General features: G+C 43.7%; 26 protein-coding genes across 26 annotated transcripts; 23 read left to right on the plus strand and 3 right to left on the minus strand.

Moving 5' to 3' along the window:
- Positions 1-903: 903 nt before the first annotated feature.
- Positions 904-1,278, plus strand: LOC311229802 (histone H2B-like; the record flags this gene model as incomplete). The annotated part of the gene is made up of 1 exon (XM_084315876.1): positions 904-1,278. The coding sequence occupies one exon, from the start codon at positions 904-906 to the stop codon at positions 1,276-1,278; it is 375 nt and encodes a 124-aa protein (XP_084172002.1).
- Positions 1,279-25,066: 23,788 nt separating this feature from the next.
- LOC311231062 (histone H4-like) lies at positions 25,067-25,378 on the plus strand (the record flags this gene model as incomplete). The annotated part of the gene is made up of 1 exon (XM_084317532.1): positions 25,067-25,378. One exon carries the CDS (start codon positions 25,067-25,069, stop codon positions 25,376-25,378), a length of 312 nt encoding a protein of 103 aa, XP_084173658.1.
- A 4,240-nt stretch (positions 25,379-29,618) lies between these two features.
- On the plus strand, positions 29,619-30,002 carry LOC311231020 (histone H2A; the record flags this gene model as incomplete). Its single annotated transcript, XM_084317489.1, has 1 exon — positions 29,619-30,002. The coding sequence occupies one exon, from the start codon at positions 29,619-29,621 to the stop codon at positions 30,000-30,002; it is 384 nt and encodes a 127-aa protein (XP_084173615.1).
- Positions 30,003-31,121: 1,119 nt separating this feature from the next.
- On the plus strand, positions 31,122-31,532 carry LOC311231019 (histone H3; the record flags this gene model as incomplete). The annotated part of the gene is made up of 1 exon (XM_084317488.1): positions 31,122-31,532. One exon carries the CDS (start codon positions 31,122-31,124, stop codon positions 31,530-31,532), a length of 411 nt encoding a protein of 136 aa, XP_084173614.1.
- Positions 31,533-41,834: 10,302 nt separating this feature from the next.
- Positions 41,835-42,440, plus strand: LOC311229803 (histone H1-like; the record flags this gene model as incomplete). The annotated part of the gene is made up of 1 exon (XM_084315877.1): positions 41,835-42,440. The coding sequence occupies one exon, from the start codon at positions 41,835-41,837 to the stop codon at positions 42,438-42,440; it is 606 nt and encodes a 201-aa protein (XP_084172003.1).
- Positions 42,441-43,254: 814 nt separating this feature from the next.
- Positions 43,255-43,665, plus strand: LOC311230140 (histone H3.2-like; the record flags this gene model as incomplete). Its single annotated transcript, XM_084316318.1, has 1 exon — positions 43,255-43,665. One exon carries the CDS (start codon positions 43,255-43,257, stop codon positions 43,663-43,665), a length of 411 nt encoding a protein of 136 aa, XP_084172444.1.
- Positions 43,666-44,528: 863 nt separating this feature from the next.
- Positions 44,529-44,903, plus strand: LOC311230467 (histone H2B-like; the record flags this gene model as incomplete). The annotated part of the gene is made up of 1 exon (XM_084316759.1): positions 44,529-44,903. One exon carries the CDS (start codon positions 44,529-44,531, stop codon positions 44,901-44,903), a length of 375 nt encoding a protein of 124 aa, XP_084172885.1.
- A 6,030-nt stretch (positions 44,904-50,933) lies between these two features.
- LOC311229804 (histone H3.2) lies at positions 50,934-51,344 on the minus strand (the record flags this gene model as incomplete). The annotated part of the gene is made up of 1 exon (XM_084315878.1): positions 50,934-51,344. One exon carries the CDS (start codon positions 51,342-51,344, stop codon positions 50,934-50,936), a length of 411 nt encoding a protein of 136 aa, XP_084172004.1.
- Positions 51,345-51,635: 291 nt separating this feature from the next.
- On the plus strand, positions 51,636-52,028 carry LOC311229805 (histone H2A-like; the record flags this gene model as incomplete). Its single annotated transcript, XM_084315879.1, has 1 exon — positions 51,636-52,028. One exon carries the CDS (start codon positions 51,636-51,638, stop codon positions 52,026-52,028), a length of 393 nt encoding a protein of 130 aa, XP_084172005.1.
- A 1,442-nt stretch (positions 52,029-53,470) lies between these two features.
- LOC311230535 (histone H2B-like) lies at positions 53,471-53,845 on the plus strand (the record flags this gene model as incomplete). The annotated part of the gene is made up of 1 exon (XM_084316841.1): positions 53,471-53,845. The coding sequence occupies one exon, from the start codon at positions 53,471-53,473 to the stop codon at positions 53,843-53,845; it is 375 nt and encodes a 124-aa protein (XP_084172967.1).
- A 6,048-nt stretch (positions 53,846-59,893) lies between these two features.
- On the plus strand, positions 59,894-61,423 carry LOC311229806 (uncharacterized protein; the record flags this gene model as incomplete). Its single annotated transcript, XM_084315880.1, has 2 exons — positions 59,894-60,095; positions 61,338-61,423. 2 exons carry the CDS (start codon positions 59,894-59,896, stop codon positions 61,421-61,423), a joined length of 288 nt encoding a protein of 95 aa, XP_084172006.1.
- A 4,233-nt stretch (positions 61,424-65,656) lies between these two features.
- Positions 65,657-66,067, plus strand: LOC311230433 (histone H3.2; the record flags this gene model as incomplete). The annotated part of the gene is made up of 1 exon (XM_084316706.1): positions 65,657-66,067. The coding sequence occupies one exon, from the start codon at positions 65,657-65,659 to the stop codon at positions 66,065-66,067; it is 411 nt and encodes a 136-aa protein (XP_084172832.1).
- A 3,426-nt stretch (positions 66,068-69,493) lies between these two features.
- Positions 69,494-69,868, plus strand: LOC311230364 (histone H2B-like; the record flags this gene model as incomplete). The annotated part of the gene is made up of 1 exon (XM_084316633.1): positions 69,494-69,868. The coding sequence occupies one exon, from the start codon at positions 69,494-69,496 to the stop codon at positions 69,866-69,868; it is 375 nt and encodes a 124-aa protein (XP_084172759.1).
- Positions 69,869-75,508: 5,640 nt separating this feature from the next.
- Positions 75,509-75,820, plus strand: LOC311229368 (histone H4; the record flags this gene model as incomplete). The annotated part of the gene is made up of 1 exon (XM_084315450.1): positions 75,509-75,820. The coding sequence occupies one exon, from the start codon at positions 75,509-75,511 to the stop codon at positions 75,818-75,820; it is 312 nt and encodes a 103-aa protein (XP_084171576.1).
- Positions 75,821-84,792: 8,972 nt separating this feature from the next.
- LOC311229807 (histone H3.2-like) lies at positions 84,793-85,203 on the plus strand (the record flags this gene model as incomplete). The annotated part of the gene is made up of 1 exon (XM_084315881.1): positions 84,793-85,203. One exon carries the CDS (start codon positions 84,793-84,795, stop codon positions 85,201-85,203), a length of 411 nt encoding a protein of 136 aa, XP_084172007.1.
- Positions 85,204-86,229: 1,026 nt separating this feature from the next.
- Positions 86,230-86,604, plus strand: LOC311230561 (histone H2B-like; the record flags this gene model as incomplete). Its single annotated transcript, XM_084316877.1, has 1 exon — positions 86,230-86,604. One exon carries the CDS (start codon positions 86,230-86,232, stop codon positions 86,602-86,604), a length of 375 nt encoding a protein of 124 aa, XP_084173003.1.
- Positions 86,605-90,208: 3,604 nt separating this feature from the next.
- LOC311229808 (histone H4) lies at positions 90,209-90,520 on the plus strand (the record flags this gene model as incomplete). Its single annotated transcript, XM_084315882.1, has 1 exon — positions 90,209-90,520. One exon carries the CDS (start codon positions 90,209-90,211, stop codon positions 90,518-90,520), a length of 312 nt encoding a protein of 103 aa, XP_084172008.1.
- Positions 90,521-91,834: 1,314 nt separating this feature from the next.
- LOC311230471 (histone H2A) lies at positions 91,835-92,218 on the plus strand (the record flags this gene model as incomplete). Its single annotated transcript, XM_084316763.1, has 1 exon — positions 91,835-92,218. The coding sequence occupies one exon, from the start codon at positions 91,835-91,837 to the stop codon at positions 92,216-92,218; it is 384 nt and encodes a 127-aa protein (XP_084172889.1).
- Positions 92,219-95,507: 3,289 nt separating this feature from the next.
- LOC311229809 (histone H1-like) lies at positions 95,508-96,170 on the plus strand (the record flags this gene model as incomplete). Its single annotated transcript, XM_084315883.1, has 1 exon — positions 95,508-96,170. One exon carries the CDS (start codon positions 95,508-95,510, stop codon positions 96,168-96,170), a length of 663 nt encoding a protein of 220 aa, XP_084172009.1.
- A 5,165-nt stretch (positions 96,171-101,335) lies between these two features.
- On the plus strand, positions 101,336-101,647 carry LOC311231063 (histone H4; the record flags this gene model as incomplete). The annotated part of the gene is made up of 1 exon (XM_084317533.1): positions 101,336-101,647. One exon carries the CDS (start codon positions 101,336-101,338, stop codon positions 101,645-101,647), a length of 312 nt encoding a protein of 103 aa, XP_084173659.1.
- Positions 101,648-102,961: 1,314 nt separating this feature from the next.
- LOC311231024 (histone H2A) lies at positions 102,962-103,345 on the plus strand (the record flags this gene model as incomplete). The annotated part of the gene is made up of 1 exon (XM_084317493.1): positions 102,962-103,345. One exon carries the CDS (start codon positions 102,962-102,964, stop codon positions 103,343-103,345), a length of 384 nt encoding a protein of 127 aa, XP_084173619.1.
- A 3,290-nt stretch (positions 103,346-106,635) lies between these two features.
- On the plus strand, positions 106,636-107,298 carry LOC311229810 (histone H1-like; the record flags this gene model as incomplete). Its single annotated transcript, XM_084315884.1, has 1 exon — positions 106,636-107,298. The coding sequence occupies one exon, from the start codon at positions 106,636-106,638 to the stop codon at positions 107,296-107,298; it is 663 nt and encodes a 220-aa protein (XP_084172010.1).
- A 3,662-nt stretch (positions 107,299-110,960) lies between these two features.
- Positions 110,961-111,344, plus strand: LOC311229812 (histone H2A-like; the record flags this gene model as incomplete). The annotated part of the gene is made up of 1 exon (XM_084315886.1): positions 110,961-111,344. The coding sequence occupies one exon, from the start codon at positions 110,961-110,963 to the stop codon at positions 111,342-111,344; it is 384 nt and encodes a 127-aa protein (XP_084172012.1).
- A 3,371-nt stretch (positions 111,345-114,715) lies between these two features.
- LOC311229813 (histone H2B-like) lies at positions 114,716-117,975 on the minus strand (the record flags this gene model as incomplete). Its single annotated transcript, XM_084315887.1, has 2 exons — positions 114,716-114,797; positions 117,731-117,975. The coding sequence occupies 2 exons, from the start codon at positions 117,973-117,975 to the stop codon at positions 114,716-114,718; spliced, it is 327 nt and encodes a 108-aa protein (XP_084172013.1).
- A 12,048-nt stretch (positions 117,976-130,023) lies between these two features.
- LOC311229814 (histone H3.2-like) lies at positions 130,024-130,434 on the minus strand (the record flags this gene model as incomplete). The annotated part of the gene is made up of 1 exon (XM_084315888.1): positions 130,024-130,434. The coding sequence occupies one exon, from the start codon at positions 130,432-130,434 to the stop codon at positions 130,024-130,026; it is 411 nt and encodes a 136-aa protein (XP_084172014.1).
- A 2,860-nt stretch (positions 130,435-133,294) lies between these two features.
- On the plus strand, positions 133,295-133,678 carry LOC311229815 (histone H2A-like; the record flags this gene model as incomplete). The annotated part of the gene is made up of 1 exon (XM_084315889.1): positions 133,295-133,678. One exon carries the CDS (start codon positions 133,295-133,297, stop codon positions 133,676-133,678), a length of 384 nt encoding a protein of 127 aa, XP_084172015.1.
- Between the last annotated feature and the right edge of the window lie 10,501 nt (positions 133,679-144,179).

A 144,179-nucleotide genomic window follows, 5' to 3' on the forward strand; every position in this document is an offset into this window, starting at 1 on the left:
AGTTATTTCTGAGCATAAAAGATAATTTAGTGGCTAGATTTTTTGTGTAGGTCTGAAATGTTGTAGCAGAGGAGTGTGAGAGTGCAGTTCAGTGGTGAGTACAGGGTGGACATTTACCATGAATTGTATAAGCGCTATTGTAAAGTCTTGCTATGGGTTCTGTAATTTCCTTTGTTGTGAGGGACCAGATTGGGAGACAGTAAGACATTGTTGAAAGAAAAATTGCATGTAGATATGTATTTGAAACAGTGATGTGAGATCTGCTAGTGTAAACAAATCGTTTTTGATTTGCCTTCTTGACTAAGTGCAATTGCAGTGACTTTTCCGTGTTCAATTTCACCATGGAAGTCAATGGAGAGAGGAGGCTAACATTGGGGAGTTGTGTTCCTGACAGCACAAACATCAATAGTCATAATCATCTGTTTATAACATGGTGGTTGACCTGGATGTTGTGGTACAACCAGGAGACTGGATCAATATAGTCTTAAGCACATTATTATTGAACAAATATCTTTACTTTTGATTATATATATATAGTGTAGGTCTAGGATACTTTAATACTTGTATGTATACTTTTACTTGATTAGAAACTATTTAAATGAGAAGTACTTAAAATTGAGGACTTTTTGCAGTACTATTCTATTAGTGTATTTGGACTTTTGCTCAATACTTTTCCCAGCACTGCCTTATAATAAACCAAAATATTGTCAATGTGTAAATTGTCTTATCATTCCCTTTGTATCCATGATGAGAGAGATGCATATTCTATTAGCTTTACACACGTGCGCCACGCCCAACCAATCGTATCGTAGAAGCCACGCAGTACTATTTGCATCGACCTCCTATAAATAAGGCAGGAAACGTAAGCAACCGTCACCATTCGATTCTGATAAGCCGTCCAATATGCCTGAACCAGCCAAGCCAGCGCCCGAGAAGGGCTCCAAGAAAGCCGTCACCAAGACAACTGCAAAGGGTGGCAAGAAGCGCAGAAAGTCCAGGAAGGAGAGTTATGCCATTTATATTTACAAAGTCCTGAAGCAGGTTCATCCCGACACCGGCGTTTCCTCCAAGGCCATGGGGATCATGAACTCCTTCGTTAACGACATCTTCGAGCGCATCGCTGGAGAAGCCTCGAAATTGGCTCTCTACAACAAGCGCCGCACTATCACCTCCAGGGAGATCCAGACCGCTGTGCGTCTGCTGCTCCCCGGTGAGCTGGCGAAGCACGCTGTGTCTGAGGGAACCAAGGCTGTGACCAAGTACACAAGCTCCAAGTAAACCACCCTGTTCACTGAAGATTAACCCAAAGGCTCTTTTAAGAGCCATCCACTCTGTCATGAGAGAGTTATTCCTATTATTATTCTCAAGATCGCGCTGTTCATCAAAGTGGTTATGGAGTGCCGGCTATTTCCTTTTTAAAATTCTCTAGTTAAAAATTTCCTACATTTCGTTTGTACAGATATTATCATGGTAGGGGTGTCTGTCGGCAGATGTAATTGTATATCTTACTTATTGATTAATAAATGACTAGCAACTGTAATCATAGTTTGGATGGCTATTAAGTTGCAAATTATATATCAGTCAATTTTTTTTTTTTTTTTATTTTTAATTTTTTTTTGGCAGGCAAGGGGTGATTTGGAGGGGCTCAGGCACGACCCCCTCCACGACAGATTTTTTTGAATTTAATGAACCTGTACGTGCAATTTCCTGCAATATAGAGCCTTCAATCTTGACCAATAAAGCTGCTCTTTTCACTATAAAACTCAGTTAACCATAACGTAGTTATGGTTAGATTTATATATTGGGGGGGATATATCATATTTTCCATATAATAAAAAAGTGGTGGAGCAAGATTATACCTTTGCTCCCCCAAGTTCAATAGTGGGAGAGCAGAGATGCTCCGAATGCTCTTATGGCCAGGCGTCTATGATTCACTGATACAAAGTAAAATAGTGCAGTGCAATAAAATAGTTAGTAAAATAGAATAAAATAATGCAATAGTGCATTGCAATAAAATAGTTATCATCGTATTTAATCGGGAGGCCGGTAAGGAGTGCATTACAGTAGTCGAGTTGGCTTGAGATAAAGGCATGTGTAACTGAGGGGTACAATTCCCTGACTGTATTACTAGATATGATACTTACTACCACTACCTTTGTACTTAATATTCGGCCACCCAGTACTCGGCATAAATATATTATGATGAACACTGTCACGTAGATGAAACGGATCCAACACAAATGTACGAATTAGAAATAGGTCTTTATTTCTACACAGCGATGGTGTGTAGAGCAAGCACTTAATCAAATCAATCACATTTATGAATGGGAATTAGTATGCACTTTTATGGCAAGAGTATTCGTCGGTATATCAATAGAGAATGTCCAATCTCTGAAGGCGCAGGTGGTACATATACGACCTGGAATAGTTAAGGAATAAAAGCAATGATACTTCAATGATTATAGACTGGATACACTAGGGGGGGGTTAATCCGGTCGCTTGTAAGCCGACAGGAGTAGGAAGGGGGGGGGGGTAAAGTCCGGCTGCCTCATCCGGCCAAGGGTATCCCAGGTGAACCCACTGTAGTGCCGTTCAATGCGCCGGCGATCCTTGGACCACAGATGAAAGCAGATGGACTCTTTGTGGGCCGGCGTCCTCCGGTCCACGGAGGAGAGACGTGAAGCGACCTCGTCTTGCAGAGCGTCTCCTCACCTTGCGTCCTCTCCAGGGGGGGGGGTTCCAACACACGGCAGTGTCGGGGGTCTTTATCCATGGAATAATCAACGTATACAAAGCATAATCCGTGCCTGGGAAGGCGGGCTGTCGTCGGTAGAATAATCCGGTATACAGGTCCACTCGCTCGTCGGCTCTGGGGCTCCTCGGGTGCAGCTTCACGTGGGGTCAACCACCCTGGATAAGCAGCCAGTTCTCTGCCCGAAACGATGGGGTACTGACTACGGTAGTATTCTCACCGCACGAAGCACTATATATTAACAGACTATTATTAGCTTAATAGACTACGTCCAACTCGACGATATAGTGCCAAATATGACTATTCAAATATTAATATACACGATGTCTCAATACCGATGGTAGGCGAACTTGGCCTTACTCCCACACGTGGCGTCGCGGGGAGGCTTTACGTCTGTGACTCTATTGGAGGGTAAGAAACTGGACTGAAAAGGAAGTCCTACTTTAGTAGCGCAGTATATATACGCACTATGAACAAATAGTCCCATTAGTGGTGCGGTAGCCAGATTCCTACGCGGAACTAGGACTTGTTCGTACATGTTGAGCGGTACGTTTGAACTGGGTCTGAGGGGTATGGCAGCCTGGCACCAAGGTCTCGACCAATAGTAGAATGGAGACTATTATGGGATGTTCAGTAGGCTAGAATGGATATTCAATGCATATTGTACAAGGAATATACAAGGGATATCAGGGAATATTAGAGAATATACAAATACAATTAAATATATATATATAAATAAATATATATATTCGGTTTAATCTGGCCCTTCACAACAGCCACCCCCTGATTGGTCCCAGACCTAATCAGTTAAACAGAGACAGATTAATCGCGTTGTCTATTTACACATAAGGGTTTGCTGTAGGGGTCAGTCAACTTCACAAAGTCATAGGGTTATAGGGTCATGGTCATCATCGATTGTGTCTGGGAGTCGGGGCAGTTCTATGAGCCTCGCCACGGGACGGGTGTAAGTGCGACCCTGGACGAGCACTTCAGCTGCTCGGACCTTGCCGTCGGCACCGGTGATCACTTTGCTTACGCGGCCGGCCGGCCACATAGCTCTGGGCAGTGATGTACATCCTCATCGTATTTCTTTATAATCAGCTCTGTGACCTTGTGTCGGCTGTTCAATACGATCGGGTATTTAATGTCATCCGGTAGATTGGGGGCTCTGCGTAGGCGACCACCCACTCTGATGAGGGTATGAGCGTCGCTCTCGGGGGCCAGATGAATTAATCTGCTGTCGGATGGGACGGGCTTTCCTCCCTGTAGACAGGCCAATTCATCGGGGAACGAGTCTCTCTGGGCTCGCTGCAGTAGAAGCAATTCTGCTTCCTCGTAGTTAGCTGCTGACATATCAGCGGGGGACTTGCACTCCGGGTGGTACCGCAGGAATGTTCTTTGTTGTGCACTCTCTATGGACGTGCAATCGTCTATGTTAGGGTCGGTGGAGGCTACGGTGCTCAATCCACAGAACACAGACTTCTTATTTTCCACCTCCTCTGGACTTGCTTCCCTCGGGATAGGCCTGGGCCACTGTCCTTCCGGGAGTCTTAGGAATGCGGGGCCGTCACTGTAGACATTGCGACGGGTGAGGTCATCCAGGGGCATCCCCCGGGTGATGACGTCAGCTGGGTTCTGTTTTGTATCAACGTAGCGCCACTCTGTTTCTCCGGTTAACTCTTCGGTTAAGTCTTGAATCTCGGTGACTCTGACTCCCACGAAGACTTTGTACTTGCATGAGTCCGATTTGATCCAGGCGAGTACTGTCGTGGAATCTGACCACAGGATTGTTCTAGACACCGGTATGGTGAGCTCACGTTGGATGAGCGTGGCTAGGTGCGCTCCGGCTAGGGCTGCGCAGAGCTCTAGGCGTGGGATAGATTGTTGCTTGCGTGGGGCTATTCTCGAGCGGGCGAGGACAAATGCTGTGTAGATCTCTCCCCCCTTTTCTTGGGCCCGCAAGTAGGCTACTGATCCGTATGCGACCTCTGAGGCGTCACTGAAGACGTGTAAGTCCATTTTACATGTCTCTGGCCTCACCGTGGGTGGGAAGTAGCTTCGGCGCATATTAACGCCTGGGAGTGAGTGGAGCTCCATCTCCCACTCTCTCCAGGTGGGTGCAAGGTGTGCGGGAATGGGGTCGTCCCAGCCCTGGTCCTTGTCCCACAATGCTCGTACAATCATTTTTGCCCTGGTGGTGTACGGTAGAATACATCCTAGCGGGTCATATTGTCGGGCGAGTGTTGTGTACACACTCCGTCTGGTGGTCGGCGCCGCCGCCGGCCTTCCCTGCTCCGTAGTCAGGGGCTTGTGTCTGTAGTGAAGCGAATCTGTTTTGAATCGCCACACCAATCCCAGGGTCATCTCCTGGGCTTCTCCCGGGATTGTAGCCATCCAGGTCTCGCTGCTGGCTGCCTTGTCCTCGGAGGAGAGGCTGCGCAGTACTTGCGGATCGCTGCTGGCCCACTGCCTGAGATCAAAGCCGCCTTTGATCAATGAGGCGCGGAGTTTAATCAGGAGAGCCTCGGCTTCTTCCTGGGTTGAAAGGCCTTGTAGACAGTTGTCTACGTAGAAGCTGTTCTTTACGCTGTGTCGGACCTCTTCGTCCGCTGCTGGGTCCTCTGCTACATGTTTCTGTAGTGCAAATGTAGCACAGCAGGGGCTGCACGTCGTTCCGAAGGGGAGGACTTCCCATTGGTAGATGGCTGGGTGCTCATCTCCTGGCTTCTCTCTCCATAGGAACCGTAACAGGGGTTTGTCCTCCTCTACTAATCTCACCTGCAGGAACATTCCTTTAATGTCCCCGCTGATGGCCACCTTTTCCTGGCGGAAGCGGAGTAGAACGCCGAGTAGGGAGGGGCCGAGTGTGGGACCGGGCAGTAACTCTTTATTCAGATTTTGGGATCCGATCTGGTAGCTGCAGTTAAATACTATGCGGTCTTTACCGTTGTGATGGACCTTGTGGTGAGGCACGTACCACGATTCAGTGGTCTGGTCAGCCTCTTTAATGTCCATCCTTGTGACGTGTCCCGCTGTGATGAGCTTCTCAATCTCAGCGCGGTATACACTCTCTTGGGCGGGGTTCTTGGCTAAGCGCCGCTCCGTGTTCAGCAGGTACCGTTCTGTGGCGTCTGTCTTGGCGTGGAAAGTAGGCATTCCTTCTCGCCGCAGGAGTGGCGTGGCGTATCTCAACACGCCGTTGACCGGGACTCTCTTGGTCCCTGTCCCGAGGAGGTGAATGGCGTAAATGTCATCTTTAGAGCGAATGTCTTTCTTTCCGTTCTTAAAGGGCATTTGTTCCAAGGTCCATAGCCGCTCTACGTGTTGCAGGAGTGCGGTTTCTCCCTCTGTGACTCGGGAGTGGAGACATCTAGTGGCTGTACTTCGGTTGAGAGATTTGGCGAGCGGGCCTTGGAGAGTCCATCCCAAACGGGTCTCGACTGCTGCAGGACAGCCTCGGGGTCCGGTATGAACCCGGTCTATCGGGACAATGAGGTCTGCATGGTCGGAGCCTATCAACAGGGTCGGCATAGCATTGTCTATGAGCGGGATCGGTAACTTGCGCAGATGTGCATATTTCTCCATCAGCTTGGCGACGGGGTATGTGTACCGCGACAGTCCTATTTCTTGGCTGGTGAAAGCGTCTGTAATCTGGTACCGTCGCTCAGGCTGGCCGCTTGCTGCGATAGAGAATGAGACATTCTCGCCCTTTATCGTCTTCAAATCTCGTCTTATTGTCCGAATTGTCATTTGGGTTTCGCTTCCCCGCAGCCCTAGCTGGGCCGCAGCGGAGGCGAGCAGAAGGGTCTTCTCTGACCCGTCATCGAGGACGGCGTAAGTGTCCAGGACTTTATTCTGGTAGCTTAGTGTCACACGCACTACTTTTAGGAGTACTCGGGCTCCACTGCTGCTGGCGGGATCGATGTACATGACGCTCGCTTTGCTGCTGGATGGTGCGGGTGAAGGGCGCCGTCTGTTACTGTCGTGAAGTATGTCCAGATGGGCTCCATCGCACTTGGTGCACCTTTTCTTTAAGCGGCATTCGGCTGCCATGTGTGAGCGCGCACAGCGAAAACAGCGCTTGTTGGACTTTATCCATTGACTTGCTTCCTCCGCGTTCAGCTTGGGGAAGGAGTCACATTGCGCTAGCCAGTGTTCTTTCTCACAGTAGGGGCACACTATCTTCCACTTCTCCGTTCTGGAGGGGGTACTGTGGCTCCTGCTGCTCGGTACTGACTCCGATTGGTGCATCACAGTCACCGATCTTCTTCCATCATTTAGTCGTCTGGTTCCTTCTCTGGAGCCAGGGGTGCTCCGTCCGAATGTATCTAGCCGTAGGCTGCTGACTTCTCTCGCCAGGAAGTCTGCTAGATCGAGGAGGTTCGGTTCGGGGCCATTCGGGTCTCGGTGGTCTCTCTGTCGCCTAAAACGCTCCTGTCGAGCGGGCGGCAGCTTCTCCAAGATCCTTTCCACATTTGAGTTGGCGTAAAGTTCATGCCTCCCCTTCTCTCTCTGCGCTCCCAACATCCCTACCAGGGACTGCACTCTGATGGACAGGTCGTCCAGTGCTCGATTGTCTATTGCTGGGGGTAAGCGGTCGATGTGTCGGATCTCCTGGATCACGTAATCCCATATGCGCCCATACCTCTGGTCCAATGCTACCAGCGCTGCTGTGTATGGGGTGGTGGAAGTCGCGTAGGCGAGCGCTATATTATGTGCGCGGGGTACCTTTAAGTGCTTCAGTAGGATGGCGTATTTGTGGCGTTCATCCAATACATCCACCAACATGGTCTCCAGACACATGCGGAGTTCTGTATACTGGGCCCGGTTCTCTTGGGTGAAGTCGGGTACCATAGGCGTGCCAATGTATGACGCTGACTGTGGATACATCGGCGAGCGTTGGGGGAGAGGCCTCCTAGGCGAGTCTCCTCCCGCTCCTTGGTATGGGCTGGTACCGGCAGTGTACCATGGCCCGCTTGTCCAGGTGCTGTTCCTCGGTGCGGGTCGTGCGTCGTGCTCACCCGTGTATAGAGTCGGGGGTCTGTAGCGCAGCTCCGCGGGAGTATAGCCTGGGCTGTACCGGACCTCCTGGTCCGGTAGAGTACTGTGCTGTCGTCGGGCGTGGTTCTCCTCCTCTTCGTCTTCAGTTAGGTCATCCAGTGCTTGTAGTCTCTGGTTTAGCCTCTCCACAGGATATGCTGCTCCTTCCCGGTTGCTAGGTCTCGCTTGGACCGGTGGGGGGAGGTAGTCTGTGGGGGGTATAGACCTCGTCTGTTGGTCAAGTTCAGGGTTGTTTACTCGGCTAGGGGATGCCGCCCTGGAGGTGTGTCTAGACGAGTTCCTGGAGCCTCTGGCGGAGGGAGAGGGTGTTGTCCGTCTGATCAGCTGTTCTATTAGTTGCGCTTGCTGTCTGTCGCGCTCTGCGTCCCGTAGAGCACCAGCAGCTGCTCGCTGGCTGTCTGCTCGGTCTCGGGCCACATTCTCTTCCCTCTGAATGCGTCTTATTTCTAGACGTATATGCTCTTCTTCGCTCCGCTGCTGGATCTGCAGTCGGTCGCGTTCAGCAGCGGCGTTCAGGCTGATGAGGAAGGCCTGCTGTAGGGTCCTCTCTGCCTCGCTGGGGGAAGGCGGTTGTATAGGGGAGCCTTCCCTCGGGGTACTCCTTGCGGAGCCTTGGAGCTCTATCTCCACGGTGCTCTCCCCGTCTTCTTCCGTGCCGAGTTCTGTCTCGGTAGCGTTGTATTCCTCCCGGGACTCATCGGGGACTACTTCTTCAGTACTGGCGGGGTGTGAAGTCATGTCTGGTTCCCACTGGTCCCCACCGTGAACTTGGTCAGTTACATTAGAACCCGTAGGGGCCTCTATGGTCGGGGTAGTCTGGGCGTTGGGGTTAGACATACTTTTACTTTCTAGTTTTACCGCGTTTACTGTTAGTAGAAGACTAGGTTGTTGACTGACAGCGTAAGCCTCTAAGTACTGAGGGAGCCGTCGTTCGCGCTGCGGGCGTTGGTTAGGAGGATCGTTTCGTGGAGTGTTCATCATAGGCCATTTCAATATTAATAACACTATATTAATATTACACTAATTACCCTCCGGCTCGAAGGACCAATTGTAACTGAGGGGTACAATTCCCTGACTGTATTACTAGATATGATACTTACTACCACTACCTTTGTACTTAATATTCGGCCACCCAGTACTCGGCATAAATATATTATGATGAACACTGTCACGTAGATGAAACGGATCCAACACAAATGTACGAATTAGAAATAGGTCTTTATTTCTACACAGCGATGGTGTGTAGAGCAAGCACTTAATCAAATCAATCACATTTATGAATGGGAATTAGTATGCACTTTTATGGCAAGAGTATTCGTCGGTATATCAATAGAGAATGTCCAATCTCTGAAGGCGCAGGTGGTACATATACGACCTGGAATAGTTAAGGAATAAAAGCAATGATACTTCAATGATTATAGACTGGATACACTAGGGGGGGGTTAATCCGGTCGCTTGTAAGCCGACAGGAGTAGGAAGGGGGGGGGGTAAAGTCCGGCTGCCTCATCCGGCCAAGGGTATCCCAGGTGAACCCACTGTAGTGCCGTTCAATGCGCCGGCGATCCTTGGACCACAGATGAAAGCAGATGGACTCTTTGTGGGCCGGCGTCCTCCGGTCCACGGAGGAGAGACGTGAAGCGACCTCGTCTTGCAGAGCGTCTCCTCACCTTGCGTCCTCTCCAGGGGGGGGGGTTCCAACACACGGCAGTGTCGGGGGTCTTTATCCATGGAATAATCAATGTATACAAAGCATAATCCGTGCCTGGGAAGGCGGGCTGTCGTCGGTAGAATAATCCGGTATACAGGTCCACTCGCTCGTCGGCTCTGGGGCTCCTCGGGTGCAGCTTCACGTGGGGTCAACCACCCTGGATAAGCAGCCAGTTCTCTGCCCGAAACGATGGGGTACTGACTACGGTAGTATTCTCACCGCACGAAGCACTATATATTAACAGACTATTATTAGCTTAATAGACTACGTCCAACTCGACGATATAGTGCCAAATATGACTATTCAAATATTAATATACACGATGTCTCAATACCGATGGTAGGCGAACTTGGCCTTACTCCCACACGTGGCGTTGCGGGGAGGCTTTACGTCTGTGACTCTATTGGAGGGTAAGAAACTGGACTGAAAAGGAAGTCCTACTTTAGTAGCGCAGTATATATACGCACTATGAACAAATAGTCCCATTAGTGGTGCGGTAGCCAGATTCCTACGCGGAACTAGGACTTGTTCGTACATGTTGAGCGGTACGTTTGAACTGGGTCTGAGGGGTATGGCAGCCTGGCACCAAGGTCTCGACCAATAGTAGAATGGAGACTATTATGGGATGTTCAGTAGGCTAGAATGGATATTCAATGCATATTGTACAAGGAATATACAAGGGATATCAGGGAATATTAGAGAATATACAAATACAATTAAATATATAGCTTTAGAATGGAGTAGGTCGCATGTGACACAGCTGCTCACCCGTTATTTTTTTTTTCGTTTTAAAAACATATTTATATACCATTAATGCGTTTAAAACTTGACGCATATATCAACTGAGACTATCAACTAACTATATTGACCAAAAGAATCGAGATGTCACCAAAGAAAGACCCAAAGAAAGACCCAAAACCAGTCGAAGAGGTCCCGCCGCGGGACCCAGGATTCGTACAGCGGACAGCAGAAAATATTGACTTGACAGAGGCCGCTTCAAGTTCAACCCCATCAAAGACCTCCGCAGATACCGAACATATCATCCGGAAAATGGAGGAAATGGGGAAGACAATGGAGAAGAGAATGGAGGAAATGATCCTCCAATCACAACTGTCGGAGAAGATAATAACTCAAAAAGTAGATGCTATTAAAGAATCTATTGAAGGCAAAATTGATGCGCTGAGAGCGGACGCCGACGCACAGAATAAACGCACCGAGGCTCTGGAGAAAGTAGTGGAAGCCCACGAAATCAATTTCACTCACATCTACAAGGAAGTAGAGGCTAACACAGTTAACCTAACTGCTGAGATGAAGGGGAACTACAATGAAATCAAGACGGAGCTCAGCGAAATAACGTTGGAGCTCACGCGAATCAATAAAGAACAGAAAGCCAAAATATTCGAGATGGAATATCAAAAACGCAGGCTGAATATTCGTATTGTCGGTCTGGACGAATCAGTGAGATGTGAAAACCCTGAAGAGTTTGCCACAGAATTACAGAAAATCTTGGGAACAGGAATCCTTCCTAAAATACCGGAGGTGGATGAGTGCTTCAGATTGGGTCCCCGCTCCATTGGCAATAACGCTAAGCCCAGAGTGATATTAGTTATACTGCGCCAAGTCAGAATAAAAGAAATGATTATGCGTGAAACTCGCAGGATGAAAGGCAATCTGAAACACATGGAGGTACCAATACACTGCTTTGAAGATTATTGCCGTGATGTAGTGGAACTGCGTGCCAAGTTCAAGACGGTGATGTCTCAACTATACCTGGGGAAATACAGACCCCTACTAATATACCCTGCAATACTTCGCGTCGTCGACAAACAAGGAGCAAAAGTTCTCCTCAACTCGCCTGAAGATGCAGCCAAATTCCTGTCTGAACAGGAGCAGAATAGTGTATAAATGGCCTTTTAAATCTCAGTTATGCAAGGTCACCATATAGTACAACCTTTAATAACCGAGGATTTGGGACAGAGAGACCTACGTGCTCAGAGTTTTTGAATGCTTTCCCGGACGTGTATATTATTGCGGACATATTGGATTTAAGATTGGAACACTCCAGAACATACTGGAACATTCAGACAATGTAAAAATGACATATTGGAATAATCTAGAACATCAAAGCATTCTTGGATATATGGAGCATTCTGGAATATCAGCAATACGTGGTCATTCATTCTACCAGAAGCCCCTCGGGGGAATAATCAACAGCTATCTAGATGCAGAACCACAGAGCCACCATAGCCGGCCGGCTGAAAGATCACTCTACACAACGATCATCGCCCACCCCGGTCGGGGGAAATGCTGCATATACGTATTTAAAAATTGTTTTTTATTAATGGGAAATAATTTCACTACTTCTCCAATTAATACTTTAGATGTTTAAGCATAGCAATGCTCTTTTAAGATCTAAGTTAATGTTCTCTTCCTTTTACTTGTTTTTTTTTTTTTTTTTTTTTTTTTTTTCATCCGCTCTCTCTGATTTATTGAGGCTCTCTCTTCAGTTCAATACCTTCATATTATTCATGGGTTACTATAAATTACTATAAATTACAAGTTCATATAAAATGTAAGTGATTAAGGCATGATAATTGAAGCTTATTTTTGGTCTTTATTTTTAGTTTATCTCATTTAAATTTTTATTTATTTATTTTTTACGGGTAAGTGGCCAAGCCACAGTCGACATTCTACTTATGGTAGAATTTAGAGTGTTAGATCCTATGGTATACATAGGAATGTTAAGGATAATTGGATCATTCTGGGATATCCGGTGGTGCAAGGGAGAGAGTCATACGCAAAGGTTGTGTTCATGGAACACAATCCTGTACGACTCTCGGTGGGAGGGAAGGGTAGGGGATTTTTATTTGTATATATGTATGTTTTTAAGCTCGGCTCTCAACGGGACCTCACTAGTGGGATGTATATCTATTATTGCCTCACACTCTAGAAGCATTACCAAAAATTACAATGCAACATGTATAGACTATGGCTAGTTTGAATATAATGATATGGAACACCGGGGGAATAAATAACCAACTCAAACGCAAAAGCGTGCTCACACTGATGAAAAAAGAACATGTGGACATTGCTCTGCTAAGCGAAACACACATTCTAGGGAAAGACATAGGTAAATTAGCGGACAACATATACCATAATATCAGTCACTCCTCTATTGGTACGAGAACTCGGGGTGTAGCAATAGTCGTTAAACGTAAGTTGAATATTGTACTAAAGGGAGTATGGTCTGATGTAGAAGGTCGGATAACTATAGCTAAGATTGAACATAAGAACAGGAAAATAGCGTTGATAGCGGTATACGCCCCAAATTTGTACGAAGAAGATTTCTTCACTACACTAACCAATGCAATGTTAGACATTCCCGATTACTCATTTATAATAGGAGCGGATTTTAATGCCATCTGGAACCCAAGGATAGACAAATCTTACCTTGCCTTTTCCAGCGAACAAAAGAATTCATCGAAGGCATTAAAGGATTGGTCAAAGATTACAGGTGTAAAGGACTTATGGCGGTTACTTAATCCCACGACCCGAAAGTACTCTTGTCGATCTGCGAGACATAAGACACTATCCAGAATAGATTATGTCTTTGCATCACAGAGACTATTTGATAATTATGAAGTGGAAATGATACCCAATGCACTATCAGATCACTGTTATTTACTCCTTAAAGGTACATTTGGTATACTATCCTCCCGAGCCCCAAGATGGCGATTTAACTCGTTGCTGCTTAACAACAAGGAATTCATTACACAACTCAAAGAAGCTCTTATAGTATTCCAACGGGAGAATGCAAACTCGGTGCAAGACCCCAGAATAATATGGATGTCGGTAAAGGGAATGATCAAAGACTTCACGGATAGCTTTTCCTCCAAAATGCGCAAGAATCAAAGCACAAAACTGGATGAGCTGGAAACGCTTTACTCAACGTTATTTAATTCTCTGAAATACAACAACTCAACTCGACTAGAAAATCAAGTTAACGTACTAAAAATAGAGATCAATGACATATACAGACAACAATCGGAAATACAAATACGCAGCACAAGACAACAGCAGTACTCCCATGGTTCCAAACCCAGCCACCTATTAGCCATGCGATTAAGAATTAATGCAACATTTGCAGATATAACTACCATTAGAGCACAACAAGTACTTGTAACAGATCCTGTAAAAATAAACGATACATTCAAAGTATTCTACTCCGATTTATATAAATCAGAAATGACCTTCGATCAAAACAAAATGGACACATTTCTTAATCAAATTATTCTCCCTAAACTTTCAGAGGATGACGCTAAACAGTTAGAAATACCGATCACACTAGAGGAACTCAAGAAGGCCATAACCGCAATGAAAAGTGGTAAGGCTCCAGGAAGAGACGGTTTCCCATCAGAAATGTACCTTTCTTGTTGGGACATAATTGGCCCCTTATTACTAAATATGATCTTATACTCAGTCAAGGAGGGGAACTTCCATAAAATTGACAATATTGCACTCATAACAGTCCTCCTTAAAAAAGACAAATCATCTCTGAAATATTTCCGGTATCACGCTCTGCCAGACAGGGTTGTCCTCTTAGTCCCGGACTGTTCAATCTATCATTAGAGCCTTTAGCACAATATATAAGACAATCCCAATCCATAGAACCTATCGTAATCAAGGGCACACAACAAAACATTTGTTTATATGCGGACGATGTAATATTGTTCATGAAAAACCCCAACACCACATTGCCTCATCTGCTCAAGTTGATTGAGGACTTTGGTGATTTATCGGGATTTAAGATAAATTGGCCGAAGTCGGCTTTCCTTCCACTTAACACCCCTGCAAAAAAAGATACAACCCTCCCAGGACAGATACCGATGGTAAAACATTTCAGATGCTTGGGAGTGGAAATATTCCCTACCATAAGACAAACGGTGAAGCACAACTACACAAAAATCCAAAACAAAATCAAAGACGACCTTGATAGATGGGCAAAACTTAAGAACACAGTACAAGCACGGATATCAATAGTTAAGATGGATGTACTACCTAAAATCAACTTCTTCTGTTCAATGCTACCGTTACCCCCTCCAGAGGGTTACTGGAAAAGATTACACTCCTCCACATACAAATTTATTTGGAATAACAAACCACCACGTATAAAAAGATCCACCGCACAGAGAAATAAAGCAGATGGTGGCATGGCATTTCCAGATTTTTTCCTATATTTTAAGGCGTACTCATTAAGTCCATTGACAACATGGTTTGACTCCCAAGCATTAGCATCTTGGAGAAAAATAGAAGAAAACATAGTAGCCCCACATAGACTGAAGGACATTAAGCATACACTAAACTACCAATCAAGCACTGTGAACGAAAATTTGGCCCCATAATTACTCATGCGATCCGGATATGGCGTGAATCACAAAAAAAAATCCTAACCCACAAGAATGGCACAATCATACTCCCTTATTCAATAACAATGCTCTCTTAATTGGAAAACGACCTATAAGATTCCCTATATGGGAAGAGCAAGGCATACACTCATTAGGGGATGTTTTTAACAAACAGGGTTTTTGTAGTGATAAAGAAATACGCAAAAAATTTAATCTCACCAAGTCCACATGGCTTTTTCACAAACAGTTAGAGCTATGTTTGAAGTCTCACGGTGTTCCATTAGACAGACCAATTGAACACCACAGATACCACAAATTCTTCTACTCAAGAGAGACATCGAGAGGTTTTGTTTCAGAATTTTATCATCAATTACTAACGTCCTCGTATGAAACCCTCCAACTTGACTCTGTCTGGAGGAGGGATATACCAGACCTGGAAAATGACTTTGATTGGCAAGGAGCCTGGGCAAATGTCCGACTTACATCAAGGAACCCGGATCATCAACAAATCAATCTTAACTATATTCACAGGACATACTTGACTCCTATAAGACTGTGCCGAATGGGGCTCAAACAAGATTCCAAATGCACCCAATGTACAAATGGGGACGAAGGGACATTTATGCACATGTATTGGGACTGCTCACCAGTTAAGGCATTCTGGAAAGATGTGACCCAACAAATATCAAAACTCGTATCTTGGAATATACCTGTACACCCCTCGGTATTGCTGTTGAATGATGTTTTTGAGTTTGCAGTGAATCCACAGCTAAAGAGATTGGTTTTATCGGGTATCACAGTAGCCAAAAAGCTGATCGCATCACGCTGGTTTCAACCGGAAAAAATGTGCCGTAAAGTTTGGTTTCTTACATATCTCGATGTAATTTACCATGAAATATCTACAGCAAGAATTCTGGGTCTCAATGAATCCAAAATGTCAATGTGGTTAGAAGTGGTGGAGAGAATAAAAGCTAGCTTATAATGGTAGTGTCTGGTTAGGTGCGAGGGATAGTGGAGGTACTTCTCAAGGTGGGGTCCGGGAGGGGGGGGTTCGAGCTGAGCATATGTGTGTAGTTTTTTTTTTTAGATAACAGGTATTATGGGTATATCTTATATAAAACAACTAACCAAAAGGTGATCTCATTGGATGTGCCCTGACAATTAATGCTTGTATATCTTATCGTGTGTTGTCATGTTTGTTTATATGTTTGTTTAAAAAAGAATAAAAAAAAAAAATACAAAAAAAAAAAAATATATATATATATTCGGTTTAATCTGGCCCTTCACAACAGCATGGATCTGGTTTTCAGCGTCCTTTTGATTTATAAATGGCCGTACTTTAGCTATGTTTCTAAGGTGGAAGAATTAAGTTTTTGTCAACTTGTTGATTGTGATTTAAAGCTTAGGTCTGAGTCTACCATAACACCAAGACTTAACTCACTCAAATACAGTTAGCAGCTGGATAGACCACAGATGGAAATTAGCTTCTGCTAAATCTGGTGCAAACATATTTTCATGTAACAATGATGAATTGTAAAAAAAAAAAAAAAAAAATTTAAATAGATTCGGGGCTTTTCAGAATACATCCGGGGCTTGAGCCCAGGTAGCCACCCCCTAGCTCCGCCCCTGCTCTCCACTCTTTCCACTCGTAATGTTAATGCTTCAAATCTAGTCACAATTTCTCTAGATGTGTGTGTCATACAACATAAAATCACAGATTTGGGCCTAACTTTTCTGAGCAGTATTTACCAATAAGGACACTTTTGATCAAACTGATCAGCAGCTCAATCGCTTCTTTTGTGTTTTCACATATAAATGATGTACCATGGTACAGCCATAGTAAATGTAATGGAACCATTAATAGCATGGTATAGTCCATTTTAAAACCATGATATCAATGGTACATGGCATAATTTTTTATCATAGGAATGCCAGGATACATTTTTGTAAGAGATGTTTTCTGATGATGCTGAGTTGAGCCGATGGTTTCCTCTTGTTTGGGCTACTAAACAGATGACACCAACATTTACACAGGACTGGTTCTCACCATGGGCCATGTGTATAAACCAATGCCCCACTATGGTACAGGTAGTAGACTAGAAACATAGTATGTTTCATTCCTTGAAACATTTCTTCAGAATGTATCAACATGTACTACACCAATAGACACTAAAAATAGAGGCCTTGCATGGACTGTTTGTGTTCTTCTTTCTTACAGTATGATTTTATTATGATCCCCATTAACTGATGCAAAACATCAGCTACTCTTCTTGGGGTCCACACATAACATATAAACATGTTACAGATAAGACATGTTCAGACAAGCAACCAAGTGGAATTAAAAATCTGAAAGTGACAATATACTTTCTATCAAACATATTACATGATACCGCATTCCTAAACATAATGAAATCATACATAGTACAATATACATTACATAACACTATATATTAAATATGCACTCAATTCACAAGCAGTGAGAAACCATATACTCTTACAACCTATTTGATAGGCTACTAATATTCCTGTCACTAAAAATACAATAAAGTAAAAATAAAAGTAACTATGGGTATGTGTGTGTCTACATGTACATAATGTGCAGGCGTAGGGCTGTTAGATGTTGTTTCAGTTGTCTCTTAAAGCCTGTATTGTAAACAAAAAGCTAAATGTAGCTATGTTTCTTGTATACGGTACATACTCATAAAGGTAGGACTAATTTCAGTTTTTTTAATCCATATATAGGCCACATTAAACCTTCCACTTACTCAAACGAAGTCGAGGTCACCCACACTACAGGCCACCACCAACAAAATACTGTGTTTACCAACACCGAAAAGTCACCCATTTAAAACAAAACGCGTCACCCCAGATTACTCATCTTTCTTTCAGTCCCTTGCCAGGTAGCTCGGCTCGCTGGAAAACGAGATTTTGTCGGATTCTAATTTACTCTAAAGAATTGTAAGAGATAAATACAAGAAAAAAGTAGCTGCACAACAGTGGTGACGGCACACATTATTGTTTGAGCGTTCACAGATTAACCACGTTTCTCCAAATAGTTTGATTCAATTTTCATAGTTGTGTATTTTAACTATTTTATGCGAAGAGAAAACACAAGCGACAGAACATTTTGACAGTACAGAGGCGGACCGGGCTGATTGAGTCTACATGGCTCTCATGCAGTGTTTAAGACCAGCCCCCCGCCTCGGCCACACTATCAGTCTGTTGACGCTCCTAGTTACTTCAGCTTGTTTTGTTTCGCAGCAGAGAACGAGAAAATAATGGCAGAAGTCGCCCCAGCTCCAGCTCCCGCCGCTCCGGCTAAGGCTGCCAAGAAGAAGGCAGCTCCCAGACCCACGAAAGCAGGTCCCAGCGTCAGTGACTTGGTCGTCGAGGCAGTGTCCGCTTCCAAAGAGAGGAGCGGCGTGTCTCTTGCTGCCGTAAAGAAGGCTCTGGCTGCCGGTGAATGAATGAATGAATGAAAACTTTATTAACAGATTGCAGAATGGGTACAGTACAGTACAGCTCAATACATACAATTGTTAAGGGGATGCAGACCAGAGAAAGACTTTCGTCTTGTTTACATCAGGGTCCCCCATTTTCAATTCATCGTATTACGTCGGTGGCTACGACGTGGATAAGAACAAGGCTCGTGTGAAGACTGCCATCAAGAGTCTGGTGACGAAGGGGACCCTGGTCCAGGTCAAAGGTACCGGAGCCTCCGGCTCTTTCAAGATCAACAAGAAGGCCGAGGTTGAATGAATGAATGAATGAAAACTTTATTTAACAGATTGCAGAATGGGTACAATACAGTACGGCTCAATACATACAATTGTTAAGGGGATGCAGACCTGAGAAAGACGTTTGTCTTGTTTCCATCAGGGTCCCCCATTTTCAATTCATATAGACATATATGACATACATGACATACAGATAGTCAGTACTGCTACATCTATACATTTATGACATACCAGATTTGCAAATACAGTACTGTTTGTGATACAGAAGGAGTCAAGAAAAGGGAGTATATACATTTGACGTAGAAACTGTACATTGGAGGAGGTTGGGTGGGGGGGGTTGGGTACATTGGGATATTGACAACCATACTGGGTAATTTACATTGGAGGTGGTTGGGGGGGGGGGCGGGGGGCACACTGTGTAAACAAGTAACACTGTACATTGAGGGGGGGGGGGGAGGAGACACTGTACAAACAAACACAATTGTACATTGAACTATTGACAAAACCATACTAGGTAAATGACTGTACATTGGAGGGGGTTGGGTTAGGATATTTACAGGGGCCAGTGTTGAATTGCAGTCTCCCGTAGGTGTCCCTTGAGAGAGGTTTTGAAAGTGGGTAGTGATCCACATTCCTTTACAGCTTTGGGTAGGGCGTTCCACATTGATGTGGCATAATTGCGAAACGTGTTTAGTCCCTTATTTGAGCCGAATCTGGGTTTAACATGATTTGTGGAGCTCCCTCTGGTGTTGTGATCGTGGTATTCACTGACCTTTGGGAAGTATTTTGACATGTACATGGGTACCTTGGTCGTGTAGTGTATCTTGTAGACCAGGCCCATTGCAAGTTGTTGTACTCTGTCATCTACTCTAAGCCATCCTAGGTTGTCGAAGTGGGCAGGGGTGAGGTGGGTTCTAGGAGTAAGGTCAAGCAGTAGTCTGACCAGTTTGTTTTGAGATGTTTGTAATTTTGTTTTTAGCGCCTTTGAGGTGCTTTGGTACCATGAGGTGCAAGCATAGTCGTAGTACCCCTGAATGAGTGCTCCTGCCAGAGTCTTCAGGGTGTTCTTGTTTACCAGAGAGGAGATCCGGTACAAGAATCGAGTTCGTTGGTTGACTTTTTTTATTACATTGGATGCCATTTTGTCACAGGAGAGATTAGCCTCTAGGATGGAACCCAGGTAGGTAATTTCATCTTTCCTTGTGACAATATTGTCACCCACTGTAACTGAGAAGCCGTCGGTCTTGCTGAGTTTGTTATTTGAACCGAAGAGAATGGACTCTGTTTTGCCCATGTGTAATGATAGTTTGTTATCAGCGAGCCATATGCAGATTCTGCCTAGTTCCGAGCTGAGGGTTTTTTCAACCTGTAACTTGTTCTTGTCAGAGACCAGCAGGGCTGAGTCGTCCGCAAACAGGAACAAGTTGCAGTCACAAGCTGACGACATGTCATTTGCATAAATTAGGAACAGTAGCGGTCCTAGTATGCTTCCTTGTGGAACACCACAGCTCACTGTGAGGGGGGGGGATAGGGTACCGTTTACCTCCACCATCTGTTCCCTCCCCTCAAGGTAGGATTGCATCCAGCTCACTGATAGACTATCAAAACCAATTGCTTTTAGCTTGTCAATCAGAATGGAGTGATTGACCGTGTCAAAGGCCTTTTGTAGGTCCAGCATGACCATGCCGCAGTATTTGCCTGCGTCCACCTCTTGTTTGATGTGGTCATTCAAATAGAGAAGGCATGTGTCAGTGGAGTGGGATGTTCTGAAGCCAGATTGGAATTCGTAGATTAGATTTTTTTCCGCTAGGTACTTTTCGACCTGTTCGTAGACTATTTTTTCCATGACTTTCGAGATGGAGGTGAGAATAGAAACAGGGCGGTAGTTGCCTGGGTCTAATTTGCTGCCCTTTTTGTGCAGAGGGGTCACCCTCGCAATTTTTAAGTCCTTGGGGACGTGTCCCTGTTTTATGGAGAGGTTTATTATGTGTGTGATGATTGGTGTGATGGCGGCTGCTGAGTCTCTGAGGAATTTGGAGGGGATGTTGTCATGGCCAGTGGCCTTGTTAGGTTGGAGGGCGCTCAGTTTATTGAGTACCTCATCTGTTGTTACCATTTCCAGCTTGAAGTCGTCCTTGCGGACCCCTAGGTTTTTGTAGTAAGCTACTATGTGTTCTACCCCATAAAGCCCTGAGTGGGAGGGTAGTTTGTTTACCAGTGTTGTGGCTATGTTTGTGAAGAAAATGTTTAAGTAATTGGCTACATCCAGCTTGTCTGTGATGAGCGTGTTGTCAGTTTTTATGTTTATGTTTGAGAATCTGGTTTTAAGTTTTTTACTGCATCCTAGTTGATTATTGAGTAATTTCCAAAGTTCACGTGGTTTTGTTTTTGTTTTCCTCAGTTTTGTCATTGATGAAATTCTTTTTTGCAGTTTTGATCATGGAGTTTACGTCGTTTCTTAGTCTGTTTCTTTCTAGTTTGAGTTCAGTCACGTGGGCTTGGAGTTCACTGCTCGTGCTTTTAGTAAGCTTTGACTGACTTTTACGAAACTCAGAGCATTTTTTGTCTCTGGTTTTCATAGCGGCCAGTATTTCGGAGTGCATCCACGGCTCAGCGCGATTTTTTACCCTGGTGGTTCTTAGGGGGGCCATGTCGTTTAGTATTGCTGAGAATTTGGTTTTGAAACCAAGCCATGTTTCGTCAACCAGTGTACCATTGAGTTCATCTGACCAGTCCAGACTCTCCAGTTCAAGGTTGAAGGCCTCGCTAGAGTAGGTTTTGAGGTCTCTAGATGTGACTGTTTTGTGGCAGCCAGCCTTTTGTTTTAGTTTTTTTCGGGTACAGAATATCATATAATGATCACTTAACCCACATGCTATAACCCCTTTATTTGAGATCTTGGACTTGTCGGAGGTCAGAATGAGGTCAATGGTAGTCTGAGTTGATTCACATACACGTGTGGGTTGGGTGATTAGCTGGCTGAGGCCATGCAGATCACAAAACCTACTGAAGGCCTTGAAGACGGGTGCATCTTTTCGTTGCATATCCGTGTTCCAGTCTCCAATAAGAATTTTGTCTACATCCTCAACTCCAGTTAAACACCCATCCAGTGTATCATAAAAGCCACTATGATCTGGCGGCCTGTAGACTGTGCCAACCAGTAGGGATTTCGCCCTTTCGAATAGGATTTCCACCCATACAGTTTCAATTGATTTATGATTCAGGTCATTTCTGTTGATGAATTTGGTGTCCTTGTGTATGTACATACAGACACCACCTCCATGTTTGTTCCTATCATTCCTGATTATTGAGTAGTTCTCAATCTCTATCTCTGGATCTTTTACAGAATCGTCGAGCTTAGTTTCTGAGAAGCACAGTATGTTTGCCTTACCATTTATGAATATTTGTTTGATTTCATCCAATTTGTTTTTTAAGCTGTTAATGTTAATGTGAAAAATGTTCAGTCCATTGGCATTGGTTATTTCATTGATGTTGGCAGGTTCGAAGTATTGTCCGTTTGTGATCTGTTCCTCTGTGTTGTTGTGGGTGGGAAGGGGGGAGGGGGGGGTCGGGTCCCGCGCCGTGCTGGAACAACAAAGAAGGGGGGAGGGGGGGGTCGGGTCCCGCGCCGTGCTGGAACAACAAAGGACTCGTTCCTGGTTGTTTTCGTTGTTAGCTCTGCTAGCTAGCCGGCTATCGGGCGTCGAGATGTTTACATCCCGCGTCGAGATGGTCGTCATGGTTTCGACCCTCGGTTCACCTCCTCTCGTCACTGCCTCACGTGTGCTCGTCTGCTGTGGCGTCATTGGGGGAGCTTCGCCGCCCGCGCTGTGGATGTAGCCACAGGTTGCGTTGTTGATGCTGTTGGTCGCGATGGGAACCTCCATCGCTTCTTGCTGTAGTCTCTGGTTCCGTGTCATTACGGGACCAGGGTTCTGATGTATGTCACCCGACATGAGCAGATATAATAAAAACATTGATCTCTTATTACACTTGCCTGCCGGGGGTAATTTCTTTCGTTCCGGATTTGCAGTAAGTACTGCGTGGATCGCCGTGGCTCCGAAGGCTGGATGTTTCCTCTCCGTGCCCGTTAACAAGTAGAAGTCGCAATGGGACTGTTGATTTACGTTTTCGCTACCCTCCACTTCTGTCTGGAGTTGCTGCTTGAGTTGTGAATTCAGGTACAAATCCATAATCCACAGGAGGGAAAGTAGAAAATGCGCAAAGTACTTTTTTGTTGTTGCTCTGTTGCGTTGGCTGTTGCGTTGGTTACGGGAGCTACGTAAAATGCGACCGTCCATGTTGAAGCCGGATGTTTATAAGGTTAAAGCCAAGAAGCCAGCGGCCAAGAAACCAGTCACCGCTAAAAAGCCTAAGAAGCCTGTTGCAGCTAAGAAGGCTGTTGCAGCCAAGAAGTCTCCCAAGAAGGTAGCAGCCAAGAGTCCCAAGAAGGTAGTAGCCAAGAGTCCCAAGAAGGTAGTAGCCAAGAGTCCCAAGAAGGTAGTAGCCAAGAGTCCCAAGAAGGTAGTAGCCAAGAGTACCAAGAAGGTAGTAGCCAAGAGCCCAAAAAGGCTTTTTCCCAAAAAGGCTCCAGCGAAGAAGGCTGCCAAGCCCAAAGCAGCTCCCAAGAAGAAGTAAGCGTCCAAGCAGAACATTGTTCACATCAAAAAGCTCTTTTAAGAGCCAACCACCATTTCCCATGAAGGAACAATGCATTCTAATGTAATAGTATACATTGAGGGGAAGGGGTCTTCTAATTATACAAAACATGTATTTCATTTTTCGATCTGTAGTTATTTGAACCAGACTGGGAACATTGAGTCTCACTCCTTCCAAGCCAATTTGTATATAATCATAAGCTAATTAATGATTAATTAAAATATAGATCAGACTCCATATCACATCCATACAAGTGGAAATGCATAAATTGCTGCCATCATGGTGCATTTGTTACCATGTAATGTCTGCTATGGTACTGTTTCAATGAGCCGGAGGGCTGGGTGATATGAATCACAATTATTGTCTAAAATGTTATATATAGTTACAATATATTGCTAAACTTTCAGTCTAGCCGACTGATCAAATCAAACCACGGCAGAACGATGCATTAGTTACAATGGATTACAAAACAACACATTTCCTCGTCAACATAAAGACTTTAAGTATTCATTCTTCCCATTTATGGAAACAGTACATAAGCACAATTGCATGTATTCAGACCGGTTTGGTTAATTTGTCTTGTCAATGTTGCGCATGTAATTAGTCATTAGTCTTCTTGGTCAACACACCGGAGTTAGTTTAGTTCCTCTTCATTACGCACAGCCAGCTGCAGATGACCGGGGATGATACGTCTTCTTCCAGTGAACTAATCTAAAATACAGATGTATATTATTTAGGTCAATAGCATACCCCACCCTCTTCATCTTATTTATATATTTGTCTCTGTATAACACTCGAGAAGGAGGTCTGAACTATACCTGTAGTGTGCTCAGTGCTTTCTGAAAGGACAGTTATGAAATATTAGTACACTACCCACAAAGAAGCTTTGTTCTGGTCAAATTACAGCATAGCATACTGTAAGGACAACAACAACAAGGTAGTCGGTCATGGCAGATACATGAGACTATCTCAGTGTAGCAACGCACAAGTATGCATTTATATCACATACAAACAATATATTTCACTAGCAAGGCACAAGCATCCATTTATATCACATATACAAACAATATATCTCAGTATAGCAATGCACTGAGCCACATGAAGTTGATAAAGACAGCTTCATGGGCCAAAACCAAATGTAGGGATCTGAGGTTTTTAATCAGAGCAAACATGGAAGAATGACACAGATGAACAGATGGGAATATGTGGTAATTCAGTCATGTACTGTACTTGACTGACACGGTTCCCAGAGGAACACTGGTCTACTTCAGAAAAGGGGCCTGCCTGCTACAGGAACAATTCAGAAGAATCAAATTAGAAGTTTTCTTTTCTTCATTGTCACACACACACTTTTGGCCAGTTAAAAGACAATGTGGATGCAATTTTCATAATTCCAAAATATTCTTATGATTCTTATTGTTTTACGATCAATGAAGTCCGGTTGTGCACTACAGTGCACATCTTGTAAAATATGAATAGAGTTAAGTAAAAATATATATATATATATGTTAAATGTTTAAAAAAAATAATACAAGTGACAACACTTTTTCCCCTGGTTCTCAGGATGATGTATTATATTGGGAAAACAGCACTTCCTCAAAACATGTTCAGACGTAAACCTCAAACCCTCCCTCCACATTTGTCCCTGCGCGCTTCTTGGTCTCAACCACGTCCTCAGAGAGGGTTCAAAGAAGCAGGCGGTTGGCCAGTTGCTACATTCGTTTGTTTTCTTACATACGTTACAATGAGTGGAAGAGGAAAGGGAGGTAAGGGACTTGGTAAAGGGGGCGCTAAGCGTCACCGCAAAGTGCTTCGTGATAACATCCAGGGAATCACCAAACCCGCTATCCGTCGTCTGGCTCGTCGTGGCGGAGTGAAGCGTATCTCCGGTCTCATCTACGAGGAGACTCGTGGTGTTCTCAAGGTCTTCCTGGAGAATGTGATCCGTGATGCCGTCACCTACACCGAACACGCCAAGAGAAAGACCATGACCGCCATGGATGTGGTCTATGCTCTGAAGAGACAGGGACGCACTCTGTACGGCTTCGGTGGCTAGACTTCCATTCAACCCTAACTATCCAAAACCCAAAGGCTCTTTTCAGAGCCACCCACCTTATCACTGAATGAGCACACTTCATATGTTTATTAGTGAAAAGTATTAAACTGAGTTGTCTCGGGCATAGCACCGAATTTGTTTTAGCATTTAATTTAGTCCAGTCACTGATGCAATGCCTACGGTTCCTGACGTTGCTAGGTTATTCCTGCATTTAAATTGCCATCTAACTACAGTGTGTACATATAATGTAAAACTAAATAACTGATGGTGCTTTTAATAGTGAGAAGACGACCGTGAAAGACGTTTCAGTGACCAGTACACTTAGGCCATGGTTAGACTGATTGACAAGCTAAAAGCAATTGGTTTTGATAGTTTATCAGTGAGCTGGATACAATCCTACCTGGAGGGGAGAGAACAGATGGTGGAGGTAAACTGTACCCTATCCCCCCCCCTCACAGGGAATTGTGGTGTTCCACAAGGAAGCATACTAGGACCACTACTGTTCCTAATTTATGCAAATGACATGTCGTCAGCTTGTGACTGCAACTTGTTCCTGTTTGCAGAAGACTCAGCCCTGCTGGTCTCTGACAAGAACAAGTTACAGGTTGAAAAAACCCTCAGGTTGAAAAAACCCTCAGCTCGGAACTAGGCAAAATCTGCATATGGCTCGCCGACAACAAACTATCATTACACATGGGCAAAACAGAGTCCATTCTCTTCGGTTCAAATAACAAACTCAGCAAAACAGACAGCTTCTCAGTTACAGTGGGTGACAATATTGTCACAAGGAAAGATGAAATTACCTACCTGGGTTCCATCCTAGAGGCTAATCTTTCCTGTGACAAAATGGCATCCAATGTAATAAAAAAAGTCAATCAACGAACTCGATTCCTGTACCGGATCTCCTCCCTGGTAAACAAGAATACCCTGAAGACTCTGGCAGGAGCACTCATTCAAGGGTACTACGACTATGCTTGCACCTCATGGTACCAAAGCACCTCAAAGGCACTAAAAACCAAATTACAAACATCTCAAAACAAACTAGTCAGACTACTGCTTGACCTGACTCCTAGAACCCACCTCACCCCTGCACACTTTGCCAACCTAGGATGGCTTAGAGTAGACGACAGAGTACAGCAACTTGCAATGGGCCTGGTCTACAAGATACACTACACGACCAAGGTACCCATGTACATGTCAAAATACTTCCCAAAGGTCAGTGAATACCACGATCACAACACCAGAGGGAGCTCCACAAATCATGTAAAACCCAGATTCGGCTCAAACAAGGGACTAAACACGTTTCGCAATTATGCCACAACAATGTGGAATGCCCTACCCAAAGCTGTAAAGGAATGTGAATCACTACCCACCTTCAAAAACACTCTCAAAGAACACCTACGGGAGACTGCAATTCAAAACTGGCCCCTACAAATGTCCTAACCCAGTTGTACAATAAAGACCAAGCATGGCTTTGTCAGTATTCCAATGTACAGCCCCACCCCACCTACCCAACCTCCTCCAATGTACAGTCTCTATGTCAAATGTATGTCAGTATTCCAATGTACAGTGCCCCCCCCCCTACCCAACCCCCCCCCCCCCCACCTCCAATGTACAGCCCCACCCCACCTATCCAACCTCCCCCAATGCACAGTTTCTATGTCAAATGTATATACACTCTTCTTCTGGATTTTTTTAGTATCACAAACAGTACTGTATTTGAAAATCTGGTATGTCATAAATGTATAGATGTAGCAGTACTGTCTATCTGTATGTCATGTGTGTCATATGATGAATTGAAAATGGGGGACCCTGATGGAAACAAGACGAAAGTCTTTCTCAGGCCTGCATCCTCTTAACAATTGTATGTATTGAGCTGTACTGTACTGTACCCATTCTGCAATCTGTTAATAAACTTTTCAATCAATCAATCAAGACTAGTGTATTTGTGGCATTTTTTTATACGTTTTTGAATACGTTTCATGTCCCTATTACACAGAAATGCGTTTTTTGGCGTTTTTTGTGGATACGGCTGAAACGCTAAATTGTGTTTGCGTTTTGGAGAACCGCTAAAAAACGCGCCGACAACAGCGTGTAGTCTGCACGGAGCCGTTGTTGCGAAAACGCCCATGCGCAGTAGATACCATCTGCGTGCCCTTCCGGTGACAACAGTGTGTGTGTGGGTGTGTGTTTGGGACATAGCTCCGTGTCCCAAATAGCTTCAGCTACCATGTGTTGTCAAGTTATTGTTATAAGGACCCCAGTCCAAGCTACAACATTCCCTTAACAATTGTTTGTATTGAGCCGTATTGTATTGTACCCATATGCAATATGTTAAATAAAGTTTACATCCATTCATTCTGCTAGCATTACCGATTGCATGAGCAGCTGGCTAACGTGAGCTATCAGGATTCAGACCCTGTTAGCTCAGAGCTCCTCTTTCAACTTAACAAGCATTAAACAACATGGCCCAGTCATCTATTCACCTTTGTTTAATACACACAGCGTTGTCTCTAATGTTATCTAACTACTGATAGCTCGCAATATCATCAGTTTGGTGCTGGCTAAGTAGCGTGAGCTAACGTTAGCTTCTAGCCACAATGCTATACTGTTATAATGGCATACTCCATTGACGTTAGCATGCAGCTAACAATGCTACCGATCTTTTTTTAGACTAAACTATCCGCTCTTGGTGGTCACTTGTGTTGATGTTAGTTTTGTTTCATCAACAAATGACAGGCAGAACACACAGTGAATGTATCCGTTTTGTTTATTGCACTTTTATTAGGCTTTGCTGAAAAAGAATTGCTGCATTGGGTAACTAGGCAAAAGATGGTGGCCGCCTTGTTGACATTTGCTTTGCAGGCACATTCAAGTTCTGTTGAAATTGCCTTCATGTTTGCCACCTACTGCCACCTACTGCTTTGGCAGTGTACTACATCAGTGTGCTCAGGTGACAAAAACGGAAAAAAAAACGAAAGTGTAACTCAAGGCGCACGACGTCGCGGAGAAACGCATATGACAATGATACGAAGATGAAACAAAAGGTGTAACCGCAGCCTTAGTCTCATCTCATGGCAGGGCTTCCTGAACATGTGAACAATTACAATTAAATTGATATGCCTCAAGATTATTCGTACAACACTTTGTAAGTAATATATTAGATTCAAATCTATTGAAATCATACAATGCAATTACAGTACAATGTAAAGAAGGCATCAAACTATAGTGCAAATATAACAGTTAAATGCAATAGTAATATGCTATGTATACAGGTGAATAAACTAGCTATAAAATATATAAATGAGTACAACTGAGTAATAGTGCTAAGCAGATGTATGTACTGTACAGAGTTGTAGTATTAATATGTACAGTGATCAGCTATAAAGACACTATGGTACATACTGGCAAGCAGGGTAAGGGTAACGAGTAAGAGTAGGAAAGGAATATGTACAGATATAGTATACAGGAACAAATAAAATAAACATTTTGTTTGGAAGTGTGGATTCGCTACTTGTAGGCACTGGAAATCTTTTTTTTACAAAACGCATAGTTTAGTTATTATACAATGTTTACGCAATTTTAGTTTATTTGATTTATTTTAAAGGGACAAATACATGGTGATCTAATGCCTGTATCAGTGTAATACAATGAGTTGGTGTAGAAAGTACATGAATGCCCTTATTATAAATCCCTAAAGGAACAAATAAAATAAACACTTTTGTTTGGAAGCTGGATTCGCTACTTGTAGGCACTGGAAATCTAAATGGCGCTAACCTATTTCAGCACCATGGACAGTACCGGACCACACTGACGAAACCATTTTGGAAATGGGGAAAGCATGCAGGCTTAACCCAAATGGAGTCCAGACAAGGAGCAAACATGATAGTTCGGATTGTATTTATTTTTAACCATAGGGTCATATGTTATGTTAGTTAGTTCTTGCCATTATGAGAAACTACGTTTTAGTCTTCACTTCAACAAGAATAATACGCTGGTGTGACGAAACTCTGGCCATACTAACGCAGAGGCGCAGTCGTTGCTGATTGGTCTCAGCTCTGGGAGTTCGTTACTCCGCCTACATCTCACACGATTATTGGAGGACTGGTCTTTTGGAAAAACCGCCAACAAAACATCTCCCCTGATTGGGTGAGAAAACACAAGTCTGACTGACTATAAGAGGTCTCTCCAACTCACTGCATTCATTTTCTAACTCGTTTAACGTAAGAGAATAATAAACATGTCTGGAAGAGGCAAGACTGGAGGAAAGGCCAGAGCTAAGGCCAAGACTCGCTCCTCTCGCGCCGGGCTTCAGTTCCCCGTGGGTCGTGTCCACAGACTGCTGCGTAAAGGCAACTATGCTCATCGTGTTGGAGCCGGTGCCCCGGTTTATCTGGCCGCTGTGCTGGAATATCTGACCGCTGAGATCTTAGAGTTGGCTGGAAACGCTGCCCGTGACAACAAGAAGAGTCGTATCATCCCCCGTCATCTGCAGCTGGCCGTGCGTAACGACGAGGAGCTCAACAAACTCCTGGGAGGAGTGACCATCGCCCAGGGTGGTGTGCTGCCCAACATCCAGGCTGTCCTTCTGCCCAAGAAGACCGAGAAGGCTGCCAAGAAGTAAATTTATTTAGCCTCTTCGACAAACTCCACAAAGGCTCTTTTCAGAGCCACCCACATATTACCGAGAAAGCAATACTTTTATCTATAACGTCTTCACACCTACAATTTCCACCTGGGTGCAACAAATCACCTTACTGAATAATCTTGGTATAGTCTCTAGTTAGTCGCTTTGAACAATGCACAATTCTATACCTACATCTAATATATCATACAATTCATAATAACATGTATATAATGTTATACCCTGTGTAATCACTTCATTAAATATCGCTATCATTTCATATCGCTATTGCACTACTCTTGTTGGATGCCAAACATTTTAGTTCTGCTGTATTATAATGGCTACATTTGAATCTAATCTAAAACAGCATTGAGTTAGTCAAAAACCCTCATTGATACTAAAATAGACCAGGAACCACCTTTGTTGTCCCAGGAACCCACATCTGAGAATATGTATTGGATATGATTTAGTCCAGAATTCCATAACTGGTGTGGAGATACCAGAGGAGAGTGAACCCAGAATATTATCATAATACATTATTTAATTGTGCTAACTTCTAGTGGAGAAGTGGTTCACAGCCATATAATTAGAATGTCCTTCTGTTTTTAACTGAATCTCTTTCATTGTTTTCAAATTATGTCCCGGAAATTAACACGATTTAATTAATAAACAAGGTATAGAGATATGTGATGACGTCGATGTCACTATTCAGATCCTAATAATGCACCTGCATAATATGTGTTCATCACATCATCATTTGAATATTATGATTATCCAGATGATAAAACCTGCTTGTGAGTTTAATCTAGGTTCTATTCCCCACTAACGTTCGTGCAAGGCTGATTCTTATTGGTCAAATTTCTTTTGTGCATCATCATCACCCAATCAGAGACGGACGGAGAGGAGGTTGGGTTTACATTTTGGCGGACTTTTCATATACCTTTCCACCAATGATAGACGGCGATTTAGGCGTTGGAAAGGAAATGATAACGGCGACACAGAATTAGACCAATCGGCATAAGACGCGCCCCCACTGAACCGACAATATAAAGCCATGTTTTGTAGTATTGTGTTACATTATTTCCTTCTATCTTAGAAAGAACTAACCGAAGTAGCACAATGGCTAGAACCAAGCAGACTGCTCGTAAATCCACTGGAGGAAAAGCTCCTAGGAAGCAACTTGCTACCAAGGCTGCTTGTAAAAGCGCCCCGGCTACTGGTGGTGTTAAGAAGCCCCATCGTTACAGGCCCGGTACCGTGGCTCTGAGAGAGATCCGTCGTTATCAGAAGTCCACCGAACTGCTGATCCGCAAGTTGCCTTTCCAGCGCCTGGTCAGAGAAATCGCGCAGGACTTCAAGACCGATCTGCGCTTCCAGAGTTCCGCCGTCATGGCTCTTCAGGAGGCTAGTGAGGCTTATCTGGTCGGCCTGTTTGAGGACACCAACCTGTGCGCGATCCACGCCAAGAGGGTGACCATCATGCCCAAAGACATCCAGCTGGCCCGCCGCATCCGTGGAGAGCGCGCTTAAATAAGACTCCTCGTATATTCACTACCAAAAGGCTCTTTTAAGAGCCATTTCATTAAAGGTGCTATGCATTATAAATGTCATTTTTCAGTCTCTAGCATTGTATTATAGTAATAGGAGTTCGTATCAATGTGTTTTTGGGCCTAAATACTATATTGGCGAATTCCTCAGCTACAGCCCATCCCCTCTTTGCCTCTAGTAAATCAGGTCATGTTGATTTGACGACCTGGTGCACGTCACAGGGCGCTGTTTATAGCGCACGGTGATGTGATTGGCTCTGTGGTTTTAGTAATGCCCGCCTCCATTCTTGCTACCTGCAGGGTGGAAGGCTTGTCCAGAAGATCACTAATCAGCTGAAGCCTGATGCGGTTCCCTCGGTCTTCGACAGACAGACCGGCGTTAGCTCTCGGGACTCGGGAGCGATCGCTAGCTACTTAGCACCAGCCGGGGCCGGCGTTAGCAACCGGGAGCGTCGTTGAGCATTCAGCCTGCTGGCTACCTAGATCCACTTCAACCAGCGTCGCGGAGCATTCAGCCTGCTGGCTACACAGCTTGTCGGTGTGCTAATAGCCTCTGCAAGCTAACGGTAGCTGGCTCCAGGCTATTAGCACATCGACAAGCTGCTGGAGCTCCCGACGCTCGGCTGGTTGAAGTGGATCTAGGTAGCCAGCAGGCTGAATGCTCCGCGACGCTCCCGGTTGCTATCATGTGCAGGTCCTCTTCTCAGACCTGTGTGGCAAAGCACTGCACACGCATCATGCAAGCTACACATCGCTGCATGTTGATCAATGGTGGCCCACTCGGTGCATCACAGTGGGCTACTATTGTGCTAACAACAACCGCGGTGTCCGGCTTGTCGGCCGGCATGAGTGCTCGATTTGGGGTGGTTCTCTCCTCCTTGTGTGCCCCCGTTCTCGCGGGTGTCCTGCCGGGGAGCTTGTGGACGCGACAACAGCGGCGGCCGTAGCGTTAGTTAGCTCATAGCTATTGTGTACCACTAGCGTTACGGCGGGCTCGAGCACCCTACGGCTGCCGCTGTTGTCGCGTCCATGGGCTCCCCGGCAGGGTACCCGTGGGGACGGGGGTGTACAGAGAGGAGAGAACCATTTTGTGTCGGGCGTGCATGCCGGCCAGCGAGCCGGACGTCGGGATATGTTGTTAGCACAATAGCTACCAAGCTAAGCTATGTTAGCTTCTAACGGTGTATACACAATATGTACAACGACACAATGATTTACATTATTACAAATATGGTAACGTGGTTGTGGCTTTTACAAATAGTGGTAACATATATATAGATAGACAGTACTGCTACATCTCTATATTTATGACATACCATATTTGTATGTAACCTGAAACCTAATCTCTGACGGGGAGATGGGCGGAGCTATTTGGTGGGTGGCTGTCACTCAAAGCATTCTGCTAGTATGGTTGGAGCCAAGCCAATAATAGCCTGCTTTCATGAGGCTGAAAAATGCTGGTTTTGAGTACAAGATTAGAAATATAAAACAATGATTATTTTTGGAATAAAAATTACAGATGTGTTACATAGACTCACAGGAAGTGTGTAAAGTTGCCCAAATAGTGCTAGGAATAGCAGTGCATAACCCCTTTAACTATGAAAGTATATTCCTTATTCAATTGTGTGTGTATATATATATAACTCATTCTTTAAAACAAAACTAATCGTTTAGTTATTATACAATGTTTACGCGGTTTTAGTTCATTTTATTTATTTTAAAGTGACAAATACATGGTGATCTAATGCCTGTATCAGTGTAATACAATGAGTTGGTGTACGAAGTACATGCATGCCCTCACTATAGTTGTGAGTATATAACTCCTAAATGGCACATGTAGAACTAGACTAAATCGGTTGATAATCATCATCCCTCGAGTTCTAAAATATAAAATAACATCTTGGGGAGTACAACAGAGTTTTGGAATGTAATTCGATGAAAGCCCTGTGTCAAGAAGAGAGTAAAGCAGAACAAACTCATGGCTGAGACTCTTCTGCCCTCTACTGGCTAAATGAGAACTTAACACAAATAGTATTACTTGCATATCAACTAGAATCAGGAAGTGTCGGGGGCAGCGTGAGCCTCCCACGCGTTACTCCTCGCCACTGAGAGATCGAGCTGCGCAGGTGAAAAGATGCGACTGCTGTTACCTCAAGTACCGGAGGGGACTTGTGCTATGTATGACTTAGTCCACATTGCAGCCGGTTTGTGGGAGGCAAGAAACAGCGTTCGTGACAGGGGAGGGTTGAATTGGATGATACGAAATTGGGATGGGAGAAAATATAGAAAATGGGAGAAAAAGTGGATAAAAAAAAACGGGGTAGCTCAAAGCAATCTGCTCTGCCTTGTACCATCTTGCCACCTCTTCAAGAAATAAGTCTGCTGTTTATACTATCTCTGCCTGTGCCAGTTGGTGCACAATAAATGGCAGCATACAGATGAATGTAAATCAAAGTAAATTCTATTTTGAACATTATTATGTATTAATAAATGTAAGTGTAAATCTTACTTTCATATTAGGCTACTTGGTGCCGGGTATTTCCTTTTTAAAATTAACTATTTAAAAATGTCCTACATTTCGTTTGTACAGATATTATCATGGTAGGGGCGATGAGCGTAGCAGGACGCTAGTGGGATAGTCGCTAAAATATATATCGTTTTATAATTGTACCAACACAGATATTAGGCAGTACACACATTGTCCTGCAATACATGTACAGTGAATGCACAGCTACATTCGCCATATATTTATATCGCTGCTGCGGTCTACATTGACATTATTATTATTATTATTGTAAAGATTATCATTACAATCGCAGCCGCCTGGAGAGGCAATGTTACAAGTGTACGAGGGTTGTGTGCAAAGAGCACAGCCTCTCAATTTGCACAACGTGCACAAAATAATAATAATTGTAATGATAATCTTTACAATAATAATAATTATTATTATTATTATTCATCTCGTGATCGCGCTGTTCATCAAAGTGGTTATTGAGTGCCGGGTATTTCCTTTTCAAAATTCTCTATTGTAGCGCTGAGAAGAAGGAGTCGGAGGCGGTGTCTCGAAGCTAAACTCAATTTCTTTATTCATCAGCGTAACAACAAATCGACGTAGTCGTATCGACAGTAAAATAAGAAAGCCGGTGGCCGGAAGTGCCACCCTATAAATCGTCCGGGGGGAACTACCATTCCCAACGAGTTCCGTGTGAATTATGTACAGTCACTACACAAGCCCCCCCAGAATTCACCCATAGTCAAAATCCCCCCGGCGTGGGGGAACAATTGCCCGGCCCCTGCGTGTGCGGAAAGCCGGGGGCGGGGAGGGCGGAGTGGCATAAGCGCCCGCGCCGTCCACGACACCCGGGGGCACGAAACGGCCTCGGCGAGCGTGGAAAACCGGGGGCGGAGAGGGGAAAGCGTCGCAAGCGCCCGTACCCTCACCGACACCCGGGGGCGCTGGCATCGGTGAGGCCGCCGGTGGCTCTGTGGGCGGTGGCACCCGGGGCAACGGCGGACGACCCCTGCGGGGGGGAAGGGCCAACTCCAAAGGCTGTGAAACGTCTATGTGAGCGGGCTTGATCCTGTCTATCGACACGGTCTCCGTCCTACCGCCTGCGCGGCACCCGGGAAACGGGGGTACCATGCTGCGACGTGGGAATCGGGGTGAAGGTCTGAGCCGCTTCTCGCAGGGTGGAACGCTGGCTGGCCGCGGACCAAGGGGTTGTCGCGTCCGGAATGAAATCCCCCGGGACGCGCAATGTCTGGCCGTATAACAGTTCCGCGGACGAGGCCTGCAGGTCCTCCTTGGGGGCGCTCCTAAGTCCGAGCATGACCCACGGCAGCTTATCCACCCAGTTGCCGTCCGTCAGGCCTGCGCGCAGCGCCGCCTTCATGGACCGGTGGAAACGTTCGCATAGCCCGTTGGCCTGCGGGTGGTACGCGGTTGTACGGTGCAGCTTAACCCCCAGGCCGCTGGCGACCGCGTTCCAGAGCTCTGAGGTGAACTGCGAGCCCCGGTCGGAGGAGAGGTCAGACGGGGTCCCGAAACGTGCGATCCACGTGCTGATAAAGGCGCGGGCCACGTCGGAAGAAGACGTCGAGGCGAGGGGAACGGCTTCCGGCCATCGGGTGGTCCTGTCCACCATAGTGAACAGGTAGGTAAACCCGTGAGAGGAAGGAAGCGGGCCCACGAGGTCAACATTGACGTGGTCGAACCTCCTCTCGGGAACCACGAATGTCACAAGCGGGGCCTTGGTATGTCGGTGCACTTTAGCCCGTTGGCAGGACACACACGCGTCGACCCAGGCCCTCACGTCTTTCTTGAGCCCCCGCCACACAAACTTCTGTGACACCAACCTGCTCGAAGGCTTCCTACCGGGGTGAGACAGGTCGTGCACAGCCTCGAAAGCCCTCCTGCGCCAGCCTATAGGGACCAGCGGCCGGGGTTGCCCGGTGGAGAGGTCACAGAGCAGGGACGCGCCCGAGCCGCCAATCGCGACGTCTCTGAGGCGCAGACTGGTATCCGCTGTCCTGAGGGCCTGGATGTCGTGGTCGGAGGCCTGTTCCGAGCCCATGGCGACGTAGTCGAGGCCCAGTTGCACAGCTCCGATGACGACCCTGGATAGGCAGTCTGCGACCACGTTGGCTTTCCCGGCGATATGCCGTATGTCCGTCGTGTACTCGGAAATGTACGAGAGTTGGCGCTGTTGTCGCGCGGACCACGGTTCAGCCACCTTGGACATGGAGAACGTGAGGGGTTTGTGGTCGACGAAGGCCGTAAACTCCCGGCCCTCCAGCATGAAACGAAAATGGCGCACCGCCAACCAGAGACCTAGGAGCTCTCTGTCAAATGCGCTGTACTTGCGCTCCCTGGGGGTCAGTTGCCGGCTGAAAAACGCCAGCGGTTGCCAGGCGCCGTCAACGTACTGCTCATGCACTGCGCCCACCGCGTAGTCTGACGCGTCGGTGGTAATGGCGACCGGGGCCCCCGGTGACGGGTGAGCCAACATGGCTGCACCCGCCAGGGCCGCCTTGGTGGCCGCGAAGGCTGTCGTCCTCTCGGCCGTCCAGTCGACCGGCTGGTTGGGGGACTTGCCCTTCAGCGCCTCGTAAAGCGGCCGCATGGTGTGGGCCGCCCGGGGGATGAACCGGTGATAAAACGTCACCATCCCGAGAAATTCCCTGAGCGCCCGGGCCGTCGGGGGTCGTGGGAAAGCGGAAACGGCCTCCACTTTCGACGGGAGGGGGGCGGCCCCCCTCCTGTCGATGAGGTGTCCGAGGAACCGTATGGAGGTCAACCCGAACTGACACTTAGCCGGGTTGATGATTAGGCCGTTTTGGCCCAGCCTCGTAAAGAGGCATCGTAGGTGCTCAAGGTGCTCCTCGGGCGAGGAGCTGGCGACGAGGATGTCGTCCAGGTAGACAAAAATAAACGGCATGTCTCTGAGCGTCGAGTCCATTAGCCTCTGGAAAGACTGTGCCGCGTTCTTCAGTCCGAACGGCATCCGTAGGAACTCAAATAGACCGAAGGGTGTTACCACCGCCGTCTTCGGGACGTCCAAGGGGTGTACCGGCACTTGGTGGTAACCGCGTACCAGGTCTACCTTCGAAAAGAACAGCTTACCCGCCAGGTGCCCCGAGAAGTCCTGGATGTGGGGGACCGGGTAGCGGTCTGGCGTGGTAGCGTCGTTGAGGCGTCTGTAGTCCCCGCACGGTCTCCATCCCCCGTCCGGTTTGGGCACGATGTGCAGCGGCGAGGCCCAGGGGCTGTCCGAGCGTCGGACAATCCCCAACTTCTCCATGTTGGCGAACTCTGACCTAGCGACTGCTAGTCTGTCAGGGTTGAGCCGGCGGGCCCTAGCGTACACGGGAGCTCCTTGAGTCTCTATGTGATGCTCGACCCCGTGTTTGGTGGTCGCGGCCGAGAACGTAGGCTGTGTCAAGCCGGGAAACTCCCGCAGTAGGCGTTGGTACACGTCACCTTCTGCGAGCGAGCTGGCCAGCCCGCTGTATACCACTTCATTGCGCACACAAGTCAAGGAAGCGTACGTCTGGGCGTCTACCAGGCGGCCGTGCCTCACGTCCACGAGGAGCCCATGTGCGCAGAGGAAATCCGCCCCGAGTAGTGGGAACGAGACGTCGGCCGTGACAAACTCCCACGTGAACCGCTGTCCCCCGAAACACAACTCCACGGTCCTCGTGCCGTAGGTGCGGATCGGGTTACCGTTGGCGGTCGTCAGTCGCGGACCCCCCCCCCCGCCGGCGGTGTCTACCACCGTCGCCGGTAGGACGCTCCTCTGTGCCCCGGTGTCGCAGAGGAATTCTCGACCAGAGAGTGTGTCCTTAATGAAGAGTAGCCTGTTCGACGTACCTGCGCTCACGGCCGCTACTGGGCGCAGGTGTTGGCGTTTCCCGCCCTGACAAAAGTACAAGGCGGGCGGCACTTCGTTGCTTTCGCGCCGAAGCGTGCATGGAAATAACACAGGCCTGTGTCATTATTGCCGTCGGCCGCGGCGCCCCTCCCCATCTTCGCCCCTCCCCCTCTGGGCATGTGCGCCCGTGTCGGGGCCAGCACCTCTGGGGCTAAGTGCTGCGTGGCCAGGTAGAACCGATCTGCCTCCTCCGCCAGAGCACGGGGATCCACAATGTTAGTATTGGCCAGCGCCGTCTGTACCCGTGGCGGCATGTGTCTGAGGAACAGCTCTTTAAATAAAAAGTTCGGCTGCTCGGCGCCCAGTAGATTCAGCATCATTTCCATATGCGCCGACGGCTTACTGTCCCCCAAGCCACGTATATCCAACAAACGTCGGGCCCGCTCCGACGGCGACAACTCAAAAATCCTGAGCAGGTGCGTCTTAAACGCCTCATATCTATCCCGGGCCGGCGGAGCGGTAATGAAGCCTACCGTCCTCGCCGCCGTAGTGTTGTTCAGACTCGAGACGACGTGGAAGTATCGAGCGGCGTCCTCCACGATTCCCCGTAGGGCGAATTGCGCCTCCGCCTGGGCGAACCACGCGGCCGCCGACTGCTCCCAAAACTCAGGCAGTCTGAGAAAACCAGCGTTGTTTGCCATGTTCGCCGTATTCTCCGTCTCGGAAACTTCCTCGAGACTAATGTCAGGGTCACCAGTGTAGCGCTGAGAAGAAGGAGTCGGAGGCGGTGTCTCGAAGCTAAACTCAATTTCTTTATTCATCAGCGTAACAACAAATCGACGTAGTCGTATCGACAGTAAAATAAGAAAGCCGGTGGCCGGAAGTGCCACCCTATAAATCGTCCGGGGGGAACTACCATTCCCAACGAGTTCCGTGTGAATTATGTACAGTCACTACACTATTTACATTTCGTTTGTACATGTATTATCATGGTAGGGGGTCTGTCGGGAGATTGTAGATTGTATATCTTACTTATTGATTAATAAATGACTAGCAACTGTAATCATAGTTTGGATGGCACTAGTCAAAATCCTGTGATTTTTAGGTTGTTGACAAGTAGCTAGATTGGATAGAATTCTAGCTTGTGTATCACAATTATACAGTAAATGAATATATCACCTGCTGTATTAGAACCCTGATCAATAATACATTATTGATCTTTATAATACACATGGATAATGTTTATTTTAGCATTTTCAAAGTGGAAATGCTATTCGAAAAATAATACATTCCAGGCTCATATAATTATAATGAAAAAGATGAACCACCCCATACCTACGTTATATGTTAAATACATTATTACAACAACAATACGCTTTTATACCATTGTTGACATCAAACTCCAGCAATCGGAAGTCTAAAATATGACTTCAGCAATACTGATCATCGCTGGTCCCCTCTCCCTCCATGTTTAGCAGGATAATGCAGCCTCCACATCTGGCTGAAATGGTACTCTGCTCATCAGGCATCCCCTATGGTTTGGACTTCAACAAATGAACTGATACACGACCACACCATGCTCTCTCCACTCTTTCCATTCGTAATGGTAATGCTTCAAATCTAGTCACAATTTCTCTAGATGTGTGTGTCATACAACATAAAATCACAGATTTGGGCCTAACTTTTCTGAGCAGTATTTACCAATAAGGACACTTTTGATCAAACTGATCAGCAGCTCAATAGTTTCTTTTGTGTTTCACGAGGTGCTTTTTTTTTTTTTTTTTTTTACTATGGTACCAGTCATTATATAAATGATGTACCATGGTACAGCCATAGTAAATGTAATGGAACCATTAATAACATGGTATAGTCCATTTTAAAACCATGATATCTATGGTACATGGTGTAATTTTTTATCATAGGAATGCCAGGATACATTTTTGTAAGAGATGTTTTCTGATGATGCTGAGTTGAGCCGATGGTTTCCTCTTGTTTGGGTTACTAAACAGATGACACCAACATTTACACAGGACTGGGTCTCACCATGGGCCATGTGTATAAACCAATGCCCCACTATGGTACAGGTAGTAGACTAGAAACATAGTATGTTTCATTCCTTGAACCATTTCTTCAGAATGTATCAACATGTACTACACCAGGGGTCAGGAACCTTTTTGACTGGGAGAGCCATAAAAGCCAAATATTTCTAAATATATTTCATTGAGAGCCATATAGTATTTTTAACGTATAATGAATTAAATATGTCTTACTTTTAATGCGACTTCTGGTGCTGCATGGTTTTGCTGATGGCCTTGTAATCTGGTTCATACGTGGTGAGGTTGAGCTTCATGCAGGCGTTGAGGCTTCCATCAGTTAAACGTGCGCGTAGGTTGGTCTTAATGTTCCTCATATGCAAGAATGACTGCCCACATGCATATGTAGAGCCAAACATGGTCAATATACGGCAATACTCACGCTGCATTGTGTGGTATGTCACAGGAAGCTCGTTCCAAGTTTTAAGAATCAGCTGGTCTTCAGGTTGAAGATTTTTAATTTCTGTCCAGTTGTGTTCCCTCGCCAGCTCTGCTCGCTATATCTTCAGCTACAGATACTATTAGCTGTATCTTCAAAACTAATTTCTGTTTACTTTTAAATGACACAGTATTATTAAGAAATATCACAAGTATTAAAAAAAAAAATAAGAGCCATATATGGCTCGCAAGCCATAGGTTCCCGACCCCTGTACTACACCAATAGACACTAAAAATAGAGGCCTTGCATGGACTGTTTGTGTACTTCTTTCTTACAGTATGATTTTATTATGATCCCCATTAGCTGATGCAAAACATCAGCTACTCTTCCTGGGGTCCACACATAACACATGTTACAGATAAGACATGTTCAGACAAGCAACCAAGTGGAATTAAAAATCAGAAAGTGACAATATACTTTCTATCAAACATATTACATGATACCGCATTCCTAATCATAATGGAATCATATAGTACAATATACATTACATAACACTATATATTAAATATGCACTCAATTCACAAGCAGTGAGAAACCATATACTCTTACCACCTATTTGTATAGGCTACTAATATTCCTGTCACTAAAAATACAATAAAATAAAAATAAATGTAACTATGGGTATGTGTCTACATTTACATAATGTGCAGGCGTAGGGCAGTTGGATGTTGTTTCAGTTGTCTTTTAAAGCCTGTATTGTAAACAAAAAGCTAAATGTAGCTATGTTTCTTGTATACGGTACATACTCATAAAGGTAGGACTAATTTCAGTTTTTTTTATCCATATATAGGCCACATTAAACCTTCCACTTACTCAAACGAAGTCGAGGTCACCCACACTACAGGCCACCACCAACAAAATACTGTGTTTACCAACACCGAAAAGTCACCCATTTAAAACAAAACGCGTCACCCCAGATGACTCATCTTTCTTTCAGTCCCTTGCCAGGTAGCTCGGATCGCTGGAAAACGAGATTTTGTCGGATTCTAATTTACTCTAAAGAATTGTAAGAGATAAATACAAGAAAAAAGTAGCTGCACAACAGTGGTGACGGCACACATTATTGTTTTGGAGCGTCCACAAATTAACCACGTTTCTCCAAATAGTGTGAGTCTGACGGGACATGTGTCTACTAGCTGGGACATTTGGCGTTAGATTTCTGCAATATTCATAGTTGTGTATTTTAACTATTTTATGCGAAGAGAAAACACAAGCGACAGAGCATTTTGACAGCACAGAGGAGGACCGGGCTGGTTGAGTCTACATGGCTCTCATGCAGTGTTTAAGACCAGCCCCCCGCCTCGGCCACACTATCAGTCTGTTGACGCTCCTACTCCTCCTAGTTACTTCAGCTTCTGTTTCGCAGCAGAGAACGAGAGAAGATGGCAGAAGTCGCCCCAGCTCCAGCCGCTCCGGTTAAGGCTGCCAAGAAGAAGGCAGCTCCCAAACCCAAGAAGGCAGGTCCCAGCGTCAGTGACCTGGTCGTCGAGGCAGTGTCCGCTTCCAAAGAGAGGAGCGGCGTGTCTCTTGCTGCCGTAAAGAAGGCTCTGGCTGCCGGTGGCTATGACGTGGACAAGAACAAGGCCCGCGTTAAGACCGCTGTCAAGAGTCTGGTGACAAAGGGAACCCTGGTCCAGGTCAAGGGTACCGGAGCCTCCGGGTCTTTCAAGATCAACAAGGCTGAGGTTAAAGCCAAGAAGCCCGCAAAGAAAGCCGCTCCGAAAGCCAAGAAGCCAGCAGCCAAGAAACCTGTCGTGGCCAAAAAGTCCACGAAGGTGGCAACGAAGAAGCCGGCTGCCGCCAAGAAGTCTCCCAAGAAAGTCAAGAAGGTAGCAGCCAAGAGTCCCAAGAAGGTAGCAGCTAAGAGTCCCAAGAAGGTAGCAGCCAAGAGCCCAAAGAAGGTGAAAAAGTCCGCTGCGCCCAAGAAGGCCCCAGTTAAGGCTGCCAAGCCAAAAGCAGCTAAGAGAGGAGCTCCCAAGAAGAGATAAGCGTTTGAACAGATCGTTGTCTTTAATTCAACAAAAGGCTCTTTTAAGAGCCACCCACCACTTTCATGAAAAGCAATATTGTACTATATCTAGTGTGTGGAAGTGATGGGGGCTTATCGAAGTATATAACTTGGGATTACTTTCAGCACGGCAGCAAACGCAACTTTACATATTATATAAATATGGAGAATATACCACAAATAAAATATAGATCAGATATAGGTTCTTAATTGTTGATTGTTATAAGTCGGGTTTGATTAGTGGGTCCTACTAACGCAGACACTTTACCGCAACGAGTTGAGCCCTTTATTGTGGAAATACATAAATTGCTGTCATTATGGTGCATTTATGTCTGTGCGTAAATGACCGCTATGACACTATTGGAATGACTACGGGTGATGGCACATCAATGTAATTTCATCTATTAAGACCGGTTTGGATCATTTGTTGGCACATAATTATGTTCCCCACTACCATTAAATATCTACAAGCAACAATTATATTATACAGAACAAGTGGAACATTGTCTCACACAAAAGGCTCTTATGGACTCCCACTATGAATGCAGCGAGTTGGAGAGTCGCGTTTTATTTTCGGGGTGTTTTCTCACCCAATCAGGAAAGGCGTTTTGTTGGCGGTTTTTCCAAAAGACCAGTCCTCCAATCCTCGTGTTGGATGTAGGCGGAGTACGAGCTCCCAGAGTGGAGACCAATCAGAAACGACTGCGCCTCCACGTTAGTAATATAAGGCCAGAGTTTCGGCACAGCAGCGTATTATTCTTGTTGGAGTAAAGAAGAAAACATAGTTTCTCATAATGGCTAGAACTAAGCAAACCGCTCGTAAATCCACCGGTGGCAAAGCCCCAAGGAAGCAGCTCGCCACCAAGGCTGCTCGTAAGAGCGCACCGGCTACCGGCGGCGTGAAGAAGCCACATCGTTACAGGCCCGGTACCGTGGCGCTGAGAGAGATCCGTCGTTACCAGAAGTCCACCGAGTTGCTCATCCGCAAATTGCCTTTCCAGCGCCTGGTCAGAGAAATCGCCCAGGACTTCAAGACCGACCTGCGCTTCCAGAGCTCTGCTATAATGGCTCTTCAGGAGGCCAGTGAGGCTTACCTGGTCGGTCTGTTTGAGGACACCAACCTGTGCGCCATCCACGCCAAGAGGGTGACCATCATGCCCAAAGACATCCAGCTGGCCCGCCGCATCCGTGGAGAGCGAGCTTAAATCGACATGTTGACTAGTTGTTCCCCTAAAGGCTCTTTTAAGAGCCACCTCAGTAATCATGAATGAGCCCAGTTTCCTTATTTTAACTGTTCTGATTCCACGTGGATGAAGTTGGTGATTGTTAATGTTCGTTTGATGACCATCGTAGCTCAATACCAAGTAACCAGAATATTGTAGTCATAAGTTCCTATTCATTTAGTCTTTTCTCGGATCCATTAGTTCATCGAATACACTGCAGACTAGTAATAAATATGACTCATGGTTTAAAATAAAATACCATCCGGATTCTCAGTGTTTGCTCCAGAGCCTTGTCTGGAGTTAATTTTGGTTGAGCCTGCATGCTTTCTTTCCCCATTTCCAAAATGGTCAGTGTGGTCCGGTACTGTCCATGGTGCTGAAATAGAGACATTTAGATTTCCAGTGACTACAAGTAGCGAATCCACTCTTCCAAACAATCTCGAGATTGATAAATTAATTTCTTATCACAAATAAACTATTTGTTATGTCGAGTAAATGATAAACACCTGCATATAATCTTTTTTATATACTTGTGTGACTATATAATATATCCCTTACCTTATATCACTGGCCAGTATGACTTACTACTATAGTGTACCTGTAACACCTGATCAGCATTATTAGTAGTAGTACTCATTTATAGATAATCGTTTAATTTAAGAGAGCAAAGCAGAACAAACTCATGGCTGCAACTCTTCTGCCCTCTACTGGCTAAATGAGTTTATACACGTACGCCGACCAATCGTATCGTAGGAGCCACGCAGCTGAATTTGCATCAACCTCCTACAAATAAGGCAGGAAACCGTAAGCGACCGTCACCATTCGTGTCTGATAAGCCGTCGAATATGCCTGAACCAGCCAAGCCAGCGCCCAAGAAGGGCTCCAAGAAAGCCGTCACCAAGACCGCTGCCAAGGGAGGCAAGAAGCGCAGAAAGTCCAGGAAGGAGAGTTATGCCATCTACATTTACAAAGTCCTGAAGCAGGTTCATCCCGACACCGGCGTTTCCTCCAAGGCCATGGGGATCATGAACTCCTTCGTTAACGACATCTTCGAGCGCATCGCTGGAGAAGCCTCGCGCCTGGCTCTCTACAACAAGCGTCGCACCATCACCTCCAGGGAGATCCAGACCGCTGTGCGTCTGCTGCTGCCCGGTGAGCTGGCGAAGCACGCTGTGTCTGAGGGAACCAAGGCGGTGACCAAGTACACTAGCTCCAAGTAAACCACCCTGTTCACTGAAGATTAACCCAAAGGCTCTTTTAAGAGCCACCCACTCTGTCCTGAGAGAGTTGTTTCTATTTTTATCATGATCGCGCTGTTCATGATCCAATCTGGTATGTCATAAATGGATAGATGTAGCAGTACTGTCTATCTGTATGTCGTGTGTGTCATATGATTAATTGAAAATGGGGGACCCTGATGGAAACAAGACTAAAGTCTTTCTCAGGTCTGCATCCTCTTTAACAATTGTCTGTATTGAGCTGTACTGTACCCATTCTGCAATCTGTTAATAAACTTTTCAATCAATCAATCAATCATCAAAGTGGTTGAGTGCCGGGTATTGCCTTTCTTTTGAACAGTTATTATCATGGTAGGGGGTTCTGTCGGGAGATGAAGTTGTATAAATTATGATACTTATTGATTAATAAATGACTTACAACTGTAATCATAGTTTGGATGGCTATTAAGTTGCAAATTATATTTAAAAATCCTGTGATTTTAGGTTGTTAAGTAGCTAAATTGGATAGACTAGCTTAGTACATCACATGTATACAGTAAATTAATATATCATCACCTGCCGTATTAGAACCTTGATCAATAATACATTATTGGACTTTATAATACACATGGATAATGTTTATTTTAGCATTTTCAAAGTGGAAATGCTATTCCAAAAATAATACATTCCAGGCTCATTTAATTATAATGAAAAAGATGAACTACCCCATAGCCAAACACACGTCCTATGATTTCCAACAGTCAAGTGCAAATAGTATTCATTATTTGATCATATGAGCTCTGTATATTTCTGTACAATTTACAACCTTGTTGTATGTTAAATGCATTATTACAACAACAATAACCTTTTATCAAACTCCAGCAATCAGAAGTCTAAAATCTGACTTCATAAATTAAGTAACCCTCAGCAATACTGATCATCTCCGGTCCCCTCTCCCTCCATGTTTAGCAGGATACACAGCCTCCACATCTGGCTGAAAGGTTACTCTGCTCAACAGGCATCCCCTGATAAACCACACCATGCTCTCTCCACTCGTAATGTTAATGCTTCAAATCTAGTCACAATTTCTCTAGACAACATGTCGTACAACATAAAATCACAGATTAGGGCCTAACTTTTCTGAACAGTATTTACTAATAAGGACACTTTTGATCAAACTGATCAGCAGCTCAATAGTTGCTTTTATGTTTCACAAGGTGCTCTGAATCTGCCCTTACAAAAAAATATTTTCTGTTTTACCATGGTACCAGTCATACAAATTATTTACCATGGTACAGCCATATAGTAAATGTAATGGAACCATTAATAACATGGTTATAACATGGTATAGTCCATTTTAAACCATGATATCAATGGTACATGGCATCATTTGTTATCATAGGAATGCCAGGATACATTTTTGTAAGAGATGTTTCTAAATGGAAATGGGGGACCCTGATGTAAACAAGACAAACGTCTTTTTCTGGTCTGCATCCCCTTAACAATTGTGTGTATTGAGCCGTACTGTATTGTATTGCAGAATGGGCTCAATACACACAATTGTTAAGGGGATGCATACCAGAGAAAGACTTTCGTCTTGTTTACATCAGGGTCCCCCATTTTCAATTCATCATAACATATATGACACACATGACATACAGATAGACAATACTGCTACATCTATACATTTATGACATACCAGATTTACAAATACAATATTGTTTGTGATACAAAAATAGTCTAAAAAAGAGAGTATATACATTTGACAAAGAAACTGTACATTGGAGGAGGTTGGGTAGGAGGGGGTGGGGGGAACTGTACATTGGAGGTGGTTGGGTGGGGGGTAACTGTACATTGGATTATCTGGCGGCTGTGCTGGAATATCTGACCGCTGAGATAACTATCTGAAGCGGTGCGACTCGTTGAGACCATTTTCTTTACCTGGTCTGGATCACTAATCACATTATAAATAAATCGGTAGAACTAGTTGTGTTTTGTAGCCGTGCCTGTTTCATGGGGGTCCATAAAAGAGCCTTTTGTGAGTCAATGTTCCACTTGTTATGTATAATATAATGGTTGCTTGTGTAGATATTTAATGTGAGGTAGTGGGGAACATAATTATGTGCCAACATATGATCCAAACCGGTCTGAATAAATAAAATTACATTAATCTGCTGTGTCCACTAATGGGCCATCACCCGTAGTCATTCCAAGTGTCATAGCGGTCATTTACGCACAGACATAAAGGCACCATAATGATAGCAATTCATGTATTTCCACATAAAGGGCTCAACTCGTTGCAGTAAAGTATCTGCGTTAGGACCCACTAATCAAAAGCGGACTTAATAACAATCAACATTCTCCAATTGAGAACCTATATCTGAGGTAACTCGTGGAAATCAACCATCCCATAAGTAATACTAAGTTATATACTTCGATAAGCCCCCTTCACTTCCACACACTAGAGTACAATAATTGCTTTTCATGGAAGTGGTGGGTGGCTCTTAAAAGAGCCTTTTGTTGTATTAAAGACAACGTTCTGTTCAAACGCTTATCTCTTTTTGGGAGCTCCTCTCTTAGCCGCTATTGGCTTGGCAGCCTTCTTAGCTGGGGCCTTCTTGGGCGCAGCTGGCTTTTTCACCTTCTTTGGGCTCTTGGCTGCTACCTTCTTGGGACTCTTGGCTGCTACCTTCTTGGGACTCTTGGCTGCTACCTTCTTGACTTTCTTGGGAGACTTCTTGGCGGCAGCAGGCTTCTTCGTTGCCGCCTTCGTGGGCTTTTTGGCCACGACAGGTTTCTTGGCTGCTGGCTTCTTGGCTTTCGGAGCAGCTTTCTTTGCAGGCTTTTTGGCTTTAACCTCAGCCTTGTTGATCTTGAAAGAGCCGGAGGCTCCGGTACCCTTGACCTGGACCAGGGTTCCTTTTGTCACCAGACTCTTGACAGCGGTCTTAACGCGGGCCTTGTTCTTGTCCACGTCATAGCCACCGGCAGCCAGAGCCTTCTTTACGGCAGCCAGAGACACACCGCTCCTCTCTTTAGAAGCAGACACTGCCTCGACGACCAGGTCACTGACGCTGGGACCTGCCTTCTTGGGTTTGGGAGCTGCCTTCTTCTTAGCGGCCTTAGCCGGAGCAGCGGGAGCTGGAGCTGGAGCGACTTCTGCCATCTTCTCTCGTTCGGTCTCAGATTCAACACAACTAGAATTGTGATATTGAAGCTCAGTCAGAGGGCTGGTCTTAAACACTACATGAGAGCCATATAGACTCAACCCACCGTGTCCTCCTCTGTGCTGCCAAAAAGCTCTGCCGCTTGTGTTTTCTCCTCGCCAAAAAAGAGCTCAAATACACAACTATGAATATTGCAGGAATTTAACGCCAAATGGGTCAGCAAGCAGAAATATGTGCCATCAGAATTAAACCATTTGGAGACCCCTGGTGTGTTTGTGGACGCTTCAAACCACCAATTTGCGCCTTCACCATGGTGCGCAGCTATACCTTTCTCTGTTATTTATGTCTCACAATTCTTTAGATTGCATTATAATCCGGCATAATCTCGTTTTCCAGCGAGCCGAGCTACCTGACTAGAGACTGGGAGCATGAATAGTAATCTGGGGTGACGGGTTTTGTTTTAAATGGATGCTTTTCCGGTGTTGGTAAACACACTGTTGCTGGTGGCCTGTAGCGTGGGTCACCTCGACTTCGTATGAGGGATGATCACTACCTTAGATTAGTGGAAGGTTTCACGTGGCCTATATTAATTACAACTAACATTTAATTAATTAATGTTGCAAAACATTTCATAACTCACACAAGAAGCGTAGCTACATTTTCCTTTTGGGGGTGGGGGACTAGTTTGCTTAGTTAGTTTAGACTGCTGCATGCTTGTTGACAATACATGCTTTTTGGGCATTGCTGATCTGCTGTGTTTTCTGATTTAAATCTGCTACACTGAACACTTAGCACAATAAATAATAACTGCATTGGTCTATTTTAATTGTATTTCAATAGTTTAAATAGACATAGTAGATTCATAATGAATCATGATCATATCACCAAACATAAACGCACCATATCAACATGTTCTGCATTACCACAAAAGCGGCCTTGCACGGAATGTTTGTGTAGTAAAGGCAATGGAATGGTTGCTATATGTATAAATTATATGTATAGATTATCATATCAACACATAGTGTTGTGTCTTATTACTGAATGTTATAAAGAAGTCATAACGGAACAGTAATATCATGCTTTTCAGAAGTGTTTTACCGACTACCACTGCACATAAATTAGGCATTTTCTTTTGAAGGTGGTTACCAACGGTTACAGGCAGCCATGCTGGAAGAAACAGAACAACACAATCATTACAGTTTGTGTTTAGCCTATAGGTCAGATATACAGGCCTCTGTTGTTAGGGCTCAACTCATTGTGAAGTAAAGGATATTAGAATGTGGTGCAGTAGGCTGCCAGCTACATTTTTGATACATTCAGAAGAAATAGCTCAAGGAATGAAACATACTATGTTGTCAGAGTCATACTTGTATTATTATCTTGTACCACAGTGAGGTACTGATACATGTAGCTCATGGTGAGACCATGTCGGTCTGTGTCATCTGTTTATGATCTGTAATAAATAACCCAAACAAGACGACACCTGCTCATGGAGATGACTCGGCACCATCAGAAAACATCTCTCACCTTATAAATGTATACTGGCATTTCCATGATTAAAAGTTATGCCAAATGCATGCAAAAGGGATTATGCAGCTGTATGTACAGACAGATGTGTATATGAATGTGTGTGTGTGTGTATATATATATATATTGTAAGTCAAAGCAGTGACAGATGTCACCAAGAGAGCTATTGATTGATTGAAAACTTTATTAACAGATTGCAGAATGGGTACAGTATAGCTCAATACATACAATTGTTAAGGGGATGCAGACCAGAGAAAGACTTTTGTCTTGTTTACATCAGGGTCCCCCATTTTCAATTCATCATAACATATAATACACGACTTACAGATAGACAGTACTGCTACATCTATACATTTATGACATACCAGATTTGCAAATACAGTACTGTTTGTGATACAAAAATAGTCTAGAAACGAGAGTATATACATTTGACGTAGAAACTGTACATTGCGCTATCAAGGTGCACAAAATAATTGTCTTGGAAAAATGCAGTTTCATGTCGATTATTGCTTGGCTTAATTAATATCAAGTGTGGCTATGGAGTTTTGCTAAGAGAATATATAGTTGGGTTATTATGGCTTTGCGCGCAAATAGTTTCCTGAGACATTGAACCTTACATTGTTGCTCCTAAAATAAAATATGGGCAAAATAGCAAAGTTCATATTACATAAATTAAGCACCTCGTACAGATGGAAATGTATTGACTCCCGAGCTAATTCCTCCCACTACCTGCCCTTGAGAGAAAATCATTGTTAATTACAGCACCATGAAATATAAATGAAAATATAGCAATATGGTGCCTTATGGAGTGCTACCTTATTTCATTGAGCTGTAATTAACACACAAAATACAGATGACCATATTCAAACTACTTTACTCGAATGTAAAACTTTGAATTTCCCTATCGAGGTCAATGTAATGTGTTGCATCATGGGGGTCAGTCCTATGGTCCCACAGCCCCAGATTTTCTTTGCACTCAAAATGTAGGGCCTATGTTCCCATATTTCTAAGATGCTTCTCAAAATGAGGCCCCATGTTCCCGGACGAACCTACTACGAGAGGACAACCTCGTTGCCCATATGCGCATGTCCAGAGTTAATTATATTATATTATACTACCTGTAACCCCTCTCCTGCTATGATAACGAATGTCCCCAAGGGGATCAATAAATATGTTATGGCAATTTGGAGTCTAAATACTTTAAATATCAGAATTAAAGTGATGATTTTAGTATAACTGGCATGTTGAAATAATGAGTTAATGGAATGTACTTTTCATGATTACGGTGGCGGCTCTTAAAAGAGCCGTTGGGTTATGAATGTAGGAAAACAAAGCAGATTTAAGCGCGCTCTCCACGGATGCGGCGGGCCAGCTGGATGTCTTTGGGCATGATGGTCACCCTCTTGGCGTGGATGGCGCACAGGTTGGTGTCCTCAAACAGACCGACAAGGTAAGCCTCACTGGCCTCCTGAAGAGCCATGACAGCAGAGCTCTGGAAGCGCAGGTCGGTCTTGAAGTCCTGGGCGATTTCTCTGACCAGGCGCTGGAAAGGCAACTTGCGGATCAACAACTCGGTGGACTTCTGGTAACGACGGATCTCTCTCAGCGCCACGGTACCGGGCCTGTAACGATGTGGCTTCTTCACGCCGCCGGTAGCCGGTGCACTCTTACGAGCAGCCTTGGTGGCGAGCTGCTTCCTTGGGGCTTTGCCACCGGTGGACTTACGAGCGGTCTGCTTAGTTCTTGCCATTATGAGAAACTATGTTTTCTTCAATCGAACAAGAATAACATGCTGCTGCGCCGAAACCCTGGCCTTATATTACTAACGCGGAGGCGCAGTCGTTTCTGATTGGTCTCCACTCTGTGAGCTCGTTATTCCGCCTACACCTCACACGACGATTGGAGGACTCGTCTTTTGTAAAAACCGCCAAGAAAACGTCTTTCCTGATTGGGTGAGAAAACACAAGCCCGAAGATAAAACGCGACTCGCAAACTCGCTGCATTCATTTTCTAACTCGTTTAGCGAAAGAGAATAATAAACATGTCTGGAAGAGGCAAGACCGGAGGAAAGGCCAGAGTTAAGTCCAAGACTCGCTCCTCTCGTGCCGGGCTTCAGTTCCCCGTGGGTCGTGTCCACAGACTGCTGCGTAAAGGCAACTATGCTCATCGTGTTGGAGCCGGTGCCCCGGTTTATCTGGCTGCTGTGCTGGAATATCTGACCGCTGAGATCCTGGAGTTGGCTGGAAACGCTGCCCGTGACAACAAGAAGAGCCGTATCATCCCCCGCCATCTGCAGCTGGCCGTCCGTAACGACGAGGAGCTCAACAGACTGCTGGGAGGAGTGACCATCGCTCAGGGTGGTGTGCTGCCCAACATCCAGGCTGTCCTTCTGCCCAAGAAGACCGAGAAGGCTGCTAAGCCTGCCAAGAAGTAAATTATTTAGCCTCTTCGACAAACCCCACAAAGGCTCTTTTCAGAGCCACCCACCTCTTCTTGAAAATGCAATATTTCCGTTTGTCAAAATACAATTTGGTTGTAACTTACGTTGTCTCGCTACTTCGGACATTAATGTAAGACGATAAACACGTAATTACACATGTACAGTGCTGTTTAGAAGTAATGTTTAAGTGTGTTGTCTGTCTGCAGTGTTTTTGTCCCTGTTTTGAAGGCTTAACAATATAATGTAAAATTATAAATTGCATGTCATAGAGGTCAAGTGATGATTAATTTGAACTGAGAAACATAAATAGTAAGGGTTATATATACAGATTACAGCATGCACGAACATAAATTGACATAATGACAGCAATTTGTGTATTTCCACAATTGTTGGGGCTCAACTGAAGCGGTGCGACTCGTTGAGACTATTTTCTTTACCTGCCAATGTTGCTGGTCTGGATCACTAATCACATTATAAATAAATGGGTAGAACTACAAGTCGTGTTTTGTAGCCGTGCCTGTTTCATATAAATAGTGGGGGTCCATAAAAGAGCCTTTTGTGAGACAATGTTCCACTTGTTCTGTGTACTATAATGGTTGCTTGTGTAGATATTTAATGTGAGGTAGTGGGAAACATAATTATGTGCCAACATATGATCCAGGTAGTCATACTGGAAGAAACAGAACAACACAAACATTACAGTTTGTGTTTAGCCTATAGGTCAGATATAAAGGCCTCTATTGTTAGGGCTCAACTCATTGTGAAGTAAAGTATCTTAGAATGTGGTGCAGTAGGCTGCCAGCAAAATTTTTGATACATTCAGAAGAAATAGCTGAAGGAATGAAACATACTATGTTGTCAGAGTCATACTTGTATTATTATCTTGTACCACAGTGAGGTACTGATACATGTAGCTCATGGTGAGACCATGCCGGTCTGTGTCATCTGTTTATGATCAGTAATAACCCAAACAAGAGGAAACCTGCTCATGGAGACGACTCAGCACCATCAGAAAACATCTCTCACCTTATAAATGTATACTGGCATTTCCATGATTAAAAGTTATGCCAAATACATGTAAAAAGGATTATATGCAGGTATGTACAGACAGATGTGTATATGAATGTGTGGGTGTGTATATATATATATAATTTAAGGTGCACAAAATCATTGTCTTGGAAAAATGCAGTTTCATGTCGATTATTGCTTGGCTGATAATCTCAAGTGTGGCTATGGAGTTATGCTAAGAGAATACAATTGCGTTATTATGGCTTTGCGCGGAAATAGCTTCCTGTGCGCGGGAAATGTGCGACAAAGCCTCTCAACCAATCGTATACAAGAAGCCACGCAGCTGTATTTGCACAATTTGACCTATAAAAGGGCAGCAGTGCGCTTCTGTTTCCACATTCGTTCCTGTTTAGTTCCGATTGATCATCATGCCTGAACCAGCCAAGCCAGCGCCCAAGAAGGGCTCCAAGAAAGCCGTCACCAAGACAACCGCCAAGGGAGGCAAGAAGCGCAGAAAGTCCAGGAAGGAGAGTTATGCCATTTATATTTACAAGGTGCTGAAGCAGGTCCATCCCGACACCGGCGTTTCCTCCAAGGCCATGGGGATCATGAACTCCTTCGTTAACGACATCTTTGAGCGCATCGCCGGAGAAGCCTCTAAACTGGCTCTCTACAACAAGCGTAGGACCATCACTTCCAGGGAGATCCAGACCGCCGTCCGCCTGCTGCTCCCCGGTGAACTGGCCAAGCACGCAGTGTCCGAGGGAACCAAGGCTGTGACCAAGTACACTAGCTCCAAGTAAACCCCCGTTCACTTAAGATATACCAAAGGCTCTTTTAAGAGCCACCCACACTTTATTGAGAGAGTTCAGATTGTTTTTCAATAATTGCTTTGTCCTAAAGGTTTCCACATTTCAGAATGATTGTTATATAAGTCACTTGACATTTTCTACAACCGCTTTACCCACGACTTTCTTTGCTCTCATTTCAAAACACCGATCTCATTTAATTATGCAAAACGATACGGGGCAACTTAGGCGGTATAGGCTTACTTATTTTAAGTTATGTTCTGGTTCCATATGGAATTAGTAGGTGTCATGTTGACATGAATATTGAAGTCTTCAGTTAGCCTTTTCTCTGATCTATTAGTTGCATCGATTACACTGCTGACAAATATTGCATAATAACCCATGTTTAAAAATGTGGACAATCCAAACTATCCCATTAACTTTGCCCCACAGTCTTGTCTAGTTGTCTGGGGTCCATTTTGGTTTAGCCTGCAAGCTTTCCCTGGTTTCCAAAATGGTTTCGTCAGTGTGGTCTGGTACTGTCCATGGTGCTGAGCGCCCTTTAGATGTGCGGTGCCTGTGGGCATAGGCCGTCAACAAGGCTTCTCCAACCATCCCGGTCCTGAGCCAACCTCTCCAGCCTGCCCCAGGAGTGTCCCATCTTCCATCATCTGTGCTTCATAAAGTAAGAAAATCAGAAATCAGATAAAACCACAAGGACATTGTCCACCACTAATGGACACAGCTAGTGAGACAGAGTAGCACATATTTGTGTCTCACAGCAGATATATCCAGAAGACCAGTGTAGTGTATGCATGATGAGTCTTACTCTGGTCTGCATCCCCTTATAGTGGCGCGGCATAGCTCAACATATCAAACCAATTGTTCGTTTTGTGACAAAAGCACCAAATTTGGCAGATGTGTTGATAGATATATTGGGAACAAAACTGGATATTGGGGCGTTACAAACTAGCACCCTGGTGGCCGTGGCATTTTTCAAAATGGCCACCAGCGCTTGGTCAATCTTTCCTATCCCATTGGATTTGCATGCAATAATGGGTATAATCTAGATCCCACTAACCCTGATAACCAAATAAAATAATCACTCACTATTCTAAGGACATTTACAAACATTTTTGTAATTTCATTATATTAATAATATAGAGTGGCATGAATCAGTAAAACAGTTATCGTAGCAGGCTGCTTAACACTAGCACAGCCGACAAGGGGTCAAATGACTCCAGCTCTGTCAATCAATGACTTTTCCTAAAAGTAAGATAAGATATTCCTTTATTGATCCCCTTGGGGAAATTCAGGCATCATAGCAGCATGGGGGGGAGGGGGGGGTACAGGTAGTAAAACAACACAGTATACAGGTAGTAAAAAACAACACAGGCAGTGTAAACAATTTGATCAATATGGTCAATATAAGTACCCGTTTTATCTGGCACGGTTTCTGAAATTTCAAAATGACTTCAGGAAAATTTTATTAGAACGTTATTCCACATATATGTGGAAAATCACAGCACTTTGTGAGCGTCTAGCGCAGGGGTGGCCAACCCATGGCTCGCGAGCCGCATGTGGCTCTTTGCCAGTCAATGTGTGGCTCTTCCATCCAAAAAAAAAATAATAATATTTGTATTTATTATTATTATTATTATATTTTTTTCTTTTTTTTGTCACTTAAACCTGTGGTAAACCTCATATTTTTTATATTAAGAGGTAATTATAAAGTTTACACTGTTTATTTTTCTTATATTTCTCATAAGCTGTGGGGTCATCTGACCCCTTCCGGCGGGAATCAGTGACATTTTCTCCATGGCTGTTCTAGTGTTAAAGACATAATTTCCATATTATAGCATACTAAAGTGCAAATGTTATTTATTTAAGTACAGTGTATGAGGTATAAGATGGCCCCAAGCTTACATTGCAAAAGCAAAAAAAATGTAAAATGTAATTTTTTTTTTATATATTATTGTTATTACATATTTTTTTTTTTACCACATGGTGGTGCTGGCGATGAAGAGAACTCTGTGAATCAGAGTGTGGACAAAATGTCCTGGGCTGCATACCATGCAAGTCAACAGCTTGCTGGAAGAAAAGTAATCTGCCCAAGTGCCCTACTATCCCTGTTCCACGAGAGTGCCCACACAGCGGCGATGATCAAACACTCCATGGATGTAGTCAGAAATGCAATTCAACATCTGAATTCTGGGCAGACACCAGTAGTAACATTTGATCAACCCCTGTATGCTATTGCCAAGCAGATCCAGTGGAAGTGGCCAGAGATGTATGGGGAAGACAAATTTGTTGTGATGTTTGGCGGCCTGCATATAGAGATGGCAGCTCTGAAGACCCTGGGTGATTGGTTGAAAGACAGTGGCTGGGTTGAAGCACTGGTACAAGCAGAGATCACAACAGCAGGCACTGCTGACTCCTTGCGTGCAGCACATGTTGCTCACACCTGACGTGCCCACCAAGTCACAGTGGCTGCACTATATGGCTATGGTTAGACTAGTGTATTCCTGGCGTTTTTTTATATGTTTTTGACGACGTTTGATGTCCTATCTACACAGAAATGCGTTTTTTGGCGTTTTTTTGTGGATACGGCTGAAACGCAAAATTGTGTTTGCGTTTGGAGATACGCAAAAAAAACGCTTCGACAACAGCGTGTAGTCAGCACGGAGCAGTTGTTGCGAAAACGCCCATGCGCAGTAGATACCATCTGCGTGCCCTTCCTGTGTACAGTGTGTGTGTTTGGGACAGAGCTCCGTGTCCCAAATAGCTTCAGCTACCATGTGTTGTCAAGTTATTGTTATAAGGACCCCAGTCCAAGCTACAACAGTCTGCATTCCCTTAACAATTGTTTGTATTGAGCCGTATTGTATTGTACCCATATGCAATATGTTAAATAAAGTTTACATCCATTCATTCTGCTAGCATTACCGATTGCATGAGCAGCTGGCTAACGTGAGCTATCAGGATTCAGACCCTGTTAGCTCAGAGTTCCTCTTTCAACTTAACAAGCATTAAACAAAATGGCCCAATCATCTATTCACGTTTGTTTAATACACACAGCGTTGTCTCTAATGTTATCTAACTACTGATAGCTCGCGATATCATCAGTTTTGTTGCTGGCTAAGTAGCGTGAGCTAACATTAGCTTCTAGCCACAATGCTATATTGTTATAATGGCATACTCCATTGACATTAGCATGCAGCTAACAATGCTACCGAGCGTTTTTTAGACTAAACTATCCGCTCTTGGTGGTCACTTGTGTTGATGTTAGTTTTGTTTCATCAACAAATGACAGGCAGAACACACAGTGAATGTATCCGTTTTGTTTATTGCACTTTTATTAGGCTTTGCTGAAAAATTATTGCTGCATTGAGTAAAGCAAGATGGTGGCGCGGCATAGGCGCCTGCCTTATTGACATTTTCTTTGCTGGAGCTTCCACCAGGAAGTGTATTGGCACATTCGTTCTGATTGGTTGAAATTGCCTTCATGTTTGCCACCTACTGCCACCTACTGCTTTGGCAGTGTACTACATCAGTGTGCTCGGCTGACAAAAACGAAAAAAAAAAACGAAAGTGTGACTCGAGGCGCATGACGTCGCGGCGATACGTATAAGAAAACAATACGAAATGATACGAAAGGTGTAACCGCAGCATATGTCCTGCAGTATCGGGCCTACAATAACCGTGATACAGATACAGAAGATGCGCCTTTGGGGTTTGATGAATGGTGCTCAAACCCCAAAGCTGCGCTCAATTCCAGTACTGGGCAACAGTCATGGCATTGGAGCTGTGTTTACTGGTCTATGTGAGATCCCTGCGGCAGTCCTTCAGCATGTACAGATACAGCACTCAAAACTCAAACCTCTCATGCCTCTCTACCACTCTCTACCACTCCTCTATTGTTCTTGACCGGGCCAGATTTCACACCTCCACTTCCTCCCACAGGCTGGGCAGATTTTCATCTTACATTTTTATTCGTCCCAAATGTCCCAGCCCCATCAGATTTCTTAGCTTTTTTCACTGTTTACTTATCATGCATTGCAACACTAATATATGGTCAGTACCCCAAGTCAGACTGCCCATATAAAAATTATTTTGGGGGTCTGAGGGCAGTAGCCCCCGACCCCCTCCCTGGGGAAGCACTTAAGTTAACTACCCTCCCTTTGTTCCCCCAGCCAACACCCCCGGAAAATTAACACCTGAGTAGACTTAAGTGGCACACAAGCAGCAACAAGCAGCAGACAAGCAGCAGAATTGGTTTGATTTTTGAGCGCTGCGTCTGTACCTCGATGCTCTGACAGAACTCGTCCCCTGGTTCTTTGCTCTGGACCATACAAACTATGCCCGCTGGATCGGTTCATCTTCGTGACATGACTGAACTACCAACAAGACACCCAGATGTTGCCAGAGAATTGAATGTAGGCAATTTCACCATTCAGAAGACCAATCAGGTCTTCTCGCCAATCCCCATTGATCAAGCACATGAGCAAAATAATGCTTGTATCAAGAGTGATGGAGGACTTTGAAGATGCTCACCAGCTCATGGGAAGACAAGATGGGGTGCTCCACCATGATCAGACAGCAAGTGTGCAGAAAGCATTTAGAAAAGATGTATGCTCGCTTGTATTAACAATTGTGTGTATTGAGCCGTACTGTATTGTACCCATTCTGCAATCTGTTAATAACATTTTCAATCAATGTGGTATAAGTATATGGTATCATGTTATTCAGTTTGCAGATTAAATTCGCAGTTTTTACCCATAACCTTATTCTCGATTTTCCTTGAATTTCAAAACACAGATCTCATTTAACACTTTGGTTGCCTAAGGTTAAATTAATGATATACCATAGATTGCCAGCGCTATTTGTCTATGGAGAAAGTCGCCTTCTTTGCAGGGCTATAACTTTTTAAATTCTATTGCTACATTGCCATTATTAGGGCCCATTCAAAGTCCTATATGTATTGTTCATTGTGTAGCAACGTTAAACTTTTTCATTCACATATTCATAGTAAAGTATGGTCTAATGTATAAGTATGTTTTCATCTCTTTCTGCAGCTTTCTCCAGAACGTGATATATAGCCCCAAATGCATTATATTGATGATGAAATACAGTTTGATGGCAATCAGCGCGATATAAAAAATTCCAACTAGACGTACTTCTAGAAGTTACTACACGTCATCTGATGTTGACTGGATGGGCGAGGGGGCGTTTATAATTCCGTGGGCAGCGTTATACCAATCATCTAATGTGGGTCAAATGTTGATAATATCAGTTATTATCGAAGACGGTAACGTTACACGCTGAAACTCACCCCAGTCTCCGCGCGCCGTTGGGCGATCATCGTCGAGTAGAAATTTTATCATTATGGGATATATTATTACCCGGTCCATCTCCAGCTTGTATAATGGTATATACGTCCAAATCATGTTGTTTATCGAGTTATTGGCAATCGATCGCTATTTAGTGTGACGAGCTAGAGTGCCGGAACCTATACCGAGTGCCCGGAAGTAATATGGCCGACCAGCAAAACCTCTACTGCGCTTCCTGTTAAGCGGTTGCGCCGATCGGCCACCAGATGGCGCTCCTGAACCGCCAGAGAGCTCAGTGGGTCCTGCTGGTGTATCTCAGGCCAGCGGAGGGACATTATGAATCCGATCGCAGATTTTTGAAATATTGATATAAGGACGTCCCCCGGCAACTTTAGCATGGCCAGGAAAGACGTCTAAAGACGTGTCCCGGCAGTCAAAGTGTTAATAATGCAAAACGTCAAATGTCAGACATATTGAATAAGTGGAACCATGTGAACCCAGCTGCCATGGTAAACTATTATGGTTAAATAATGAACCAGACATGTCTTAGAATGATCACGTGACACCAGGCGAGAAGGGGGGTTATGCAGCTTTTGACAACGCCCAGCCTGACGCGCTCTCTCCGTCTTCCTTTACGTCCTCAGAGAGTATTTATATTCAGAGGGCTTTGCATTTGCTCGTCATCATTACTTCTTTTCATTTGGTTTAACTTTAGGCTTCATATCAGAAGAAAATGTCTGGTCGCGGAAAGGGAGGAAAGGGACTGGGAAAAGGAGGCGCCAAGCGTCACCGCAAAGTGCTCCGTGATAACATCCAGGGAATCACCAAACCCGCCATCCGCCGTCTGGCTCGCCGTGGTGGAGTGAAGCGTATCTCCGGTCTGATCTACGAGGAGACCCGCAGTGTGTTGAAGGTCTTCTTGGAGAACGTGATCCGTGATGGGTCCGTGTACGTTTTGATAGTTCGTTTTTCGTTTCAAAAGGAAAAAACGAAAAAACGTTTGAAACCAAAATCGAAAAAACGGGGAAAAACTGAAATACGGACCTGTTTTTCGTATTTTGGTATCAGAATCAAATGAAAAAAATTAGTCAATAATGGGCCGTGTACGTTTTGATAGTTCGTTTTTCGTTTTTGATGTGAAGAATGGAGAACGGAACCACGTGACAAGTACATTTTTCAATGTAAAAGCCATGCACGATCTAACGTTTTTTTTTCAAATCTAAGTGTTGTAGTATACTATTAGGATACCATTGATGATGTATGCAGTGATTTTGGTGACACTATACACTGTATGACGTGAAGTTATTGAATCTTTTTGCAGTGTCTCTTTTCGGTGTTGCACTTTTTAGACGGTCCCTGGCTGCGCACTTGCCTCGTCAAGGCCGACTGCACATATAGATCATTATTATTATTAAATGTACAGCTCAGAGGCCGGCTCGCCTCGTTTAGGTGAAAATAAGGTTGTAGCTCATTGTCTACCTTACTACGATAGGAAAGAAGTGTCCTTTGTGTTTTAAAAACGTTACCTAAATCTCCCGATTCCGATACAATAAAGCGAGTCTTCATCACAAATCATATTCTCAAAATAATCGGATCGGCAGATATTATTGCTGGCGGACCTATTTCGGCCTGCGGGCCGCCTATTGCTGACCACTGAACTAGGATATCTGTATAACGTGCGTTTAGACAACACTGCTTGGGACAGACCACACAGGCTATTTCCATATTATTAGGCTATTACTTCACATAAAATATCATGTCTAAATGAAATGCACAAAACAAAAAATGTATGTATCATAACGTTACCCTGGTATAGATCTGTATGCATGTATTTATGTATTTATTCATAACGTTATACATATTCATTAACGTTAGATCGTGCATGGCTTTTACATTGAAAAATGTACTTGTCACGTGGTTCCGTTCTCCATATCAAAAACGAAAAACGAACTATCAAAACGTACACGGCCCATTATTGACTCCTTTTTTTCATTTGATTATGATACCAAAATACGAAAAACAGGTCCGTATTTCAGTTTTTCCCAGTTTTTTCGATTTTGGTTTCAAACGGAAATAGGAAACACCTCGTATTTCCGTTTTTTTTTCGTTTTTCCTTTTGAAACGAAAAACGAACTATCAAAACGTACACGGACCGTGATGCCGTCACCTACACCGAGCACAAAAGAGGAAGACCGTCACAGCCATGGATGTGGTCTATGCTCTGAAGAGACAGGGACGCACTCTGTACGGCTTCGGCGGCTAGACTTCTATTCAACCAACTATCCTAACACCCAAAGGCTCTTTTCAGAGCCACACACATGTTACTAGACTTGAGTCAATTCCATGTTGCGTCTCGGAATAAGATTTACCCTTAGCTCCCAGACATGTACGCCTTGTAGTCGCTTTGGACAATGCATAATTCTATACATGTAGTATATAAATGATTTATATTAGGGATGGGCGATATGACCAAAAACGTTATCGCGATAAAATTATAAAATTATTTTCATATAACTCGATATCGATAATTATCGTCGATATAATGTCTGTCAAGTTTAATTAACTTATTATGCCCGGCGCCGATACGCGGGCTGACTTGTTTTGCTGCTGTGAATGTCTCGAGAGTCGCACGATTTAGTGCTTGAATGCCACCATCCACGCCAATGTTAATGTTAATATCGCCTAATCTATGTTTTAAATTATGGCTATGTGTCTAATCTGCCCGTCGCTTATCAAATAATCATTTTCCAGTCAACATTGTCAAGGCAGATTGGTTTTTTATCGCTTCATTTCCGTTTGATAGCATTTTGAAAATCACCCGTTTTCCAGTGAAAAACAACCAATTATATGATAATCGCCTTTTACTGGAATATTCCAGAACGTTGATATTTGTCGGCCTATTTATGAATCGTTTTCAAATAAACGCCAGATGATCGATAGTATATGTGCACGCACGCACGTTCGTGCCGCACACTGATAACCGCTGGTCTTATTTCCTCATGGCTTTTACAGTGAAAACAGCTATATCACATATCACATAAACGCTTATATCTCTGTGAAAACGAGTCTGATTATCCTAACACTGATAACATAGATTCCTTACCTGACATCAGATGGTATCCAAATGGTATATTCCAATTCCTGATCACCATTCGAAAAAATCGATAAGTGTATAGATCTAACGTGTATACAGTAGAACTCATGATCCTCGCAGCTCAGAGGCTCCAGGATGAACTCTGGTAGACCCCGGCTGCATCAGTGAGAAGTAAAATGTGGAGTCAGAAATCTGTTCTCCCATTCACTTTCATTGAGTCCATTCCAAAAGGGTGATTTACCACCTGGGAGACGATAGGGGGCGCTTTTTTCAGATCTGAGCGGCGGCGGTCTAGGATATCCAACGGTAGGCTCGCGTGATGCAATATGATTTCAGATCGCTAATAAAAAAATAAAAAAAAATACCCGAGAATAGCCGGAACGTGGCACTCAACGGTCGGGGCCTAAACCCGAATAATCTTGGGCGTGGCACTCAAAGTGCAGCATTGCTGCATTATTTTGAATAACTGATTCAGTCCAGAACACCATTGCTGTCTGTTCTGTTAGAATTCCATAGCTGTAGTTTGGGGCAATAACAATGGTGAAAGTAAGTCATTCTTATACATAAGGTACTTCATATTGGCTAACTTCTAGTCAGTTAAATTAATACTCTAGGATAAGTTATCCATACTGTTTGAACTCTGTTGCCTACTGCCTTACACTGTAATCACTACAGGGTAGAATATAGTTTGAGGCTCAAACTATATTCTACCCATGTGTAGCATCCTGAATATTCTTCTATTATTCAGAAGTGCTAACGTAACCTTCTACTTCCTCTTTGTGCACAAAGACATCATTGATATTCTCACAAGCAATGATATGAGTTTCTCTTCCTTCTATCGGCCGGAATATGGACCATACACAGTATCGCTGGACCATATTCAACATCCTCCCCTGTGTGACTAGTAGGCGGGACCAGCAGGGGGCGGTGTCAGGCAGAGAGTGTCAGAGAGAGATGGGATGAGATATATGGAGGCGGAAGGAGATCCTCTTCGGCAGTGAACTTGAACACGAACAGTCGTAACGGACGGGGGCTCGGGAGAGCCCTGTTGCAGAAGTTATGTTGGAGGGCCCTGTGGGATAGCGACGGGTGATAGGAAGTACTTGCTAGTTGACCTATCCTAGAAGTACCAGCGATAGTGTGTGAGCAAACAGTGCAGAGCCAAGCACTAACAGTCGGGTTATAGTAGTTACTGTGTGCGGTATAAGTAACGTGCGGCTAACAACATATCAAAGTCCTTAGTAGTCGGGTTATAGTAGTTACAGTGTGACGGTATAGAGTGCGCGCCCCGAGACGCGCGTGGACCTACAACCGGTCTGCTCCGGCTGCCTTCAATCAGTCTGCGCCGGCTGCCTGCAATCAGTCTGCCCCGGTTACCTGCGACCAGATCTGCACCCGGCTGCCTGCAGCCTACGGGAGTTTGTCCCATCCAGCAGGGGTCGTCATCACTCAGCACGCGCTCTCAGCCGGCGCTGCCTCTCTGCCCCAGCTCCGCCTGCTAGTATCCTCACCGAGAGCGTTCGACGCCATCTTGCTTTCCGGACAACAGTGGCGCGGCGAGGCAGCCATTTCGGATGAGTACAAATGGGCATTGATGCTCCCAAGCTATTATACAGTATACAGTGTGGTGCAGCCTGCAGGGCGAAATTAACGTTGCTACTACCGTTCAATAGGGGAACCCCAAACAATATATGCCGGCATTAAGATAGGACTTTTACTGGTATTTTGTGGGCCCACTCTTTTGCTTTCTGTTTATTTCCTTTGAGTGTGATACCGTGTTGGTGTAATAATATTTTCCCATTCAGTGAACCCTTCTATTCCTTCCCTATGTCCTCCCTTCTTTCCCCATATGACGGAGTACTAGAGCAGTATATGTAAACCCTTAGGGAAGGTATTGATACTGTGTCTAGCCCAGACGTGGGCAGCACTTAGTATGGGTACAGCGAGAGCACTTGGTGCCTAGGGCTTAATTACATAATTACCAGACTGTAACTATCGTGTAACGATGACTATGGTGCAATAATTACCAGACTGTAACTATTGTGTAACGATAACCATGGTGCAATAATCACCAGACTGTAACTATTGTGTAACGAGAACAATGGTGCAATAATAATCAGACTGAATGGGAGCACGGTGTGTGTGTCTTTTACTGAGCCTAATCTTAACCCTTTTGATGCGGGTAACATATATACTATTAACCCCTTCCTATTTAACCTTCCCTTTCCTACCGTAAGGTTTCTGGTGTTAATGAGGGAGGGTACTGCTTGCGGGGGGAACCAAGTTATTTATTTACAATCCAGTCACTAGGTGTGGGAGGGTGCTAAGGGGACAATTGGGGAGAGTGAGGGTGTGTTGGGGAGTACTGCTGACTGCCCTGGAAGGGAGAGGAAGACCAGAGTACCGGACTAGGTTTGTAAATCCTGGGCCCCATCCACTCCCACTGCCAGCCTCCAGTTGACGCTCCTGACCCCAAAGACGGAGGTGCAGCTAGCCAGAGTTCTACTGTGTCTCGCTACCTAGTGACCGTGCACCACAGTTCCCACGAAGCAGGGATAATCCACCCTGCTACACATGTAACTCTTGTGTGCATGTATAGTATATATATAAATCCACTTATGTCTGAATACACCCTCTGCATATCATCTTTTTTATATACCTTACCTTATACCACTGGTCAGTATGACTTACTACTATAGTGTATTTATACCTACTGTATAACACTGTACATACATCTGATCAGCATTATTACAATACTCGGTATAGTACTCATTTATTATACTTCAGTTTAATCCTATTGCACTTTACTTTTACATTTGTACTCTAGAAAGACGCCAATTTATTTTCGTTGTACTATATAATGACAATTCATTTTAATCTAATCTGATCTAAAATAGTGAAATTAAAACTAATTTGGCTGGAACGCTCTCGACGAATGTAAATATCAGTCAAACAAGGCACTTATTGTAGAAGCAAACATTTTCTCCACAAATATTCTATATGGAATTCCGATTAAACTTATTCCTTAAGAGGTGATGTCATTATTAGTTGCTCCCAGGTCGAAACTGTATGTGGAGAGAACAGTACGTTTAAGTATACATTTAACTTATAATAGGCATGGTTATAGATGTTGTAGAAGTATTGCTTTCTCGGTAATAGAAAGACGTTTTGTTGGCGGTTTTCCAAAAGACCAGTCCTCCAATAACCTCGTTCCCAGTTGTATCTCCGTGAAGTCCTCCAATAACCCTGTGAGGTGTAGGCGGAGTAACGACCTCACAGAGAGGAGACCAATCAGAAACGACTGCGCCTCCACGTTAGTAATATAAGGCCAGAGTTTCTACACAGCAGAGAGAGCAGCGTATTATTCTTGTTGAAGTGTAGACTGAAACATAGTTTCTCATAATGGCCAGAACTAAGCAGACGGCTCGTAAGTCCACCGGTGGCAAAGCGCCAAGGAAGCAGCTCGCCACCAAGGCTGCCCGTAAGAGCGCACCGGCTACCGGCGGCGTGAAGAAACCTCATCGTTACAGGCCCGGTACCGTGGCGCTGAGAGAGATCCGTCGTTACCAGAAGTCCACCGAGTTGCTGATCCGCAAGCTGCCTTTTCAGCGCCTGGTCAGAGAAATCGCCCAGGACTTCAAGACCGACCTGCGCTTCCAGAGCTCTGCTGTCATGGCTCTTCAGGAGGCCAGTGAGGCTTACCTTGTCGGTCTGTTTGAGGACACCAACCTGTGCGCCATCCACGCCAAGAGGGTGACCATCATGCCCAAAGACATCCAGCTGGCCCGCCGCATCCGTGGAGAGCGAGCTTAAATCGACCTGTTGCTGACCACTGAACTAGGATATCTGTATAACGTGCGTTTAGACAACACTGCTTGGGACAGACCACACAGGCTATTTCCATATTATTAGGCTATTACTTCACATAAAATATCATGTCTAAATGAAATGCACAAAACAAAAAATGTATGTATCATAACGTTACCCTGGTATAGATCTGTATGCATGTATTTATGTATTTATTCATAACGTTATACATATTCATTAACGTTAGATCGTGCATGGCTTTTACATTGAAAAATGTACTTGTCACGTGGTTCCGTTCTCCATATCAAAAACGAAAAACGAACTATCAAAACGTACCCAAAGGCTCTTTTAAGAGCCACCTCAATAATCATGAATGAGCCCAGTTTCCTTATTTTAACTATGTTCTGATTCCATGTGGATGAAGTTGGTGATTTGTAATACGTTCGTTTGATGACCATCGTAGCTCAATACCGGGTAACTAGAATGATTCATAACTCGACCAGGCAAAACGTAATATTGAAGTCATATGTTCATATTCAGTTAGTCTTTATCTGATCCATTAGTTCATCGAATACACTGCTGACTAGTAATAAGTAAAATAATAAAGAAATCGAATATTCCATTAGATTGGAATCTGTATAGGACACTAAGAAACAAATGCACTAAGCTGATTAAAAACTCTAAATGTGCCTACTATCTTAATGCAATTCATGACAATTTGAATAACCCTGCAAAGTTTTGGAAACTTGTTAAATCCTCCTCAGGTTCTATCACTCCAAACAGCCTTCCTGATCTCTTAAGGGTAAATCAGAGTGAAATCAAGGGCAAAATGGATATTGCAGACAGCTTTAATAATCATTTTATTTCTGCTGGCTCAATCTTTGATTCTAGCAACTCAGGGATGATCGCTGCAGAAGGAGAGCCAGGTCCTCCGCCACTTGACCCTGATCAACTGTTCACCTTTGCCCCCATCTTGACTTCTCAGGTTCACAAAGCTTTAATGAGCCTAGATGTAAAGAAATCTTCAGGCCCAGACAAGATAGAGCCGTTCTTCTTCAAAGTTGCTGCAGGTCTGATTGCAGAACCCATAACCTCTATTTTGAATCTCAGTCTTTGTGCTGGTGAATTACCTAGCTCATGGAAGTCGGCCATGGTTCTCCCCTTGTTAAAGGGCGGAGACCCCTCTGACCTAAATAATTATCGCCCTATTTCCAGACTGTCTGTAATGGCCAAAGTCTTTGAATCTCTTGTAAACGAACAACTGAAAAAGTTTCTAACTGACCATAATATTCTTAACGAGTCTCAGTCAGGCTTCAGATCAGGCCATAGTACTACTTCAGCAACTATGCTAGTCTCAAATGACATAATTGAAGCACTGGACAAGAAAAAACACTGTGCAGCATTGTTTGTTGATCTGTCTAAAGCTTTTGATTCTGTGGATCATGCATTGCTACTGCAAAGGCTTGGCTGCATAGGTCTTGGTAAAATGGCTTTGAGCTGGTTTAAAAACTATCTATCTGAAAGAACTCAGTGTGTTTCAGTAGAAGATTATACCTCAGCTGCTCTTACTGTAAACAAAGGTGTTCCACAAGGTTCTATTTTGGCCCCTGTCTTATTTTCCATCTTTATAAATGAACTAGGAAATGGGATAAACCCAGCACGTTTTCATTTATACGCCGATGATACAGTTGTTTACACAGTGGCTTCCTCTTTAACTCAGGCCATAGAGCTTCTACAGGATGCTTTTAATACACTACAACACTCCTTGCTAAGGCTAAGACTGGTCCTTAATGCAAAAAAGACCAAGTACATGACCTTCTCTCGCTCTCGAGCTAATACAGCTGTCCCCCCGATTCTGACACTGGAAGGGACATGCCTTGACAAAGTAGCATCCTATAAATATCTGGGCATATGGATTGATGAAAAGATGGCCTTTGATGTTCATATTGGGAACCTACTGAGAAAACTTAGACCTAAACTGGGCTTTTTCTTCCGGTTAAAGAAATGTTTCCCGTCTGAAGCCAGGAAGAGAATTGTGCAGAGTTCCTTTCTGCCTGTATTAGACTATGGCGATGTAATCTATATGCATGCTCCTTCCTCCCTGCTTAAAAAGCTGGATTCTGCGTACCATACTGCCATACGTTTTGTAACAGGTGCAGGCTCTCGCACCCACCACTGCACTTTGTATCAGTCATTAGGATGGTCCTCTCTGTACCAAAGAAGACAATCACACATGTTGATTTTTATCCTTAAGTCATTGCTAGGTAAGCTGCCCTTATATATCTCCAGACTTCTGTCCTTTTATACTTGCTTTTTTAATACCAGACGAGCAGCAAATGGGATGCTGTTAAATGTTCCTTTGATGCAGTCAGAGCTTGGTAAAGCTGCATTCTCCCACTATGCTCCCTTTTTATGGAATACGCTGCAAGTGAAACTTTGTCTACAGGCACTTCCTACTGTGAATGCTTTTAAAGGTATGCTACGATTAGCCCTTTATGAAACATGTAACTGTTTTACCTGATGCTATTGTTGATGTGATTATGCTCCTTGCCACTGCACAAATGACCCTCTGTATTTATATTTGAATTGTATGTTTTTTGTTTAATGCCCTGTTTTATGTTGAAACTTGTTGTGTGCTGTGTTGGTCAGGACTCCCTGGAAGAAGAGATCTTGTATCTCAATGGGACATTCCTGGATAAATAAAGGATAAAAAAAAAAAAAAAAAAAAAAAAAAAAAAAAAAAAAATATGACCCATATAGTTGAAAATAAATACAATCCGGATTCTCAGTGTTTGCTCCAGAGCCTTGTCTGGAGTTCATTTTGGTTGAGCCTGCATGCTTTCCCCATTTCCAAAATGGTCAGTGTGGTCCGGTACTGTCCATGGTGCTGTAATAGTCAATAGTGACTACAAGTAGCGATTCCACACTTCCAAACAATCTCGAGATAACGAAATAAATTAATCCGTTATCACAAATACACTTTTTGTTATGTCGAGTAAATGATAAAATGAATAGTAAATCAAATGTATGTATGGCCTCTTAGGGTTTCCGTAGAATACACCTGTATAATCTTTTTTATATACTTGTGTGACTATATATAATATCCCTTACCTTATATCACTGGCCAGTATGACTTACTACCATAGTGTCTTTATACCTGTAACACCTGATCAGCATTATTAGTAGTAGTACTCATAGATAATCGTTTAATTTAAGAGGGTAAAGCAGAACAAACTCATGGCTGAAACGCTTCTGCCCTCTACTGGCTAAATGAGAACTTAACTTCTATTAGCTTTACACACGTGCGCCACGCCCGACCAATCGTATCGTAGAAGCCACGTAGTACTATTTGCATCGACCTCCTACAAATAAGGCAGGAAACAGTAAGCGACCATCAGTCCGTCACCATTCGATTCTGATAAGCCGTCGAATATGCCTGAACCAGCCAAGCCAGCGCCCAAGAAGGGCTCCAAGAAAGCCGTCACCAAGACCGCTGTCAAGGGAGGCAAGAAGCGCAGAAAGTCCAGGAAGGAGAGTTATGCCATCTACATTTACAAAGTCCTGAAGCAGGTTCATCCCGACACCGGCGTTTCCTCCAAGGCCATGGGGATCATGAACTCCTTCGTTAACGACATCTTCGAGCGCATCGCTGGAGAAGCCTCGCGCCTGGCTCTCTACAACAAGCGTCGCACCATCACCTCCAGGGAGATCCAGACCGCTGTGCGTCTGCTGCTGCCCGGTGAGCTGGCGAAGCATGCTGTGTCTGAGGGAACCAAGGCTGTGACGAAGTACACTAGCTCCAAGTAAACTACCCTGTTCACTGAAGATTAACCCAAAGGCTCTTTTAAGAGCCGCCCACTCTGTCCTGAGAGAGTTATTCCTATTATTTTATAATCGCGCTGTTCATCAAAGTGGTTGAGTGCCGGGTATTTCCTTTCGTTTGAACAGTTATTATCATGGTAGGGGGGGTCTGTCGGGAGATGAAGTTGTATAATGTTACTTATTGATTAATAAATTACTTACAACTGTAATCATAGTTTGGATGGCTATTAACTTGCAAGTTATATTTACTAGTCAAAATCCTGTGATTGTAGGTTGTTGACAAGTAGCTAGGTTGGATAGACTAGCTTGTACATCACATTTATACAGTAAATTAATATATCTTCACCTGCCGTATTGGAACCCTGACCAATAATACATTATTGGACTTTATAATACACATGGATAATGTTTATTTTAGCATTTTCAAAGTGGAAATGATATTCCAAACGTCCTATGATTTCCAACAGTCTAGTGCAAATAGTATTCATTATTTGATCATATGAGCTCTGTATATTTCTGTATAATTTACAACCTTGCGTTGTATGTTAAATGCATTATTACAACCACAATAACCTTTTATAACATTATTGTTGACATCAAACTGCAGCAATCAGAAGTATAAAATCTGACTTCATAAGTAACCCTCAGCAATACTGATCATCTCCGGTCCCCTCCTCCATGTTTAGCAGGATACACAGCCTCCACATCTGGCTGAAAGGTTACTCTGCTAAACAGGCATCCCCTGTGGTTTGGACTTCAACAAATTCACTAATAAACCACACCATGCTCTCTCCACTTGTAATGTTAATGCTTCAAATCTAGTCACAATTTCTCTAGATGTGTTTCTGTCATACAACATAAAATCACAGATTAGGGCCTAACATTTCTGAACAGTACTAATAAGGACACTTTTGATCAAACTGATCAGCAGCTCAATAGTTGCTTTTATGTTTCACAAGGTGCTCTGAATCTGCCCTTACAAAAAAAATATTTTCTGTTTTACCATGGTACCAGTCATATAAATTATTTACCATGGTACAGCCATATAGTAAATGTAATGGAACCATTAATAACATGGTTATAACATGGTATAGTCATGGTATTTTAAACCATGATATCAATGGTACATGGCATAATTTGTTATCATAGGAATGCCAGGATACATTTTTGTAAGAGATGTTTCAAAATGGAAATGGGGGACCCTGATGTAAACAAGACAAACATCTTTCTCTGGCCTGCATCCCCATAACAATTGTGTGTATTGAGCTGTACTGTATTGTACCCATTCTGCAATCTGTTAAAAATTGATTGATTGATTGAACATTTTATTAACAGATTGCAGAATGGGTACAATACAGTACGGCTCAATACACACAATTGTTAAGGGGATGCAGACCAGAAAAAGACTTTCGTCTTGTTTACATCAGGGTCCCCCATTTTCAATTCATCATAACATAATTATATGACACACATGACATACAGATAGACAATACTGCTACATCTATACATTTATGACATACCAGATTTACAAATACAATATTGTTTGTGATACAAAAAAGTCTAAAAAAGAGAGTATATACATTTGACAAAGAAACTGTACATTGGAGGTTGGGTAGGAGGGGGTGGGGGGAACTGTACATTGGAGGCGGTTGGGTGGGGGGTGGATTGGATTATCGACAAAACCTTACTTGGTCCCAAGAAGAGGGTCTTGTGTATTAAATAAAGTTTTCATTCATTAATTCACTCTGGATCTGGTAAATCCAGTAGCAATACACACAATTGTTAAGGGGATGCAGATCAGAGAAAGACGTTTGTCTTGTTTACATCAGGGTCCCCCATTTTCAATTCATAGTGACATTTATGACATAAACAACATACATGGCATCATGACATTTATGACATAGGGACATACATGACATACAGATACAGGTATATAGTACTGTTACATTTGTCACATATACGATATGCAAATATACAGTACTGTTACCCAGAGATCCTAACAGTAAATATATACATATGATGAGGAGGAGACTGTACATTAGGAGGGGTGGGTGCGTGGTAAAAAATATATACATAGGGGGGGGGGGGGGGGGGGGGGGGGGGCGGACATATGTTGCGGCATAATTTGCGAAATGTGTTTAGTCCCTTGTTTGTATGATAACAAGCCTTTTAGTTCATGGTTCAAAGTAATGGGAAAAGGGTGCTAGATCGCCATCAATCAGAAGCTAGCCACAATACTTGCATTCACGCTCTCCAGCACACAGCCTCCCTGCCTGGCACAACAACCACAACAGTAGGGTCTATAGTCACAGTCAGGACAGTAGGCTCTACAAGTAGGCTCCCTTAAAACGCTAACGCTATTAAAAAAAATAATACAGTGGAGGTTAAAATAAGAATATGACTTGGCCTGAAAAAAAGTTCAGTCAGGAGATTTTGTTCTGCTTTAATCCCTGAGAGCTCTAGGAGATCCAGAGATGGGAAGGGGTAGAGGAGAGCTCTAGGAGAGGTAGAGGAGGAGTAACATCACAGACTAGGAGAAGAAATCTCTGAATAGAATTGTGCGTCTTGCACGCAAGACAATCGTGTCTAGCCTGCCAGCTCTAGAAGAGATCTATGGTGCCAGGCTGCTTTCCCGTGCCTCTGGCATTATCAACGACCCCTCTGGTCACCCAGCCGCAGGCCTCTTTGTCCCCCTCCCCTCGGGCAGACGTTACCGCTCTATCACATGCTCTACCTCTCGGTTTACAAAGAGCTTTTTCCCCAGTGCTGTGCGGAGCCTGAATGACTCCAAAGGCTAGTTTTGTATTTTATCCTATTTTGTTTCTGTGTTTTTATTAGTTTTATTAGTCAGTGTAGCATCCTGAATATTCTGCTAAGTATTCAGAAGTGCTGACTAACTGTTACTTTCCCTGTGTGTGTATAAAGTGTGATAAACAGTGTTCCTTTTGATATCTCGCCCGGTCTAATAACGAGGTGAGGTGCTACTCTTCTCCGGCTTCATTATGGATCACTAACATAACATTGAAGCATCTTTCTCCCGTGCTGAAGTGGTCCTATAGTGGGATCAGTTGCGGTTGCCAGCAGGGGGCAGTGGTGGCAGGTGGAGCGGAGGAGAGAGGGAAGCAACGAGGAAGAGAGGATTACCTGGGAGCCAGAGCACCAGGAAGCTCTCTTCGGCAGTGAACTCGACCATGAACAGTCGCAACTGTTTAGCTGTGTTTAGGGTAGCCAAACAGTATTAGCTCACGCGCCAGCATCAAACAACAGCCGCAGTGGACGTCTCCCCGACGCCGCAGAGGACGCCTCTTCCCACCAGCAGAGGTTGCCACCACAGCACACTCCTCCAGTTCACCACTGCCCATGCTGTTCACCCCAGCCCGCTGGCTGTGCTCGCGGGATCGCCCGACGCCATCTTGTCACCTGGACGAGAGGTGATAGGAGTGGGTCCGCCATCTTGGCTAAGTACGAACGGTACCTCGTGTGCCCACAGCAATGTCCATTCAAGCGAACGCTAACGACCAGTGTCTAAGGGGTACCCCAAACAATATAAGCCGGCTTTAGTGTAGGTTTTATTTGGTAACGTGGGCCCACATTTACTTGGTTTCTTTTGTATTTTTGTATTATTATTGTTATTTGAATTCCCAATGAATCATCTACTTTGTGCCTGGGTCTCCCCTAATCTAAGCGGGGTTATTATTAATGTATTGAGCACGCGGTGCCTATGATGGGAATAGTGTTCCCCTACATTACCAGTGAGAGCACCCGGTGCCGTTTATGAATACGTGCTATCTGAATAATCTGAAGTACAACTTGTAACTGATAAACTGACCAGGCTTCATATAAAGTAGACAGAATTGGGAGCACTGTGTGTGTGTCTGTTTCTTCCCTGGGTAAATACTTGTGACTGGTATAACTATTTAACCCTTCCACCCCATTCGCAGCACATTAATTAAAGGGTCTATACAGGTGGTCAAGGAAGGGTACTGCTTGAAGGGAAGCCCAATAACCCTATTGAACTGACAGTCACCGGGTGTGGGAGGGCTGTCGGAGGTACTGGGGGAAGTGAGAGTGTGTGGGGAGCTACTGCTGACCGCCTTGGAAGGCGAGGGAGACCAGAGTACCATCCCCCAGGTTAGTAAATCCTGGGCCCCATCCACTCCTGCTGCATGCCCTCCAGAATGACGTTCCGGGCCAAAGACGGGGGTACATATAGATCCAATTATATAGTATCCTGCTACCAGGTGGCTGTGTACTACTACTCCCATAAGCAGGGATAATCCACCCTTCTACATCAGGTTTGTGGAAGCGCTGTTTTAACTATGATATGCACTTTTAGGGGATGTTCAATATCAATTTTAGCATTTGTCCTTTTTATACTGTCTGTGTTTTTACATATTTTTCCTGTACTGTTTACACAGTGTTTGCTCATGTACCGTATTCCAATGTGGATTCGTCCATACATGCATGGCAATAAAAATCTTTGACTTTGAGGAGGAGATCCAGGGGTGGGAGAGGGATGGGAGAGGTAGAGGAGAGCTCTAGGAGGAGATCCAGGGGTGGGCGAGGCACTGGGAGGCTGTAGCCCTCTTCTCTGACACCATGGAAGGATGGGGAGGAGGAAGGTGCTGAAGGACTGGGCGTCCTCTTTGGACCATTCATACTTCTCCATCAGGACCTGGAACAGACCCCATGGCTTCAGCTTGTTGATGTGACGCAGGTCGCCTGAGAGAGAGCGAGAGAGCTATAACAAACTGCCTCTTTGCACTGCTGCTGCTAGACATTGCACACACATCCACACACTCACTATACAAGCACTCACTTTAGACACTTTGAACACTTTTTCACTACACTATATTTGATCTATTTAATAAAGAGATTTGCACTACATCCATACCTCATCTTTGCATTTAGCATTTTTAAAAGTTTGCATTTTTGTACCTCATTGGTACTTAGGTTGTTCTTTAGTTGTATTGTATATCTGTATAGTGTTGGGTCTTTATTCCTCTTTTACTTACTTTTTATTTTACTGCTTGAAGCACATTCTCGGGGGCTCATAAAGAACCAAGCATTTCACTGTAATGTACATGTACTTTATACATGACAAATAAAAGCAAACTTGAACTACTTGTAGGCACCGAATGAATACATTCATTAATTAATTCATTCATTCATTCATTCATTCATTCATTCATTCATTCATTCATTCATTCATTCATTCATTCACCTATGGCGCTATTTCAGCACCATGGACAGTACCAGACCACACTGACCAACCATTTTGGAAACCGGGAAAGCATGCAGACCAACCAAAATGGACCCCAGACAAGAATCTGGGGCAAACTAATGGGATAGATAAATTGAATAAGTGCAACCATGTGAACCCAGCTGCCACGAGGAACTCATGAACCAGACATGTCTTAGAATGATCACGTGACACCAGTTCTATGGTCAAAAGTGTGTGAGAAGGGGGGTTATTATGGGCTGCAGCTTTTGGCCACGCCCAGCCCGACGCGGTCTCTCAGTCTTCTTTTACGTCCTCAGACAGTATTTATATTCAGAGGGCTTTGCCAGTTTGCCTATGTTCGTCATTATTTCATTTGTTATTAGAACTCAACGCAGAAGAAAATGTCGGGTCGTGGAAAGGGAGGAAAGGGACTCGGAAAAGGAGGCGCCAAGCGTCACCGTAAAGTTCTCCGTGACAACATCCAGGGAATCACCAAACCCGCCATCCGTCGCCTGGCGCGCCGCGGAGGAGTGAAGCGCATCTCTGGTCTGATCTACGAGGAGACTCGTGGTGTGCTGAAGGTCTTCCTGGAGAACGTGATCCGTGATGCCGTCACCTACACCGAACACGCCAAGAGGAAGACCGTCACAGCCATGGATGTGGTCTATGCTCTGAAGAGACAGGGACGCACTCTGTACGGCTTCGGCGGTTAAACTTTTATTCAATCCAAACTATCACAAGACCCAAAGGCTCTTTTCAGAGCCACACACATGTTACTAGAATTGAGTCGATTCCATGTTGCGTCTCAGAATAACATTCATCCTTAGCTGCTAAATATGTACGCCTCCTAGTCGCTTTGGACAATGCACAATTCTATACGTATATATATTATGACTTGTACAGGGCGTGAAAATTGCATACAGGTAATTGAAAATGTCTTAAGCTTGAGAAGAGAAGTAGCCTATTATGAGGGATGGCTATTTGATCTGATCATATACATGCATTTAAGATGCTAGCTCTTTTGACACTGGTCTGAGCAATACTGTAAATGGATACGACTGAACTGGATCTCAAATTCAAGTTAAAAGTTATTTTTGTCAAATACACTACAATAAATACAGTGGCATTGCAGGTAATAACATAATTGTTTCCAGCTCAGACCCAACAATGCATACAAGAATAGTAACAATGGGTAAGATAACATATAAAATCAGATTAAATAAAATAGTAAATTATTTACAGAAAGTGTCTTACATAATATGTAAGACACTTTCGGCACATTACAATAAGTGTATGTGCATAGTGTGTGTTCAATTCGTTTTTAAAAGGTGTGTCTGTTCAAGGATCTCATTAGAGGCCACGGGACTTTAGGAGCCTTCCTATGTGTTTATGTAAATTAATGAAGGTATTGATTCGACGGCAGAAAATAAAGTGAATATTTGGTTGAAATATTCACAATCAGGTCTATTTGCGACCTTGTAGTATACTGGTCAGATTTTACATGAATCATTCACCACAGACGTATGTGGTGGAATTAATGATAAAAGAAAGCAAATGTTTGACAGGAAGGTTGTAAACAGGATGGTTAAACAAGTATAACTGCCTTCTGTGATGAGACTGTAGGTGATGTTTAATTAAATGCAATGAGGCAAGGATCACAAATAGAATATCAGAATTGTCACTGCTGTGCAGAATATGCAGTAATAGGAGCTTAATAAATAGAAGATACAGCGTATTTTCAGGGGTGGAAACAGTGGCGGACTGGGACACAAATTCAGCCCGGGACATTCAGACGCACCAGCCCACACACCGGCCCATGCACCGGCCCACGCACCGGCCCCGAAACCGGCCCACACAACGGCCGTTATGAAACACTTGTCCAGTATTAAACAACCCAAGGCTGTGGCTAAGGAGTCAGGGAGACCAAATCTACACACCGCCCCTAGATGTGCACTCATGCACAGTGCACGCACACACACACACACACACACACAGAGACACACACATACATATACCGTTACTTCCTGTCATTGGCATATTATTTTTTTTTACTAACATCTTAGTGCCTCATTAGCCTAGGGATTAAGGATACATGAAGTATTAACTACACCATAATAATATTGAGGTTTTGATCCATAGAAAAGGTCTGTGCTACACAATTTCAGTTAGATTGGATTTATTGTCCTTTAATTTGGCACTCATGACATTAGTTGCTTGCCGTTTAATCAACATCGAAAGACCCCCCACTTCCTCCCAGACACCCATTCCAAGAGCTTGTTTTCTCTCTCTCTCTCTCTATCTCTCTCTCTCTCTCTCTCTCTCTCTCTCTCTCTCTCTCTCTCTCTCTCTCTCTCTCTCTCTCTCTCTCTCTCTCTGTGTATGTGTCTCTCTGTGTGTGTGTGTGTGTGTGTGTGTGTGTGTGTGTCTCTCTCTGTGTCTCTCCCTCTCTCTGTGTGTCTCTCTCTGTGTCTCTCTCTCTGTGTCTCTCTCTCTCTCTTTCTCTCTCTGTGTGTCTGTCTGTCTGTCTGGACTGGGCTATCTCTCTCCCCTCAGGGTCAGCTGTGCTGGACTGGGCACTCTCTCTCCCCTCAGGGTCAGCTGTGCTGGACTGGGCTCTCTCTCTCCCCTCAGGGTCAGCTGTGTTGGACTGGGCTCTCTCTCTCCCCTCAGGGTCAGCTGTGCTGGACTGGGCACTCTCTCTCCCCTCAGGGTCAGCTGTGCTGGACTGGGCGTTCTCTCTTTCCTCAGAGTCAACTGCATAAGAAGAACATCATCAATCAATAATAATGGCTTGAATTCATACAGCGTTTTTAAGCCTTTTGAAAACACCCAAAGTAGTAGTAGTAGTAGTAGTAGTAGTAGTAGTAGTAGTAGTAGTAGTAGTAGTAGTAGTAGTAGTAGTAGTAGTAGTAGTAGTAGTAGTAGTAGTAGTAGTTTATTCAGTCATCATCTCACACAATACAATATACACCATCATTTAACAATATTTGATTTTACAGTGACTGAGAAGGTACAGACTGAAGCAATGCTTATATAGCCTATGCCTGTCCTATATTCTTAACAACAATTAAAAAAATTAAGACTCCAAAACAGTATTCTAAAAGAAAATAGCAAAAAAAAACAGTATTATTCACCCTTGTAGTTTTCAAAAATAGCTTTACAAACCATTTTCTTAAAAACCAAAAGCGAATTACTCATTCTTAACTGTATATCAGCATTGTTCCACAAAGCGCTTCACAGAAACCATCAAGCATTCACACTCATACAGTCATATGCTACTGGTGGTCGTGAGCAGCATCAGCAAACACAGCTTCCCTGTGGCAGACTGACGGAATCATGTCTGCTATTCAGCGCCAACCACCATCAACAACCTTCATAAATACATTCAACATTAATGGAATAGGCTAACTACCAACTTAGCTGTAGCAGTTAGCTGTTATATGCAATCACATTTGTTTAACTACGGGGTAGTAGTTGACCTAGTTGTTAGCTTAAGCTAGTTAGCTGTGGTTATCTACAAACATGTAGATGAGACTAATCGAGAACATGGCTAACTGTTGGGAATTCTAAGGTACATCTTATTTAAGCATGTAAAATGGCAACTAATCAATTCAATCAATTAGATTACCAATATTATATCAACATAAAAATTTGAAAGGGAACATAATAGTATTTTATTTGAGTATTTACTATTATAATATTAGTAGCCAATTAATTTGCAGCCCGTCCTAGGTTCTGATTGGCTCTCTAGGTTAGCACTTTAGCTTCTGATGCTGTGGTGGGCACTAGTCCTAACATTGCTAACTAAACTTTTAGTCAGAGAAAAAACGTCACAAGTCACGACTATTTACGTCCACGTGCTGTAAGGAATCAGGAATACGGAAAGCACATTGTCTTGTAATAGAATGACTGAAATCACTGCAAGAACTAGTATAGGCTAGCTAGCCCTCATGAACCGGCACACACCAACAGTAGAATATGCACTAGGCTACTGCACGCACCTGTCAGGTTACCGTTGGTTCCTTCCACTTGAACTTCATGATCATTAGCAGCAGCAGCTACTCTAACGCCAGCCCTTCCTCTACTAAACATGTCTGTAATTTTAGAACATTGTTCTGCGTCTTTTACTAGCAATTCTAGCTTTTTCAGCTCCACCCTTTCTTTTTTTGCATTCTCCATTTCTGCGCTTCTAGGCCTACTCGCGGTTGGGAGGAAACGTGAATCTCATTCACTGATGTCTCATGTCTCATTCAAGACTGGCTAACAAAAGCATGTCTTTCACTTAACACCAAGAAAAAACAGTGTGTATGATGTTCACAAAGTCACCAGTAGAGGTCACTCACTCTAATGTGTTTCTGGGAGAGGCGGAGCTGGACATTGTACATTAATTCAAGTATCTTGGGGTCACATTGGACTCTACATTGACCTTCAAAAAGTAATGTGAAGAAAGTGACAAACACAGTCAAGTTTAACATCGAAAACTTCAGGCAGATCAGGCCCTGCCTGCCAGTTAATGCTGCAAGGATGTTTCTGCATTCAATGATTTTATCACACATCGAGTACTGTTTTATCAACTGGTCTCTTTCATATGTCACTACTCTTACACCAATAGAATTACTCTACAAAAAAGCCATAAAAGTATTTGATAGGAAACCAATTTCATTTCATCACTGTAATGTTTTAGAAAAACATAACATGCTAAGTTTCGAGAATTTCCAAGTTTTCAAATATACTTGCTTCATGTACAAGGTTCTGCATGGACTTGCCCCTCCCCCATTGAATGAGTTCATCCAACAGAAAGGAGACACTGGCATTACCACCAGGGCCATCAGTAGAGGGGACTGTAAGGTGCCTTTTCGGTATACTACCATTGCAAAAACTGTGTTCTCTGTTAAAAGTGGTAACTACTGGAATAGCCTACCAGTTGTGATTAGAGAGTGCCCTACATACTCCATGTTCAAGACCCATCTTAAACTGCATCTTAAGGCAAACCAGAACTGTGATCATTTTTAATCTGATTTAGTTTATGCAACTTGTTTATTGTTTTATTGCCGGCCCACACACTGGCCCACACACCGGCCCACATACGGCCCACACACTGGCCCACACACTACACCGGCCCACACACTACACCGGCCCACACACTGGCCCACACACTGGCCCACACACCGGCCCACACACTGGCCCACACACCGGCCCACACACTGGCCCACACACCGGCCCACACACCGGCCCACACACCGGCCCACATACTGGCCCACACACTGGCCCACACACCGGCACACACACTGGCCCACATTAGTGGCCCACACACCGACTCACACACCGGCCCACACACTGGCCCACAGACTGGCCCACATACTGGCCCACACACCGGCCCACATACTGGCCCACACACCGGCCCACAGACTGGCCCACATACTGGCCCACACACCGGCCCACATACTGGCCCACACACTGGCCCACATACTGGCCCACACACCGGCCCACATACTGGCCCACACACCGGCCCACATACTGGCCCACACACTGGCCCACACACCGGCACACACACTGGCCCACATTAGTGGCCCACCGGCCCACAGACTGGCCCACATACTGGCCCACACACCGGCCCACACACCGACTCACACACTGGCCCACACACCGGCCCACACACTGGCCCACATTAGTGGCCCACACACCGTCCCACATACTGGCCCACACACCGGCCCACACACTGGCCCACATTAGTGGCCCACACACCGACTCACACACTGGCCCACACACTGGCCCACACACTGGCACACACACTGGCCCACACACTGGCCCAAAAAAAAAAGTTAAAAAAAAAAAAAAAAAAAAAAAAATTGGACCAGCCCACTTTGGTTCCGGCCCATCGGGATTCGTCCCGAATGTCCCGATGGCCAGTCCGCCACTGGGTGGAAATAATGTATTTGCTGTACACAGCATTCAGTTTATACACACCTGCAAGTCGTCTACCTCTGTACCACTCTGTGTATAACTTTTACATCGCAGCATCCTCAAGTGAAATAGTTAATGAATGAAAACTTTATTTAACAGATTGCAGAATGGGTACAGTACGCCTCAATACATACAATTGTTAAGGGGATGCAGACCAGAGAAAGACCTTTGTCTTGTTTACATCAGGGTCCCCCATTTTCAATTCATAGTGACATTTATGACATTACACAACATACATGACATTTATGGCATAGGGACATACATGACATACAGGTATATGGTACTGTTACATTTGTGACATATATGATATGCAAACATACAGTACTGTTACCCATAGATCCTGACAGTATATACATATGATGGGGATGAGACTGTACATTAGGAGTGGGTGGGTGGGAGAGAAATATACATACGGTGGGGAGAGAATATAATACATACAGTGGGGAGGAGACTGTACATTAGGAGGGGGTGGGAGAGAAATATACATACGGTGGGGAAAGAATATACGGAAGGGAGGAGACTGTCTATTAGGAGGGGGGGGGGGGGTTTGGACATTTACGGTGGCCAGTTTCGAATTGCAGCCTCCCGTAGGTGCTCTTTTAGAGCGGTTTTGAATGTGGGTAGGGATTCACATTCCTTTACAGCTTTGGGTAGGGCGTTCCACATTGATGTGGCATAATTGCGAAACGTGTTTAGTCCCTTGTTTGAGCCGAATCTGGGTTTAACATAATTTGTTGAGCTTCCTCTGGTGTTGTGGTCGTGGTATTCCCTGACCTTTGGGAAGTATGTTGACATGTACATGGGTACCTTAGTTGTATAGTGTATCTTGTAGACCAGGCCCATTGCAAGTTGCTGTACTCTGTCGTCTACTCTAAGCTATCCTATGTAGTCAAAGTGGGCAGGGGTGAGGTGGGTTCTAGGAGTAAGGTTAAGTAGTAGTCTGACCAGTTTGTTTTGTGATGTAATCTTGTTTTTAGCGCCTTTGAGGTGATTTGTTACCATGAGGTGCAAGTATAGTCGTAGTACCCTTGAATGAGTGCTCCTGCCAGAGTCTTCAGGGTATTCTTGTTTACCAGAGTGGACAATAACATGTAGCAGACAGACTACCATACTTCACAACAGTGCAAAATACCCTTTGCAACAACCAACTGAGTCCTATCAATTGGAAACATATTGAAATGTATGTCATAATGTGCATGCGTATGTGACGGATCATATTGGTCTGCGTTGTGTTGATGTTAAATGTTAATGACCCGAGGGGGAGTCGAACAGGGGGCTCCCGCGCCGCGGGCGACGACACAGGCCGCTGCACTAAGAAGTGAATTCACTCCTAACTACCGTACCTATGCCTCTGTTAACCCTGTTATGAGGAAGTGAGTTTAACTTACCAGCCCGTAATGCCACAGTCACTTGTCAACACCCCTGTTTCTGTGACTGTGGATAGACTCACGGGCTTCCCCGTTACACGTAATTACGCGCAATGACTGCATTAGCACCGTTGGGATGACTATGGTCAGAGCGTGACACGTTTTATTCCCCCTGTTGTGCCAGCTGTTATTATTATGACTCGTATGCTTTATTACTAACTAACTTGTGCCTATTATTACCATTGACATGTAATTGAAACAGATTTTTTTCATTGTTAAGCTTTCCGTCTGGGCTTTAATCGACAGCACGCAGCAGTTTGACAATATAGGCGAGTCTCTCCCAAAAGGAAAGTTACATTGTACCTTCCTTGTGTATTTATTTTTTTATCTTCATAAAAGTAATTGTAGATTTAATTCATCATGAGCTACATAAAGCCTTCCACAGAAGTGGTAATCTTCCACAGAAGACGAGGTAACACATATCATGCCGACGCCAGAAATGACTGTGTTTACCAGCACTGAGAAAGTACAAGTTTATAACCAAAAGCATGACACCAGATGCCTTGTTTTACTGCCAGTCCCTCACCAGGCAGCTCAACTCACCGGGGAACGAGTACTGACTGGATTATAATGACATTTAAACCATTTTAAAACCAAAATACTGAGACAAGTTGCTGCTCACTGCACCATGTGATAAGATACTGTTTGTCTAAAACACACAAAAGGCTCTTTTTAGAGCCAACCACTACTATCCCTGAAATGGCACATTCTCTCCTAATGCATTGTTTAATTAATAGTGGATAGAAGCAAATCTACTATCTACTATAGATACACTTAATTATTCTAAATATTTTGTTTACATTGAATGTAATGATGTTCCTCTGTTTTAAGTTTAATATCAGTCTAGAAGATACTGCTATACATATATTCCCAGAAAATATTAATTAAGAGGCACTTAACCAAAATACAATCGGATGTATTGTGCACATAATTAATGAAACCTTGTTTTATAGGGACTGCTGCCTTTTAATTTCATTGAGCTGTAATTAACAACACAAGGATTCAATGTCCCCAATGGTATTCAAACTAATTTACTCCCAATAACTCAAACTATAAATGGACGTATGCAAAGCAGTTTTGGGACGTTAGTGAGATAATGTGCAAAATACATTCTTCACACATTTATTTGTTTCCCCTTTAAAGTTCCATCCTTGTTTATACAAAAACAGCTAGTTTCAATATCAATCTTATATCTTGAAAGGCAGCTTTTAACAGGCAGCATTGCTGCATTATTTTGAACAACTGATTTAATCCAGAACTCCATTGCTGTCTGTTATAATTCCATAGCTGTAGTTTGGGGCAATAACAATGGTGAAAGTAAGTCATTCTTATACATAAGGTACTTCATATTGGCTAACTTCTAGTCAGTTAAATTAATACTCTAGGATATGTTATCCATACTGTTTGAACACTGTTGCCTACTGCCTTACGCTGTAATCACTACAGGGTAGAATATAGTTTGAGGCTCAAACTATATTCTACCCATGTAACTCTTGTGTGCATGTATAGTATATATATAAATCCACTTATGTCTGAATACACCTGCATATCATCTTTTTTATATACCTTACCTTATACCACTGGTCAGTATGACTTACTACCAGTGTATTTATACCTATAACACTGTACATACATCTGATCAGCATTATTACAATACTCTGTATAGTACTCATGTATTATACTTCAGTTTAATCCTATTGCACTTTACTGTTACATTTGTACTCTAGAAAGACGCCAATTTATTTTCGTTGTACTATATAATGACAAGTCATTTTAATCTAATCTGATCTAAAATAGTGAAATTAAAACTAATTTGGCTGGAACGCTCTCGACGAATGTAAATATAAGGAGTCAAACAAGGCACTTATTGTAGAAGCAAATATTTTCTCGACAAATATTCTATATGGATTTCCGATTAAACTTATTCCTTAAGAGGTGATGTCATTATTAGTTGCTCCCAGGTCAAAACTGTATGTGGAGAGGAGTCAGGACAGTATACATTTAACTTATAATAGGCATGGTTATAGATGTTGTAGAAGTATTGCTTTCTTGGTAATAGAAAAACGTTTTGTTGGCGGTTTTTCCAAAAGACCAGTCCACCAATAACCTCGTTCCCAGTTGTATCTCCGTGAAGTCCTCCAATAACCCTGTGAGGTGTAGGCGGAGTAACGACCTCACAGAGAGGAGACCAATCAGAAACTACTGCGCCTCCGCGTTAGTAATATAAGGCCAGAGTTTCTTCACAGCAGCGTATTATTCTCCTTGAAGTGAAGACTGAAACATAGTTTCTCATAATGGCCAGAACTAAGCAGACGGCTCGTAAGTCCACCGGTGGCAAAGCGCCAAGGAAGCAGCTCGCCACCAAGGCTGCCCGTAAGAGCGCACCGGCTACCGGTGGCGTGAAGAAACCTCATCGTTACAGGCCCGGTACCGTGGCGCTGAGAGAGATCCGTCGTTACCAGAAGTCCACCGAGTTGCTGATCCGCAAGCTGCCTTTCCAGCGCCTGGTCAGAGAAATCGCCCAGGACTTCAAGACCGACCTGCGCTTCCAGAGCTCTGCTATCATGGCTCTTCAGGAGGCCAGCGAGGCTTACCTGGTCGGTCTGTTTGAGGACACCAACCTGTGCGCCATCCACGCCAAGAGGGTGACCATCATGCCCAAAGACATCCAGCTGGCCCGCCGCATCCGTGGAGAGCGAGCTTAAATCGACTTGTTGACTAGTTGTTCCCCTAAAGGCTCTTTTAAGAGCCACCTCAATAATCATGAATGAGCCCAGTTTCCTTATTTTAACTGTTCTGATTCCACGTGGATGAAGTTGGTGATTGTTAATATGTTCGTTTGATGACTATCGTAGCTCAATACCAAGTAACCAGAATATTGTAGTCATAAGTTCATATTCAGTTAGTCTTTTCTCTGATCCATTAGTTCATCGAATACACTGCAGACTAGTAATAAATATGACTCATGGTTTAAAATAAATACCATCCGGATTCTCAGTGTTTGCTCCAGAGCCTTGTCTGGAGTTAATTTTGGTTGAGCCTGCATGCTTTCTTTCCCCATTTCCAAAATGGTCAGTGTGGTCCGGTACTGTCCATGGTGCTGAAATAGAGACATTTCGATTTCCAGTGACTACAAGTAGCGAATCCACTCTTCCAAACAATCTCGAGATTGATAAATTAATTTCTTATCACAAATAAACTTATTTGTTATGTCGAGTAAATGATAAACACCTGCATATAATCTTTTTTATATACTTGTGTGACTATATAATATATCCCTTACCTTGTTATCACAAATAAACTATTTGTTATGTCGAGTAAATTATAAAATGAATAGTAAATCAAATGTATGTATGGCCTCTTTGGGCATCCGTAGAATACACCTGCATATAATCTTTTTTATATACTTGTGTGACTATATATATATCCCTTACCTTATATCACTGGCCAGTATGACTTACTACTATAGTGTCTTTTATACCTGTAACACCTGATCAGCATTATTATTAGTAGTAGTACTCATTTATAGATAATCGTTTAATTTAAGAGAGTAAAGCAGAACAAACTCATGGCTGCAACTCTTCTGCCCTCTACTGGCTAAATGAGTTTATACACGTGCGCCGACCAATCGTATCGTAGGAGCCACGCAGCTCTATTTGCATCGACCTCCTACAAATAAGGCAGGAAACCGTAAGCGGCCGTCACCATTCGATTCTGATAAGCCGTCGAATATGCCTGAACCAGCCAAGCCAGCGCCCAAGAAGGGCTCCAAGAAAGCCGTCACCAAGACCGCTGCCAAGGGAGGCAAGAAGCGCAGAAAGTCCAGGAAGGAGAGTTATGCCATCTACATTTACAAAGTCCTGAAGCAGGTTCATCCCGACACCGGCGTTTCCTCCAAGGCCATGGGGATCATGAACTCCTTCGTTAACGACATCTTCGAGCGCATCGCTGGAGAAGCCTCGCGCCTGGCTCTCTACAACAAGCGTCGCACCATCACCTCCAGGGAGATCCAGACCGCTGTGCGTCTGCTGCTGCCCGGTGAGCTGGCGAAGCACGCTGTGTCTGAGGGAACCAAGGCTGTGACCAAGTACACTAGCTCCAAGTAAACTACCCTGTTCACTGAAGATTAACCCAAAGGCTCTTTTAAGAGCCACCCACTCTGTCCTGAGAGAGTTATTCCTATTATTCTCATGATCGCGCTGTTCAGCAAAGTGGTAATGCCTTTCGTTTGAACAGTTTATTATCATCCTAGAGGCAAATCTTTCCTGTGACAAAATGGCATCCAATGTAATAAAAAGTCAACCAACAAACTAGATTCTTGTACCGGATCAACTCTCTCTGGTAAACAAGAATACCCTTAAGACTCTGGCAGGAGCACTCATTCAAGGGTACTATGACTATGCGTGCACCTCATGGTACCAAAGCACCTCAAAGGCGCTTAAAACAAAATTACAAACATCACAAAACAAACTGGTCAGACTACTACTTGACCTGAACCCCAGAACCCACCTCACCCCTGCCCACTTTGACAACCTAGGATGGCTTAGAGTAGACTACAGAGTACAGCAACTTGCAATGGGCCTGGTCTACAAGATACACAATACGACCGGGGTGCCCATGTACATGTCAAAATACTTCCCAAAGGTCAGTGAATACCACAACCACTACACCAGAGGAAGCTCAACAAATCATGTTAAACCCAGATTCGGCTCAAACAAGGGACTAAACACGTTTCGCAATTATGCCACAACAATGTGGAACGCCCTACCCAAAGCTGTAAAGGAATGTGAATCCCTGCCCACATTCAAAACCGCTCTTAAAGAGCACCTACGGGAGGCTGCAATTCGAAACTGGCCACCGTAAATGCCCAAAACCCCCACCACCTCCTAATAGACAGTCTCCTCCCCACCGCATGTATATTTCTCTCCCACCCACCCACCCCCTCCTAATGTACAGTCCCCTCCCCATCATATGTATATACTCTGTCAGGATCTAGGGGTAACAGTACTGTATATTTGAATACCGCTTATGTCACAAATGTATCAGTACTAAATACCTATATGTCCCTCTGCCATAAATGTCATGTATGTTGTGTATGTCATAAATGTCTATATGAATTGAAAATGGGGGACCCTGATGGAAACAAGACAAACGTCTCTCTCAGGTCTGCATCCCCTTAACAATTGTGTGTATTGAGCCGTACTGTATTGTACCCATTCTGCAATCTGTTAAATAAAGTTTTCATTCATTCATTCATTCATTCATTCATTCATTCATTCATTCATTCATTCATTCATTCATTCATTCATTCATTCATTCATGGTAGCGGGGTCTGTCGGGAGATGGAAGTTGTATGTTACTTATTGATTAATAAATGACTTACAACTGTAATCATAGTTTGGATGGCTATTAGGTTGCAAATTATATTTACTAGTCAAAATCCAGTGATTTTAGGTTGTTGACAAGTAGCTAGATTGGATAGACTAGCTTGTATATCACATTTATACAGTCAATTAATATATTTTCACCTGCCGTATTAGAACCCTGACCAATGATACATTATTGGACTTTATAATACACATGGATAATGTTGATTTGAGCATTTTCAAAGTGGGACAGTTATGAAATATTAGTACAATACCCACAAAGAAGCTTTGTTCTGGTAAAATTACAGCATAGCATACTGTAAGGACAACAACAACAAGGTAGTCGGTCATGGCAGATACATGAGACTATCTCAGTGTAGCAACGCACAAGCATGCATTTATATCACATAAAAACAATATATTTCACTAGCAAGGCACAAGCATCCATTTATATCACATATACAAACAATATATCTCAGGCCCCGTTTAGACGAGCGTTTTGTGAACAGAAACCGCAAAAGTCATCTTGCGGTTTCACTTTTAATTTTACGTTTAGACGAGCGTTTTAGAGTGGAATTCTCCGTGCAGACGACGCTGTAACGACGGAGACCCGCTGTCACACGATTGGCGCATATGCCACATGACGTGCTGTGAAGACCCGCCCTACTCTGCCTCTGATTCGCAGACTGTGGATGGGGAATGTGATTGCACCAAAGCAGAGTCACTCACAGACAGTGGGTCCACTCACGGGTCTGACGCCGCGGGACAGATTATTGTGTATTTAACCCTTTCACTGCCACACGACAGCCGGTTGTGTGATAGTAAAGGGTAGGGCTGCACGATTTTGGGAAATAATCTAATTGCGATTATTCTGACAGATATTGCGATTGCGATTTGCGATGCGATTATAACATATTTAAAAAAAAAATTACAAGAAAAATGTTGCTGCTTTCTGTAGTCGGGTCCCAACTGCAAAATTACTGTATTACCCTGTATTATACACTTTTACTATCATGTAGACTATTCTGCTTTGTGTTTACATGTGATGTATTGTATACATGCACATTTATTATGTTCTTGTGTGATGTATCGCACATTTTATTGCTTTGTGATGTATTGCAAATGTTATTGCTGTCATCTTGGCCAGGTCTACCTTGCAAAGGAGATCTTGTATCTCAATGGGACTTCCTGGTAATTTTTTTTTTTTTTAATTGCAGGCTTGGCGATTTGATAATTGCATCATTCCAAATCGCGATTTCGATTAAAAAACGATTAATCGTGCAGCCCTAGTAAAGGGGTAACCTTCTGTCGTGTGGCAGTGAAAGGGTTAAAAGTACTGCCAATGTAGCCTTCAGGTGATCTCCGTTGATATAAGTCAGACATACTTGCTTTGTTTACGTCTCGGCTACTGGCGCATACCTGCTACCTGTGACGTAAGCAGTACGCGCGACCAGAGCCGTGACAACCCTTTCGTCATCGTTTTAACAGATTTATACGTTTTGATAGTTTAGACGAGATCGCAAAGCTTTTGCGTTTCTAGGAATTCCACCCTGGAATTAGTCTCACTTTTTTGCGGTTTCACGCCGTAAAAACGCAGTTTCCGTATAAACGAAAGGCACATCAGCAAAAATATTTTTGCGGATTCACCTGCTAGCGTTTCCGTCTAAACGGGGCCTCAGTAGCAATGCAATGAGCCACATGAAGTTAATAAAGACAGCTTCATGGGCCAAAACCAAATGTAGGGATCTGAGGTTTTTAATCAGAGCAAACATGGAAGAATGACACAGATTAACAGATGAGAATAGGTGGTAATTCAGTCATGTACTTGACTGACACGGTTCCCAGAGGAACACTGGTATACTTCAGAAAAGGGGCCTGTCTGCTACAGGAACAATTCAGAAGAATCAAATTAGAAGTTTTCTTTTCTTCATTGTCACACACACTTTTGGCCAGTGAAAAGACAATGTGAATGTGGATGCAATTTTCATAATTTAAAAATAATCCTATGATTCTTATTGTTCTACGATCAATGAAGTCCGGTGGTGCACTACAGTGCACATTTTGTAAAATATGAATAGAGTTAAGTAAAAAAAATATATATATATATATTATGTTAAATGTTTAAAGTAATAAAGTGACAACACTTTTCCCCCTGGGTCTCAGGATGATGCATTGTATTGGGAAAACAACACTTCCTCAAAACATGTTCAGACGTAAACCTCAAACCCTCCCTCCACATTTGTCCCTGCGCGCTTCTTGGTCTCAACCACGTCCTCAGAGAGGGTTCAAAGAAGCAGGCGGTTGGCCAACTGCTACATTCGTTTGTTACCTTACATACGTTACAATGAGTGGAAGAGGAAAGGGAGGTAAGGGACTTGGTAAAGGAGGCGCTAAGCGTCACCGCAAAGTGCTTCGTGACAACATCCAGGGAATCACCAAACCCGCCATCCGTCGTCTGGCTCGTCGTGGCGGAGTGAAGCGTATCTCCGGTCTAATCTACGAGGAGACTCGTGGTGTTCTCAAGGTCTTCCTGGAGAACGTGATCCGTGATGCTGTCACTTACACCGAACACGCCAAGAGGAAGACTGTCACAGCCATGGATGTGGTCTATGCTCTGAAGAGACAGGGACGCACTCTGTACGGCTTCGGCGGCTAGACTTCTATTCAAGCCTAACTATCCAAAACCCAAAGGCTCTTTTCAGAGCCACCCACATTGTCACTGAATGAGCACACTCTACATACGTGTATTTGTGAACAGTATTAAACTGAGTTGTCTCGGGCATAGCACCATTTGTTGATTTAGCATTTAATTTAATCCAGACACTGATGCAATTCCTACGCTTCCTGACGTTGCTAGGTAATTCCTGCATTGGAATTGCCATGTAACTATACAGCGTGTACATGTAGAAATGAATAACTATGTGGTGATTTCAATGGTGAAGACTAACGTGAAAGACGTTTCAGTGACTAGTACACTAGTCTCATCTCACGGCGGGGCTTCCTGAACATGTGAACAATTCAAATTAAATTGATATGCCTCAAGATTATTCGTACAACACATCTATTGACATCATACAATGCAATTACAGTACAATGTGTAAAGAAGGCATCAAACTATAGTGCAAATATAACAGTTAAATGCAATAGTAATATGCTGTATACAGGTGAATAAACTCGCTATAAAACATATAAATGAGTACAACTGAGTAATAGTGCTAAGCAGATGTATGTACTGTACAGAGTTGTAGTATTAATATGTACAGTGATACAGCTATAAAGACACTATAGTACATACTGGCAAGCAGGGTAACCAGTAAGAGTAGGAAAGGAATATGTACAGGTATGTAAATCCCTAAAGGAACAAATAAAATAAACATTTTTGTTTGGAAGCGTGGATTCGCTACTTGTAGGCACTGGCAATCTAAAGGGCGCTAACCTATTTCAGGACCACTGACGAAACCATTTTGGAAATGGGGAAACCATGCAGGTTTAACCCAAATGGGCTCCAGACAAGGAGCAAACATGATAGTTCGGATTGTATTTATATTTAACCATATAGGGTCATATGTATTACTTGTCAGCAGTGTAATCGATAACTATTAGATCAGTTCTGTTAGTTAGTTCTGGCCATTATGATAAACTACGTTTTAGTCTTCACTTCAACAAGAATAATACGCTGGTGTGACGAAACTCTGGTCTTATAATATTATTACTAACGCGGAGGCTCAGCAGTTTCTGATTGGTCTCCTCTCTGTGAGGTCGTTACTCCGCCTACACCTCACAGGGTTATTGGAGGACTTCACGGAGATACAACTGGGAACGAGGTTATTGGAGGACTGGTCTTTTGGAAACAACGCCAACAAAACGTCTTTCCTGATTGGGTGAGAAAACACAAGCCTGACTATAAAAGGTTACTCTCCAACTCACTGCATTCAATTTCTAACTCGTTTAACGAAAGAGACTAATAATCATGTCTGGAAGAGGCAAGACCGGAGGAAAGGCCAGAGCTAAGGCCAAGACTCGCTCCTCTCGTGCCGGGCTTCAGTTCCCCGTGGGTCGTGTCCACAGACTGCTGCGTAAAGGCAACTATGCTCATCGTGTTGGAGCCGGTGCCCCGGTTTATCTTGCCGCTGTGCTGGAATATCTGACCGCTGAGATCCTGGAGTTGGCTGGAAACGCTGCCCGTGACAACAAGAAGAGCCGTATCATCCCCCGCCATCTGCAGCTGGCCGTTCGTAACGACGAGGAGCTCAACAAACTCCTGGGAGGAGTGACTATCGCTCAGGGTGGTGTGCTGCCCAACATCCAGGCTGTCCTTCTGCCCAAGAAAACCGAGAAGGCTGCCAAGAAGTAAATTATTTAGCCTCTTCGACAAACTCCACAAAGGCTCTTTTCAGAGCCACCCACATATTACCGAGAAAGCAATACTTCTGCAACATCTATAACCATGCCTATTATAAGTTAAATGTATACTGTCCTCTACACATAGTTTCGACCTGGGAGCAACTAATAATGAAATCACCTCTTAAGGAATACGTTTAATCGGAATTCCATATATAATATTTGCGGAGAAAATGTTTGCTTCTACAATAAGTGCCTTGTTTGACTCATTATATTTACATTCGTCGAGAGCGTTCCAGCCAATTCGTTTCACTATTTTAGATTAAAATGAATTGTCTTTATATAGTACAAAGAAAATAAATTGGCGTCTTTCTGGAGTACAAATGTAACAGTAAAGTGCAATAGGATTAAACTGAAGTATAATAAATTAATACTATACAGAGTATTGTAATAATGCTGATCAGATGTATGTACAGTGTTATAGGTATAAATACACTGGTAGTAAGTCATACTGACCAGTGGTATAAGGTAAGGTATATAAAAAATATGATATGCAGGTGTATTCAGACATAAGTGGATTTATATATATACAATACAAGAGTTACATGGGTATATAGGTCAAATTGTGCAAGTATAGCTGCGTGGCTTCTTGTATACGATTGGTTGAGAGGCTTTGTCGCACATTTCCCGCGCACAGGAAACTATTTGCGCGCAAAGCCATAATAACCCAACTATATATTCTTTTAGCAAAACTCCATAGCCACACTTGATATTAATTAAGCCAAGCAATAATCGACATGAAACTGCATTTTTCCAAGACAATTATTTTGTGCACCTTGATAGCGCAATGTACAGTTTCTACGTCAAATGTATATACTCTCGTTTCTAGACTATTTTTGTATCACAAACAGTACTGTATTTGCAAATCTGGTATTTACATTTACATTTAGTCATTTAGCTGACGCTTTTATCCAAAGCGACTTACAAGTTCTGTGCGACAAGACAGCAAGAAGGGTATAACTCTATCAGCTGAGTAACAATGTTCATCAAAGTGTTGCGTGTTACAGTGTAGGTTAGTTTATTAGGACAAGTGCATGACATTAAGGTTAGTCAGGGTTAGATTTTTTTTTTTTTTTTTTTTTATCATTTCAGATAATGGTTGAAGAAGTGAGTCTTTAGTCGATGGCGAAAGATTGGACGGGATTCGGCTGTCCTAACTGGGATGGGTAGTTCATTCCACCATTGTGGGGCAAGGACTGAGAATAGGCGGCTTCTCTTTGATGACCCTCCGGGAGCTTGGATAGGAGTAGATCTGAGGCGGCCAGAAGATGCAGAGCGTAGGGGTCTTGAGGGTGTGTAGTTAGAGACCATTGACCGGAGGTAGGCGGGAGCGGTTCCCTTTGCCGCACGGTATGCTAGGTATGTCATAAATGTATAGATGTAGCAGTACTGTCTATCTGTAAGTCGTGTATTATATGTTATGATGAATTGAAAATGGGACCCTGATGTAAACAAGACAAAAGTCTTTCTCTGGTCTGCATCCCCTTAACAATTGTATGTATTGAGCTGTACTGTACCCATTCTGCAATCTGTTAATAAAGTTTTCAATCAATCAATAGCTCTCTTGGTGACATCTGTCACTGCTTTGACTTACAATATATATATACACACACACATTCATATACACATCTGTCTGTACATACAGCTGCATAATCCTTTTTGCATGCATTTGGCATAACTTTCAATCATGGAAATGCCAGTATACATTTATAAGGTGAGAGATGTTTTCTGATGGTGCTGAGTCATCTCCATGAGCAGGTGTCCTCTTGTTTGGGTTATTTATTACTGATCATAAACAGATGACACAGACCGACATGGTCTCACCATGAGCTACATGTATCAGTACCTCACTGTGGTACAAGATAATAATACAAGTATGACTCTGACAACATAGTATGTTTCATTCCTTGAGCTATTTCTTCTGAATGTATCAAAAAATGTAGCTAGCAGCCTACTGCACCACATTCTAATATCCTTTACTTCACAATGAGTTGAGCCCTAACAATAGAGGCCTGTATATCTGACCTATAGGCTAAACACAAACTGTAATGTTTGTGTTGTTCTGTTTCTTCCAGCATGGCTGCCTGTAACCGTTGGTAACCACTTTCAAAAGAAAATGCCTAATTTATGTGCAGTGGTAGTTGGTAAAACACTGCTGAAAAGCATGATATTACTGTTCCGTTTTGACTTCTTTATAACATTCAGTAATAAGACACAACACTATGTGTTGATATGATAATCTATACATATAATTTATACATATAGCAACCATTCCATTGCCTTTACTACACAAACATTCCGTGCAAGGCCTCTTTTGTGGTAATGCAGACCATGTTGATTTGGTGCGTTTATGTTTGGTGATATGATCATGATTCATTATGAATCTACTATGTCTATTTAAACTATTGAAATACAATTAAAATAGACCAATGCAGTTATTATTTATTGTGCTAAGTGTTCAGTGTAGCAGATTTAAATCAGAAAACACAGCAGATCAGCAATGCCCAAAAAGCATGTATTGTCAACAAGCATGCAGCAGTCTAAAGTACACAGCAAACTAGTCCCCCACCCCCAAAAGGAAAATGTAGCTACGCTTCTTGTGTGAGTTATGAAATGTTTTGCAACATTAATTAATTAAATGTTAGTTGTAATTAATATATGCCACGTGAAACCTTCCACTAATCTAAGGTAGTGATCATCCCTCATACGAAGTCGAGGTGACCCACGCTACAGGCCACCAGCAACAGTGTGTTTACCAACACCGGAAAAGCATCCATTTAAAACAAAACGCGTCACCCCAGATTACTATTCTTGCTCCCAGTCTCTAGTCAGGTAGCTCGGCTCGCTGGAAAACGAGATTATGTCGGATTATAATGCAATCTAAAGAATTGTGAGACATAAATAACAGAGAAAGGTATAGCTGCGCACCATGGTGAAGGCGCAAATTGGTGGTTTGAAGCGTCCACAAACACACCAGGGGTCTCCAAATGGTTTAATTCTGATGGCACATATTTCTGCTTGCTGACCCATTTGGCGTTAAATTCCTGCAATATTCATAGTTGTATATTTGAGCTCTTTTCTGGCGAGGAGAAAACACAAGCGGCAGAGCATTTTGGCAGCACAGAGGAGGACAGGGTGGGTTGAGTCTACATGGCTCTCATGTAGTGTTTAAGACCAGCCCTCTGACTGAGCTTCAATATCATAATTCTACTTGTGTTGAATCTGAGACAGAACGAGAGAAGATGGCAGAAGTCGCTCCAGCTCCAGCTCCCGCCGCCCTGCCTAAGGCCGCTAAGAAGAAGGCAGCTCCCAAACCCAAGAAGGCAGGTCCCAGCGTCAGTGACCTGGTCGTCGAGGCAGTATCTGCTTCTAAAGAGAGGAGCGGTGTGTCTCTGGCTGCCGTAAAGAAGGCTCTGGCTGCCGGTGGCTATGACGTGGACAAGAACAAGGCCCGCGTTAAGACCGCTGTCAAGAGTCTGGTGACAAAAGGAACCCTGGTCCAGGTCAAGGGTACCGGAGCCTCCGGCTCTTTCAAGATCAACAAGGCTGAGGTTAAAGCCAAAAAGCCTGCAAAGAAAGCCGCTCCGAAAGCCAAGAAGCCAGCAGCCAAGAAACCTGTCGTGGCCAAAAAGCCCACGAAGGCGGCAACGAAGAAGCCTGCTGCCGCCAAGAAGTCTCCCAAGAAAGTCAAGAAGGTAGCAGCCAAGAGTCCCAAGAAGGTAGCGGCCAAGAGTCCCAAGAAGGTAGCAGCCAAGAGCCCCAAGAAGGTAGCGGCCAAGAGTCCCAAGAAGGTAGCAGCCAAGAGCCCGAAGAAGGTGAAAAAGCCTGCTGCGCCCAAGAAGGCCCCAGCTAAGGAGGCTGCCAAGCCAATAGCAGCTAAGAGAGGAGCTCCCAAAAAGAGATAAGCGTAAGCGTTTGAACAGAACGTTGTCTTTAATTCAACAAAAGGCTCTTTTAAGAGCCACCCACCACTTCCATGAAAAGCTATTATTGTACTCTAGTGTGTGGAAGTGAAGGGGGCTTATCGAATTATATAACTTAGTATTACTTATGGGATGGTTGATTTCCACGAGTTACCTCAGATATAGGTTCTCAATTGGAGAATGTTGATTGTTATTAAGTCCGCTTTTGATTAGTGGGTCCTAACGCAGATACTTTACTGCAACGAGTTGAGCCCTTTATGTGGAAATACATGAATTGCTATCATTATGGTGCCTTTATGTCTGTGCGTAAATGACCGCTATGACACTTTGAATGACTACGGGTGATGGTCCATTAGTGGACACAGCAGATTAATGTAATTTTATTTATTCAGACCGGTTTGGATCATATGTTATTTGGCACATAATTATGTTCCCCACTACCTCACATTAAATATCTACACAAGCAGCCATTATATTATACAGAACAAGTGGAACATTGACTCACAAAAGGCTCTTTTATGGACCCCCACTATTTATATGAAACAGGCACGGCTACAAAACACGACTAGTTCTACCGATTTATTTATAATGTGATTAGTGATCCAGACCAGGTAAAGAAAATGGTCTCAACGAGTCGCAACGCTTCAGATAGTTATCTCAGCGGTCAGATATTCCAGCACAGCCGCTAGATAATCCAATGTACAGTTACCCCACCCAACCACCTCCAATGTACAGTTCCCCCCACCCCCTCCTACCCAACCTCCTCCAATGTACAGTTTCTTTGTCAAATGTATATACTCTCTTTTTTAGACTATTTTTGTATGACAAACAATATTGTATTTGTAAATCTGGTATGTCATAAATGTATAGATGTAGCAGTATTGTCTATCTGTATGTCATGTGTGTCATATATGTTATGATGAATTGAAAATGGGGGACCCTGATGTAAACAAGACGAAAGTCTTTCTCTGGTCTGCATCCCCTTAACAATTGTGTGTATTGAGCCGTACTGTATTGTACCCATTCTGCAATACAATACAGTACGGCTCAATACATCAGGGTCCCCCATTTCCATTTAGAAACATCTCTTACAAAAATGTATCCTGGCATTCCTATGATAACAAATTATGCCATGTACCATTGATATCATGGTTTAAAATGGACTATACCATGTTATAACCATGTTATTAATGGTTCCATTACATTTACTATATGGCTGTACCATGGTAAATAATTTATATGACTGGTACCATGGTAAAACAGAAAATATTTTTTTTAAGGGCAGATTCAGAGCACCTTGTGAAACATAAAAGCAACTATTGAGCTGCTGATCAGTTTGATCAAAAGTGTCCTTATTAGTAAATACTGTTCAGAAAAGTTAGGCCCTAATCTGTGATTTTATGTTGTATGACAGAAACACATCTAGATAAATTGTGACTAGATTTGAAGCATTAACATTACGAGTGGAGAGAGCATGGTGTGGTTTATCAGGGGATGCCTGTTGAGCAGAGTAACCTTTCAGCCAGATGTGGAGGCTGTGTATCCTGCTAAACATGGAGGGAGAGGGGACCGGAGATGATCAGTATTGCTGAGGGTTACTTATGAAGCCAGATTTTAGACTTCTGATAGCTGGAGTTTGATGTCAACAATAACGTTATAAAAGGTTATTGTTGTTGTAATAATACATTTAACATACAACGCAAGGTTGTAAATTGTACAGAAATATACAGAGCTCATATGATCAAATAATGAATACTATTTGCACTTGACTGTTGGAAATCATAGGACGTGTGTTTGGCTATGGGGTAGTTCATCTTTTTCATTATAATTAAATGAGCCTGGAATGTATTATTTTTCACAAAACAAACTGGTCAGACTACTACTTGACCTGAACCCCAGAACCCACCTCACCCCTGCCCACTTTGACAACCTAGGATGGCTTAGAGTAGACTACAGAGTACAGCAACTTGCAATGGGCCTGGTCTACAAGATACACAATACGACCGGGGTGCCCATGTACATGTCAAAATACTTCCCAAAGGTCAGTGAATACCACAACCACTACACCAGAGGAAGCTCAACAAATCATGTTAAACCCAGATTCGGCTCAAACAAGGGACTAAACACGTTTCGCAATTATGCCACAACAATGTGGAACGCCCTACCCAAAGCTGTAAAGGAATGTGAATCCCTGCCCACATTCAAAACCGCTCTTAAAGAGCACCTACGGGAGGCTGCAATTCGAAACTGGCCACCGTAAATGCCCAAAACCCCCACCACCTCCTAATAGACAGTCTCCTCCCCACCGCATGTATATATTCCCTCCCCGCCGTATGTATATTTCTCTCCCACCCACCCACCCCCTCCTAATGTACAGTCCCCTCCCCATCATATGTATATACTCTGTCAGGATCTAGGGGTAACAGTACTGTATATTTGAATACCGCTTATGTCACAAATGTATCAGTACTAAATACCTATATGTCCCTCTGCCATAAATGTCATGTATGTTGTGTATGTCATAAATGTCTATATGAATTGAAAATGGGGGACCCTGATGGAAACAAGACAAACGTCTCTCTCAGGTCTGCATCCCCTTAACAATTGTGTGTATTGAGCCGTACTGTATTGTACCCATTCTGCAATCTGTTAAATAAAGTTTTCATTCATTCATTCATTCATTCATTCATTCATTCATTCATTCATTCATTCATTCATTCATTCATTCATTCATTCATTCATTCATTCATTCATTCATGGTAGCGGGGTCTGTCGGGAGATGGAAGTTGTATGTTACTTATTGATTAATAAATGACTTACAACTGTAATCATAGTTTGGATGGCTATTAGGTTGCAAATTATATTTACTAGTCAAAATCCAGTGATTTTAGGTTGTTGACAAGTAGCTAGATTGGATAGACTAGCTTGTATATCACATTTATACAGTCAATTAATATATTTTCACCTGCCGTATTAGAACCCTGACCAATGATACATTATTGGACTTTATAATACACATGGATAATGTTGATTTGAGCATTTTCAAAGTGGGACAGTTATGAAATATTAGTACAATACCCACAAAGAAGCTTTGTTCTGGTAAAATTACAGCATAGCATACTGTAAGGACAACAACAACAAGGTAGTCGGTCATGGCAGATACATGAGACTATCTCAGTGTAGCAACGCACAAGCATGCATTTATATCACATAAAAACAATATATTTCACTAGCAAGGCACAAGCATCCATTTATATCACATATACAAACAATATATCTCAGGCCCCGTTTAGACGAGCGTTTTGTGAACAGAAACCGCAAAAGTCATCTTGCGGTTTCACTTTTAATTTTACGTTTAGACGAGCGTTTTAGAGTGGAATTCTCCGTGCAGACGACGCTGTAACGACGGAGACCCGCTGTCACACGATTGGCGCATATGCCACATGACGTGCTGTGAAGACCCGCCCTACTCTGCCTCTGATTCGCAGACTGTGGATGGGGAATGTGATTGCACCAAAGCAGAGTCACTCACAGACAGTGGGTCCACTCACGGGTCTGACGCCGCGGGACAGATTATTGTGTATTTAACCCTTTCACTGCCACACGACAGCCGGTTGTGTGATAGTAAAGGGTAGGGCTGCACGATTTTGGGAAATAATCTAATTGCGATTATTCTGACAGATATTGCGATTGCGATTTGCGATGCGATTATAACATATTTAAAAAAAAAATTACAAGAAAAATGTTGCTGCTTTCTGTAGTCGGGTCCCAACTGCAAAATTACTGTATTACCCTGTATTATACACTTTTACTATCATGTAGACTATTCTGCTTTGTGTTTACATGTGATGTATTGTATACATGCACATTTATTATGTTCTTGTGTGATGTATCGCACATTTTATTGCTTTGTGATGTATTGCAAATGTTATTGCTGTCATCTTGGCCAGGTCTACCTTGCAAAGGAGATCTTGTATCTCAATGGGACTTCCTGGTAATTTTTTTTTTTTTTAATTGCAGGCTTGGCGATTTGATAATTGCATCATTCCAAATCGCGATTTCGATTAAAAAACGATTAATCGTGCAGCCCTAGTAAAGGGGTAACCTTCTGTCGTGTGGCAGTGAAAGGGTTAAAAGTACTGCCAATGTAGCCTTCAGGTGATCTCCGTTGATATAAGTCAGACATACTTGCTTTGTTTACGTCTCGGCTACTGGCGCATACCTGCTACCTGTGACGTAAGCAGTACGCGCGACCAGAGCCGTGACAACCCTTTCGTCATCGTTTTAACAGATTTATACGTTTTGATAGTTTAGACGAGATCGCAAAGCTTTTGCGTTTCTAGGAATTCCACCCTGGAATTAGTCTCACTTTTTTGCGGTTTCACGCCGTAAAAACGCAGTTTCCGTATAAACGAAAGGCACATCAGCAAAAATATTTTTGCGGATTCACCTGCTAGCGTTTCCGTCTAAACGGGGCCTCAGTAGCAATGCAATGAGCCACATGAAGTTAATAAAGACAGCTTCATGGGCCAAAACCAAATGTAGGGATCTGAGGTTTTTAATCAGAGCAAACATGGAAGAATGACACAGATTAACAGATGAGAATAGGTGGTAATTCAGTCATGTACTTGACTGACACGGTTCCCAGAGGAACACTGGTATACTTCAGAAAAGGGGCCTGTCTGCTACAGGAACAATTCAGAAGAATCAAATTAGAAGTTTTCTTTTCTTCATTGTCACACACACTTTTGGCCAGTGAAAAGACAATGTGAATGTGGATGCAATTTTCATAATTTAAAAATAATCCTATGATTCTTATTGTTCTACGATCAATGAAGTCCGGTGGTGCACTACAGTGCACATTTTGTAAAATATGAATAGAGTTAAGTAAAAAAAATATATATATATATATTATGTTAAATGTTTAAAGTAATAAAGTGACAACACTTTTCCCCCTGGGTCTCAGGATGATGCATTGTATTGGGAAAACAACACTTCCTCAAAACATGTTCAGACGTAAACCTCAAACCCTCCCTCCACATTTGTCCCTGCGCGCTTCTTGGTCTCAACCACGTCCTCAGAGAGGGTTCAAAGAAGCAGGCGGTTGGCCAACTGCTACATTCGTTTGTTACCTTACATACGTTACAATGAGTGGAAGAGGAAAGGGAGGTAAGGGACTTGGTAAAGGAGGCGCTAAGCGTCACCGCAAAGTGCTTCGTGACAACATCCAGGGAATCACCAAACCCGCCATCCGTCGTCTGGCTCGTCGTGGCGGAGTGAAGCGTATCTCCGGTCTAATCTACGAGGAGACTCGTGGTGTTCTCAAGGTCTTCCTGGAGAACGTGATCCGTGATGCTGTCACTTACACCGAACACGCCAAGAGGAAGACTGTCACAGCCATGGATGTGGTCTATGCTCTGAAGAGACAGGGACGCACTCTGTACGGCTTCGGCGGCTAGACTTCTATTCAAGCCTAACTATCCAAAACCCAAAGGCTCTTTTCAGAGCCACCCACATTGTCACTGAATGAGCACACTCTACATACGTGTATTTGTGAACAGTATTAAACTGAGTTGTCTCGGGCATAGCACCATTTGTTGATTTAGCATTTAATTTAATCCAGACACTGATGCAATTCCTACGCTTCCTGACGTTGCTAGGTAATTCCTGCATTGGAATTGCCATGTAACTATACAGCGTGTACATGTAGAAATGAATAACTATGTGGTGATTTCAATGGTGAAGACTAACGTGAAAGACGTTTCAGTGACTAGTACACTAGTCTCATCTCACGGCGGGGCTTCCTGAACATGTGAACAATTCAAATTAAATTGATATGCCTCAAGATTATTCGTACAACACATCTATTGACATCATACAATGCAATTACAGTACAATGTGTAAAGAAGGCATCAAACTATAGTGCAAATATAACAGTTAAATGCAATAGTAATATGCTGTATACAGGTGAATAAACTCGCTATAAAACATATAAATGAGTACAACTGAGTAATAGTGCTAAGCAGATGTATGTACTGTACAGAGTTGTAGTATTAATATGTACAGTGATACAGCTATAAAGACACTATAGTACATACTGGCAAGCAGGGTAACCAGTAAGAGTAGGAAAGGAATATGTACAGGTATGTAAATCCCTAAAGGAACAAATAAAATAAACATTTTTGTTTGGAAGCGTGGATTCGCTACTTGTAGGCACTGGCAATCTAAAGGGCGCTAACCTATTTCAGGACCACTGACGAAACCATTTTGGAAATGGGGAAACCATGCAGGTTTAACCCAAATGGGCTCCAGACAAGGAGCAAACATGATAGTTCGGATTGTATTTATATTTAACCATATAGGGTCATATGTATTACTTGTCAGCAGTGTAATCGATAACTATTAGATCAGTTCTGTTAGTTAGTTCTGGCCATTATGATAAACTACGTTTTAGTCTTCACTTCAACAAGAATAATACGCTGGTGTGACGAAACTCTGGTCTTATAATATTATTACTAACGCGGAGGCTCAGCAGTTTCTGATTGGTCTCCTCTCTGTGAGGTCGTTACTCCGCCTACACCTCACAGGGTTATTGGAGGACTTCACGGAGATACAACTGGGAACGAGGTTATTGGAGGACTGGTCTTTTGGAAACAACGCCAACAAAACGTCTTTCCTGATTGGGTGAGAAAACACAAGCCTGACTATAAAAGGTTACTCTCCAACTCACTGCATTCAATTTCTAACTCGTTTAACGAAAGAGACTAATAATCATGTCTGGAAGAGGCAAGACCGGAGGAAAGGCCAGAGCTAAGGCCAAGACTCGCTCCTCTCGTGCCGGGCTTCAGTTCCCCGTGGGTCGTGTCCACAGACTGCTGCGTAAAGGCAACTATGCTCATCGTGTTGGAGCCGGTGCCCCGGTTTATCTTGCCGCTGTGCTGGAATATCTGACCGCTGAGATCCTGGAGTTGGCTGGAAACGCTGCCCGTGACAACAAGAAGAGCCGTATCATCCCCCGCCATCTGCAGCTGGCCGTTCGTAACGACGAGGAGCTCAACAAACTCCTGGGAGGAGTGACTATCGCTCAGGGTGGTGTGCTGCCCAACATCCAGGCTGTCCTTCTGCCCAAGAAAACCGAGAAGGCTGCCAAGAAGTAAATTATTTAGCCTCTTCGACAAACTCCACAAAGGCTCTTTTCAGAGCCACCCACATATTACCGAGAAAGCAATACTTCTGCAACATCTATAACCATGCCTATTATAAGTTAAATGTATACTGTCCTCTACACATAGTTTCGACCTGGGAGCAACTAATAATGAAATCACCTCTTAAGGAATACGTTTAATCGGAATTCCATATATAATATTTGCGGAGAAAATGTTTGCTTCTACAATAAGTGCCTTGTTTGACTCATTATATTTACATTCGTCGAGAGCGTTCCAGCCAATTCGTTTCACTATTTTAGATTAAAATGAATTGTCTTTATATAGTACAAAGAAAATAAATTGGCGTCTTTCTGGAGTACAAATGTAACAGTAAAGTGCAATAGGATTAAACTGAAGTATAATAAATTAATACTATACAGAGTATTGTAATAATGCTGATCAGATGTATGTACAGTGTTATAGGTATAAATACACTGGTAGTAAGTCATACTGACCAGTGGTATAAGGTAAGGTATATAAAAAATATGATATGCAGGTGTATTCAGACATAAGTGGATTTATATATATACAATACAAGAGTTACATGGGTATATAGGTCAAATTGTGCAAGTATAGCTGCGTGGCTTCTTGTATACGATTGGTTGAGAGGCTTTGTCGCACATTTCCCGCGCACAGGAAACTATTTGCGCGCAAAGCCATAATAACCCAACTATATATTCTTTTAGCAAAACTCCATAGCCACACTTGATATTAATTAAGCCAAGCAATAATCGACATGAAACTGCATTTTTCCAAGACAATTATTTTGTGCACCTTGATAGCGCAATGTACAGTTTCTACGTCAAATGTATATACTCTCGTTTCTAGACTATTTTTGTATCACAAACAGTACTGTATTTGCAAATCTGGTATTTACATTTACATTTAGTCATTTAGCTGACGCTTTTATCCAAAGCGACTTACAAGTTCTGTGCGACAAGACAGCAAGAAGGGTATAACTCTATCAGCTGAGTAACAATGTTCATCAAAGTGTTGCGTGTTACAGTGTAGGTTAGTTTATTAGGACAAGTGCATGACATTAAGGTTAGTCAGGGTTAGATTTTTTTTTTTTTTTTTTTTTTATCATTTCAGATAATGGTTGAAGAAGTGAGTCTTTAGTCGATGGCGAAAGATTGGACGGGATTCGGCTGTCCTAACTGGGATGGGTAGTTCATTCCACCATTGTGGGGCAAGGACTGAGAATAGGTGGCTTCTCTTTGATGACCCTCCGGGAGCTTGGATAGGAGTAGATCTGAGGCGGCCAGAAGATGCAGAGCGTAGGGGTCTTGAGGGTGTGTAGTTAGAGACCATTGACCGGAGGTAGGCGGGAGCGGTTCCCTTTGCCGCACGGTATGCTAGGTATGTCATAAATGTATAGATGTAGCAGTACTGTCTATCTGTAAGTCGTGTATTATATGTTATGATGAATTGAAAATGGGACCCTGATGTAAACAAGACAAAAGTCTTTCTCTGGTCTGCATCCCCTTAACAATTGTATGTATTGAGCTGTACTGTACCCATTCTGCAATCTGTTAATAAAGTTTTCAATCAATCAATAGCTCTCTTGGTGACATCTGTCACTGCTTTGACTTACAATATATATATACACACACACATTCATATACACATCTGTCTGTACATACAGCTGCATAATCCTTTTTGCATGCATTTGGCATAACTTTCAATCATGGAAATGCCAGTATACATTTATAAGGTGAGAGATGTTTTCTGATGGTGCTGAGTCATCTCCATGAGCAGGTGTCCTCTTGTTTGGGTTATTTATTACTGATCATAAACAGATGACACAGACCGACATGGTCTCACCATGAGCTACATGTATCAGTACCTCACTGTGGTACAAGATAATAATACAAGTATGACTCTGACAACATAGTATGTTTCATTCCTTGAGCTATTTCTTCTGAATGTATCAAAAAATGTAGCTAGCAGCCTACTGCACCACATTCTAATATCCTTTACTTCACAATGAGTTGAGCCCTAACAATAGAGGCCTGTATATCTGACCTATAGGCTAAACACAAACTGTAATGTTTGTGTTGTTCTGTTTCTTCCAGCATGGCTGCCTGTAACCGTTGGTAACCACTTTCAAAAGAAAATGCCTAATTTATGTGCAGTGGTAGTTGGTAAAACACTGCTGAAAAGCATGATATTACTGTTCCGTTTTGACTTCTTTATAACATTCAGTAATAAGACACAACACTATGTGTTGATATGATAATCTATACATATAATTTATACATATAGCAACCATTCCATTGCCTTTACTACACAAACATTCCGTGCAAGGCCTCTTTTGTGGTAATGCAGACCATGTTGATTTGGTGCGTTTATGTTTGGTGATATGATCATGATTCATTATGAATCTACTATGTCTATTTAAACTATTGAAATACAATTAAAATAGACCAATGCAGTTATTATTTATTGTGCTAAGTGTTCAGTGTAGCAGATTTAAATCAGAAAACACAGCAGATCAGCAATGCCCAAAAAGCATGTATTGTCAACAAGCATGCAGCAGTCTAAAGTACACAGCAAACTAGTCCCCCACCCCCAAAAGGAAAATGTAGCTACGCTTCTTGTGTGAGTTATGAAATGTTTTGCAACATTAATTAATTAAATGTTAGTTGTAATTAATATATGCCACGTGAAACCTTCCACTAATCTAAGGTAGTGATCATCCCTCATACGAAGTCGAGGTGACCCACGCTACAGGCCACCAGCAACAGTGTGTTTACCAACACCGGAAAAGCATCCATTTAAAACAAAACGCGTCACCCCAGATTACTATTCTTGCTCCCAGTCTCTAGTCAGGTAGCTCGGCTCGCTGGAAAACGAGATTATGTCGGATTATAATGCAATCTAAAGAATTGTGAGACATAAATAACAGAGAAAGGTATAGCTGCGCACCATGGTGAAGGCGCAAATTGGTGGTTTGAAGCGTCCACAAACACACCAGGGGTCTCCAAATGGTTTAATTCTGATGGCACATATTTCTGCTTGCTGACCCATTTGGCGTTAAATTCCTGCAATATTCATAGTTGTATATTTGAGCTCTTTTCTGGCGAGGAGAAAACACAAGCGGCAGAGCATTTTGGCAGCACAGAGGAGGACAGGGTGGGTTGAGTCTACATGGCTCTCATGTAGTGTTTAAGACCAGCCCTCTGACTGAGCTTCAATATCATAATTCTACTTGTGTTGAATCTGAGACAGAACGAGAGAAGATGGCAGAAGTCGCTCCAGCTCCAGCTCCCGCCGCCCTGCCTAAGGCCGCTAAGAAGAAGGCAGCTCCCAAACCCAAGAAGGCAGGTCCCAGCGTCAGTGACCTGGTCGTCGAGGCAGTATCTGCTTCTAAAGAGAGGAGCGGTGTGTCTCTGGCTGCCGTAAAGAAGGCTCTGGCTGCCGGTGGCTATGACGTGGACAAGAACAAGGCCCGCGTTAAGACCGCTGTCAAGAGTCTGGTGACAAAAGGAACCCTGGTCCAGGTCAAGGGTACCGGAGCCTCCGGCTCTTTCAAGATCAACAAGGCTGAGGTTAAAGCCAAAAAGCCTGCAAAGAAAGCCGCTCCGAAAGCCAAGAAGCCAGCAGCCAAGAAACCTGTCGTGGCCAAAAAGCCCACGAAGGCGGCAACGAAGAAGCCTGCTGCCGCCAAGAAGTCTCCCAAGAAAGTCAAGAAGGTAGCAGCCAAGAGTCCCAAGAAGGTAGCGGCCAAGAGTCCCAAGAAGGTAGCAGCCAAGAGCCCCAAGAAGGTAGCGGCCAAGAGTCCCAAGAAGGTAGCAGCCAAGAGCCCGAAGAAGGTGAAAAAGCCTGCTGCGCCCAAGAAGGCCCCAGCTAAGGAGGCTGCCAAGCCAATAGCAGCTAAGAGAGGAGCTCCCAAAAAGAGATAAGCGTAAGCGTTTGAACAGAACGTTGTCTTTAATTCAACAAAAGGCTCTTTTAAGAGCCACCCACCACTTCCATGAAAAGCTATTATTGTACTCTAGTGTGTGGAAGTGAAGGGGGCTTATCGAATTATATAACTTAGTATTACTTATGGGATGGTTGATTTCCACGAGTTACCTCAGATATAGGTTCTCAATTGGAGAATGTTGATTGTTATTAAGTCCGCTTTTGATTAGTGGGTCCTAACGCAGATACTTTACTGCAACGAGTTGAGCCCTTTATGTGGAAATACATGAATTGCTATCATTATGGTGCCTTTATGTCTGTGCGTAAATGACCGCTATGACACTTTGAATGACTACGGGTGATGGTCCATTAGTGGACACAGCAGATTAATGTAATTTTATTTATTCAGACCGGTTTGGATCATATGTTATTTGGCACATAATTATGTTCCCCACTACCTCACATTAAATATCTACACAAGCAGCCATTATATTATACAGAACAAGTGGAACATTGACTCACAAAAGGCTCTTTTATGGACCCCCACTATTTATATGAAACAGGCACGGCTACAAAACACGACTAGTTCTACCGATTTATTTATAATGTGATTAGTGATCCAGACCAGGTAAAGAAAATGGTCTCAACGAGTCGCAACGCTTCAGATAGTTATCTCAGCGGTCAGATATTCCAGCACAGCCGCTAGATAATCCAATGTACAGTTACCCCACCCAACCACCTCCAATGTACAGTTCCCCCCACCCCCTCCTACCCAACCTCCTCCAATGTACAGTTTCTTTGTCAAATGTATATACTCTCTTTTTTAGACTATTTTTGTATGACAAACAATATTGTATTTGTAAATCTGGTATGTCATAAATGTATAGATGTAGCAGTATTGTCTATCTGTATGTCATGTGTGTCATATATGTTATGATGAATTGAAAATGGGGGACCCTGATGTAAACAAGACGAAAGTCTTTCTCTGGTCTGCATCCCCTTAACAATTGTGTGTATTGAGCCGTACTGTATTGTACCCATTCTGCAATACAATACAGTACGGCTCAATACATCAGGGTCCCCCATTTCCATTTAGAAACATCTCTTACAAAAATGTATCCTGGCATTCCTATGATAACAAATTATGCCATGTACCATTGATATCATGGTTTAAAATGGACTATACCATGTTATAACCATGTTATTAATGGTTCCATTACATTTACTATATGGCTGTACCATGGTAAATAATTTATATGACTGGTACCATGGTAAAACAGAAAATATTTTTTTTAAGGGCAGATTCAGAGCACCTTGTGAAACATAAAAGCAACTATTGAGCTGCTGATCAGTTTGATCAAAAGTGTCCTTATTAGTAAATACTGTTCAGAAAAGTTAGGCCCTAATCTGTGATTTTATGTTGTATGACAGAAACACATCTAGATAAATTGTGACTAGATTTGAAGCATTAACATTACGAGTGGAGAGAGCATGGTGTGGTTTATCAGGGGATGCCTGTTGAGCAGAGTAACCTTTCAGCCAGATGTGGAGGCTGTGTATCCTGCTAAACATGGAGGGAGAGGGGACCGGAGATGATCAGTATTGCTGAGGGTTACTTATGAAGCCAGATTTTAGACTTCTGATAGCTGGAGTTTGATGTCAACAATAACGTTATAAAAGGTTATTGTTGTTGTAATAATACATTTAACATACAACGCAAGGTTGTAAATTGTACAGAAATATACAGAGCTCATATGATCAAATAATGAATACTATTTGCACTTGACTGTTGGAAATCATAGGACGTGTGTTTGGCTATGGGGTAGTTCATCTTTTTCATTATAATTAAATGAGCCTGGAATGTATTATTTTTGGAATAGCATTTCCACTTTGAAAATGCTAAAATAAACATTATCCATGTGTATTATAAAGTCCAATAATGTATTATTGATCAAGGTTCTAATACGGCAGGTGATGATATATTAATTTACTGTATACGTGTGATGTACTAAGCTAGTCTATCAAATTTAGCTACTTATAAACAACCTAACATCACAGGATTTTGACTAGTAAATATAATTTGCAACTTAATAGCCATCCAAACTATGATTAGTTGTATGTCATTTATTAATAAACAAGTATCATAATTTATACAACTTCATCTCCCGACAGAACCCCCTACCATGATAATAACTGTTCAAAAGAAAGGCAATACCCGGCACTCAACCACTTTGATGAACAGCGCGATCATGAGAATAATAACAACTCTCTCAGGACAGAGTAATGTCATGTATGTTGAGGATGTCATAAATGTCAATATGAATTGAAAATGGGGGACCCTGATGTAAACAAGACAAACGTCTTTCTCTGGTCTGCATCCCCTTAACAATTGTGTGTATTGAGCCGTACTGTAGTGTACCCATTCTGCAATCTGTTAAATAAAGTTTTCATCCATTCATTCATTCATTCATTCATTCACTTACTACCCACATTGTTTTTTTCAGTTCAAATTAATAATCACTTGACACTGCAGACAGACAATACATTAAACACCCTGTGAATCACTACCCACTTTCAAAAACACTCTCAAAGAACACCTACGGGAGACTGCAATTCGAAACTGGCCCCTGTAAATGTCCTAACCCAACCCCCTCCAATGTACATTAAATGACCAAGTATGGTTTTGTCAATATTCCAATGTACAGTTTTGCTTTGTACAGTTGTACAGTGTCCCCCACCCACCTCCAATGTACAGTCCGCCCCCACCCCACCTCCTCCAATGTACAGTTTCTACGTCAAATGTATATACTCTTTGCTGGACTCTTTGTATCACAAACAGTACTGTATTTGCAAATCTGGTATGTCATAAATGTATAGATGTAGCAGTACTGTCTATCTGTATGTCATATGTTATGATGAATAGAAAATGGGGGACCCTGACGAAAGTCTTTCTCTTGTCTGCATCCCCTTAACAATTGTATGTATTGAGCTGTACTGTACCCATTCTGCAATCTGTTAATAAAGTTTTCAATGAATCAATCAAACATCTACTTATAACCAGCACTGTACCCATTAGTGGACACGGTCAAATGTTATGCATTACGTGTTTATCGTCTTACTTATGTCCGAGGTAACAACGTAAGTTACACAACCAAATTGTATTTTGACAAACGGCAATATTGCATTTTCAAGAAGAGGTTATATATTAACTGTTTGTCCACAGGCAGAACGCTGATCCAATAATGAGAATATGTCGAAAAAGATCTGCTATAAAGGCATAACAAGCCTGGTATTATGTTAGAGGTTATAAGACATTCCAATAAGCCTGTCTATGGGGTTATTATTCATAGTATAGTGACATGGTTCTATATTGTCGGCTCTGTGGGACGCGCCTTATACGCTGATATAACAATATCCACGTTGTTATTATAATTCCCTTTCACCGCCTACATTTGCGTGTATCATTGGTGGAGAGATCGTATGAAAAGTTCCCCAACAATGTAAACCAACCCCTATTATCTCTGTCAGTCATTCTCTGATTGGGTGATGATGCACGGAGCCATATTTGACCAATAAGCACGAACCTTAGTGAGGATATAAAGACGGCTCTTCGGCGTGTTAACGACATTATTCTGTGTTCATCTCTAGAATAAACTGAATCATGAGTGGAAGAGGTAAAACAGGAGGGAAGGTGAAGGCTAAGTCCAAGACTCGCTCCTCTCGTGCCGGGCTTCAGTTCCCCGTGGGTCGTGTCCACAGACTGCTGCGTAAAGGCAACTATGCTCATCGTGTTGGAGCCGGTGCCCCGGTTTATCTGGCCGCTGTGCTGGAATATCTGACCGCTGAGATCCTGGAGTTGGCTGGAAACGCTGCCCGTGACAACAAGAAGAGTCGTATCATCCCCCGCCATCTGCAGCTGGCCGTGCGTAACGACGAGGAGCTCAACAGACTGCTGGGAGGAGTGACCATCGCTCAGGGTGGTGTGCTGCCCAACATCCAGGCTGTCCTTCTGCCCAAGAAGACCGAGAAGGCTGCCAAGAAGTAAATTATTTAGCCTCTTCGACAAACCCCACAAAGGCTCTTTTCAGAGCCACCCACCTCTTCTTGAAAATGCAATATTGCCGTTTGTCAAAATACAATTTGGTTGTGTAACTTACGTTGTTACCTCTTACATAAGTGTAAGGCGATAAACTCGTAATGCATAACATTTGACCGTGTTCACTAATGGGTACACTTGTACAGTGCTCATTAGAAGTAATGTTTAATGTGTTGTCTGCGTGTTTTGAAGGCTTAACGATATGTAAAATTATAAATGGCATGTCATAGCGGTCAAGTGATGATTAATTCAACAGAAAAAATGGGTAAGTCATACTGGACAGCGGTATAAATAGTAAGGGATATATATATAGATTACAGCATGCACGAACATAAATTGACTTGACAGCAATTTGTGTATTTACACAATTGTTGGGACTCTCAACTCTCAAACTATCTGAAGCGTTGCGACTCGTTGAGACCATTTTATTTACCTGCCAATGTTGCTGGTCTGGATCACTAATCACATAAATGGGTACAAGTCGTGTTTTGTAGCCGTGCCTGTTTCATATAAATAGTGGGGTCCATAAAATAGCCTTTTGTGAGACAATGTTCCACTTGTTCTGTATAATATAATGGTTGCTTGTGTAGATATTTAATGTGAGGTAGTGGGGAACATAATTATGTGCCAACATAATCCAAACCGGTCTGAATAAATAAAATTACATTAATCTGCTGTGTCCACTAATGGGCCATCACCCGTAGTGACGTAGTCATTCCAATAGTGTCAGTGTTAATTTACGCATGGACAAATGCACCATAATGATGGCAATTTATGTATTTCCACAATAAAGGGCTCAACTCGTTGCGGTAAAGTATCTGCGTTAGTAGGACCCACTAATCAAACCGGACTTAATAACAATCAACATTCTCCAATTAAGAACCTATATCGGATCTATATTTTATATAATATATTGTAGTGATTGTTAATTGTACATAATTCACCCACGGAACTATTGTTAGGAACAAGAGTTCCGCCCGAACATTATAGGAGGTGGCACTTCCTGCCACCACGGGTCAGTCGGCTGCACGCAACGTAGCAGTAGCATGTTGTATTTGTGTACCCAATAAATGCTGTTCGCTCTACCTCGAGCTACCGTCTCCGTCTCCCATCTCTCGGCACTACACTGGTGACCCTGACATTGGTCTCGCTGAAGTATCAGGGACCGAACCGAACATGGCAAACGATGCCGTTATTATTCGATTGCCGGAGTTTTGGGAGCATTCTGCGGCGGCGTGGTTCGCGCAAACAGAGGCGCAGTTCGCCCTACGAGGGGTTGACGACGACGCCGCGCGATATTACCACGTCGTCTCGAGCCTCGGGAGCACTACAGCGGCGAGGACGGTAGGCTTCATAACAGCTCCGCCTGCACAGAATAAATATGAGGCGTTTAAGACGCACCTACTCAGGATTTTTGAGTTGTCACCGTCTGAGCGGGCCCGACGCTTGCTGGATATACGTGGCTTGGGAGACAGCAAGCCGTCGGCGCATATGGAGATGATGTTAAACCTGCTGGGTGCAGAACGGCCTGATTTCCTGTTTATCGAGCTGTTTCTCAGGCACATGCCGCCACACGTGCAGACGGCACTTGCCAATACAGCGACTGCTGATCCCCGTGCTTTAGCAGAAGAGGCTGACCGCTTCTACCTGGCCACTCGACACTTTGCCCCAGGGCTAATAGCCTCGACATGCGGTTACACGCCGCAGGGGGGAGGGGCGAGGAAGATCAGGAGCAGCGCTGCCGCAGGCCTGTGTTATTACCACGCACGTTTCGGCGCCAGGGCGACAAGATGCCGTTCCCCTTGCACTTTCGGCATAACGCCTAAACGCAGACACCTGCGCCCAGTAGCAGCGGTGAGCGCAGGTATGTCGAACCGGCTGCTTTTCATTAGAGACACACTCTCCGGTTGCAAATTCCTCTGCGACACCGGAGCTCAGAGGAGCGTCCTGCCAGCTACAAAAGAGGACACCGCCGGCGATGATAGAGGTCCACGCCTGACGACCGCCAACGATACCCCTATCCGCACCTACGGTACAAGGACCGTGGAACTGTGTTTTGGGGGCCAGCGGTTCACGTGGGACTGCATCACGGCCGACATTTCGTTCCCACTACTTGGGGCAGATTTCCTGGGTGCACACGGTCTCCTCGTGGACATTAGACATGGCCGCCTAATAAATGCACAGACACGGGCTTCGTTGGCATGTGTCCGCGATGAGGCGACATACGGCGGCCTTCTTACAGCTTTCACCGACCACGAACCCCTCACGACGTCTGAGTCAAAGGTAGCGGAGCCATGGTCGGCACGACAAGAGCTCACGTACGATTCCGAGTGCGCCGCGAGACACGTCGCCGAGAGGCCCAACGTCGTCATCGGAGCTGTACAGCCGGACCTCGACTACGTCAACAGGGGCTCGGGACAGGCCTCCGACCACGACATCCAGGCCCTCGGGACTGCAGATTCCAGTCTACGCCTGGAGGACGTCGCGATTGGTCACTCGGGTCCGACGCTGCTGAGTGACCTGTCCACTGGCGAAGGCTCGCCTTTGAGGTGGGGTACAACCACCACAAGGTTGAACCCGCCCACGTAGACATTTCCCAGCCCTTAGAGCTGGCCCTCTCCCCCCGCCGAGGCCATCCGCCGCTACCCCGGGACCCGCCAACGACGGAGCCGCCGTTGGCCTCGTCGACGTCTGTGCCCCCGGGTGTCGGGGAGGACACGGGCGCTTGCGCCGCCCCTACCTCCCCGCCCCTGGCTTTCCGCACTCACCGTGGCCGGTTCATGCCCCCGGGCGCCGTGGAGGGCGCAATCGCTTGCACCGCGCCCCGGGTTGTCCGCTCACGCCACGGCCGGGTCGTTGTCTCTCCCCGCCGTGGGGATTTTGACCATGGTTGAATTCTGGGGGGGCTTGTGTAGTGATTGTTAATTGTACATAATTCACCCACGGAACTATTGTTAGGAACAAGAGTTCCGCCCGAACATTATAGGAGGTGGCACTTCCTGCCACCACGGGTCAGTCGGCTGCACGCAACGTAGCAATAGCATGTTGTATTTGTGTACCCAATAAATGCTGTTCGCTCTACCTCGAGCTAACGTCTCCGTCTCCCATCTCTCGGCACTACAATATAAAGTTGTGTTTGCTTTGTTGCCGTGCTGGAAGTATCGTGGAAATAAACCATCGCAAAAGTAATACTAACGAAGTTATATACTTCGATAAGCCCCCTTCACTTCCACACACTAGAGTACAATAATTGCTTTTCATGAAAGCGGTGGGTGGCTCTTAAAAGAGCCTTTGGGTTAATCTTCAGTGAACAGGGTAGTTTACTTGGAGCTAGTGTACTTGGTCACAGCCTTGGTTCCCTCAGACACAGCGTGCTTCGCCAGCTCACCGAGTAGGGGGTATCTGCAGAGCCGCAGAGCCAGGCTGGACGGGTATAAGTGGTCACTCTGGACAAGTATAAGTGGTCTGGACAAGTAGTTGCGGATGGGGGGGGGGGGGGGGAGGGCGGGCGGGAGGGCGGGGCGCAATGTGTATGCGCATGCGTGTGGACTGGAGCAGTGAGAGTATAAAGAGTCAATTTTTTTCTAACTCTTTCTCACATCACAACAAGAAGAAGACGAACTCTTTCACAGTGTGGTGTGCGCGCACTGCGCAGGCAGAACAAGATGTCTTTCAGTAAAAATTTAAGTACCTATTTAGCTATTTTGGACATTAGGTTTGCTTATCAAGGCCACCACAGACCACCTGTGCAATTGAATTTAATTAGCTAACTGGCTCTCTCTTTCTCTCTGCTCTCTCTGCTATCTTTACTAAATATAAACGTGCAAGTACATGGTGTAGTAGGACTGCTATCTTTACTAAATATAAACTTGCAAGTGCATGGTGTGTATAGGACTTTACTAAATATGTAAAAATGTAAGTACCTATTTTGGACATTGGGTGTGTTGCTTATCAAGGCCACCACAGACCACCTGTGCAATTGAATTTAATTAGCTAACTGGCTCTCTCTTTCTCTCTCTGCTATCTTTACTAAATATAAACTTGCAAGTACATGGTGTAGTAGTAAGCCATCTCCAAGTGGGCAAGTGATGTGGTGATTAGAGGCACAACCTTTTATTCATATTTTGAAAGTAATTATATTCTCTTTTTTCCAGGACCACATAACGATACGAAGAGGCCAGTCACTTCCACCAGTAGTGGAATGCAGATCCTGTTGCAGCAACTATCACTGCCCGTTTTGTGCGCCTTCCCTTTTCAAGCCTACCAGACTCGGCAAAGTGCAGAGCCGTTTGCAAATCCATTTTTCAACAGTAGTTATCCACCAAGGTAAAGTTAGACATTTCTCCCATTGCCTCTGGCAATGAGCATAACTGAGCCGACGCATACGGTGGTCATGTATAATAATAATAATGGTCAGTGGTCACATTATGCTTTTATTACTTTTCATGTTTGTGTTACAGAATACACTATACACAAATGTGGATTGGACTGCAGACAAGGCTATCACTACCACTGCCCCTACTGCCAGGCAACAATTGTAAGAAAAAAAAATGCTTCGCACCATATATTATCATGCAAGCCCCTGCTCAGATGTGGATTGGACTGCAGACCAGGCAGCCCAGACTATCATTACCACTGCCTCTACTGCCAGGCAACATTTGTAACCAAAATACAGGCTTTGGTCCATATATCATCATGTAAGAGCCAGCCCTCCCCTCAACCGACTCTGCCATCTCCTCAACCGACTCTGCCATCTCCTCAACCGACTCTGCCTCAACGGGTACAGGGTCGATATGACCCTGATGTAAACGAGACCCTAATCTCTCTACCCCGCGCTCGGTTGCTAACTTGCTATTGTTTTTTTACAGTCTGCCGTGAACATGGGACATAATTGTGACAGCTCTGCTGTACACTGGGAACCTTGGTTGCTATGCTCACACAAAACCGCAAAACTTCACCCTGGACTCCGGTTTTCAAAGACTGGGGTTGCAGTGTAGCAAATCCCCGGTTGTGTGTGGCCGAACAGTGCAACTGCGCACATACAATCATGGTTATATTAAATCCAGCGCTCGTGTGGACTGGGCAACTTTCCTGCCATTACGTTGCGTTCTGAAAAGCGAAACTGACCCTGAAAACGAAACGAAAATGGCTCTGTGTGTAACTGCAGCAGTCTCTGTGCTAACAGTCACGTTTTCAGTACGAGAAGACAAGACAAAACTTCTTTCTCTGGTCTGCATCCCCTTAACAATTGTGTGTATTGAGCCGTACTGTATTGTACCCATTCTGCAATCTTGTTGCAATAAAGTTTTCATTCACACTCAAAATCTGTGTTCATTTTTTATTTTGCAAAATAATGTTCTGTGTCTTGAGTCGTACTTGTATTGAAAAACTGATTTTATGTCTGAGGAGAAGACCGGTACTCATGATCTTCGTCTCCACAAAAAGAAAAATGACATGTGAAGTATGTTGTGTGCCAGGTTCAAACAGTGCTGTATATGTACAGTTTATTCCTACTCCTATCCAAGCTCCGGGAGGGTCATCAAAGAGAAGTCGGGTCATCAAAGAGAAGTCGCCTATTCTTAGTCCTTGCCCCACAATGGTGGAATGAACTACCCACCCCAGTTAGGACAGCCGAATCCCGTCTAATCTTTCGCCGTCGACTAAAGACTCACTACTTCAACCATTTATCTAAATAAAAAAAATCTAACCCTAACTAACCTTACTGTCATGCACTTGCCCTAATAAACTAACCTACACTGTAGCAGTCAACACTTTACTCTATTATTACTAGATCTGGTATGTCATAAATGTCTAGATGTACACTTTATGAACATTGTTACTCAGACTAAAGTTAAGTTTACTCTATTATTACTAGATCTGGTATGTCTAGATGTAACATTACTGTCTATGTACACATGTCTAGATGTACACTTTATGAACATTGTTACTCAGACAAAAGTTAAGTTTACTCTATTACTACTTCAACCATTATCTAAATAAAAAAAATCTAACCCTAACTAACCTTACTGTCATGCACTTGTCCTAATAAACTAACCTACACTGTAGCACTCAACACTTTATGAACATTGTTACTGAGACGAAAGTTAAGTTTACTCTATTATTACTAGATCTGGTATGTCTAGATGTAACACTGTATGGGTACAAGTTTACTCTATTATTACATGTCTAGATGTAACATTACTGTCTATGTATGATGTACCTATGTAAACGAGACGAACCCCGCCCCCCCCCATTCGCAACTACTTGTCCAGACCACTTATACTTGTCCAGACCACTTATACCCGTCCAGCCTGGCTCTGCGGCTCTGCAGATACCCCTTATTGGGGCGAGAGGCTTCTCCAGCGATGCGCTCGAAGATGTCGTTAACGAAGGAGTTCATGATCCCCATGGCCTTGGAGGAAACGCCGGTGTCGGGATGAACCTGCTTAAGGACTTTGTAAATGTAGATGGCATAACTCTCCTTCCTGGACTTTCTGCGCTTCTTGCCTCCCTTGGCAGCGGTCTTGGTGACGGCTTTCTTGGAGCCCTTCTTGGGCGCTGGCTTGGCTGGTTCAGGCATATTCGACGGCTGATCAAACTCGAATGGTGACGGTCGCTTACGGTTTCCTGCCTTATTTGTAGGAGGTCGATGCAAATAGTACTGCGTGGCTTCTACGATACGATTGGTCGGGCGTGGCGCATGTGTGTAAAGCTAATAGAAGTTAAGTTCTCATTTAGCCAGTAGAGGGCAGAAGAGTTTCAGCCATGATTTTGTTCTGCTTTACTCTCTGTAGAGAAGCCAAAGCTATATATTTAGGTTATTGTATTATATGAATGTTTATATGTTTATTTTTATAACCTTACATTGAAACGGCATTAGTAATATTGATTGGATTTAGATAAAGTCATTGAACCATCTTTTTTGTCATAACATTCTAGAACATTTGTGATGTCACAGTATGATGTTATAATCAAACATTCTAGAACATTTGTGATGTCACAGTACGATGTCATAATCAATCAATCATTTGTGTATCTATATATATTCAACAATTAGGTCGATGAAAATAGTACTGCGTGGCTTCTACGATACGATTGGTCGGGCGTGGCGCACGTGTGTAAAGCTAATTCTCCACTTGCACAATCTCAAAGTAGCCATTTCCGGCTGACTTCCGGTTGCCAATGGCACTTCCTGTCCCATCCAAATACATTGGTTTTAGCTACTTTTCTCCCCTTATTTAAACAACTTTGTCGTCACAGAGAGGCAATGAAACGTTTGTATTATTATAGTATAGAATGTATTTAATAAGCAAACGTTTGTCAGCAGGGTTTTTGGGCTGTATTTCATGTAAAAACGTTTACTGTTAGTTTCCTTGCTCAGCCAGCATTAGCTAACAGAAGCTAGTGGTTAAACAGGCCGGATTAGCTTTGAGCTAACTATCTTTCCCGACCCATGTATTCATTCCATTCTAAACATAACGTTAGTTTACAAAACATGACCTGTCTATATAACGTTGAGGAACAAATTATAAGTGTGTGGGTGTGTGTTTTGGTGAACATTGGACTGCAACAGAAAATGCATCACAGTTACAGACAGTAGCTACTGTTAGCTGCACTCAGGCTGGCTGCACTCAGGCGGCGCGATCAGCCTGTTGGACAGGGAATGAAGATCTCCAGCGAACACTTCATTGCCTCGGATTATGTTGTTGGGGGTGGAAGGTTTGTCCAGAAGACCACTAATCAGCTGAAGCCTGATGCGGTTCCCTCGGTCTTCGACAGACAGACCGGCGCAGGCTCCAGTTAGTTAGCACCAGCCAGGTATCAACGTTAGCTCTCGGAACGATAGCCAGTTAGCCAGCACCAGCCAGGTATCAACGTTAGCTCCCGGAACGATAGCCAGTTAGCCAGCACCAGCCAGGTATCAACGTTAGCTCCCGGAACGATAGCCAGTTAGTTAGCACCAGCCAGGTATCAACGTTAACTCTGGCTATCGTTCTGAGAGCTAACGTTGATACCTGGCTGGTGCTAACTGGCTATCGTTCCGGGAGCTAACGTTGATACCTGGCTGGTGCTAACTAACTGGCTATCGTTCTGAGAGCTAACGTTGATACCTGGCTGGTGCTAACTAACTGGCTATCGTTCCGGGAGCTAACGTTGATACCTGGCTGGTGCTAACTAACTGCCTATCGTTCCGGGAGCTAACGTTGATACCTGGCTGGTGCTGGCTAACTGGCTATCGTTCCGGGAGCTAACGTTGATACCTGGCTGGTGCTGGCTAACTGGCTATCGTTCCGGGAGCTAACGTTGATACCTGGCTGGTGCTGGCTAACTGGCTATCGTTCCGTGAGCTAACGTTGATACCTGGCTGGTGCTGGCTAACTGGCTATCGTTCCGGGAGCTAACGTTGATACCTGGCTGGTGCTGGCTAACTGGCTATCGTTCCGGGAGCTAACGTTGATACCTGGCTGGTGCTGGCTAACTGGCTATCGTTCCGGGAGCTAACGTTGATACCTGGCTGGTGCTGGCTAACTGGCTATCGTTCCGTGAGCTAACGTTGATACCTGGCTGGTGCTGGCTAACTGGCTATCGTTCCGGGAGCTAACGTTGATACCTGGCTGGTGCTGGCTAACTGGCTATCGTTCCGGGAGCTAACGTTGATACCTGGCTGGTGCTGGCTAACTGGCTATCGTTCCGGGAGCTAACGTTGATACCTGGCTGGTGCTGGCTAACTGGCTATCGTTCTGAGAGCTAACGTTGATACCTGGCTGGTGCTAACTAACTGGAGCCTGCGCCGGTCTGTCTGTCGAAGACCGAGGGAACCGCATCAGGCTTCAGCTGATTAGTGCCAGTGGTCTTCTGGACAAACCTTCCACCCCCAACAACATAATCCGAGGCAATGAAGTGTTCGCTGGAGATCTTCATTCCCTGTCCAACAGGCTGATCGCGCCGCCTGAGTGCAGCCAGCCTGAGTGCAGCTAACAGTAGCTACTGTCTGTAACTGTGATGCATTTTCTGTTGCTGTCCAATGTTCACCAAAACACACACCCACACACTTATAATTTGTTCCTCAACGTTATATAGACAGGTCATGTTTTGTAAACTAACGTTATGTTTAGAATGGAATGAATACATGGGTCCGGAAAGATAGTTAGCTCAAAGCTAATCCGGCCTGTTTAACCACTAGCTTCTGTTAGCTAATGCTGGCTGAGCAAGGAAACTAACAGTAAACGTTTTTACATGAAATACAGCCCAAAAACCCTGCTGACAAACGTTTGCTTATTAAATACATTCTATACTATAATAATACAAACGTTTCATTGCCTCTCTGTGACGACAAAGTTGTTTAAATAAGGGGAGAAAAGTAGCTAAAACCAATGTATTTGGATGGGACAGGAAGTGCCATTGGCAACCGGAAGTCAGCCGGAAATGGCTACTTTGAGATTGTGCAAGTGGAGAATAGAAGTTAAGTTCTCATTTAGCCAGTAGAGGGCAGAAGAGTTTCAGCCATGAGTTTGTTCTGCTTTACTCTCTTAAAGGAAAACACCAACATTTTGGGAAATTAGCTTATTTAACATCTTCCCTGGAGTTAGACATGCATGCATTAGGCTTAGGGAACGCCTGGACTGTTAGCGTGTAGCTTATTCCCAGCGGAAGAGTGCGTCGCGTGCTTCCACGTTTTCTCTGATTGGCCATGACGCCCATGTGACCACGGCAGCGCGAGAGAGCTGCAGCGCGGAAATAGGCTGTCTATTGCCTCGCGCTGCAGCGCGGAAATAGGCTGTCCATTGCCATTCTCTAAGACAAACTCTAACCTTAACCAGCTCCTTAACAGCGCCTAAACTTAACCCTTCTAACCTTAACCAACTCCGAAACAATGCCTAACCTTAACCTTAACCATGCCTAACCTTAACCATAACCAACTCCGAAAGAATATTGCCATTCTCTAAGACAAACTCTAACCTTAACCAGCTCCTTAACAGCGCCTAAACTTAACCCTTCTAACCTTAACCAACTCCGAAACAATGCCTAACCTTAACCTTAACCTTAAGTTAACATGCCTAAACTTAACCGGCGAAAGAATGCATGTTAAAAAAAAAAAAAAAAAAATTGAAGGGATTCAAACTTGTCACCAACGGACCGCAGGACCGCAGCGCTGCCAGTTGAGCTAAGCGTCGAATGAAAAACATCAGGGATTACGGCTACATAATGCCGCAAGCTCCGCCCTGCGGCTGCCGCGCTGCCGCGGGGCGTGTCGCAACCAATCAGGGAAAACGCGGAAGCACTCGGCAGCACTCTTCCTCTGGGAATAAGCTATAGGCGGACTGTTACATCCCAATGTATATATTCCCCAGTGTGTGTCTCCATGTGTGTGTGTTCTCCATTTTGTTTGTTTCCTCCCTCCAGCCATTGTTCCCTTCACCATTGGTCAATTCTTCCATTATTGCAATACAGCACCGATTGGTGGATGGCTTCAGACTCCAACACTCAATCCACACCACCCAATCATGGATCACCCCACACCTGTTAAGACATGGCTTCTCACTTCAGTCTTTCTCTCTCTCTGGCATGAGGCTAGGCATGTTGTGTTTTTGGTAAACCTGTAACTTTGACAGCATTGCATTTCGTTTATTGGCCTTTGGTGCTTAGTAGTAATTTCCTTGTGTGTGTATGGCCGCAGAGAGAGCATTGTTAAGTTATAGTTTGTTTTTGTATATATTCTGCTTTTGTTTCTGTATAATTAATGTGTTTTTCTCTCTTTCTCAGGAAGCACAGATGGGGTGAGCTGCCATTTCCTTTGGACATTGTTTTCTCCTGTTTTGGTTAGGTAAGAGTAGTTTAGGTAATGTAATCTCTTTTACCATAGATTAGATTGTGTTTATTTGGAGTATAGTGGTGTTTGTTTGTTGTTTTGGCCTGGGCTCACCCCTGAGCTACATGTGCTTCCTTTGCCTCTATTCAATAAATATCATTGTTGTTTACAAACCTGGTCCATCTTTTCTGGCAACCAACTGTTATGTTACAGCCCTTTACCCTTAGACTCACAGGGGTCGTAACATAAATGGGGGCTCTGCCTGGATTTTGTAACCCGTTTCAATTGTTGGTTGATGGATTTGGTGAACTGTGTTTGTTTACACTTGTATAGTTATTAATTACTTTGTGTAAAAATGGCATTTGTGTAAGAAAAAATAATGGCAGTTAGTACTTTTGATCTGGGGAAATTCTTGAGGAATCCTACTTGGGAAGCGCTAGATAGCTGCCGCAAGGCAGACTTAGTAGAGATTGCCACACATTTTCAACTCTCGGTTCAACAAAAGCATCTTAAGCAGGATATCAGGTGTCTTGTGGTAGATAAGCTGTTGGAGCAGGGGACGCTTGTTTTACCTGCGGTCTCTGATGAACATGCAAGTCCTCCTGGTGAACTTACAGAAGCACCGCCTTCTGAGGAGCAAGCCCATGGTGCTGAAAAGGCAGGTGTGAACGTCACATTGCCACATTTTCACTTGACCTCTCCTGTGTCAACTGGGTCTCGAGAAGGGGCCCAGGTCAAGGTTAGAATAGCCCGTCTCCAGATGGAGGCTCAGGAGAAGGCACAAGCACGTGAGGCGGAGTATCGGCTTCGTAAAATGGAGCTTGAGGCGGAAAATGAAAGGGCTATTAACATCCGTAGGTTGGAGCTTGAGGTGGAAAAAGAGCTCAGACTGCGGGAGTTGGAGCTGGGAGACCAAAGGAGTGGATCCAACTCTGCTACACCGACTCCTCCACAAGGCATGTCCTCCTCCACAGCTTATTCATCACACACTTTTGATATAAGTAAACACATTGCTTTGGTGCCTCCGTTCCGAGAGACCGAAGTTGATACTTATTTTAATGTGTTTGAGCGTATTGCTGCTTCATTGCGCTGGCCAAGAGAGGTCTGGCCTTTGTTGCTTCAATGTAAATTGACTGGTAAAGCCCAAGAGGTTTGTTCAACACTTTCCCTAGAAGATAGTCTATTGTATGATACTGTGAAGGCTGCCATCCTTCGTGCACATGAGCTTGTGCCCGAAGCTTATAGGCAGAGGTTTCGCAGTCACAAGAGAGCTGTCAACCAGACCTTTGTAGAGTTTGCTAGAGAGAAGGGAACTCTCTTTGATAAATGGTGTGCAGCAAGCAAGGCCTCAGATCTTAACTCTCTCAGAACTCATTCTATTAGAAGAGTTTAAGAATCGTTTGCCAGAGTGTATTGTAATTTACCTGAGTGAGCAGAAAGTGTCCACTCTGCAGCAAGCTGCTGTATTAGCTGATGAGTTTGCGCTAACCCATAAAACTGTGTTTGTAGATAGGCGTGACTCGTTTCTCCCCCATGATTTCTCTCAGAGACCTTCTGTCCCCAACCATTCAGAATTCACACACCCCCGACCAAAAATGTCACCTCCACGCTCAAAAGAGGAGCGGACATGTTACTACTGTCATAAATATGGTCATGTTATTTCTGACTGTTTAACATTGAAACGTAAGCAGCAACCGTCCTCTCAGAACTTTAGACAACCCAAAGGGGTTGGTCTGATTAAAATGGCACCTGATTCCGATCAACAGATGCACAATGATCAGGATGTTCTCGATCCTTGTTTCAGGCCATTTACTTCCAAGGGTTTAGTTTCCTTGACAGGGGATCCAAAAGATCAGTGTACAGTTCAGATCTTACGAGATACTGGAGCCTCACAATCCTTTATCCTCTCTGATGTACTACCTCTGTCTGAGAAATCTTCCTGTGGTTCTAGTTTCCTGGTTCAAGGTATTGAGATGGGTTTTGTGCCAGCCCCGTTACACTGTATTCATGTACAATCTGATTTGGTCACTGGTTTCTTTAAAATAGGGGTGAGACCTTCCTTGCCAGTTAAAGGCATTTCCTTTATCATGGGAAATGATTTAGCTGGAGGACAGGTGAACGCTGTGCTGGAAGTGTTGGATCACCCAGACACAGATTCTCTGCCTGATGACTTGTCACAGAACTTCCCTGAAGTTTTTTCTGCAAGTGTTGTCACTCGGGCTCAATTGAAAAAGAGAGGTGATGAAATTAATTTGTCTGACTCTGTTTTTGCTTCAGCCTTTGTCAGGGAGGAGTTGCTGGCTCCAACTTCTGATACCGCTGACAAACCACCGACTCATAGTAAGGTACCCCCACAGACAACTGTAACTAGTTCCGACGCTTTGAAGTTGCCCGTTACTCGTGAAATGCTAATTACTGCCCAGAAGGCTGACCCTTCTCTTGCAAAATGTTTCTCTTCTCTTGAAACAGAACAGAGGAGAGAGTTGCATTCTTATTTTGTGGATGAAGGAGTTTTGATGCGTACATGGAGGTCCCATGGTACTAGACTGGCAGAGCATGCACAATCGGAGATAGGGCTACCAGATCAGGTACCAGACTGGAGCACTGTTTATCAGATTGTTGTCCCTGCAGTTTATCGTCAGCATGTACTGTTCTTGGCCCATGACCACCCTTGGTCTGGACACTTGGGAGTCACTAAAACATACAACAGAATACTTCAACATTTCTTTTGGCCCGGTTTGAAGTCCGATGTAGCACAGTACTGTCGTACCTATAATAATTTATAATTTAGGACCTGCTCCGAGGTCATCAATTGGCACACATGCGATGCATGCATGCAATTCGTATCTGCGATTAACCCATCCCGTCGTCCTTCCCCCCCAAGGGCAGCCGGGAGCAGACAGGCGTCAACGTGAGCCGCGCCAGGGGACCAATCCAAGTGCTCCTGTCCGTCTTCGTCAAGGACGCCACAGCGTTAGCGATCTTGTTGTTGTGCATGTTTTTCCATTGGGTTTATCTTATCGGGGGGGAAACCCTTGCGAGCACGGGGAGAACATGCAAACTCCACACAGAAAGGCCAGGGAGATACCCCACCTGGGTAACTGGCATCATGGAAACCTGGTCCCCAAGCGGGAATCGAACCCTGGACCTTCTTGCTGTGAGGCGACAGTGTTAACCACTACACCACCGTGCCGCACCTGTAGTACTTGTCAGATCACCGGAAAGCCAAACCAGGTAATTCCACCTGCTCCCCTCTGTCCTATACCAGCGGTCGGTGAACCATTTGAACATGTCATAGTTGACTGTGTTGGTCCGTTGCCAAGGACCAAAGCCGGCAATCAGTTTTTGTTGACAATAATGTGTACCGCCACCCGTTTCCCTGAGGCTATCCCTCTTCGCAGAATTACAGCGCCTGTAATAATTAAGGCTTTGACGAAGTTCTTCTCCACGTTTGGACTGCCTAAGGTAGTACAAACGGACCAAGGCACCAACTTCCTGTCTAGGTTATTTGAGCAAGTGTTACAGTCCCTGGGTATCCGACATATAGTGTCCAGTGCCTACCACCCTGAAACTCAGGGGGCTCTAGAACGTTGGCATCAGACCTTAAAGTCCATGCTGCGTAAATATTGCTTAGACACAGAGAAAGATTGGGATGAGGGTGTCCCCCTTGTTCTATTTGCTGCGCGAGAGACCATACAGGAGTCTCTTGGTTTCAGTCCTACTGAGCTCGTTTTTGGGCACACTGTTAGAAGGCCTCTGAAAGTTCTTAAAGAACGGTTCATGTCAAAGGGTGCCAGCACACCCACTAATGTTCTAGATTTTGTTAGCCAGTTTCGAGAGCGACTGCATCAGGCGTGCTCTCTCGCAAAAGAAGTGCTCTCTTCTTCCCAGAGAACTATGAAACGGCACTATGACGAGAAAGCTGTTTCTCGATCTTTCCAGCCAGGTGATAAGGTTCTAGTCCTGTTACCTATCCTTGGTTCTGCTCTTTCTGCTCGTTTTTCCGGACCGTATGCAATAGACAAGAAGATAAGTGATACAGACTATGTGGTTCGCACCCCTGATTGTAAACGTCACTCTCGTGTTTGCCACATCAATATGCTTAAACCATATTTTTCCAGAGATGGTGTGCAGGTGAATACCTCAGACCAGACAGCCGGACTGGCCGTCTCTGCTGTTGCCTCAACTCCAATAGTTCCGGACTCTCCTGACGTTAGTGGTGAGGATGTAGATGGCTTGGAGTTGCGCAATGCAGCCCATCAGGGTGCTAGATTGTCCAACACTGAGATGTTATTGAACCTGCCCACTCACTTAGCACACTTACCTGAGGAGCAGCGAGAGGACATCACAAATTTGATTCAGGCCTACATGGCTCTGTTTGGTGATGTTCCCTCCTGTACTTCTGTATTGGCCCATGATATTAAAGTTAACAATGCTGTGCCTATCAAGCAACATGCATACCGTGTTAACATCACCAAGAGGGCCATGATGCAACAGGAGGTTGACTATTTGTTAAAACATGGTTTAGCCAAGCCAAGTTGCAGTCCCTGGAGTTCACCTTGCTTGTTAGCTCCCAAATCGGATGGAACTCCTAGATTTTGTACTGATTTCCGAAAGGTAAATGCTGTCACCGTGCCTGATTCCTTCCCACTGCCCCGCATGGAAGATTGTATTGACAACCTTGGATCTGCCACCTATGTTAGCAAACTAGATTTGTTAAAGGGTTACTGGCAGGTCCCTTTGACCCCCCGTGCCTCGGAAATCTCGGCGTTTGTTACTCCTGACAATTTTTTGCAATATACTGTAATGCCTTTTGGAATGCGTAATGCCCCGGCCACTTTCCAGCGACTGGTGACCCTAGTCCTGGCTGGTGTTCCAAATTGTAATGCCTATCTCGATGACCTGGTTGTCTATTCGACCAACTGGCGTGACCACATGACAACCTTGCAAACTGTCTTTGACCGCTTAGCTGGAGCCTCCCTGACCCTTAACCTTGCCAAGTGTGAGTTCGGCAAGGCTACGGTTACCTATCTTGGTAAGCAGGTAGGACAAGGCCAAGTGCGTCCGGTGGATGCAAAAATATCTGCAATCACAACTTTTCCAGTGCCTACTACTAGGCGGGAATTGCGTAGATTCCTTGGGATGGCTGGGTATTACCGTGGTTTTTGCCGAAACTTTTCTTCTGTCGTCACTTCTCTCACTAGCCTGTGTAGCCCGTCCAAACCATTCATTTGGACAGCTGATTGTCAAAATGCATTTGATAGTGTTAAAGCTCTCTTATGCAGTTCCCCTGTTCTCTCTACTCCAGATTTCTCCCTGCCGTTCCAGCTGGAGGTGGATGCCAGCGGGGTGGGAGCTGGAGGGGTGTTATTACAGGAAGATCATGATGGTGTCAGTCACCCGGTTTGTTATTTCTCCCAGAAATTTAACAAACATCAACTAAACTATTCCACTATTGAAAAGGAGACTTTGGCTATGTTGTATGCGTTGCAACATTTTGAGGTGTATGTCGGTTCGAGCGTATTACCAGTGGTAGTAGACACCGACCACAACCCATTGGTTTTTCTGTCGCGGATGTACAACCACAATCAGCGCCTCATGCGTTGGGCGCTCATAGTGCAAAATTATTACCTCAGCATAAAGCATAAGAAGGGGTCTGAGAATGTGTTGGCGGATGCTCTATCTCGGAGTTAAATCTCTCGTGCTGTCGACTTGTTCTATTTTGCTGTCGACTCGTTCTACTGTATATTGCTGTCGACTTGTTCTATTTTGCTGTCGACTCGTTCTACTGTATATTGCTGTCGACTTGATCTATTTTTGCTGTCTACTCGGTCTATGTTGCTGTGGACTCGTTTTATGTTGCTGCTAGTTTTTTCATAGCTCTTTGTTTTGGAGTGCATATTATCTCGGGGATGTTATCTCGTTGTTAAAGGGAAAAAAAACATGTTTAGTTGGTAGTTTATGTAGGCATGTTTTTTGTCTTATGTGTTACATCCCAATGTATATATTCCCCAGTGTGTGTCTCTATGTGTGTGTGTTCTCCATTTTGTTTGTTTCCTCCCTCCAGCCATTGTTCCCTTCACCATTGGTCAATTCTTCCATTATTGCAATACAGCACCGATTGGTGGATGGCTTCAGACTCCAACACTCAATCCACACCACCCAATCATGGATCACCCCACACCTGTTAAAACATGGCTTCTCACTTCAGTCTTTCTCTCTCTCTGGCATGAGGCTAGGCATGTTGTGTTTTTGGTAAACATGTAACTTTGACAGCATTGCATTTCGTTTATTGGCCTTTGGTGCTTAGTAGTAATTTCCTTGTGTGTGTATGGCCGCAGAGAGAGCATTGTTAAGTTATAGTTTGTTTTTGTATATATTCTGCTTTTGTTTCTGTATAATTAATGTGTTTTTCTCTCTTTCTCAGGAAGCACAGATGGGGTGAGCTGCCATTTCCTTTGGACATTGTTTTCTCCTGTTTTGGTTAGGTAAGAGTAGTTCAGGTAATGTAATCTCTTTTACCATAGATTAGATTGTGTTTATTTGGAGTATAGTGGTGTTTGTTTGTTGTTTTGGCCTGGGCTCACCCCTGAGCTACATGTGCTTCCTTTGCCTCTATTCAATAAATATCATTGTTGTTTACAAACCTGGTCCATCTTTTCTGTCAACCAACTGTTATGTTACAGCCCTTTACCCTTAGACTCACAGGGGTCGTAACACGGACCGTTAGCATAGCTTAGCTTCATCACTGTGGGTCAGACATTTACCCATTTACCCTACAGTCACGAAATACACACTCCAAATACAATCAAAATACAACTCCAAAACGTTCCTGTAAACATGTTGTGACCTGTGTATTTACCACATCTCCCAGTCACACAAGTCACACGAGTATCCCAGTCACACAAGTCACACAAGTCTCCCAGTCACGCAGAGTTTGTTCTGCTTTACTCTCTTAAATTAAACGATTATCTATAAATGAGTACTACTACTAATAATGCTGATCAGGTGTTACAGGTATAAAGACACTATGGTAGTAAGTCATACTGGCCAGTGATATAAGGTAAGGGATATTATATAGTCACACAAGTATATAAAAAAGGTTATATGCAGGTGTATTATACGGAAACCCTAAGAGGCCATACATACATTTGATTTACTATTAATTTGATCATTTACTCGACTTAACAAATAGTTTATTTGTGATAAGATTCATTTATTTCGTTATCTCGAGATTGTTTGGAAGAGTGGATTCGCTTCTTGTAGTCACTGGAAATCTAAATGTCACTATTTCAGCACCATGGACAGTACGGGACCACACATACCCACATTGATTTTATGCTTTGACTGTACTGTACAGCACTTTGGTTGGCTCTCAAGCTTTTAAATGTGCTCTATAAATAAATAAATTACTTGACACTGAACATTTAGGAAATGGGGAAAGCATGCAGGCTCAACCAAAATGAACTCCAGACAAGACTCTGGAGCAAACACTGAGAATCCTGATTGTATTTATTTTTAACCATATGGGTCATATTTATTACTAGTCAGCAGTGTATTCAATGAACTAATGGATCAGAGAAAAGACTTAACTGAATATGAATTGACTTCAATATTACGTTTTGCGTAGTCGAGTTATGAATAATTCTGGTGACTTGGTATTGAGCTACGATGGTCATCAAACGAACGTATTACACATCACCAACTTCATCCACGTGGAATCAGAACATAGTTAAAATGAGGAAACGGGGCTCATTCAGGATTATTGAGGTGGCTCTTAAAAGAGCCTTTAGGGGAACAACTAGTCAACAGGTCGATTTAAGCTCGCTCTCCACGGATGCGGCGGGCCAGCTGGATGTCTTTGGGCATGATAGTCACCCTCTTGGCGTGGATGGCGCACATGTTGGTGTCCTCAAACAGACCGACCAGGTAAGCCTCGCTGGCCTCCTGAAGAGCCATGACAGCAGAGCTCTGGAAGCGCAGGTCGGTCTTGAAGTCCTGGGCGATTTCTCTGACCAGGCGCTGGAACGGCAGCTTGTGGATCAACAACTCGGTGGACTTCTGGTAACGACGGATCTCTCTCAGCGCCACGGTACCGGGCCTGTAACGATGAGGTTTCTTCACGCCGCCGGTAGCCGGTGCGCTCTTACGGGCAGCCTTGGTGGCGAGCTGCTTCCTTGGGGCTTTGCCACCGGTGGACTTACGAGCGGTCTGCTTAGTTCTGGCCATTATGAGAAACTATGTTTCAGTCTTCACTTCAACAAGAATAATACGCTGCTGTGTCTGAACTCTGGCCTTATATTATTAACGCGGAGGCGCAGTGGTTTCTGATTGGTCTCTCTGTGAGGTCTTTACTCCGCCTACACCTCACAGGAAGGTTATTGGAGGACTGGTCTTTTGGAAAAACCGCCAACAAGAGGGAGAATTTATAAGTGGGTGGAAAACTTTCTAACAGGTAGGCCAATATCAGTACGGGTAGGGAAAGAGTATAGTGGAAAGTATGTAGTGGAGAATGGGACACCTCAAGGAAGTGTAATAAGTCCAGTTTTATTTTCTATTATGATAAATGAAGTGTTTAAGAATATAGAGAGCAGTATTGGGGTGGCATTATTTGCAGATGATGGGATTATGTGGAAAAGGGGAAAGAATATAGAGTATAATATATATTATAGTTAAGAAATTACAAGAAGCAGTAGAGAAAGTAGAGAAGTGGACACAAGAGTGGGGTTTTAGATTTTCAGTGGCAAAGACAAAGGTGGCATTTTTTACCAGAAGGAAAGTGTCAGATCAGGTTAGTCTTAAGTTATATGGGGAAAGGTTAGAGAGAGTAGAGTGCTTTAAATATCTAGGGATTTGGTTTGATAAGCTTCTATCCCCAGGCCATCAGGCTGCTAAACGAACAATGAATGAACACTACACAACAACAACCACCAAACGCACATAGCACACACATCCACACGCACACACTCACTTTAAACAAACACACTGTAGCACCCACTCCACACACTTTATAGCACACACCCACTTTAAACAAACACACTGTAGCACCCACTCCCCACACTTTATATTTATGGATGAAGGATTGCACTACAACTCGTACACCTTACTGTAAATTGTACCTAAAATTGTACCTCATCCCATTTCTGCTTTGCACTAGATAGTACTGTACATTAGTACACTGCATAGTATTGTGTATTGTATATTATATGGTAACTCAGAACATTGTACATATGTCTATACCGAACACTGTGACCTCATTTTTCTTCTTCTAAATTCATGCTATATTATGTTATTATGTTATTTGATACTATCTTGTCTAGCACAGTCTCTGGAGCGTAACAGTAAGAAGCATTTTGTATGAAAGTATTCTGTACTTCTGTATGACAACTATTAAAGAACTTGAACTTGATAAAAGGCTTACGTGGGCAAACCATATAGGAAAAGTTGTTGCTAAGTGTAAGAAAGTATTAAATATTGTAAGATGCCTGAGGGGTAGGGAGTGGGGAGCAGGTAGGGGTTCTTTGAAAGCTGTGTATATAGGATTAGTAAGGTCTGCTTTAGATTATGGCTGCATCGTGTATCAGTCTGCATCAAAAAGGTTATTAAAGAAGTTAGATATAATACAGTATCAGGCGTTAAGACTGTGCTGTGGTGCGATCAGAACAACCCCAGTATCTGCATTGCAAGTGGAAATGAATAAAGCTCCTTTTGGAGTTCAGACGGAAGCAAATAGCGTTAACGAATTGGGTAAACTTAAAGGGCCATGAGGGGAGTCACCCCACTCAAAAGGTATTATTAGCATGTCAGGAAAAAGAAAATAAAGAGTTTAAGAGTTTTGGGTGGACAATAGGGAATGACAGTAGGGAGATAGGGATAGGGGAGATGGAGATAAGCCCGACGGTACCATTGTCTGATGTTCCACCATGGCTGTTTGAGGAGGTGGGGGTAGATTTTCATTTATTGGAAAGAAGGAGGGAAAGAGGTGAGGAAGTGTTGGATAGGTATGAAGTCAATAGGTATATAGAAATTAAGTATGGAGAGCAGATTAAAGTATACACAGATGCATCAAAAACAATCAGTGGCAAGGTGGGGGTTGCATTTATAAGCCCAGAAGTAGATATCATGGAAAAGGAGAGGGTGAGTGATAAATTGTCGGTATACACGGGTGAGTTAATGGCTATTTTGTTAGCTATTAATTGGGTGGAAACAATTAAGCCAAGCAAGGTATTAATAGCGTCAGATTCAAGTAGTGCATTAGTAAGTATAAAGAACACAGAGTCAGAATCAAGGCAGGACATTATTTTAGAAATAGCGCATGTGATGTTTAGGGTAAGGAGGGTAGGCGCAGATGTGTGTTTCATATGGGTGCCAGCACATTATAGGGGTGGAGGGGAATGAACTGGTGGATACATTTGCTAAGGAAGCAGCTAGTAGATTAGAAGTAAGTAGGGAAGTGAGGTACAGCAAGGCAGAAGTTAAGAGTGTAGTTAAGTATGAAATGAAAAAGAAGTGGCAGGAGGAGTGGGATAGAGGAAGTAAAGGTAGGCAGTTTTATAATATCCAGAGGGCAGTAGGGAAGATGAGAAGTGGGGGTAGGGGTACGAGGGAAGAAGTGATTGTATCAAGAATGAGATTAGGACACACAGGGCTAAATAGTACACTTAGGTTAATGGGCAAGCATGAGACGGGTAGGTGTGAGTATTGCAGTAGGCAGGAAACAGTGGAGCATGTGTTAGTGGAGTGTAGTAAGTATAGGGAAGAGAGTCAGATCCTCAAAGAAAGGTTAGAGAGAGACCACATCAAGCTGGAGGTAAGAGAAGTGTTGCGACTGAGTTCAGGGAATGTGGGGTATAGGGCAATTTTTTATTTTCTAAATAGTACAGGTTTGAGTGGTAGGATATAGAGTAGTGTAGAATAGGGATTGGCATGTGCATAATCCATCTAGCTCTAAAATCAATTTCAGTAGGTGGCGGTAATGCACCAACACGTTAGTGCCAACCGCCAATAAACATTAGAAGAAGAAGAAGAAGACCGCATTCATTTTCTTAGAAAATTTGTCTAACTCGTTTATCCAAATAGACTAATAAACATGTCTGGAAGAGGCAAGACCGGAGGAAAGGCCAGAGCTAAGGCCAATACTTGCTCCTCTCGTGCCGGGCTTCAGTTCCCCATGGGTCGTGTCCACAGACTGCTGCGTAAAGGCAACTATGCTCATCGTGTTGGAGCCGGTGCCCCGGTTTATCTGGCCGCTGTGCTGGAATATCTGACCGCTGAGATCTTGGAGTTGGCTGGAAACGCTGCCCGTGACAACAAGAAGCGTTGTATCATCCCCCGCCATCTGCAGCTGGCCGTGCGTAACGACGAGGAGCTCAACAAACTCCTGGGAGGAGTGACCATCGCTCAGGGTGGTGTGCTGCCCAACATCCAGGCTGTCCTTCTGCCCAAGAAGACAGAGAAGGCTGCCAAGAAGTAAATTATTTAGCCTCCTCGACAAACCCCACAAAGGCTCTTTTCAGAGCCACCCACATATTACAGAGAAAGCAATTACTCTTGGCTGCATCCTATACTGTAATTTGTACTCTTACATGAAAATATTGCTGCTCACTCTTTACTATAGGAGTTTATGGAGTCAAACAATGTAATTATTGTAGAAGCTAAACTTTTCTCCAAATAATTATTCTTTAGGAGACAGTAGAATAACTTCAGAATAAGACTAATCAGTATGAGGTGATTTGCCAGTCATAATATTAGTTCAGTCAGTTCATCCCAGGTCGAAACTAAAACAGAATTACTGTATGTGGAGAGGACCGTGCATTTAACTCATCATAATAGACATGGTTATACATTTCCTCAATAGGTTTAAATCCATTGTCGTTATACAAAGAAAATAAGTTGACGTCTAAACAGTACAAATATAACAGTAAAGTGCAATATGAAAGGACAAAGTGATTAAACTGGAGTATATCAGATGTATGTACATCAGTGTTACAGGTATAAGTCATACTGACCAGTGGTATAACTAGAAGAGTAGGTAAGGGATTGATTGATTGATTGAAAACTTTAATAACAGATGCAACAGAATGGGTACAATACAGTACAGCTCAATACACACAATTGTTAAGGGGATGCAGACCAGAGAAAGACTTTCGTCTTGTTTACATCAGGGTCCCCCATTTTCAATTAATCATAACATATGACATACAGATAGACAGTACTGCTACATTTATACATTTATGACATACCAGATTTACATACAGTACAAAAATAGTCTAAAAAAGAGAGTACATTTGATGAAAAAACTGTACATTGGAGGAGGTTGGCTGGTACACATTATATATATTATTGCACATGCTATCATACAGACGTATACCAGTATGCAGAATATAGTTTGAGGTAGGTGTGTAAGGCAGTTGTAGACAGTGAAATGCAGGAGTTTGAACAGTATGGATAACAGATCCTGGAGTATAGGCAATCAGGTATAGGCACTATTAACTTTTAACTATTATTTAACTGACTAGACAAGCCAACTAACCAACCAAGCCACCAACCAACTGACAAGCCAACTAACCAACCAAGCCACCAACCAACTGACAAGCCAACTAACCAACCAAGCCGCCAACCGACCAACTGACAAGCCAATTGACTGACCTACCGACTGACCGATTAACCAACTAATCAACCAACTACAATAACTCACATAACTCAGTGATTCAGATCATCTTATATTCCATTTAATCACTTCTTACACTGTATATTGTTAATGCACTTTTACCTTGCCCTCTGGTTAGATTCCAACTTCACTCTGTTGTACTGTACTTGTGGTGTACAATGACAATACATTTGAATCTAACCTAAATCAAATCAAATGTATTTGTATAGCCCCAAAATCATGACAAATTGCCCCCATCACTCAGACAGAAACAAACACACAAACACACACACACACACACACCCACACACTCACTCACTCACTCACTCACTCACTCACTCACTCACTCACTCACTCACTCACTCACTCACTCACTCACTCACTCACTCACTCACTCACTCACTCAGACAGAAACATGTGCATGCTCACGCACAAACTGAACAAAATAACATATCTGACCTCAAGACATGGTGTCAAAAAAGGTTTATATGGTTTTCTTTGCATTATTAAACTGGCACTAGTATATTTGATCACCATGCCTGTCAATGAAAACAGTACTGTTCTGCCCTCTAGTGCTTATGATGTAGAACTACAGCAACAAAAACTCAAGAGCAGGCTTTCCCAAGGTAGGGGTCAGGACCCACACTGGGCTCCCTTACATAACGATTTCTGAATCAAACTAACATTAATAATACTATGTGGTCACTATTTTGACTTGAAAAACGACTGCCAACAGCTGTTTGCACAGAATCTACTGTGAGATCCATGCGGCCTATAAATGATGAATACAGATGGTTAACCCTTTCACTGCCACACTACAGAAGGTTAACCCTTTACTATCGCACTACCGCCTTTGCAAACTATGCACCAAAGTTATGGAACACACTACCTATGGACATTAGGGAAGCTAGATCTCTTGATATTTTCAAAAATAAGCTAAAAACGTACCTCTTCACCATAGCCTTCTAATACACCCCGCTGTTGATTGTACTGTAGTACTATTTTACTCTGTCCATTCTATTGCATAAGTTTACTATCTATTCTATTCTATTATTGCACTGTATTATAATTTTTTTTTTATCTATTCTATTCTACAATTGTATTGCACTGCACTATTGCACTATTTTACTCTGTCTATTTTATCTTACTCTTTTTATTATTGTCTATTTAAAACTGAATCAAACCATAAACAAGGTGGCCTGTTTGGATGTTAGATCCTAATGTAAAAAACTGTGATTTTATATGTCTGCACTTTATGTGCTCATTTTATGCCTGTCTTTTTTCTGTTGTGAAGCACTTTGAGCTGCAGTTTCTGTATGAAAGGTGCTATACAAATAAAGTTTATCATTATTATTATTATTATTATTATTATTATTATTATTATTATTATTATTATTATTATTATTATTATTATTATTATTATTATTATTATTATTATTATTATTATTACCGACGGTAACCGTCGGTAGTGTGATAGTAAAGGGTTAACATTCTGTAGTGTGGCAGTGAACGGTTAACCTTCTGTAGTGTGGTAGTAAAGGGTTAACCTTCTGTAGTGTGGAAGTGAAAGGGTTAAACTGAGTCAGTGCAGAGATAACACTGTGTAGTCATCCATCAGCCATTGGCTCCTGAACAACGGTTTACCCACCATCCAGCCAATCATCTACCAGGACTGGCTACAACATACTGCTATATTGTTTTTAAGATTAATCATTTAATTTATGAAATATATAGTAGAGGTATGCCTGTTGGCTTCGTTTGGGTGCCTGCCCATGTATGGGTAGAAGGAAATGAAAATGCACATTTATTAGCTAAACAATCACTTAAGTCAAACAATAGAAATGGATATCCCACTTAGTAAATCTGCGGTCAAATCAATCATCAAAACACACATGCAGGAATTATGGCAAGAAAGCTGGAACAGAAATGAAACAGGAAGACATTTGTACAATATTCAGAAGAAAGTTGGAATAGCAAGTAGGATGGGCAGGAACCGGAAAGAAGAGACAGTCATTACTCGTCTCAGGATAGGTCACACTGGATTGAATGACACACTTTATAGGATAGGGAAACACCCAACTGGCATTTGTGCACACTGCAATAACCCGGAATCTGTTCAGCATGTGTTACTGGAATGCAAGTATGAGGAACACAGAAAGTTACTGAAATCAGCCATTCAGAAAGTCAAGCTTAGTTTTAATATAGGGAGTTTACTGGGAAATACAGCTATAATATACAGTCAGTTAATACTGTATTTGAAAGAAACCGGATTAATAGATAGGATTTAATACCCCTCCCCCCATTTTGTTTATTTCTTTCATTTAAAATTATTCAATGGTGTGTGTGTGTGTGTTCATGTTAAAGTGACTGCTAGTGTGTGAGCGTATACAGTGTGTGTGTGTGTGTGTGTGTGTGTGTGTGTTGTGTGTGTGCTCATGTGTGCTTGTCTGTGGAGAGTTCAGTGTTCAAGACTCTGATGGCCTGGGGGAAGAAGCTGAGCCGAAGTCTCTCTGTCCTAGTTGTTGGTGTTTGCAGGCGTTTTCCTGACCGCAGCAGCTTGAACAGGCTGTTGTTGGGGTGGTGAGGGTCTTTCATTATTCTGCAGGCTCTGGATTTGCACCTCTTGTTATATAAGACCTGCAGGGGTGGTAGTGCAATACCCGTAGTACGCTCAGCTGAGCGCACCACTCTCTGTAGGGCCTTCTTGCAGTGCTGTGCTGTTTCCATACCAGGCAGTGATGTTTCCAGTCAAGATGCTCTCTACAGCTCCGGAGTAGAAGGACTGGAGTATCTTCCCCGATACTCTGAACTTCCTTAACTGTCTCAGGTGGTAGATGCGCTGCTTCGCCTTCTTTACGACTGAGTCTATGTGTGTTGTCCATGTCAGATCCTCTGATATGTGGACCCCAGGTACTTGAAGCTGCTCACCCTGTCCACTGTAGCCCTGTTTATCCTCAGTGGTGTGTGTGTCCCCTGCTGTGTTCTCCTAAAATCCATGATCAGCTCCTTGGTTTTACCAATGTTCAGGAGCATGCTGTTGTCCTGGCACCAGTGTTCCAGTACCTCAACCTCCTGCCGGTAGGCCTTCTTGTCGTTGTCAGAGATCAGCCCCACCACCACTGTGTCGTCCGCAAACTTCACTATGGAGTTGAAGCTGAACTTGGCCACACAATCATGTGTGTATAGTTAATACAGCAGGGGGCTCAGGACACAGCCCTGGGGGGACCCGATACTCAGGGTGATGGTGTTGGAGGTCTGACCCCCCGCCCTGACAGCCTGGGGCCTTTCACTCAGAAAGTCCAGTATCCAGGCGCTCAGAGCGGAGCTCAGACCCAGCCTGATCAGCTTGTCCACCAGTCTGGTGGGGACTATGGTCTTGAACGCTGAGCTATATTTAGACAGTTTCATACTCTCGTCAAGCTCGTTCCAGATCTCTGGGCCCCTGCATGCTATGCTTAGGCTAGCACATTTGAGTTGTCTCCTCTTGCCGAATATAAGATCCCTATTTCTTGTGTTGTGGATGTGCAGTGGACGGCAGACTGGGACAAGCTCAGACAGTCTGTGATTCATGTTGTTGACACCTTGATACATAATTGATGCATTTTGGTGTATGTTAAACTCAGCGAGCCTCAGGAGACCAAAGCGATGGAACAAAGGGCGTGAGGGCGCTTTATACCCGGACCATGACACTACTCGTAGTATTTTCTTTTGTAAGCTTTCAAGTTTCTTGAGATGGCTGGGGTAAGTATTGCACCATATGACGTTACAATAGTTAATGAGGGGTTCATACAAGGTTTTAAATAGCGTGAGAAGGGCAGGCAAGGGAAGAAAATGACGTATTTTACAGAATAAGCCAACATATTTGGACAGTTTTGTTTGTAGATATTTTATGTGGCATTTGAAACATGAATGAATAGAAGATGAACTCAGTAGTTAACATGAATGAATAGAAGATTAACTGAGTAGTTAACATGAATGAATAGAAGACTAACTCAGTAGTTAACATGAATGAATAGAAGACTAACTAACTAGTTAACATGAATGAATATAAGACTAACTCAGTAGTTAACATGAATGAATAGAAGACTAACTCGGTAGTTAACATGAATGAATAGAAGACTAACTCAGTAGTTAACATGAATGTAGGTGAATGAATGAATGAGCAACGTTAGGCGGATCCGCCTATTCCTGACAAAAGAAGCCACCCAACTCCTCGTCCAATCAACAGTCATCTCCCGCCTCGGCTACTGCAACGCACTGCTTGCTGGCCTTCCGACCACTGCCACCAAGCCTCTTCAACTCATTCAGAACGCAGCGGCCCGCCTGATCTCAAACCTACCGAAGTCAGCCCATGTCACCCCACTTCTTAGAGACCTGCACTGGCTCCCCATTGCAAAGGGAATGGCTCCCGCCTACCTCCAGTCAATGGTCTCTAACTACACACCCTCAAGCCATCTACGCTCTGCATCTTCTGGCCGCGTCAGCCCCACTCCTATCCGAGCTCCGGGAGGGTCATCAAAGAGAAGCCGCCTATTATCGGTCCTTGCCCCACAATGGTGGATCGAACCTCCCACCACAGTTAGGACAGCCGAAGCCCGACCAATCTTTTGCCATCGACTAAAGACACACTTCTCCAATCAAAATCTGAAAAAATTAAATAAAATTACCTTACTGTCATGCACTCAACACTTTGATGAACATTGTTACTCAGCTGATAGAGTTGTACCCTTCCTTATTATTATTTTTTTTTATCATTCCATTTGGGCTGTGGGGGTGCTGTCTGAAGGAGTCGACGGAAGGCTTCTTGTCCTCTGCGAAAGCATGCAATTGGTCCACTGATGGATACATCGCTGGTATGTGCACCATTCGCGTTAGCCCGGCTTCTAGGGCTCTTTTCTTTTGGAAAGAATGGGGAAAAAAATGTATTATAATATATATTTCTTTTTTGCATTCAACTAAGAGGTTGCCAGTTGACTAAGGCTCCTTTCGATCGATTAGTCGACTATTCGACTAATGGGGGTCAGCCCTACAGTACTGTATATCTGTATGTCATGTATGTCATAAATGTCATAATTAGATTAATGATTAGATTAGATTATTATATCTGTATGTTGTGTATGTCATAAATGTCATTATGAATTGAAAATGGGGGACCCTGATGTAAACAAGACGAAAGTCTTTCTCTGGTCTGCATCCCCTTAACAGTTGTGTGTATTGAGCTGTACTGTACTGTACCCATTCTGCAATCTGGTAATTAAAGTTTTCAATCAATCAATCAATAGGCGGCTGGGTGGCGCAGCGGTCTAAGCGCTCGTCACCAACGCAAGATACACTGGTATCGAATCCGGCTGTCAGCGTTGCCTCCGGCTTGGCCAGTCGTCATTCTGGCTCAATTGGCAGAGTCAGCGGGAGGGAAGCCGGTGGGGTGGTATTCTGGTTGTTGTAAACAGCGACTCCTACAGGTCGGTCAGGGCACCTGCACAGCGAGGGAAGGAGATGGTGAGGGTAGTGTGACCTCCCATGCGTTACACCTCACCAATGAGAGACCGCGCTGGCAGGTGAAAAGATGCTGCTGGCTTTCTCCTATGTCTCGGAGGAAGCATCTGCTAGACTTCAGGGCTCCCTAGACTGACCAGTGGGGGGCACATGCAAGCAACGACCAGGAAGGGGAGGGGGAATTGGCATAACGACTAAATTGGGATGGGAGAAAATCACAGAAAAACAGGAGGAGAAAAAGTGGATAAAAAAAATCAATCAATCAATACTCTGTTCATTCCTTTGGCATCATTCAAGCCCCCCCCCCCCCCCCCCCCCCCCATTCAAGCCCACCCCGGTCGTGTGCCTCCAGAACCCACCATTTCCATTGTTGTGCATCTAGTCCGTCTTTGGTTTATTGTAAACACTAAATATCAATTGCACAATATCACTTTCTTTCACCTCATTTGTTGTTGGCATTGGTTTATTTTTTCTTTGGTTAATTTATCCCAGGTTACAACACAATCATCTTGTATGCTAGTTACCCCTTCCCCTTGACTTACTGGGGTTGTAACACAGACTAAAGCGAATGTTAAAATTATTGTTGATCCATGAAAGACAGTAGCAGTATGCCGTAACTGAAACTACACTACAGAAAAATGCTGACAAAACTGAACCATTACTTCAGTCATACAACGGGGCCATCTTGTGGCCCAATGATGTAACTGCGTACTTCAATTATGAGAGAATAATTTAGGGAAATATTGCACCATATCCACCGGCATTATGAATGAATGAATGAAAACTTTATTTAACAGATTGCAGAATGGGTACAATACAGTACGGCTCAATACATACAATTGTTAAGGGGATGCAGACCTGAGAAATACGTTTGTCTTGTTTCCATCAGGGTCCCCCATTTTCAATTCATATAGACATATATGACATACATGACATACAGATAGTCAGTACTGCTACATCTATACATTTATGACATACCAGATTTGCAAATACAGTACTGTTTGTGATACAGAAGGAGTCAAGAAAAGGGAGTATATACATTTGACATAGAAACTGTACATTGGAGGAGGTTGGGTGGGGGGGGTTGGGTACATTGGGATATTGACAACCATACTGGGTAATTTACATTGGAGGTGGTTGGGGGGGGGGGGGGGGGGGGCGGGGGGCACACTGTATAAACAAGTAACACTGTACATTGAGGGGGGGGGGGAGGAGACACTGTACAAACAAACACAAATGTACATTGAACTATTGACAAAACCATACTAGGTAAATGACTGTACATTGGAGGGGGTTGGGTTAGGATATTTACAGGGGCCAGTGTTGAATTGCAGTCTCCCGTAGGTGTCCCTTGAGAGAGGTTTTGAAAGTGGGTAGTGATCCACATTCCTTTACAGCTTTGGGTAGGGCGTTCCACATTGATGTGGCATAATTGCGAAACGTGTTTAGTCCCTTATTTGAGCCGAATCTGGGTTTAACATGATTTGTGGAGCTCCCTCTGGTGTTGTGATCGTGGTATTCACTGACCTTTGGGAAGTATTTTGACATGTACATGGGTACCTTGGTCGTGTAGTGTATCTTGTAGACCAGGCCCATTGCAAGTTGTTGTACTCTGTCGTCTACTCTAAGCCATCCTAGGTTGTCAAAGTGGGCAGGGGTGAGGTGGGTTCTAGGAGTAAGGTCAAGCAGTAGTCTGACCAGTTTGTTTTGAGATGTTTGTAATTTTGTTTTTAGCGCCTTTGAGGTGCTTTGGTACCATGAGGTGCAAGCATAGTCGTAGTACCCCTGAATGAGTGCTCCTGCCAGAGTCTTCAGGGTGTTCTTGTTTACCAGAGAGGAGATCCGGTACAAGAATCGAGTTCGTTGGTTGACTTTTTTTATTACATTGGATGCCATTTTGTCACAGGAGAGATTAGCCTCTAGGATGGAACCCAGGTAGGTAATTTCATCTTTCCTTGTGACAATATTGTCACCCACTGTAACTGAGAAGCCGTCGGTCTTGCTGAGTTTGTTATTTGAACCGAAGAGAATGGACTCTGTTTTGCCCATGTGTAATGATAGTTTGTTATCAGCGAGCCATATGCAGATTCTGCCTAGTTCCGAGCTGAGGGTTTTTTCAACCTGTAACTTGTTCTTGTCAGAGACCAGCAGGGCTGAGTCGTCCGCAAACAGGAACAAGTTGCAGTCACAAGCTGACGACATGTCATTTGCATAAATTAGGAACAGTAGCGGTCCTAGTATGCTTCCTTGTGGAACACCACAGCTCACTGTGAGGGGGGGGGATAGGGTACCGTTTACCTCCACCATCTGTTCCCTCCCCTCAAGGTAGGATTGCATCCAGCTCACTGATAGACTATCAAAACCAATTGCTTTTAGCTTGTCAATCAGAATGGAGTGATTGACCGTGTCAAAGGCCTTTTGTAGGTCCAGCATGACCATGCCGCAGTATTTGCCTGCGTCCACCTCTTGTTTGATGTGGTCATTCAAATAGAGAAGGCATGTGTCAGTGGAGTGGGATGTTCTGAAGCCAGATTGGAATTCGTAGATTAGATTTTTTTCCGCTAGGTACTTTTCGACCTGTTCGTAGACTATTTTTTCCATGACTTTCGAGATGGAGGTGAGAATAGAAACAGGGCGGTAGTTGCCTGGGTCTAATTTGCTGCCCTTTTTGTGCAGAGGGGTCACCCTCGCAATTTTGAAGTCCTTGGGGACGTGTCCCTGTTTTATGGAGAGGTTTATTATGTGTGATGATTGGTGTGATGGCGGCTGCTGAGTCTCTGAGGAATTTGGAGGGGATGTTGTCATGGCCAGTGGCCTTGTTAGGTTGGAGGGCGCTCAGTTTATTGAGTACCTCATCTGTTGTTACCATTTCCAGCTTGAAGTCGTCCTTGCGGACCCCTAGGTTTTTGTAGTAAGCTACTATGTGTTCTACCCCATAAAGCCCTGAGTGGGAGGGTAGTTTGTTTACCAGTGTTGTGGCTATGTTTGTGAAGAAAACCCGAACAATGTGGTGGCCGAATTACTTGATTGATTGCAAATTGTATTAACAGATTGCAGAATGGGTACAGTACAGTACGGCTCAATACACACGATTGTTAAGGGGATGGAGACCAGAGAAAGACTTTCGTCTTGTTTACATCAGGGTCCCCCATTTTCAATTCATCATATGACAAACATGACATACAGATAGACAGTACTGCTACATCTATACATTTATGACACCAGATTTACAAATACAGTCCTGTTTGTGATACAAAAAGAGTTTAAAAAAGAGAGTAGGGGAGAGTGGGGCTAAGCAGTGCCAATGGGCAAGCAGTGCCACCCCTGGTATCTAGAAAACCATAGAAGAAGTTGGTCATGTGACAACATATTTTTGAAGAGGCATCCATTTCACTCAACCTGCAAAGAAGGGAGACACATTTAAGCACATTAAGCACATTTAAGTTAAAAAAAACATGGTTTTGCCCTCCAAAGTAAAAATTGTATGATCAAGTTTTTTTTTTATTGCTGTGTTTGAACAATTATAGACAACTTTGAAAACAGTTCACACATGTTTTAGTGCTTTAGTAAGCGACACCATGAGTCTATACAGTTAGCATGATGCTAGCTCAAAACAGCTGGGGGATGCATTTTTTTCAAAATGGTAGGCTTGGGGTGAATTGTGCCAAAGGGCCTGGGCTAAGTTGTGCCAGATATTCTCTTTGTTAAGTTGCCCCAACTTATAATTATTAACTATATATATATTACTTTATTGTATTTTATTGTTATTTTACATTGCATTCTTACATTTGATCACTAAAACAATGTGATATTCTTAATTTTAGACCAA

The sequence above is a fragment of the Notolepis coatsorum genome, assembly GCF_963971535.1.
Source record: "Notolepis coatsorum genome assembly, chromosome: 6".
NCBI lineage: Eukaryota > Metazoa > Chordata > Actinopteri > Aulopiformes > Paralepididae > Notolepis > Notolepis coatsorum.